The sequence below is a fragment of the Lipophrys pholis genome, assembly GCF_963383615.2.
Source record: "Lipophrys pholis genome assembly, chromosome: 1".
Taxonomy (NCBI): Eukaryota; Metazoa; Chordata; class Actinopteri; order Blenniiformes; family Blenniidae; genus Lipophrys; species Lipophrys pholis.
The window spans coordinates 40,021,307-40,140,188 of NC_137635.1; the positions used below are offsets into that span (position 1 = coordinate 40,021,307).

The following is a 118,882-nucleotide window of genomic DNA, read 5'->3' on the forward strand; positions in this document are numbered from 1 at the left end:
TGGAGCAATACTGAAGCCTCCATGTGCAGGCTGAATTTCAAAAGATATCATCGAAATACAGTCACTTTTACTTAAAAGGAGAGGGTTTTTTTTTTTTTTTTTTTTCATGTGCTGTACGAGCTGCTGCAAGATTGTTAGTGTTCTTTCTGCAGTAAATGAGGGTCAGTGTGTCTTTAGAAAAACAGTCAGCAACGCATTGAATAGCCAGTATTATATTCAGTATTCAAATATCTTGACGCTTTTTCTTTGTCGTCATACAACTCTCCAGTCGAGGCAGTCACAACACTCTTGTGTCTGCTCAGAACAGCCAGACCACATTGACTAAGAATTAAAACAGTCCTTTCACCTGGCAGATTTATGAAGGCCTGTCGATTATTTTGTGCTCCTGAATGACTTTGCAGAATTAATACTGGAGGCGCATAAACAACTCCTGCAACCGGTACACTGACAATCAACGCCCCCCTTATTCAGACCACCTTCAACTAATCCAACTTATTTCATAAATGGGGAGTGAATGATGAACTCGGTGTGTTTTACTGCACGCCAACAATGAACCTCTGCAGAACATTAAAGTTTAGTGATGCCTGCAGAGACTCATTTAAGCCATTAAGACCTGGAGCAACACGTACACAGTCCTCCCTGCAGAGCTGGATGTGAAATGAAAAAGCAGCATCATTATAAAGAGCTGTGATCAATGCAATGCATTGTGATATTCGGAAATACACGAGGGAAAAAGGGCCATGTTGCATCCGTCTCTGATGAGAGAACCGCACATATGTTGCACAGGATCATAAAAAGAAATGCAAATGTTGCCTCAGATATTGATGGTTTGAACATGACATTCATATTGAATGGTGGCTAAGGAGGATTTCTCTGTTTCGGGGACTGACATTTCAGCATTCTGGCCACACTTGTGCTCATATTATTCTGTTAGCTTTGGCTTTGTTTAGCAGGAGGGAGCAGCAGCCAGCCAAGAAAGAGTCAGGTACATACAGACCAGCCATAAAACTACACAATTTCATTATTGCACAATTCACTTTTTAGAGCTGCTGGGAGGCTGTTCGTTGTTTTTTGTGCAAAGGTAACTGGCTGCAGCTTCATTTTTACAGTGCAGTCAGGAGCGTGGTATAAATCATCCTGTGTCACTCTTGCTCACTCTAATCTTGTAATTCCCCAAATGTCACACGATTCTGTTTAAATACTGCAGTGATTGGAAAAAGCCATCAGATCCACTGTGAAAAGCCAAAAGTCCATCTTTTCCCAGAACCAAAAACCTGCACATAATCTACCTTTATTTAATTGGAATTTTTTTTTTGGGCTGCTCATGTGAGGAAACCAAAAAATGATCTGTCAACAAACATTGGGAGACGAACTTAATGGGTGTCGGCGCTGACAGATAATGAGGGGAGGGAAACAATCTGGAAAAGCCATCACCCAAAGATTTCTCCCATAATTCTGCTTACATTTGAATATCTGTCTCTTTCTGTCTGAGCTGCTTGTTTGCTAACAAGGCCAAAATAAAGAGCTCAGAGCTCTCGTGAGCGCCACTGAAACATGACATAAAGCAGTGCGGGTGGGGGGGGGGTTCACTCCATTGATTGGGGGGAGTAATGATACATGATTGTGTTCAGACAGGGAGCTGGCTGCTGGCTGGTGCTCAGGGGCAGGGCCACTGCTGAGCTGCTGTCAGCGTGTTGTGTCGTGCACCTCTGATTGATTATGAGTCGGGGTTGGTTTGGAGGAGCACCTTGTGTTTATTTCGCTGCTCCTGAATGGAGTTGGCTCATGAAGCTGTCACCACCAGCAGGTTAGGGTGTGTGTGCAGCTCCCCAACACAACCGGCTGCACTTTTCCCAGACTCCCAGACTTTCCGGGCTAATGAGTGGAAAGCTGTCAGTTATTTTCTAGAACTTTCAAAAATGGGAGGATTTCAGGAATCGCGCGGTAATCTGAGGCACAAATGTCTGTGAAATAATGAGCGCTCATCTGGGGGAGTGAGGCAACACACAGCAAAAACTAATTAAGAACAATTTCATTTTAGTGGGCACAGACAGTTTTTTCAGTCTTTTTCCTTCAGAATTATTCACAGGAGGCGTTATTGATGATTCGCCACATTCGGCAATTTTCCCACCATTCTCCTCCTCCATTATTCATCCACCTCTACTTTTTAATCTCCTGTGAGCTGACTCAGAACTCGACTTCCATTTGCAGACTGTTCCTCCTCTATGCTCATGTCTGTACCATTGATTAAATGGACCCCAGTGGGCTGGGGATTACATCGGGGTCTATTTGAAATGGCATTTCCACAGTGTTTTTTTTTTCTTCTTTTTTTTCCATTGCTGAGCATACTATTGGAATTTAGATAAACTGGGTCTGTGTCGGCTTTGTTGATTTCTGAGTTTATTTGCCTGGTTCACATGGGGTCAATTTGCTGCAATTTAACAATTACTGGCTTTGGTGTGTTTACTAATTTTCTGTGTTCACATCCCTCACCAGCCTAGAGCGCAGCCAACCGGCTCCCACAGGAAGGCCAAGGAGAGGACGAGGGAATGGTGGAGGCAGAAAATGAATACAGACAATTGTTTTTCATCAGCTGAGATGGAGCAGGGACACGATCAAACAGGACTGAGACAAATTAGATAACAGAGGACGGAGGCTGAAAGACGGCACGCCTGCTGTTTCCGCCGCTGCTCCGTCTTGTAAACATATTTGTGACTTTAACTACGTGCAGGTTGTTAATGAATGCTTGGCCCCCACGTAGCTTCAGATAAAGATGCCGGTTTCACTCTTTGCAGCCACAGCGGGTCAGAGTGAAGGTCGCTGCGTGAGCTTGTTGTCATTAAATTTGTGTCACTTTACCGTGTTTACTCACTAAATGCAAATGTCTTAATGCAGACTCCTCCATCGTGTAATTAACTTTCCGGTGGCGCCTCAGTCCCGAGTCTCATGCATACCGAGCTCCTCCTGCATCAATTATTAACACCTGCCAATGCTCTGTATCCAGAAAACCTGGGGGCTTTTGGCCTCTTCATCATATAGGATTTTCCTTGACAAGTGTCCAGGTAAGCGTTGTCTCCAGCAGCTCCACCACCTCCACCCCTCCACAGGTGAAATAATTGGTGTCAGACAGTTTTGCTTCTTACACTTCTCATTTGGAGTAAAACCTGTCTGGCCCTCCAGCCGGGGTCTGGCAGTCGATCCAGCTAAAAGTCCACACTTTGGCAGAACATTTCCTCACCCTGCACAGGCTGCAAAATGATTTTAGTCGGGCAGCATCGCGGCTTCCTCTTCAGGTTCCACTCAACCACAAAAATGATCAGACAGGCCGAGCAGATTGCTGCTCCCCGGAGTTCCCCCGAGGCCGCATTCAACCAGTGCAAGAAGTCCTCTGACCTTATTTTGGGTGCAGTGTCACAAACAGGCAGCCCCCCCCCCCGACACACACACACACACACACACACACACACACACACACACACACACACACACACACACACACACACACACACACACACACACACACACACACACACACACACACACAAATATCACATGTTTTGAGTTTCCATAATCACTGTTGATATTTTTGTATCAGGCACTGAGGTCACAGGATGCTTATTCTCAGCGGGGTTTAGATAATTCACTTAAGAAGCAGCAATAATGACATAAATAGAAGAAGAAGAAAACAAAAAAAAAAAACATGCGAAGACTTTGCTTCCAGCAACAAACCACCAGAGAGGATTATCACTGGAATGTGGAGCTTCACTCTCACTGTTATCACAGCTCAATGTTTTCAGCCAAGGTTGGCAGCTGTTTTTAACAATACCGCTCAAAGAATCCACCTGTTCAACACCTAGCAGCAGACAGGGGAATTACAGACTTGTGTGTGAACGAGGTGCAAACATTTCGGCTGATATTTTCTTCTCGATCTGGAAGAGGCCAAAGAAAAGGAGAGTGAATATTCATCCAGCAGCTACATTTGAACTGGATGACGAGGATGCTGTGTGGGTGATAAGTCAGTGATGTCTTCACGGCTCATCTACACAGACCTCAACTGGCAAAAATCGTACAGATTTTTCTTTCAGATTAAAACTACTACGTTGAAATATGAAATGTAAACGTGCATAACAGAACAACTCTTGACAGTGCCATTCTCAGATTATTGTTATAACCAAAGAGGGTTTAATTCATATTTCTTCAAGTGGAGTGGTTTTGAAAGCTGCGACGCACCACCCAGTCCATCTGAGGGTCACGGAGCACAATCCCAGCTGCCTGCGGGGAACTTCTGAGTCGCCAATTAACGTCAAAGGTACGTTATTGGACTGTGGGAGGAAACACATCCACACGTACACAGGGAGAAAATGTAAACTTCACACAAAAAGAGCCCAAGCCTGACGTGGACTCAAACAGGGAACATCTACACCATCACACAGCGCTAACCACCACAACATTGTGCAACCTGTGCAAATCCATATTTTCATACGCACCACAGCATTATCAAATAATTGTATATAAAAGGCGTGTCTGTTAGTTTCCAGCCTGTAGGAGCCTTGCAGAATTTGGAACCATGCTAAAAGTACTGAAAAGGCACAAGCACATTTTCTATGTTAAGTTTTCCTGTCAACAGCTTTCGACCTATAAAAAGCCCTGCGGCCTCCAACTCCAGATAGAAGACACACCTCATTAGCATTTAGCAGCTACTGTCACTTCAGGAGATGGTGGAGACCAAAACAGAGTAATAAGCAGAGTGAATCTCTCTACCTACTTTTAACTGATAATTGAAAACCATGTGGCACAAATGGGATCAGAATTTTATTCTGTGACTGCTGGTTGAGTGAATGGATGCAGCGTTCTATTTGTTTGCTAATGCAGATGTTTTTTGTAGATTTAAAAAGGACTTTTAGTCTGTTTGCTTATTTAATGTTTCAAAATGTAACTCGGGAGAAAATGTACTTTTTAAAAAGAAATGTGCGATAGTACTCTCTGAAATGTTTAGAAAGGGGATATTAAGGTGGCCCCTGCAACCCTGAACGGGATAAAGATGCAGATAAAGAAGACAGAAGATGGATGGATGGATGGATGGATGGATGGATGGGTGAATGGATAGATGGATGGATGGATGGATGGGTGGATGGATGGGTGGATGGATGGGTGGATGGGTGGATGGGTGGATTGATATTAAAGTGTTGGATATTGTAAATTCTCTGGTAAAGTACAACACTCACATGATGATGAACAAAGACAGTAATAAATAAGCTTGAATAAAAACCCACTTACCTCAGGAGTATCACACAAAAGATTCATGCCTAAAGGAGCTAATAACAGAAGTACGTCTGCCAGGAAGAAGGAAGAAGTGGATCTTATGGACATGGAGGCAGTGACCGGCTGCTTCCACTTGATGTTGTTCTTGGCACTATTTCAATAAATAAAATTGACTTTGTGTGTTTTCATTTTGTTACCCTGCAAATTTTGCTTTAATATTCCTCCCATAATCTCAAGACATAGTTAATGGTTGGTAGGTGTGTGTCTGTGTGCGTGTGTGTGTGTGTTTGTAATGTTCTGGACTGGCAGCCTGTGCAGGCTTGACACTCACAGCTACCTGTGACCTGAACTTTGGCAAAACAGGTATTGTGGTTTTTTACTGTTCTCTGTCCTTGGCCATATATTTCTATCTATTTCATTTTATTTTTATCACATTGAGCGAGGGTGTGTGTGTGTGTGTGTGTGTGTGTGTGTGTGTGTGTGTGTGTGTGTGTGTGTGTGTGTGTGTGTGTGTGTGTGTGTGTGTGTGTGTGTGTGTGTGTGTGTGTGTGTGTGTGCGTGTACGTGTGTGTACGTGTGTGTGTGTGAAGCATGTAAAGCACTTTGTGTCACATTTTATTGCATGAAAAGTGCAATCAGTAAAGATTGATTTGATATTTTCACAAATGCAGGAGAGGAAGTGAAACGTTGCTTATTTGATAGGTCTCCACGTTTGGTCGCTAAGCAAACCCCAAAACCCCTCAGGCTGTGTGAAGAAGGATATCTGGTGTAATAATTGTGCAAAGTCAAACGTTTACGTGGCAGGATCTGGTGTGGCAACCTCACAAGTGCCAACTTTTGTTTGGATTGGATTGTTTATCTTCCTTTCTGGTGTCAGCCCCACTAATGAACACAGATTCACAGGTCTTCCACGAACTTGTATTATCTCTAGGTTTATATCCACATAATAGAACTGCTCAATTCCTCCACCAGCAACAGGAGCTGTGCATCATAGGCATTACTTTTCCCCCAGGGACCCACACAAGCGTGACCCCATGGGCCTCATCTTGAAGGAAAAAGCAAGAGGAGTCAATATGTGGGTTGAAGAATCTGTGAAACCTTTTCATAATGAGGTCAGGGTGATGCCATGTGCCCAGCCTATGTGTATGAGTCAAACGAAACGCCTTCAGAAAGGTTCATTTCATGTTTGAGGGATAGAGCAACGACCCTCGAGGGGACTGCAGCTTGCACGTAGCAGCAATTACTCCACAGCCAAATTTAAAGGTGGAAATGAAGATGATGATGGTGAGCACTTGTGACTGTCTCCTGCCTCCAAGCCATCGACTTCTCCTCATCCTGGTGACAGGTGGTGACGCTGAGCGAGGACGTGGTGAAGCCTCATTGTTACCCAGGCTGAGATTAAGGTTAGGACTGTGTAATTCTATCCGGCATGACAACGCAGGAAATACATCACCATGATGAAATCTGGTGTAGGCTTCAGGAGGTTTGCTCCTCATGCTTTTGCTGGAGGATCAATAAGTTGTGGAACGAGAGTGCCCCCCAGTGTCAGGAAGGTGAAATGCAGAGACCAACCCATCATCTATTCTGAGCAGGTCTTCTGAAATAAATGAATGCTATTCACTGAGGGAAAATTACCATTAAACAACAAGAGGTTGTGTTTTAAATCCACTTCATTTTGAGTATTCTGTTAATGTTTGCTGTTGCTGCACAATGAAGCTCCCAAGGCTGCTGCTTGGTTTTGTTTAGTGGTTTGTTTGTTTTTTTTTACCCCCAATAAACACTGAGATGTAATTAATCAGCAACATACAAGGTGCTTTTGTCCACAAACATCATTCATTATTCTAAACAGGCCTGTAGCTACCATTAAGGACTCAGGTCATTTTGTTTTTCATTTTTTTACTGAGCCTGTAAGAGTTTTTGCATTTCTGAGGCGGAATTTACTTTGTGGAATCACACATTCTTAGAGGCTCAGATTATATTTCCAGGATGTTAAACTGAAAAATGGTGAAGTTGCAGTATTTTATTATTTTTTTTGCCTGAACTGTGCAGAGGGACCTAATTCAAAGTAGATAAAACAATTAAAATAACTTACCTTGCCAAAGATTATAAATAAATTAAACTCAAGGAACAGTAACTGCACTGGTGTCCGTGGATCCTGTCTTGGCTGAGGGTTTCTGCTGCATGTCGTTACTTATCTCTCATGCGCCATAATTACTGCCGCCTCTCTACTTGTGCAGTTCAATGAAGTCAGAAAGTGCTGCCAAAATAATTACTCAATGGACAACTTCTTCATAATGATTAACATGATAGCACTATCCCACAGAGGGAAGCTACACTAAAAAAAAAAACCTCAGATCCCACTGAGAGTATTTCTCCACTTTCTCATCAAAACTTTGTCACACTTAATAGGAGACACAGCCAATAAGGTACATGGAGGATGTATTTGACACTATAGAATTATCTCTTCTTTCATTGGCTAATTTTAACAGACTTAACATAATATCCTCCAATATGTGAAGGTCCTTCCAACCTTTAGTTGACAAGTGTGCAACAGTGAAAAAACCTCTGATTATATAGCTTGGAATATAAAGTCAATATTTTCATTTCATGTGGTAAGATTTTCCTAAAGAGTCTTTTGTGATATCAGGACAGCATTGGCTTGCCTGCAGTTGAGGGTTAAGCAGTGAGGTGACTTCTGAGTCTTGCTCAGTCTTTGGATCTGGCCTTATTTTATGTAGTGTGTATGTTCTCCGTGTGCACGCATCCGTTTCTCAATATTCTTTTTTTTTCATCCTCAGAAAAAGACATGCAAGGTGTGAAATTACATAATAACTGTAGTTTAAAGGTCCACACACTCAGACAAGGTGCATATAATTAAGCAAAGCAGTAGAAATGTGGTTATGACCGCAACCGGTAGTATTACCAGCTGCGATGTTGCATGAGAGGGTGTGACTGAAGTGGAAAAGCCTCATTGCATGTGGCTTCTGATGGATTCATGCATGGTATGTAATGGTATCTCTAAATTGAAGAAAAGAAAACTGTAGGACAGAATATGTGTGATCGTTTTCCTGTGTTGACCCTCTACTCTATGTTCAGAGAGATGCATTCATCTGTACTATCTTGTGCGTGATGCTGGATTATATCCCACCAAAAGTTCAGTTTTTTGTTTTTTTTCCTCCTAATAAGTGAAATGCTGCTGAAAACCACATCTGAACAGCCTCCTTCGGCAAAACTTTTCCTGAGCCGAGTCTCGCCTTCTCGATCAATTTCTGAATCTGTGATAAAGTTGCTCGACTATCCCTCCTTGACCCAAGCTTGATGTATTGATCTTTACATGGTTGGCTCACTTTTCGCCTGCCTGTTCGTGCCCTGGATACAACTCAGCCGGTACCTGCAGTGTGGCTAAAGGCTGCCCGCGCTGCACCTTCAGAAAACCTTGAATCCGGTTGTGATTTGGCTTGTTTGCTCAGAATAACAATTCCTCTTGTGACACATTCACTTAGTCCTGATGACATGTTTCCCACTTTCAGAATGCTGTTTATTAGAGTCATGTTGATGACAGGGAACAACAGCCGCAGGTTCATTCTCTTGAACAAGACTCTGATGAGGAGGTCAGCTGCGTGTCACATAATTGAAGGATACAACTGAAGGTACTCCTTTGTTTCCAGAAGTACGCATTCAGAGATAATAATGTTCTTCAACCTTGGTATTTTTTTTTTTTCAACATCTTAACAATTTCTGCCTCTAAACTCACAAGATTCATGGTTATTATTTCTGGAGTTATCAAAAACCAAGAAAGACATTCGGTATGGAGTTTCTTTCCTGCAGTCGAACATCATGTGAATTTCTGACTTTAAATTGTCAGTTGGTGTGAATATAAGTGTGTGACTGTCCGGTGATGGACCGGCAACCTGCTTCTAGTCTGCATAGTCTGGATTAAGCAGTAAAGTATGGATGTTAAATAAAGTTTTTGTGCACATTTTCTGTGAGAAACAAAAACAAAACACCACATCGTTATCTTTTCATGTGCATTTGTCACACAGTTCGATATATATATATACACGTTGTTTAACAATGAAATGACCAGATGGATGTTAAAACAGAGGCTTTCTCTTAGCATGAACTCAACAACACATTCCCAATAGATCCTCCAGGGCCTTGTCCCTTGAGAAGTGGGCTTGTAAACAAACCTGTCATGTTATTATGATGGCTGCTGAACCCTGGCCCGCGCTGCTGGAAGACATATAAAAAGCTTATTGTGAGGCCAGGAACTGTTTTATATGCTGAGGCAGGGGAGGTATATAAACCATAAAGTAGCCTGAACCACGGTATTTTATTGAATTAACTCCATTTGTTGTTGTTTTTCTTATATACTATTACCTCATCTGGATTTCTATGGCTCTCCTGTGTTGACACACCGTCACTGTAATTAATAGAGTTTCCACCCCTCGAATACTTCCCACCATGTCGTTATTTGTAGCCCGCTCTGCAAGTCGCTTGTCATTCTGTTGTTTATTCCACCCTTTATATGATGGTGTTTTACCACAGATGGGAACAGTGGCACAACACCAGCAAGACAAACTGCATTGCCATCTCCGTTTTATAAGCATTCCCTCACAGACCTTTCCAAAGTATCGCCTTAAGTGCATATTTTCACAGTGTTTGACGATGGTGAATTCTGCTGGTACCCTTACTATGTACCATTCAGTAAACTGTGTGTGAACCTGAAAGAAATCGTACACAACAAGTTTGGAGAGGCACAGTGTGACAGCGTGTCACTGTGGCCTTTTCCATGAAGTCAGTAGCGATGACAGAGAGTCTGAGAACCCCTGCAGAAGAGGGGATAAACATAATTATGGATTACAAGGTTTCAAGCATTTGCAACACGCAGACATCTGAACTGCCGCCTGCTGAGTAATTTATCTGCAGCATATATCCTGCATGACTGCGAGGTTACGTTAGATCGTTCAGAAATCGGCCTGTTCTCTGTCATGCTGCGTTTCTCTGTTTTGAATGCAGATGCAGTCCTTGTTGGAAAATGTCTGTGTAATGAGCCAGCTGTGAATTTATTTGACTCCAGCATTGTTGTGCATTGCCAGACCAGCAGCCCTACCAGCATGACGCAGATGTATAATTTATACTCAAATATGCATGTTGTTGCTATTAAGATTAACTATTTATGTATTTGAATTAGCAGAGCTTAAGGTTTAAGGATGATTTTCTTTGTATTTAAAACCTCTTGCATACTGTATGTAGCCTACAATTTGTATAATCCTCATGAGCTGTAGTTATGAGTTTGTGTTTCACTTTGTGTTTGCTCTGTGATGGACTGATGACCTATTGAGACAATGCCCTGCTATCCACACCAGCTTCTCACGATAGTCTGGTTAAAGTGAGTATAAAGGAGGGATGGTTGAAGATTGTTATCGCTGACTAAACTCGGGATCAAGGACCATCAGTGCATTACAGCCACCTAAAATAACACACAACATAAGCATGGTATATTTTTAAAGCAGTGCCTGTTTTGGGGACACAAACAGTCACTTTAGTGCCAAAAAAAAGGCTGCAGAGCAAACTAAAAGACGGGACACCAAAATCTCACAATAACACAAACTAACTGATCAAGGCAGCAGTAAATCATTCCCTCTTGTGATTTGAGGAATAAAATGTCACAGGAACATTTTGTTGCAGTTCCTTCAAAGAGAAGCATTAATATTGGACAAATGTATTTTTTATCTTTTTTTCTCCTTTGCTGAATGTTAGCTGGATGGGACATCTCCCCGGCCCTGACAACATCAAGTTGGGTAAAGCGGGGAAAGAAAATAGATGGATAGGTAAATTCAGGCTTAACCTGTCAAATAATAATGACTGTGAACTGAAACGGAAATACAAATGTCTTCAAAGGCTTTTTGACAAACTCGAACAGAGAAACCTCATCATAACAATCGAAGCAATCGTGGCAGTTGTAAACCGTTTCCTCCTCTTTTGAGAAATAAAATGTCACTGGCGTAAGGTGGCTCTGTGAAGCATTTCCTTGTCTTCTGCGTTTTATACAAACTCAAAGTTGTTACCTCAGTCAAACCCAATTCGAAGAACCGGAGCTTTCCACTGAAAGAAAAATATCCTATATTAGGATCCTCATTATCAGTAAAAAATAAATTACCAGTGACTGAAAGCTTGAACTAATTTCAGAATATTCTGGCTCACACAGGCTCCTCGGGGACTGTAATCAAAGTCCTCTTCGTTGCTCCTTTGCTGGGTGGCACATTTGCAACCATATCTGTAAATTATGAAGTATGACTGCACTGAGTGCGAGGAAAGAATGCATTTGTTGTCACTTTATTCATTTACAGAATTTTTAACGACAGCAAGCAGGCTCAGTGGTAGCAGTGATGATGTCCAAAGTGACAGGAACTGAGAATTTCTGCAGGAGAACAGGAGTTTGAATAAAGGTGCAGTGCAATACCTGTGAATATTGTCACGTGAAAGTATAACTAAAAGTGTAAAATCTTTGATAAGTTCAAAAAAAAAAAAAAACACTGGGATGTCATCATGAGATCATTCGGCATCAACATTTAAGCAGGATTCTTGCACTTAATATCAGATGTGCTTGAAACAAGCAAATATATGAAACAAGTAGATATTTAAGTGAGACTTGATACTCTCATGTGAAATAAGAAGGCAAATTTAGGCTCTTGCGCATTTAAGCCCTGACAAGTTACGACTATTTATGTCCCAAGCTATACGACTAACATAAAACCAGAACAACTAATTGGAGTTGGTTGCATACAAGTAATTGTGTCATTTGCATGACGTTTGTTGTCGTCTGGTATTCAAATATCCTTCGCCACTGCCTTAGGGTCATGCATTGCACATCCTGCCTCGAAATGGATTCAACAAGAGGGGCATAATTAAGTAAATTGTACAGAATGTACCATACTGTACTTACTTTCATTATCTGCACAGACTTTTCTTGTCTTCAAGCCAATTACGTGTTCTCTTCAGCTACTTCTGAGGTTGTATTCATGAACTGATGTAACACTTGAAAGTGGACATCGTCGGTCATGTCCATGTCATTCTGCTGCGCAGCTCGCAGATATCCACACCATCTTTCATCTGCTTTGCTCTTTGCTTTACATTGCTTTTTACAAAGAAAAAGACACATATATCAATTCTTAAGGTAATCTTTATGAAATATTTGTTTAGTCTATAAAACCACTGAAGACATGATGGCCACGATTTCCCAGAGCGCCTTATTACCAACATTTGACAATGACAACCTAATTTGTTTACAAATTCATAAAACAAAGGAAAAGAAGACATATTGACACTAAAGCAACGTTTTGTGTGTTCAATAGTAAAGACAAGTGGAAAACAGAAAAAACAAATGTGAACAGTGGAAAGCTGTTACACCGTGTGGGCGATTCTTCATGGTCGACTGAAGCTGCACATCAGAGGAGTCGCAACTCTGTGTGACACAGGATGCACTCCAGCAGCCTCTCCTACTGTGGCTCCATCCATAGAGACGTTGCTGCTGAGAAAAGACTGTGTGTGTCAAGGGTCAAAGAGGACAGAGAGCTTCAGACGCATTAAACAGAACATACGCACACTTTGTGCGTTTTCTAACCAACCAACCAAAACCAGTGCATCTTAATAAAGTGTGTAACATTAACTTTAACCTCAAATTCAGTGTGACAATGAGCCCCAAATCACATTTTAGATAAATATGACACGATCTTACGTCTAGATTTTTAAGGGAGGCGGTAGTTGGAGGCAAACTGCTGGGATTGGACACAGAAGTTGAAATCGTGATGATCACATCTCAACCCTTGATTATTTACAACATGAATTTTACTGCATATATTTTAAGGTGGTGGGTCGAACCCCATAAGTCTGCCGTGCATCTAATAAAGTACCCACAATGGTATGCTAGGAGCATAAAGAGGTCTCCTGAATATAAGACTGTTTAATCAGATGATAAAACGATCCCGTCTCGCTTTGAGTACTTCAACAGAAAGCCATCATCAATATTTACCAGCCTCACAGATACTAACAGGTCAATTTAGCTCATCTTCTGGTCAGCCCTGCGGACAGCAGAACAACATGCAATAAATCTAACACGCTATTGTCATGATGATGAAGATTACAGTGTTTTTATCCTGCTGATTAGCATTAAATGTATGGAAAAAACATTCCTTTCTTCTTAATAAGTAACTCACTCATGCTCACTGGACATGTAACTTTCCTACCAGTTCTCTGCTGCAGCAAACCAGGAGACATTATTATTTTGGTGGTTTTTTTAACCAGTTGTGAAGGCATTATAATAGTGTAACGGAGTCCCCCCCAAAAAATCTGTCCTTTACACAGTGATAATGATCTGCTGTGAGCATGCCACGCTTCTGAAGCCCATCACGGCCTGCGTTTGGTTCGTTTGGGGCTCTTTCATCCATGCTGCATTCAGACTTCAATCTCACGTCAATTAAACGGCACCAGGAAGCGTTTGGAAGCAGACCGAGGCCTGCATTTAAAACAGCCTCGGTCTGCTTGTTGGATACTCACCAGGGTTCGGCGAACAGAATCCACACATACACAAATGGGCCATGCCAAGCAGAACTCACACCAGGGCTCCTTTTAATCAGACCCAAGATCGTTATCACATCCACACTGTGGCTGTTTGAGCTGATTAAGGTGCCCAAAAAATACTTGTTTTGGGTTGAAAAAGCAGTTGTAAATTTAGCTCTAATAATTTCATTAATTACTTAAAAAAAAAATGTTTTAAAACACTTTACTTGTGAATAGCTGGCACTGATTCTAATCTCTATCTCAAATATGCTCCTTGATGCTGACTCACTCCCCATTCCTCCTTCATTTTCCCTCTTACTACCTTCTTCCCATCATATCCACGGAAGCCAGAAGTGTCTCTTTGACTCCATTAGGTGCCGTTTTGCCATTTTTATGACCTTTCAATTAGCCTGGCAACATGCAATCAGTTGCTTTCAGACATTGCTGTCAGTGTTTGAATGAAGCCTTTAATACAAGCTGCTGGTTAAAAAAGGACAAAAAAAACCCAGAAAGATAGTGAATGCTGTTATTTACTGTTTAAGTTATGAGAAGGAAAGAAAAAGAGAGGTGATATGTCAATGGTTAGATGAAGTCTTGTCACTGTGATATAACACAAGTCTACATAGTTAACTGTGAATGTAAATTATATGAGCTCACTGCCTTGTTGCCGTTTCATAACTCAATGCAACTCATTCACAAAGGAGTGAGTTTCCACAACAGAGAACAATTGCAAGCGTGTATTTTGCTTTAGAGAGATGAATTCTTCATGCATCTTCAAGTCGTTGCTGGGGCAAATGGTTTAAATTAATCTGTCTCGACAAAAAACTCCAGATTTCATATTTTAGGCGACATTGTAAACAAAACTGTGGTGGCATTTGGAGAAACTCCCACTGTTGGTTGCTATCGGCCACTCTGGACTCCTCCATGACCCTGCCATCTCGCATGTGACGGTTTTCTTTCGTGCCTCCTGGGACGACGCAGCGCACCACGAGCAGAGACAGAGTGCTTGTACAACGGGGCTCCGCATTCCACTTCATGGTCTTGTTCTACAGCACAGCAACCCAAAACTATCACAGAATCACAAATGTGTTTTGTTCCATCCGGCTTGTTATTCCTCAGCCACGAGGAGAAGCCCTTTTCTCAGGATAGTATAGGAAGGGACGTGACAGAATTTATTATGAGCAAGAAAACATTGCTCAGGGCTCTGAATGTTTGTTTTTTTTCTTCTTCCCGGGGACAGGTAAAACAACAGTGCTGTGGCTGGACCTGAGGTGCAGCAGGCAGAAGAGGAAGAAATAACAAAAATGTACAATCTTCCATCACTGACCTCCCGTGAACCTGCCTCCTTTAGTTAATCCTCTTTACACAGCAATCCAAATGAACAGTGGAGAGAGAGAGAGAGGTTGACCTCTGAGAATCACATCATAGTTTGACTCTTTCTTTACAGTTGAAAGAAGTCAGGAAAATTTGATGCAGTTATGATATTGTCATTATGTTTTCTTTTTTATGCATACAATAAATTATTCACCACCACACATGTAAACACTGCACTGAAACGATGTTGTAGTAAAGAAACAACTATTTTGTCTGTTGCCTTCCTGCTTGTTGCTGTCATGAAGTCGCCACACCAATAACCCAAATTGACAGTCATGTTGCACTAATGTACACACCGTGTAGAGATCAGCGGTCTCGACCGAGCGCCTGGTATGACAAGTGAAGCTGACCTTTCAGCCGCTCATATTTCACACTCAACAAAGCACGATCAGCTAGAAATGTGTCATATGGGAACAAATGGCTTCAGGCAGCCAACTTACAACACACGTTCACGAAAGCATCAAAAATATCGTGCATTCGACCTTTTTTGGGAATATTGATTGGACAAAGGGCCAAATTCTTATACGAAAATGATACTTATCGAATACTTGGCAACGATGACTCGCACTGATTTTCTTTCGTCGGAACGTCCAGAATCACTTTGACCCGACTCCATTGGACGAGTTGAAAGCATCCAATGGAAATACATCAGATTTTTTAAATGTCTTCACTGCAATGTGTTCTGGCAGAATGACCTCCAAATCAGCCTGACCGATTAATATTGGATAGGAAATACTCTTGTGCGAGGAAACTTCCAACATCCTTGGTCACTTATTTTTGTAAGTCGTTGCTTTTTCAACCATACAACAACTCCTAACATTTATATTGTTCATCTCTCACTTTCACAACCACCATTTTCCTATCCAGTATATGTCAATACCAATAAGTTTTTTCGCCAGCATTTGACATTTTGTCATGAGTTAAGCAGCAGAAAGTCAAGCTGAAAAACACATCTAACCAAATAAATGGACAACTCGAGATAAAGTCTTGTTTCAATCAGATCAGATCATATTGAGATGTGTTTGGATACCCATAGTTTTGGAGGACGCTGGGAGAGTCTGGTCACCATCGGAGCTTTTTGTCAGTCAGTCCAACACAGAAGCCTAATTAACGCCGAATTAAATGGAGGCAGCAATGAGAAATGTCAGTTTCCTGCTGGGAACTGTTGGGGCCCCTGCACAGGGATTAGAAGCGGTGATTGAATTAGACATCATCGCTGAGGGAGGGAGCATTATGAGGAGGAGTGGAGGTACAAGACGCTGTCAAACGAACGGGAGCAGCAGGCCTGCGCTGTGAAATCTTTGCTCCCTGGCAGAAGAGTTATCGATGATTTATTCCTCTGAATTGCCCATTTCGGTCCTGCTTTTTCCGTTGACGTTTTGTTTATAACATTTTCCACAGAGTGCAAAACTGAAGCCATCCTCGGAATATCAACTACTTCCTCTGCTCTTCCTGCACACAACACTTATACAAAATGTGGTCGAAAGTTTTGAGACTTTTTACGCTCAATGGGGAACATATTGATATAGTTGTTGCACACCCGTTTACATACACATGACGTCCAGGCGTGCATGGGTTCAATAATCAGCTTTTTATTCTGAGACATATAACACAGGACCACACCTCAGCCAATACACATGCTCTCGCCTGAGGTCCACAGAATGATGTGCATCCTGAGGACCCTGCAAGACCCCTGCAGGTGCCTTAGCTGCCCAAAGTGCCTGTGTACTTTATCTGCCCAACCAACCCACTGTGCCTGTACCTAAAGTGTTAACCAAAGTGCATATAGTGGACATTATAAGTGAGTAAACAATTAAAGTATAATATTAAAAATAATAAGAAATAGAACAGTCTAAAGTATTTGGGTACTCGACGTTCCACACAGAAACTGCTGTGGCTCCCACATAGTGTTGAGTGCTGTAGCACTTTTCTTCTTTGAACAACGTGGCGATATACCTGATGACTCATTTCCTGTACATTTCATACTGGAAAACGCAGTCCTGACTCACACGTGTATCGTGAAACTAAAGCATCTGTTCACACACTGAGATATTTTTATCCTGATTTTCATTCTCAGACTTTATGTTGATGATGAAATGAGATGTAAGGTTGCTCGAGCAGCACAGTGTAGTGTAGGGTGTGAATAAGGGTGTGAGTAAGTGTGAATATTGGTAATAGACATATCAAGACATACACAAGACTAAGAATAGGAAATAATAGCTTCAGTTTGAGTAGTTCTAACATGAATGTAGCAGTGAGACGCAGAGCCAGAGGGATGTAGGCCAAAGCTTGGATTTATTTCTGTATAGCCGTTCTTGGCAAAAAGCAGAGCCATAGTAACATCCAGCACAATTTCGCTACAATACGCAACATCAACACACTAAACTGAGGTTTATCGTGTAGTCTTGTGAGGAAAACCTGCTGAAATATCATCTCGAAGCAAACAAATCCAGTGAACTTATCTTTAAAAGGCCTGTCTCCTGATGTCTGTATTGTAAAAACCAACCAAGTATTAACATTTTCCATTTTTCTTCAACCCACAACCCTTGCTGAAGTTACATGACTTCACAAGAACTTTATGGATTTTCACAAGATTTGAGAACAAGTCCCATGATTGATAATCGTAATCATCACACAGCCATGAACTCAACCTTTTGCTTTTGCATTGATGGAATCATATAAAGTGCTTCATTGTTGAAAATATAATCAAAAATAATATAGTGTGACCTTAAAATCTGTCAAGGTCAGGAAAATTACATGTTTGTCTATAGGACCCTAAATGTATATAATAATAATTAAAAAACAACAACTATATGGGTGAAAAGAAGCTGAATCACAGCGATGGAAAAAAGGGACAAGGAGGTAATGATGAAAGATGCACTTGAGTTGGTCTACTGAGATCAAGAGAGAGAGAGAGAGAGAGAGAGAGAGAGAGAGAGAGAGAGAGAGAGAGGAGGGGTGAGACTAACCATCAAATACGGGAAGTGAAGGAAGCTGTGACGCACTGAAGCACCACAGCACACCAGCACACCAGCACACACAGGACCAAGTGTGAGAAAAAAAAGTGTGGGATGCTGAGGAACACAATGTTCACACACCTTTCTGATTTCTTCAAGTTTCCTCCTTGTAAATCATAAGAAGACGGGACTCTCAAACTGCAGGTGTGTTTTCCCTTTTTCTTTTTCTTTTGGCGTGATTTAAGTGACTCTATTGCACGTTGACTGTGTATACAAATCTGAACAGAAGTCTCTCTGGAGTTTGTATTCTACATCAATTCTTAACAGGACGACAATGTGACAGCCCGGGTAATTGTAAAGTGCTTTTCTTTTTCTTAGTGAGAGGACAGGAGAGTATACTGACAATGTTATAAAAAATAAAACAGAGGTCACATTTGCTCACCATACATGTCTACTGCTAAGATAACACGAGAAGTTGTGTTAAATATTAGAGAAATTTCATTTAAATGTGATGTTTTTGTCAGTATGTTGCTTTTACTTATTTCCACGGTTAGTTTCTGTAAAGGAAAACAAAATCACATCATTCGGCTGTATGTGCGCTGGTTTCTTGTAACTATGGTATCAAACAACCACATTGGATAAGTGAACAGTTTTCACACAAAGAAAGTCAGGCATCTTGGGCACTCAATCCAAATTAAAATCCCATTTATCCCCTCTCGTGGTAGACATTCAGAGTCCTTAACCAATTATTCATTCATAACCTCCACAATAATGATGTTGGAAGTATATAAGCCTCAAAGGCGTTTAATGTTTGAAATCAGAATGTAACAACTCCCACCGGGGCTCACTTTGATCAAATCGTCTAAATTCAGAACCATTCATTTTGTTAAGAGGGCAAACATGTTAATATATTGTATTTGAAGTCTTTATAGTAATCCTCACAGGTTTCTACTTTTGATTTTTGTCAAGTTTTGATACTTTTGTGGCTCCAAAGAATAACAAACTGCTGATTGTCCCAGTGTGAGGGTCTCACTGAGAACGTCTGTCTGTTATCGATGACATTTTGTTCTGACTGGCTCACTGTTTCCACTTCTGGCAAAACTTAAAAGTGTGTACATATGGAGCTGCTGTGGTCTTCCAATTTCTTTTTTGTTTTTTTACTTTCTTTTTATTTTCATTTTTAAACAATCACAAACAATAATGAACAAAAATACAGTGGGGCATCTCCAGTCTGTATGTTTCTCTCTCAGTCCGTTTGATTAGTCCATTTAGTTGTTGGTGTCACGTTCTTTGTAGGCGTTCCATTTCTTCCCGTTCCTCTCAAATATGTGTCTCTTGAGTCTCAAGTGATGGGCCATTGAATAGATATCCCTGATGATCTCGAACCATTGTTCCACGCTCGGCGCCTCCACTCTGTGCCAGTTCCAAGTGATAGCCTTTTTACTGGCAAGAAGCAAAACCCTCACCAGATATCGGTCTTCCTTCTGCACGGCTTCATCAAGTTTAGCGAGATACATGACAACACAGCTGTTTGGTATGTCGTAGGCCAACATGTTGTTAACAGTTGTATTTACAATATTCCAAAACGGTCTTATTTTAGAACAGCACCAAAAAACATGTGAATGATGTCCCTCTTGATCACCACAGAGTCTCCAGCATGGTTGTTGGGTTTTTAATTGTCTACTCTTAATTTGGGGTGTTATGAAGAATCTAGTGAGATTCTTCCAAGCAAACTCCCTCCATATTGGTGAGCTGGTGGTAGAACATTGAGACATCAACATTTTGTCCCAATCGTCATCTGAAATGTCAATCTTTAGCTCTGATTCCCATTTATTTTTTAAGGTAAAGTGTTGAGCTTTCTCTATTCTCTTCAAATGCTTTATAAAAAGCTGAGATACCCCCAGATTTACCCTGATTATATGCATCTACTGTAATTTGAATAATCCCATTAAATTCTATTTTAGAATCGATTGTAGTCTCTTTCCTAATATAATCCCGATTTTGTAAATATCTGAAAAAATCTTGTTGTTGTAATCCAAATTTCTGTTTTATTTCTTGAAAGCTCACACACTTCCCCTGTTTACAGATTGTGCAGAGAGCGGTAATGCCCTTTTCGATCCATTGTTTAAACCTTGAGTCATCCCGTCTTCCAATTTCAAATATCTCAATTTATCCAGGTGTGGAAGTGTCTTTGGGCAACGCACGGCCAAACAATTAGCTCCCAATGGAGGTCGATCACCTTGCACGGAGCGGTCACCGATTGCCACCATTGGTGTGTGAATGTGTGCATGAATGGATGAATGTGACCATCACTGCCAAAGGCTTTGAGACTGCCGAGGCAGCAAATCTCTGCTACAAAGGAGGAATACGAGGATACATTTCTTTTGTGCATTTTTAAGACAAAAGCAATCACGTCCAAATGATTTAAAATGTGCATTCCTCCCAGAAGTGTTTTCATACTTTAAACAATATTTATAAGCCCGAGCAAACAAAGAAACAAATCCCACGACAAATTTAGCAACAGAAAGGCTCCAGAGACTTCTTAAAGAAATCCATCTATCTGAGATGTGGGAGGAAACTAAAATGTCTCTCCAATGTTTGTCTTTGTGTTTAAAATAAATACAAAGTCTCAAACCAAACAAGAAAACCCCTGACGATATTCAAGAGGACTACATCTGTGTTTTTTGTGAGCTCTCGTCCTTTAAAGTCCATCTTCTATCCCCCTTGCTCTCTTTTGTTTCCCTCAGGTTTAAAAGAACGATGGACATCCTTCCACTCAGCCAGCTCGCTCTGCTGAACTGCTCTCCTGCAGCTCTTTCCACCAGCAGCTCCTCCGTCTTCAGCGCCGCCGGCTGTCCAGAAGTGGCCGTGGTGTGTGGGATGAATATTTCTTGGGTGTTGGCTAATGCCACAGAACAAGATCTTGATGAAGTGTGCTTGAGCGAGGACGACTACCTGGCCAGAGAGATGGGACCGCTGAGGTCCCCCGTGTTTCTCCCCATTTGTGTCACTTACCTCGCCATCTTCCTGGTGGGCGTCCTGGGAAACTCCCTCACCTGTGCCGTCATTTTGCGCTACAAGGTCATGCAGACGCCCACCAACTACTACCTGCTGAGCCTGGCCGTGTCGGACCTGCTGGTGCTGCTGCTGGGCATGCCTTTAGAGCTCTACGAGATGTGGCAGAATTACCCCTTCCTGCTCGGCGCGGGGGGCTGCTACTTCAAAACCTTCCTCTTTGAGACCGTCTGCTTCGCCTCCATCCTGAATGTCACCGCCCTCAGCATGGAACGCTACGTAGCAGTGGTGCACCCCCTCAGGGTCAAACGCATGACCACCCGAGCCCATGTCAAGAGGGTCATCCTCCTTCTGTGGGGGCTGTCCATGCTGTGTGCAGTGCCGAACACCAGTGTGCATGGGATCATGGTCCTGCCGCCGAAGTTTGGAAGACACTTCCCCCGATCTGCTATCTGTTGTATGCACAACATTCAGATTTTATGCTTACTTTTTTGTAGTTTCCCCCGTCTAGAATGTCAGTGAGAGACACTAGCATGCTGTAGCTAAACAGAAATAGAAGTTTTATATGAATGTGAAAGTTTTTATATGGCTCCATCACTAAGTTAGCAGAATTAAAAATCCTTAGGAAACATAGTTCTGGATGATAAACATTGTCTGGAGGCAACCACACTTTTCTTATTTTGTTCTGTAACAAACCGTGTACCTAACCTTACTTATTGATAGCACATAATAAAATGTCAGCGGATCACCAATGGCAATACAATTCATTATCTTGGAGCCTGAGAATGGGGATGGAGGAAAAGTCAATAAGTTGTCGTAAGTAATGATGTGGCAGTCTAATAGCTATTGAGATATTTTAGTTTAGAACAAATATGTAGATTGTCTGACAGCTAGCATTGTCATTTCTCAGTCAAGTTTCTTTTCTTCTTCTTCTTTTTTTTAATCTCATATTCCCAGTTTTTATCTCATTGTAACATGTCCACAGATATCCAGCAGACCTGGATGTACAACTGGATCATCCTCATCTCCACATTGGTCTTCTTCTTGCTCCCCATGCTCATCATCAGCATCCTCTACCTGCTCATTGGCTTGCAGCTCCGCAGAGAAAGACTGACGACCTGGGTGGAGGGAAACGGCTTTGGACCTGAATGCGTCTCCAGTTCTCACAATCAAAGGCTGAGCAAACGCAACGTGCAGATCACAAAAATGCTGTGTGGGTAGTCACTCAATCATTCATTCTCACACAATCTAAGAAATCATAAAACAGTGGAATGACTCACAAAAGGGACAATATTGTATTGCCCCTCAAGAACGTGCAGTACAGTTCAATTACTGCGAAGAAAAAATAATTGCTTACCTTAGAACGCATCTCTCACATTACTTTTAACTGCCTCCGTCAAGCATTACTGTGACATTAGCAAAGCTATCAGCAGTGGGTCAGATGTCAAATTCAGGTATTAAGTTCAGCTGTTCGATCAGCTATTTGCAGGAAAATCCTCCTTAATTTGAACGTTTGGGGTTCTTGGAAGAACATTTCCGAACTATATAATATGCTAATGAGAAAGCTAATGCTCGTATTCGGATGAACGATACAGAGAGGGACAGCGGCTCTGCAGCTCTCCAACTGTTTTCACATACATCAAAAACAATGAGACCAAATAAACATGCATGATAATAATTGGATCACTATTTTCCGACCAAGTAGTTATGGTTCCCTCTCCTCCAGGCGTGTTGGTGGTCGTCTTTGGGCTCTGCTGGGCCCCCTTCCACATGGACCGCCTCATGTGGAGCTACATCGACATGTCGTCCGCATGGCACCGGACCATCTTCGAGCAAGTCCACATCATCTCAGGAGTGTGTTTCTACCTGAGCTCCGCCGTCAACCCCATCCTCTACAACCTCATGTCCACCAGGTTCAGGGAGATGTTCAGTCACATCACGTGTTCTCCTAAGCGGTGGTCCGCAACCTCCAGCTCACGGAGGACCCAAAGAAGCATGCTGAGCCAGAGAATGTCCAACAGTAAGAAATTGACCTAGGCCCTTTGAAAACTATGTGAAATTACAGGGGGGGGAGGGGGGAGAACTATGGAACTTACAGCAAATAAAGGACAAGAAGGCTCATTTCAATCTCAACTGACTGACCTGGAATGTGGACTAAATATTACCATCAGCAAGAGACTGAATGAGAGAGTATCTCATGAAAGCATGGTGGAGCCAAATAACCTGAAGACGGAAAGAACCACCATAAAAGACAATATATGCCACTGATCCATGTAACCCAGGGACACTGAAATGAAACGATTACACATGAAGTAGTAGAGTGTGATCAGTTCTATACAAATAATTTACACAAATAATTGACGGACCAGTGTGACTAAAAGCTACGTGACAAGCCTGAACAAGCATATCTACACAATTTGCATAAGGTATCTGGAAGACTCCACACTGCAGAAAAACCACCGAAACTCAATTTAAACGAAGAAACCACTAATGCAAAAAAGAAAAACCAGAGTTAATTGAAAACATGGTCAATGCTCAGATGAATAAGGAAATTACCATATAAATGATACAACAGGATAGTTATGCATAGGAAATATCACCCATCAGCTATCTCGAAAGAAAGTTGGGTCTATGTGTAATGTAGGTTAATTTATTTATTGTATATACTGTATAATGTGAAACAGACTTTCTATTTACTGCTGAATAGGCCTGAATTCCAGGAATTATGTGGCCTCACAGCAAAGACTGAACAACCCTAATCAAGCAACAGCTTTATCTGTGGAGGTGAAAATATAGGTTAAGGGGAAACGCGTACAAGACGGCTTGTTGATGGTACTGATAACCAGTGAGGAAGCTAATCATAGCACATTGTATTTGTATGCCTCGCGGGTATTTCAATATTCTGAAAATAATCAAGCCATAATGTTATGATCATATTCAAACCGTCTTGTTTCTGCAAAGACCACTATGTGTATAGATCAGAATAGAGATTAGACGAGAAATGGTGACTGGTCATTTTTCAGGACATTTGTTGATTTCCTGGTGTAAACTGTGTTGTTGTTCGGTTATTGAAGTCAGTCATTTACCATTTTCCAGTGAGTATATATAGAGTGTTTCTTTTAAAATAATGCATAAGATGTGATGGTCTTTTATCTGTTTTTTTCAATCTTTTATGTGATCAAAGCATTCTTTTTTTCCGTACTCTCACAAAGACTTCACAACCTGCTTTTGAACATTGAGTGCTGCCGGTAAAATGTGCCCGTGGTTCCATTGTTCTTATTAGTGCTTCAGCTCAGAGAGGAAGAGGCATAATGAGTCTCTGCACTCATTTTCATATTTATATTTCCAACCAGCTTCCGGACAAAGAAGTCTTCTGTGTAAACATCCCTGTAAAAGTGAGTTATGAGTCACGAGGCGTGCCAACAGCCACAAGAACCTTTTTTTTTTTTTTTTTTTTTTTTTTTTTGGCTGGGATGTCTCCTCTCAAGTTCAGGCGACACATAAAGCTGAGGGAAAACTGATTTGTGTCCGTGGAAATAGTGATTATGGGAAGACGAGGCTGTGGACGTACACAGTGTCAGCAGGCAAATAATATGGAAACAATGAAGCAATGAATGAGGAGATGAGGCAGGACATGACAAAAGACAAAGATTCTCCAGCTGTTAAATCCTGACAAATCACTTTACAATGACAGCATTATCGGTGTGCCACACCAGCACTAATGAAGGGCAACCTACTCACGACCTCCATCATCATAGCACAATGCACTATTTACGCGCTGGCTCTGTGAATAGTCCCATTTAAAAAGCTCCCTCACAGTTCCATCTAAGTAATGGTATTCACTCAAGGGCAAGGTTGTGTTGAATGCCTGTAGCACTTTGATATGGCAATGGGAAGCAAATGGCATTTTTCTTTTAAAGAGTTATGAGCACAGAATGTGGACACTGAAATTAAATTTTAAATCCACCCAGATGAGATGCATGATTCATTTCCACTTCCACACATAGAAATGAAAAAGAAATTTGGATACTTGTGTCTGTAAAGACTCATAAAAACCTTGAAGAATAAAATAGCAGCTGCGATGCCCGGTTGGAAAGTTTTCGGCTTCACATAACTGGATTTTCTCTCATCAAGCAACATGGAGATTTTAAAAAGTAGTTTACATACATCACCATGACACATTTTTGACTTGTGTCATGATTAAAATGAAAAAAAAAAACCCATCAGTATTGATTTTAGAATCAGTCAGTAATAAAAGATAAGATTTACTGATGAAAGATAAATGTCAAGTGTTTCATTATGAGATGAGCTGAAGTGTATTGTGAGGACAGGACACTTATGATGGTCCAAATGGAAACCAACGTTTCAGCAACACAAATAGCATCTGCATTAAAAGTGAGTGAGAGAGAAAGACAGAGGACATGATGCCATGTCATTGACCTGATGTGTAAAGTGCAGAGCAGGGCAACAAGGGTTGAATTTAGCTCCAAAATAAATTAATAAATTAATAAATAAATAAAGGAATAAATAAATAAATGAATGAACTCATGAATGAGTGATCAAAAAATGATAAGACAAATCCATTCCTCCATCTTCTAGCCTGCTTTATCAAGCTGAGGGCTGGGAACTGATTACAGCTGTCTTTGAGTAAAGTCAGTACACCCTGTACAGGTCACCACTGTACATGGTGATGGACTGGTGACTCACTGGTGACTCACCAGTTCATCCACAGATCACAGGCCACACTCAGAGAGACTAACAACCACACACAATTTCGCCTTCAGGCAATTTGGAGTCACCAATTATCCTTAAAAACATATTTTTTAGATGGTGGGAGATAAACCAGAGTACCCAGAGAAAACCCATGGATTAAAACATGCAAACTCCACACAGAACCCCCCCCCCTCCAAGCTATCTCTGTTCTCAATCAACAGCCTTCTTGTCAGCAACTGTGCAGCCCATTTATAAGGAATGAATAACATAAAAGCTAACACACTTCTCTTGTTCACCGAGGTTCACACAGTACTTCCCATGCTTCATATTCATCAATTCATCATTCACACAACCTTCAGCAACAAAGCAGTTCCACCAGAATTGGTTCCAGTCCATTAAAACCTTCCTTCGATTGTGAGTGCACCTTTAGTAACGCACTGAGGGAAAGTCAGTCAATTGCACCAGCCTTCTGTCCAGAGCGTGCGATCTCCTCTCCCGTGACCTTCAGCAAGACGTTATGATATAAACACATCCAAGGTGCCACTCTTTTGAAAAAGAGTGTAAAGCTTTTGATGAAACAGTCGAACCCTATTGAAGAAAGAATGAATGAAACAATGAATGCCAGTTGAAAGACGCTCTGATGTGAATGTATGAGCATAGACTCCAGGTTCAGACGTCAAATGGTGAAAAATTCCTTAGTGGAAAAAAAAAAAAAAAAAGCAGCTAATGAAGAAACACAGCACTTCTACTCACTCTACAGAAGAAGAAAAAAAAGCTCATATCGACCATGGCAGTGTTAAGATTGTGTCTTCTTATCAAAAAAGTCTACTTAAAACAACCTAAGCAAAAAAAAAAAAAAAAGTAATTTGTAGACAGTAAATATTGGAAGATTAAAAGAGAAAAAGCCTATCAGCAGCACATTGATTGAACTCTGGCACCTCTTCACAGTTTTCATTTGTTCCTTGTTATAACAGTCTTAGTGGCTAAGATTAACTCTCCACTCAATTTATATGCGAGAGATTTCACGAAAGGCAGGTAAATCCCAGGACGCAGGAATTCTGCTACCACTGCATTCTGCTCAAATGTCTAAAAAAAAAAAAAAAAAAAAAAAAGGTATGTTTGCACACAGGAAAGACTTGTACACCTGCAAAGTGAAGATGGGAAAAGTCCTCAGGAAAGCTGTGGAAAGCAAAGTCTTGCATTTTATCTTTGGATGTTTTAACAATGTTTACGCAGGGCTCCTGGGAAGACAGTCCCAAGTCTGTCGTTTGCTTTTCATTTGATTTAAAATTCCTATTTAACAGCTGTAACTTCAATTACACTTTTTATGGAGACATTCGTTGTCTCAAGTGGCTGTATCTTAAACCGTGACTTCAACTGACTCGCACAAGCTTGACGTGTGTTGTTTCCATTGAAATGTGAACAATAATCCTGGAGTTGGCTGCTGTTCCGTCGGCTTTTCATTGAGCAACAATTAGCTGCATGGAGCGACTCTGATTCATGATCAAGCGCTTAATGTAAAACGACTGACACCCATCAGTCTCGAATAGACAATTCTTACAATGATCTAGGTGGGGTAAATCAAAAAAGCCAATGTTTGAAAAACGTTTGCATGTTCGTCCCTGAGCCTGCTGCTGGGTTTGCTCTTGTTATTCCAGCTTCCTCCCACAGTCCAGTGTTAAGTATGATCCGGTTTTGGGTGACTGTATACCAGGGGTCGGGAACCTTTTTGACTCAGAGAGCCATGAAAGCAAAATATTTGGAAATTTATTTTAGTGAGAGCCATATAATATATTTTAAGACTGAATTCAACTAAATGTGAGTATAATAAGCCTTTGAATTTATTCTTTTAAATATTATTGTCATCATACTCACCATTAATGTGACTTCTGGTGCTGCATGGATTTGCTGATGGCTTTGTAGTCTGGTTGGTACTTGGTGAGGTTAAGCTTCATGCAGGCGTTGAGGCTTTCATCCGTTAAACGTGATCGTAGGTTGGACTTGATGTTTTTAAGATGTGAAAATGACTGCTCACATGAATACGTAGATCCAAACATGGTCAATACAGCAATACTCACACGCTTCAGTGTGTCGTATGTGACAGGAAGCGCGTTCCAAGTTTTGATAATCAGCTGGTCTTCGGGTTGAAGTTTTTTCATTTCTGTCCACATGTGCTTGCTGGCCAACTCTGCTTTCTGTCGTGCGATTCTTTCCAAATCTTCATTCAGTGACTTGAACTTATTCACCCACATGTCTGAGGCCTTCAGATCAGCCGCTTCTGCTTCAAAATCTCTGAGGGAGACATCAGGAATGTAACTCAGGTCGGCTGTGTTCAGTGAACACTCGGTTGGATGGGTGATGAACTTAAAAAGACCAGTGTGCTCACGAAATTCTCCAAAGCGTGCTTTGAACGACTGTAGGAGACCGGATGTGAAGCCAGCTAGCTGGCGGAGATCAAAGTTTTGAGTGGGCTCACTTGCTGTGCATGCATCTTTAAATTGTCTCAGTTTTTCAAAATGTAGTAAACGACCTGTTTCCAGATCCTTGATGAAGATCTCCAGCTTGTTTTCAAAAGCAAACACAGCGTGTTGAAGGGATAACACTGTATTTCCAATGCCTTGCATTTTCACGTTGAGCTGGTTTAGATGTTCAGTCATATCCACGAGATAGTAAAACTTGAGGAGCCACTCAGTTTCGGCTAGCTCAGGATGCTCGATGCCTTTCATTTCAAGGAAAGTCCGGATTTCGTTCAGGCAAGCCGCAAAACGGCTGAGCACCTTCCCTCTTGACAACCAACGCACATTGCTGTGCAAAAGCAGACCATGATAGTTATTTCCAACTTCATCCAGCAGCGTTTTAAACTGGCGATCATTTAAGGCTCGAGCAACAATAAAGTTGATCACACGAATGACAAGCGACATCACTTCGCCAAGCTGCCCGTCACACATCTGAGCACAAAGTGCCTCCTGGTGTAGAACGCAATGGAAACTTAGGATGGGTCTATTTTCATGTTCACGGAGAAGCGCCACAAATCCTTTGTTTTTCCCCACCATACACGGAGCACCATCAGTACACACGGAGATAAGTTTATCCATAGGCAGATTTTTTTCATGAACGAACTCCATGAAAGACTTGAATAAATCTTCACCTCTTGTGGACCCTTTTATTGGCAAAACAGCAAGACTTTCTTCACGCAGTGTGTCACCAGCAGCATATCTTGCAATCACACTGAACTGCGACAGATGACTTACGTCTGTTGACTCATCCAACGCCAGGGAAAAGAGCGGCGCTGAATTTATGTCCTTCACTTGCGTTTCCTCCACTTGGTTTGCCATCATGATGGTACGATCATGAACAGTTCTTGCCGACAGAGGCATGTCTTGTATCCGTTTGATTATCTTGTCTTTGTTCGGAAGATCATCAAAAAGTTCATTGGCTACATCCAGCATGAACGTTTTAGCATACTCGCCATCTGTGAATGGTTTTCCATTCTTCACTATTGCTAAAGATCCAGCGAAACTAGCGGAATTATAGTCACCTTGCCGGGTCCATACGCGGAGTTGCTGCTGGCTCGTTTGCACCCTGCTCAGTAGCTCTTGGCACGCTTTCTTCCTGCTGTCTCCCGCAGGGTATTTTGATGCAAAGGTAGCATGACGCGTGTCGAAGTGCCGCTTTACATTCGACCGCTTCATCGATGCAATTTTGTCATTGCAAATTAGGCACACCGCAGCACCTGCTCTCTCCACAAAGGCGAATTCTTCAGTCCATTCGTCCTGAAATGTACGATACTCCTCATCTTTTTTTCTTTTCGCCATCTCCGTTGTCGAAGGGTTAGCTTTGAGCTAATAACCTAGCGGACTCGTTCAAAATGGTGCGTTTACCTGTTTACCCAGCAACGGCCAACGTAAGCAATTATCATCCAATTAAAATAAAGGACAATTGCTCCTGCAGCCAACTGCATCCCTGAACAGGACATGAGCAGTGGAACATCGATAGATGGATTAAAACGAGTGATATTTTATGTTTTCTCTGAAAAGCCGAAATCTGCAAGCAAGCCAGATGCAATCATCAAAAGAGCCACACCTGGCTCGCGAGCCATAGGTTCCCGACCCCTGCTGTATACCGATGTTGTGAACTCATGACCATTCCCCGAGTGTATCCTGTCTGTGGTAGGTGGCTAGGATTGGCTCCACTCCCCTCCAAAGTGAATTTGGATAAAGCAGATGTGAAACCTGGATGAACATTGTGCTGACGTGACAATTTTACTGTTTTGTTCCTCCTCTGTGCCGATGTGAACTGGAAACCTCCCGATGGATGTACCAGTTTAATAACTTAAAATAACATTGTAGTGACTAATTGAAAATGTGCTTGTGATATCATTGAATTAGTATCTACAAAATCACTCCAACGTGCTGCTCTTTGCATCTTTTTAGTACATCAACTGAATGGTGGGAATATCTGAACTGGACCGATGAACAAAAGGCACGGTGATGAAACAGTGATGATTAGACAGAACAGTGTCATGATCGCATCGACAATCCTCCGATTAAAGGTTTTCTTGGGCTTTTTTAAAAATTTTTGTAGCTTTGGTCTCGTTCATAATTTTGAATGTTCACTGCAATTATGTGACAAGCTGATGCCCACGGAGCAGCAGCAGGGCGTGTGGAGAGACTGACTGTTTTCCTGGAGCCACCTTGTTCAACCACTTGACCCGGTCCTTCAGCCGGTTCTTCACGAGGACCGCCAGTGCGAGCGTCATCACAAACTGCCGAGTGGACAGGAACCACATGGTGCGGTGAAGAATGCACCATGTGGTTCGAGCCTGCAGACATCTCGCCTGGACACCCCCCCCCCCCTTTCCCCCCGCGAGCCGTGTCCTCCATCACCTCCATCCAACCCCACCATAGAAAGCCTACCACCATCACAATACCTGAATGACACAACTCTCAGGAACATCATGGCACCTTCTGCAACTAATCTATTCACTGACTGTTGTTTTTTATGTTTGTATGAAAATAAAGTGTATTCGATTCCGGTCGAATAGCAAAATGTTTTCCATAGAAAGAATTTTTTTGAAGCTCACCAAACAATGAACTAACTTTTGTTCAATTACAACGTGTTTATCACGATTACTCGTGTCTCCCCTGCTTTTGCACATTCTTAGAACACACTAGGTTACCTACGAAGATTTGGTTGCAACAGTCACTTGCCGACCTGAGGACCAGAAAGGGAAGACCCCAATGTGTGTTCGACTGACTCCCCGGATACTAATGTGCAGCAACATATTCACCCTGTGTTTACCACAGTTTGAAAAATATAACCATGTTAGGACTTGTGTTACAGTCTAATATATCACATTGTGCTTTTCTTGTTCCCTCCAACAAGACCTGCCTACTGCTGAGTGTTAATTAGCTCTGGAAAGCATAATTCTGGGGGGGGGGGGGGTATCTCTTTCTCTCCAGAAATGAACAAACACAAAAAAGCCTGATGAGGTTTTTATATCTGAAACTGCGAATTGACGTTAGGCACAATGTGACCTACAGGGATTGTTTTTATTCTCCTGAGTATCTGGTTAATTAGCTTGGATAGAAGTGGGTTTTATTTCAGTTTAATTGCATCTCAAAAGAGCATTTGGTGACAACTGAACATCCCTGAAACTCAAGCTATGCTTTATGTACACTATTTTCTTTGTTTTCTCTGATGTGAATTCGATTTTTTTGTCAATTATTCATGACAGCATCTCTTGAGTGCACAAATGTAATTAAATAAAGTCTGTTGTCACTTAAAGCTGTACATCACATTTAAGCAAGTTGTATGTAGAAAGCTTCCGTAAAAAAAAAATAGAGCATTTCAGTTTGTTCCAGTAATGATGTTGTGTTTCAAGTTCTACAAATGTGATTAAACAAAATATTTGTTTACATTTGAATGTAAATTTAATAATGGACAGCAACACTGTCGACCTGTGAAAACTGACATAATCCATGATAGAAAATAAAATGAATAATAAAAACAGTAAAATAAGACATGTAACATAAGACAATCAAACTACTCACTAAAAAAAGCACCAAGAAATATTATCAAAAATATCAAGCAACAACAACTCTCTGCAAACTCCCACAAACTGTTTACAGTTTTGCAACATATGTTTGAGTAATTATCAAACAGACAAGCACAGAGAAGAACATTCAAAGCGAGACCGAATATAAAAATGCTCCCTGAGGCTGAGTGTGTAGCAGATGCATGCTTTTAAAACAGGTTTTCTCTCAAGCTTTTTTGGGACAGTACTTCTTCTCAAACTGGGCGACGTTAAACTTCCTGAGGCAGCCTTTATAGTTCATGTAGCGAATTTTTCCAAAGATGGGTCTCTCCGCCCAGCCCTGGTCGTGGATGCCACATATCGACCACATGCAACCTGCAGGAGGGAAAAAACAGAGTTCAGTTTCGTTGCTCACAAGACGGCAGCAGCTCAAATCAGCTAATCCGTGTCCTTACCCACGAAGCCGTTGGGGTCCTGACCGTCCAGCTCGTAGCGATCGTTCAGGTACAGAGCGACGGACAGCGCCTCCTCCGGGGACGAGGTCCACTCCAGGATCTTTTTGGCCCAGTACATCCTCAGGAAACCGTGCATCTTCCCCTCACTGGTCATCTGGTACTAAAAAAATGATGAAACGATAAACATCCCAGATGCTGACGGCGCTTCTGTGATGTGAGCCAACCCAAAGTTGGTTTTTTTTAGACTTTGTACCTGAGCTCCGTTCCACAGTTTGTCGTGAGTCTTTGCGTTCTCAAGCTGCTCCCGTGTGTAGACGTACGGCCTCTTGTCTTTGGCGTGATCCTTTAAGGTCTTCTGAGCCCACTCATACGCACCTGAGAACCCCACACACACACACACACACACACACACACACACACACACACACACACACACACACACACACACACACACACACACACACACACACACACACACACACACACACACACACACACACACACACACACACACACACACACACACACACACACACACACAGTGTGTGTGGAATCAGCTTGCGCCTCGTCTGAATGGCGTCACTAATGGAACAGGAATGACATCGGAGAGAACAGGATGTCATTTTAATGAGCTCTCCACTGACCCTCCACGCTGTCGTATTTCTCATTGTAGAAGCAGAAGTTGTCGGTCAGCTCCCGACGCACCACCAGCTCCTCGATGAAGGGGCCGACGGACTGACTGGCACTCTTCCCACCGCGCTGAACCTGCAGAGCCACACGCTGGGCTGAAAGGTGGCCTGGTGGGAGGAAGTAGACATGGTTTGACAGGATGAGGAAGTGAAAGATGAAGACGGACAGAACACGGAGGCGAGGAAACTAAAATGACTTTCCCTAGTTTGAGATGGCGAGTGTTTTTTTTTCGAGGCAGCAATGCTATTCTGGGCTCTTATGCCGTGGCCGTTTACTTTGAACTCCTAAAAAGACAATACTTGACTTTGAAAGCTCGGCATTAAAAATGAAACAAAGCACGCTGACGCTTTTCAGGTGTCAGGATGTGAGTTCAGTGAAAACTGAATAACGAAACAGCAGAATGCATCTGGTGATTTAACCCTCATCCTCCTAGATGGAGGTAGGTCAGATATTGATCAAAATTCAATGTGACAGGACTTCAAATGTGAAAGAAAAGTGCAACTATTTGCAATTAATTCACACATTTTGTGATTAAAACAATAAAAAAACTTCTCATTTGTTTGCATTTATATCAAATCGTATTTTTATATACTCAACAACATTACCATATATCACATGTGTAGCCTTTTGGAAGACATCTAGCCTGAAACTTCGACGTATCATCACTAACTGAAACGTTGACGTAGACGTAGACGTTGTGTATCCCGAGGCTGAACCACATTTTGATAAACGTTTGTGTATTTTGTGTTGCTGTAGGAGACACAAACAAATTTGCGATCGACATACATAAGAGTGTCACAAATAACAAAGTTCTGTATCCAAAATGTGCCTGGATGCTTTTCTTGTAATAATTTAACAAAAGCTGTGCAGTCAGTTAAAAAAAACAAACAAACAAAAAAGATTCACGACTCAAGAGAAACACAAAATCTGCTGTGATGACGACATGCCAGAGGTGGTAGTAGTGTGTTCAACAGAATCCCTGAAACTAACGTTGCATACTTCATCAAAACCAGGATGTCACGTATTGCCGATGGCATCTCGGATGTTCTCTCAGGCTGGAAGATATATCTTTACTATTTTCAAACATGAGATGTGACTCATAAAAAAACCCTTGATTTCATTCTCCATTGTTGAATGAGTCTACAATCACACTGTTTGACTTCCATGTTCGCGCAGCTTTTTACGGCATTACTGACCAAAGCGAATCCACGGGGAGAGCTGGCTGAGAGCGGCCATGTTGGGGTCGTTTCGCTGAGTGCCGAACAGCTTAAGGCGCACGTCGATGAAGGACTCCAGCATGGCGCACCCTGCTTTGGTGCCGGGCTTCGCCCACTCCGTCTCTCCCACAGTCCGGTCCACCTGCAGAGAGGCCAGCGTTTCCTCCCAGTCTACTGCCTGCGAGGTGAAGAACGCACAAAAGACAGAGGAACTCAGCAGAGAGGTCAGAGCTGACAGTGATGAACCAAAACCTCCGCCGCGGTGTTGTGGAGCGCCGCTCACTTCAAAAGCAGTGTTGAAAGGTTCTTAAATATCAGGAGGTTCAGGAAAGTGCACGGCATATCAATCAACAAGAGGAAATGTTCAACTTCTGGACCAGTCTATAAAGTCTAGAAGTATTGTCATGGTAAAATTCCATTTTGTTACCTATTGAGTGGCTTATACTCTGTTATTATGGATTTGACGTTCTCTGAGAATCACTGAAACAAACAGCTTTATGAAAGCTGTATTATATTCTGAAATATGCACGGACGTTTCTCTTTTCCCCGGCTCCAAACTAGCGAACACTCCTTTTCCCAGCAAAGCCTTATCTGGTGGGAACGGAACGCCGTTTGTGTGAATGTCAAGGTGAACTGTCTGATGTTGTTTCCGAGACTCAGAGGCTCAATTGTGAGTGCTTTCGGTCCCTCCTTTCTCTGCTCGCTTACTTTGCAAAAGCAGATAAGAGTCGCGGGGCGCAACTTTGGACACACACTCTAAGGCAGACTCTTCTGCGACTCTGTTTTTGGGTGAGTCTTGAGGCCTCAATAAATTACTCCTGACAGACGGACTTTGTTTAACGACTTTATTCCAAAAGCAGAAGCACCGGCGAGACAAATCGGTGTTTATTCTCTTCTCAATAAGTAATGTGAAGAAGAAAACGTTAAAATTAAGCATTTTCCTGGAGATTGCCGACTTTCAAAGATCCACAAAATGTGACAACGATAGATCACTTGGCAGAGCAATATGTTTTTCAAACGCAAGGTTGTGAGATCTCCATCATCTCGCTCTGTCCATTGCAAAGGTGTTCTTAAGCAAGAAGCTGAACGCCACCATCAATGGCAGCCTTCATCACTAATGTGACTATCAACAGAAATCTAAATCTAAAAATCACAAGTTATATGATCTAACTCTGTAGCAAGTTATTTCCTCTCTGCATATGAATATGTGTTGGGTTTCTTACTTTGGCCGTCCTTGTTGCAGTGTGTGGGTGTTTCTCAATTGGAGGAAAGTCAGTGAGGAACTCGGGCAAAAGTTTGGTAATTTTTCCTCTGATGGTCCGCGCCGCATACTCCAGCTTCACCGACGCCACCCAGCATGGAACGATGTTATGGGCATCGACCTGTAAGCGGAAAGTGCTGGGATTATCTCAAGAAGGAGTAATAATGACAACAATTCTCCAAACATAATAAGCAAACGCCGGTTTCCACCACTGCTAATAAAATCAAACAATCATCTGTAGCCGAGCTGAAACATCCAACAGAAAAATAGTCCGAATACGAAACGAGCTATGAATATGAATATATTCACCTGTATGAAGGGAATGTCCTTCGGAAGCGCCTTGTTGACATCTTCCAGCCACTGCACTGGCTCCCTGAGCGGGGAGAAGTCGGTGACCAGCGCCCCGAAGCTGCGGTCAGACACAAAGCCGGGCAGAACTTCGCCCGGAGCGCCGTGGAGCAAGTGGAACTGGATGTCCAAGTGTTTGCACTCCTGTTTGGACGGAAGAGCAAAGCTGAGCGTTACAGACGTGCAGGTTGGCACCATGACAGGACCTGCTGGGGCATTTTATCTGACTTATATGGAAACAGGTTTGATTAACAAATCTTAAACACAAAGTTCTCTGTTTAATATTAATAGTTCTGAATGAATCCACAGATTTGTAGAATTCTGAGCATTATCTTGTATTAATTTCTTTCTTTACGTTTATCATTTTAATGACTTTTTAACAATCAACAACTCTCTGCCCGCGATCACTTAGTTGGCTACCACTGCTTTAAAATAACACAAATCTACAGCTGATTGCTGATTTAATAACATTTCTACTTATTAATAACTTTATTAATAACTCATTATTCATTAAACATTCACCACTGTCACCAAGTCAATCTTTTAATATCAGTCTCCTAAAAACACTGATTTAAATCTTAACACGTCACCTACATGGGGTGACTCTGTGACCACTCTGGGGTGTTTGGTCAGGTGCTGGACTCACTAATGCATTTGCAGTATCTTGAGTGGAATAACGTCTCTGTCCAAAAGTGTCAGTGTGTCGGCCCTTTAATGGCCTGGTGCCATGTCCAGAGTGGACCCTGCCTTTCATGTGGTGACACTTTCACTAAGCTCCAGCAGTCCATGTCCCGAGTCTGTATAGTAAGTCTCTGATGATTTTACTTTATAGTTCATATATTGAATCTGTGCTGACCTTTTCTCTTTTCTACTGGCTTGGTCAAGAAATACACTAAGCAGTGCCATAGAGACTCGTAGTCAGATTGTGGGATTTCAACAGCGCTCACTGACACATCTGTACAGCGGGAAAAGAATGAGGAAGGCCAATGCCACCGTTTCCAACGTCTCCCATCACGTATGTGCTGAGTTCCAGGTTTTCAGCTCAGACTTTCAGGACATTAGAGGAGAAGTTGTAACTAATTTGGTAGTATGTGCGTGCCGCACAGGCAGGAACTTATAACATGCATGATATGCACTTTTACCGATTTTGTATTTTACAGCAGACCTACTTTCGTTTCTTTTACGATTCAATGTTGTCGCTGCTACAGGTGTTCTTTGAGCACACTATATCATTCTGCCCTCTTAGATTTTTTTATGTTTAACTGAGTATAGATGAGAACTAAATGTGCAAACTGAATGTAACACCCTTTGGTTGAGCTCGCAAGTGCTGGTATCAGTTAATTGGATCTAATGAGAGAGGGTTTATTCACATTTAATTAAATGACTACACACGGTTGTCAACGAGACCGAGACGAAACTGTTTATTTATTTATTTTTACCTTTGCAACTTCTTCCAGGCCCTTCAGCATGAAACTGTAGTGTCTCAGCGTGGACAACTGTGATTTGGGCACCATCAGACAGAAGCAGACATGCAGAGGGAGGTTCTCCTTCACAGCCAGCCTTTGGGCATGGATCAGCGCCCAGTTGTCTAACACACAAAAACAAACACAAACCACAGACCTTGTCACTGCAAGCCAAAAGACGAATTCCTGTTCCTGTGCTGCTGCTGTGTGTGTGTGTTTGGTGTTTACCTTGTACTCTTTGGTCTCTCCACATCCAGTACAGGACACCTTCTGATCCCTGCTTTATCTTCTCGGTTTCAGATATGAAACGCAGGCGTTTTTTGTTGAACTTCATATCCTTGTTCTCTGTTCTCTGCTGCTTTACAGTGCTTAGTATCCACCCCCGAGTTTTCTCCTCCTTCTCCTCCTTCTTGGGAGCCAGCTTCTGTTGCTTGGCACTGGTCCCCTGCCCAGCAGCTGATGTTGACTTGCGTTTCTTGTCAGACATGATGGCTTCACTGGAGTTTGAGTGGATGGAGGAGGAAAGTACAGGGCTGGACCGGATGTTTTGGTGAATGACTGTCTTGAAGAGTAGAGCAAAGGAAGAGCTACAGGGAACAACAGTGAACAATTCTAAGGAAACTTTGATTCAGCAAAACACTTACAAGAAACCTGCGTTTGAACAGAAATGACACAAGGTACATCTGTCCGGCGCTTTTGGGCGATGGGCGCGATCTACCGATTGCGCTGCGCAAATAATAAATCCTTGATTAGCGCACATAATTGCGCTGAAGGTTAAGGTTAGGATTGGGCAGCGTGATCGAAGGATCGATGCGCGCATCACAGAACAATCAATCGGGAGATCTCGCAAATCGCTCAAAAGCGTTTTACACATCTAAATGGTTCAAAGCAAAGTCAGTCACACGAGGTGAACGGGGGAAAGCGTCGTTCAGCGGTTTCATGCTTACCTCCTCGTGACACAGAGCAGCATGCACCTTCAAACACAACTCCGCTCACTAAACGTGCAACTGAAGAAAAGAAACGCGGACGGTGTTTCCTTTTACACAACCAGTTATGTATGCAGGGTTTTGTAACGCTGTTTTCTTATCGAGTATGACTACATTTCCCAGGATGCACCGGGCTTACCGTCACGGTGCCGTTACGTATTTACGTTGGGGGGAGGGGGAGGGGTGACGTCAGTTGTAGTGTAGCGCACGAAACACTCCGACCAGCTAGCAGAGCTGCTAACTACTGCTGCGTTTCTTCCTGCACTCCGGGTTATTGGTTTGTTTTGTTTTTTTTGTTGTTGTTTTTTTTTTTTTTAAGTATGAACGGAGCTGAGCTGACAGAAGGCCGGGGGAAAAGACCAGCCGTGCCCGATAAAGTGGACATGTCCTTGGGTAAGGGGGCTCAGTCGCTCTGAGCGGCGCACGAAAATAGACTCGGGGCTCATGCTAGCCTGATTTCAGCAGCTGGCTGAGCCCAGGCATGCTTCTCACTCGAGCGTGTTTGTTGATCGTGTGGTAACTTTCACAGATGACATCATTCGCTTGAACAAAAAAGAGCAACAGTTAAAGAGGAAACAGGCCAACGTGAGCCGCAGACCAGTGAAGAAGAAAGGGAAGATGTTTTCACAGAGGACTGCAGGAGCTGCTCTCAGAGGTTTGCTCACGGTTCCTCCCGTGACACAAATACCTTGCATGCTATTTCTACCCGAGCCACTGATAAGAATGAATGAATGAGTGGAGTCTTTCTGGCCATAGCTCCACACATAGAAATCAGAAACACCAAGAAATACTGTTCATTTTAAATGACAAAGAAAATGAACAAGCCCGATTCCAGTGGCTTATTTATGCCTGACCTATACATCCTATGTAATAACAGAATATGTCCGACTTACAAAAAAACGCAAAACAACACAAAAGAACTGTAGAAGCTAACAAAACTATACCATAATGACTGATCCTCTCTTTATCTTTCCCCCATCATCAAACTGAACTGTATTTTACAGCTGTTATGAAAGTTTAGAGCAAGCTACTACATTTAAGTTCAACACTGAAAGTTTAACTCTCAGACACATCTCTCTCTCAATAATAAACAGTCCTCCTAAATTATTTCTGCCTTGTTTTATACAAACTAGGAGTTGGCGTCCCACGAGGAGGAGCGGCGAAAGTAAAAACTAGAAGAGTCCCTCCCCTGCTGGGTCGACGGAGAGGCCAAGGCGTTATCACAGGCCTGGCAGCCCGAAGGCCAGCTGCACTGCTGAAACGAGCCGGACCCCTCAACAGAGTAGCCCTCAACCAGGTAACACACACACACACACACACACACACACACACACACACACACACACGGTTTTAGAGATGCTGACAAGGACCCCAAACAGGCTGCAGTTGATCACAGAAAGACAGACAATCACAAATGTACATACATTCACACCAACCTCAAACACATGTTTTGTAACTGTGAGTGGAAGCAGGACAAAACTACACACAGAAAAGCCTCTTGTCTCAACCCAGACTCAAACCGTGGACAGACTCGCTGTGAGGCGAGAGTAAACCACTACATGTTACTCCCAATCCCAGTTGAATTCATGCTCTAAGAAATGAAGACACATACGGGAGCCCTTGCTGCCTGTCCTCCCTTTGACCTCACCTGTACCAATATGTGTCCTCGTGCTGCATGAACGTAATGTCTCAACTTCTTTATAGGGACAGGAGATGTTTAGGACATGTTTAATATGTGTATACAGTTACATATTTAGCATTAAGCAGAATTATCTAGGATTATACAGGTCTCTCCCGTGCGCTGGATGATCAGTCTAAAATCTTTCTTCTCCAATATCTTTCCTCCTCTGTCTCTTTTATAGAGTTATACTAAACTGTATCTTCCCTTAACTGGTACTGATGGTTTGAGATCTTGAATTGAGATCAGCATGATGTAGCTGTAATTTGGGTAATGATAGCCTGATATTTACACATTAAAAAAAAAAAACAGTTGTAACTCCTTCCTTCAGCTCCCAGGTTGTGAGGCTGACTTTGTATAAGATAGTTACTCACAGCGAACCCGTCTGCACCGTGGTAATGAAGATTATTAATGTCAGCCTTGTATCTCCTCCGCAGGCTTGTTCTTGTTTGAGACTGTAGGAGACTTGAGGTGATATCATTTAACTGCAGGGAGCATGTGAAGGAAAAAGTCCTCCAGCTCTGAGCGGTCAGTCAGGGTTTTCCTAGCCGGGGAATGCTTTGGAACAAATAATTCCTCCGCCTCGTTTGTTGTTCCACTTTCATCCCTCCACTCCCGTTGTCGGCTTCTTGTGTGCAGTGCAGGTCAGACCTCAAGATACTGTTGCACTTCATACGTTGTTGGTTCTTCATGGTGTCTATTCTACCAGCAGATTTTTGTCCCGCCGACGTAGTTTGATTTGCATTGGGAACATGCTGACCTCTGAGGCACCATCTGGTAAATGCAAAGTGTACTTTGAAAATCATTTTTATCGTGTGGCTGTCAACGTTTGACTGAACTAGTAAGGCTGACAAATGGCTGCAGCCTTCTGCTGTGGTGTGCGCTACAACACATACCCTCTTTGTTTAATTAAAAAGAATGAAGCATAAAAGCAATGTGGTTAAAGATTTGTAGCCGCACATTAATATTTGAACTGGGGTGACTGTAAAAATTCATCCATGTGTTGTTGGCTTTGTCGTCAAGCTGGATCAACTTCCAGCCTCTTGCCTGCACTCCAACCAAGGACACAGTAAAATAAAGCTCTGGTACTTCCATGTTTGTATTTATGGCTGCAGTAAAACAATGCTTCTCGCCGGGCCTTCGTCACACCCGAATGCACAGCTTTCTCGTGTATCCTGTTGCCTGGCAACAGCCACCGCTGTCTGGTACCCCAGTTTGATTCATTAGCTCCGTCTGCAGCTTTGTGCTGGACGTGACGTTGGCAACTTTTCAGTCTTATTTCCTTTCGTCCGAGAAACATCCGCGTTTGCAGACGGGATTTGGACGTGGGTGTGGATCCAGTGTTGATCTCTCGCGGCTCGACGCAGCAACGTCGTCCTTTTCTATTTTGGTTTGTCAAGTTTCAGTTCCACACTGTTAAACTTTTCTCACGGATTAGTATGAGGCTCTTCTTAGTCGTTAGAAAGGTTCGACTGCTTCCGAATGTCATACACACGTTTGCGTCGGAGAGATTAAACCAATGAGTTAAGGATACTCTCTGTACTCACGTTCACACAAACAAGACTTTGTGACTTTGTGTCGGATCTCTTTCCGGGGTCGCCACATGCTCGATTTGAGACGAGTGTTACCGATATGTGAAACATGCCCGCCTTCATTCTCCTCTGCAGAAAACGAGACCGAAAATGAGACCGTTCATTCAGCGCTCTGAAGTCCCGTACAGGAAGCCGGAGGTGCAGAGGCGGCCGTACAGGCAGCCCGATCCAATCAGAGTCCAGAATGCCACACCGGTCCGGAGACCTTTCCAGCTGCGCCGGCGGTAAGAACAAACTCATGTTGACGGCGTGATGCCGACAGCCGGACCATATTTCTTTTAAGAAGATCTCCATGGGCCGCTGTGCTTTAGTGTTGTTTCTCTGTGGTGTTTTCCTGCAGACCGCTACCACCTGTCCAGCAGACTCAGAGGGAAGCACGGCAAGCCACTTTTCTGTTCCGCAGAGGACTCAAGGTATCCGTCTTCTCTTAGCAGGCTTTCTAACACTGGGCTGCGGGGGGGCGGAGCGGATACCAACACTGCAGGCTTCATGTAGAAACAGAACCATCAGTAGTGAATCAAACTGCTTCATGCTGATGGATTTTATTCAGCAGAATAACAAAAAAAACTATGGATTTAACATCATCTAACTACTGATATTAAAGTATTTTTGTTCTATTCTAGTAATATTAAATACAACTTTCTGTCTTGCGGCACAAAGGAGATTTCATTTTCTGGTGGAAAAGGAATACAGTCCTCTTTGACCCTCCATGGATAACATGGTCACATATCAACAAATTCAGTTTGTTTTAAACGGAAAGATTTCTTCTCCACCATAGTCCTCTGTTTATTTGTTTCTTGGCTTTATATCATATTGGCGGTTATGAATTCACTGAGCTATTAAAAGAAAACGTGAACTGTCCTGTACCGCTCCCTGAACTGGAGCAATCGGTCCCGTCCATTGTTTCCGTGCTGGAGTGAAGAGCCCGCCTGATGTGTAAAATATATACACGGTTTCTGTGCTTGCTTCTGTTTTGAACACATCAGCAGGGACGCTGCAGCACCGACATAAACTGCCCGTGGTTAAAAGTTGTGTTTCTCCGATTTGGCCTGCTATGTAGCAGAACCTGTCTCTCTGGTCGCTGTGAGACTTCGGCTCAATGGTGCAACACTGTTTATGCAGGTACAAGCTCAGGTGCAGAGGCCGACTCCCCACACTCCCCCGGTCAAAACACGGCAGTGAGTATTCTTCTCCCGGTCTATTTTGGGTCTTGTTGTCACGCTGCCTAATTGTTTGTCTGATAATGTCGCGTGTGCATGTGTGAGGAAGAGGAACTGGCTTTGAGGATGTGAATCATGTGGAAGGCAGCGGCAGCCATTGTTTGGCATTTTTCAGGCCACTGTCTTCACATCCGTCTGTTCCCGACGAGACACTATTTCGGTTTGTCCACCAGGTGGCGCACACCAACAGCGAGCAGTGGGATCTTAACGGTTTCAATTGACAACCCCACAGCCAGGACTCAGCCTGAGTAAGTGCTCAGCTCAAATCCAGCTGAGCCATGTGCCGCACACCAGAGTAAGTTAGAAAATCTGAAAGATTCGATTTATTTATTCATTTTTTATCGTGTGTCAGACCTCCCTCTGCTTGGACTCTGCACCCCCCCGCAGTCAGCACAGCTCCTGTCAAAGAAGAAACGGTAGAGAAGAAAATACCAAAAGGCGTGCCTCTGCAGTTTGACATCAACAGTGTTGGGAAACCGGTGAGTCGATCGCACCGGAGAGAGAGCCGACTCTTTCCACCGCCACATCAGAGTCAAACTGCAGACTTCCTCCCAGCCTGCTCCTCTGTCATCTTGTCGTCTTCTCTTGCACAGCAAACGTCGATGACCTTAAACGAGCGGTTCCGCATCCTGAAGGACCGGCGCGCCGCCACGGCACAGACGAGTAAAGCCAGCAGGTTTGTCACCGTGGGTTAGCCGGCAGGCGACGAGAGAGAGAGAGAGACGGATCAGACTGTCCTCCGTCCTTGCTGCGACCTGCACGGCGAAGTCCACCTTGGAGACGAAGGGGACAGTGCTCACCCGCTGACTGACTGTAGGAGCACGGGGCAACAGAGAACAACGCGCACAACAACTGTGAGAAGTGACTGTGTTTATGAAAGCATTAAAACGTCGTTTCTATTCATTGTCCATATCATTAAACTCAGTTGTTTGTAATGTGGATGTCCTGTACATGGGAAAGAAAGCGTCCGTCCCCCCCCCTCCTCCCCTCATTTGGACTTGAACCGTCGATGTTAATGTTTTGGTTTTTTCTTCAGCTTGGATGATCGTGTTTTTCTGAGTGTTGTTTTGTAACAATTTTATGAAATAAAGAGCTTGTGTTTACATTTGTGTCTCATGGGAGCCGCCGCTGTCACCATTGCAAGACGTGGTGTATGAACAAACATATGAAACAAATGAAACGCCGGCATGTTGTGGAATCTGAATATTGCTTTTATTTAAATACATTAAAATTTGCAATGTAACAAAACTATTGGCATATGAAATTCAAACACCATTTAAATGAACAAAACATGGCTCACTTCATTTTTCTGTGACTAGTGTCAGTAACACTAGGTTGTTTTTCTTGACTTGCCGCTCTGCGTCGTTGCCCCGCCCCCCCCCATTTACACTGTTCACAGACTATCTTACAATAAGAGTGCTGAATAAAAATGAGGTAAGAAAGTGGTTTGAAGATTACAGATCATGCAGAACATGCCGAACAGCAACAAAATATTTGTGAAGGAGGAAGTAACAAAAAAAAAAGAAGGAAAAAAAAAAAAAAATACACATGTGCATTTCAAAATAATCAATTTTACACAGCTTTGCATCTTTGGTTACAAAGTTGGATGATTTCACAGCTTCTCCCCCCAGCCTCCCCCCCTCTTGGGAAAAACAATGGAGAACAAAATAAGTATAAGAGGGGGTATGTAGCAATACTAATTCACTTTTAGATCAACTACCAACAGAATTTAATCCTCATCCACTGCCTCCTGCAGGCCAACGATAAGATTTGATGTCAACAGGCAAAGAGTCGCCTATCGAGGCTCTTAATACTTTATACTATACACAAATGTACATTCAAACTGGATCTCGACTCAAGCTATGAATTGGCAGTTGCAGCGAAAAATCTGAATTTTTTTTTTTTTTTAGTGTTAAATATTTGTCAGGATTTTATTTTTTTTTTTCATTTTTTCTTTTTGCCTACATTTAACAAATATAAAGCATTGCCTGCAAAGTGTGGTCAATCTGCTGAAACACTGTAAAAGAAAAGAAAAAATCCAAGTCGACGGGCAGCCAGGGGAAAAAAAAAAGAAGCAGCCCTGTAATAAATAAAACACTTGAAAGTCGAACTCAAAGAGACTTAATGCAAAAAGGTTGGACTTGATGTAAAAAGTAACGGCAGCGGTGTGGCGCTCCGGAAAAAGACTCGCTCTCTCTCTCTCTTATTTTACAACTTGAAACAGCAAGGCTAAAAATACCCTTTTACCCACTCGCTGATCTCTTTTAAAAAAATAATCACTCTCTTTTGACAATCACTCTTGCGTCTCTCCCTTACACGAGGTGCTCTCTCCTCCTCCTCCTCCTCTCAGGTCAGGTGGCAGGTCTGTCGGGTGCAGGCCTGCTCCCAGAAAAGATGCCCTCTTCCACCAGCTCAGACCCAGAAGTCTACATGTCCGGGAACACAGCCAAGATATGGGGGTGGGGTGGGGTGGGGTAGGGGGTGGTTAAAAACACCCTGCAACCAGCCAGACCTTCTCCGACGCTCCGCCTCCACACACACATACACACACTTTGTTTTGAAGTCTCTCCTCTTTCTTTTCCCCTCACCCTCTCGCTCGCTCTTGATGATTGCATTAACACTGGAAAGGCCCACAGTACAGATGCATACGCACGTCCATTCCAACACCAATTCAGTCTCGCTTGCTTGCAGACACACCCTGACACACACCCTGACACACACACACTCACACACACACAAGCACTGTACTTTGTGGTCAAGCTGGTGGCATAGAAGACAAAAGGTTTTTTTTTTTTTTCTTCTTCTTTTTAATTTCACATACACTAATTGTAATAAACTGTAAAGAAGATGCTCTTTATTATTAGATTTTTTTTCCTGCCCTGTGTGTTGTCGGGCAGACGCGCTTCAAGCGGAGGTGACATTAGGTTGCAGTTGTTGCTGTTGGCTGGGGTCAAGCTGTGGCTGAGTCTGGGGCTGCTGGGGTTTGGGGTGGTGCTGGAGCTGAGGATGTGACTGCGCTTGAGACGGCGGCTGCACTTGAAGCGGCGGCAGCAGCGGCAGCGGCTGCTGCTGCTGTTGTTGTTGTTGTTGCTGCTGCTGCTGAGGCTGGCTGAGTCCTTGCTGCGGGGGCGTGGCGCCGGAGCTGCCGCCTGACTGGGTGGACAGCTGAGACAGCTGCTCGTTGTTGGCCAGGGATTTCAGCACGGCGTTCTCCCTCTCCAGCACAGAGTTCCTCTCGAACAGCTCCTTGATCTGCTCCTTTAAGACCTCCACCTCTTCGCGCACTGCATACATCAGATGGCTTTTCACCAGGTCCTGGAGGAGAGGAGAGGAGAGGCCGTGAGAAGGACCACGAGGAGCTGAGTGGAAGCAGCGAGACTACCTCACTGTGACGTGCCGCAAACAAGGACAGCGGTTGATCTGAAGTCTATTCCTAGCTTTGTATTCAGCCAAAGTTCATGTTTTACTATGTTTTTTTTTTTTAACGGACGGGATGTCAAAACTGTTTGTTTGGTCACTTTATGGTAAATATATTTAGAATAGCTGATCCACAACTATTGGCTCCAGTAACATGAGCCCGGGGAAGACAGAGATCCTGTCACCACCTCTGTATTTAACTGAATTTTATAGAGAAGACTCAGATCCTGAAAATGAAGGGCAAACAGGCTGACAAACTGCTTTTTCCAAACAGAAACAACTGTCCCTGTTAAAGGTTTCAATCCTGCTTATGTGAAATCTGTCCAAATTTATTCTATCACACTGGTTTTTAGTTGTTTTTTGTACCTCCTACACTGTATTGTATACATCTCGCCTCTTACAGCATATGTTGTCATTTTTAATATAGTTTTGCTTTACATGTACAATGAAATTGATAAGAATGATAGGATTTACTCACCATTGCCTGTTCAATTTTATTATCAATGGCAACAACATTGGTTCCAGAGGCACTGCAAGACAAACACAGGACAGATACAGTCATGTTAGAGTGAATCACACACATTTCAGGATGTAATCCACCTGGGGGGGGGGGGGGGGTTCTGCTTTCCGCCCTTTTTCTGCTTTTCCTCAACAGATGGCACAAGCAGGAAACATTGAGGTGTGCAGTCAAAATATACAACACACACAAAACCACCCGTCCATCAATATTAAAAGACCAAAAGAAAAAAAGCGCTGCTCATTAAATGAAACCATCATCAGAGGAAGATGACCTGTCATCACTGGATGAGACTAGATTACAGTAGAGAAGTAGGTCAGCTCAACAGGAGGACTATGAAGGGCCTCTGCCAGCAGATCAACAGGTACAACTAAAGCTGCACTCCTGTAGGACCCGTCGCTGCCACCGCACACGGACTTCTTGTCCCGCTGCAGCTGTGACTGACCCCGCAGTCCTCCAACCCGCGGCTCTGCCTGACGGAAATCCAGCGGGTTTTTCCCGGCGGAGGGTGCGCTCGGTGCGGGGTTTACCTGCGGTACGTGCGGTAGGGGCGCAGCGGGGGGCAGCGCGGGTCTCCGGGGCAGCCCGGCGGCTTGAAGGAGAACGTGCACGGCATGTCGCCGACCGCAGCTCCAGCTCCAGCTCCAGCTCCAGCCACACGGCGAGCGGCGGACGGACAGCCGGTTAGTGGGGGAAGCGTGGCCGCATTTAGAATGATGAAACATGAAGCGCTTCGGGTGGAGGAGCTCCGCGAGCCGCCGGGAGGGGCGGGGACAATCCACACTACTCCACTAACTCCGCCCACTTCTTACTGTACCGAGCAGGAGCAGCAATGTGGGGGGTGGAGGGGGGGGGGGGGGGGGGGGGGACTCGCATTCTTTTAAACGACAGTTAAAAAGTGAAAAACACGTGTTGCAGGAGCTCGTGCATAAAGTTAAAGGCTATTAAGTGAAGTCTATAGCAAAGCACATTGTTGTGCTATAAAAAGCAGCTGCATTGCAGCAGGAACCACTTTACAACTCCACACATTCCTCTGGGACGTCTCATTTATAGCATTATTTAGCCATTGTTACGCTCATTCCAGGAACCAAGGGGAACGAGGGAATTACAAATGATCACCGAGAGGCACAAACACTAAAAGGACACACAAAAAAAGACAATAAATGTCCATTGGGGGAAAGCAATCAGGAAGCAACAAAACCACCACAATGTACCACCAAAAGACACAGAATAGGAAAGAAAATACCATAAACAGGCAAAACTTACCAGAGAAAATAAAACGTAAAATTGCTAACAGACAAGAACAATTACAAGACCAGATTTTTTTTTTTTTTAAAGCAACTGCAAAGACAAACTTAAAACCCACAAAAGTACCAAAGATTAAATAAACATAAAGCTACCACAAAAATACATAAAAAAAAAAAGATCAAGGGCTATAAAATAACAGATGGTAAACAACCACAAACAACAGACAATAAAGACAGCTTTCATGTTTGATCAATATTGTACACGCCCACTGTTGTATAATAAAAAAAACACCCATCTTATACTCATTTCATGAAAGTACTGTACAGACAGGATGGGCCCCAGGTATTAGGAAGGGTTCTGGTAGTTCAGACTTTCGCCACCAGAGGGCCATGACAAACTCTATTTGATGCAACACTTGGTGAAATAATTCAAGAAATCCCCATTAAATTAATGTTTGAAAATTGTGAACCATTAGAAATCCATCTGAATTTGCAGAAGTCGAGTAAGCATTTTAACTTAAAGAAGAAAAAAGAGAAAGGGTAAAATAATCCCACATTCAGATTATGATATGAGTTTATCTCTGCAAAACACTGGTGGAAATCAATGACCTTAGTTTTAAGATCAAGGCCAATATTAGGTATGAAGGTAAGGTCAAGTAACAAGTCTCTCTTCCCCTGAGGACACGATGTTCTGTTTCTCCACACCATCCAATGTGTGTGTGTGTGTGTGTGTGTGTGTGTGTGTGTGTGTGTGTGTGTGTGTGTGTGTGTGTGTGTGTGCGTGTGTGTGTGTGTGTGTGTGCGTGTGTGTGAGAGGCCGGCGGAAGCACTCAGCTGATTGTTATCAGCGTGCTGTACTTTGGGAAGGAATGTACCCATACCTCTGCCGCCATGAAACGCCGTCACACGCCCCCCCCCCGTTCTCCACTGCAGCCTCAGATCTGTCAGATCTGACGATGTCGAACATGAGCTACATGCCAGCACATCACACACAATGAACAATGTTCATATGTTGAACGTCTTTGGTGTCAGTCAACCCGAGCAGGCAGACACACGCCCATCCCTCCAAGAACTAAATTACAACCAGAAATGAGCAGTTCATCACTCATTAGTATATTTTCTTGCCCTGAGAGACAGCTTTACATGATCCACACCTCCCAATGACAAGTAGTCAAAGACACTCAGAAAAACAAACAACTGGGGTGAAGAAAAAAAAAAAAAAAAAAAGCCGCTTTAAACAATTTCATCCAACACACAAATGTGTCTTTAATTTAGATGAGGCGTCACACACTGGCCCTCCTACAGGCCCCGCCCTCACAGGAGTTTACAATAGGCCAAAAGAAATGTGTCGCTCTATAAAACACAGACCGTTAGCGGACTTTCAGGGTTACACCCTTGTTGCTTCACCAATGGCTTCAGACGACACACAAAAACAAAAACACGGGCCTTCATTAGCAGGATCACTTCTCAGTAGTAGGAAAGAGCAAACAGTCAAACACGTGAAAGAGCGAATTTGGAAATGTGGTGAAAGTAAAGATGGAAGAAGATCCAATTCTGATCACATATATATATATATATATATATACATACATACATATCCGCATTTCAAGTTTTTGTATATTTGTCAGGTGAGAAGCTAGAGACCTCAAGGGCACTTGGTTACAGCTACACATTTCTTATTCAAGATGTCAGAGGCCGAAGATGGAAAGCACTGACGTAATCGAGATAACATTAACCATGTATTGTATTGGCTGTCTAAGAAACTTCCGGGAAAAGTAAAAAAAAAAAAAAGGCTTTAAAAAAAAAAGAAAAAAAGAAGAAGTTTGGACCAGTTTAATTTCATTCCTATAAATAGCAGATTTCCATCAGTGGGCTGAATTGTCACTTCATCAGGTGTAAACGTACCATTTAATGTGATCCAGCACAGCAGTTCAAAAGTGTGATTGAACTTTTCAGAGGCAATAAAGTTTAGTTTTGGTCGATATTGTCATTCAGGTTGTAATCCATCAATATGCTCATTTTTCAGTTTGTAGTGCTGAATAAATCTTGAACACGGCGACAATATAAACCTAAATAATGAAGCTTTTTTTTTTATAACCCCAGTTGGATTCAAACGAAATCTGAAACGGCTCAAAAGAAAAAAGTTCCATTTAAGATGGTTTTATTAATGAGGTAACGAAAAGCGGAAGTTGCTAAACTTTTTTTAATGCGTACATGGCTACAAATACTATTAATGATAGTATAATAGACTTACATTTATCTATATCTATTTATGCTTTCTTTCGTGTGCCTTAATTTTATCATTAATACTGTAATATAGTGTGCTATTTTCTTTATTTGCGTTTTAAATTAAAAAAAAATGTATTCTCCTCTCCTATAAAAAATGTGTGCGGAACATGTACTGAAAGTATTTCACTACACATTATACTATGTATAATTGTTGTGTGATAAAGGACTTGACTTGTATAGAATAAAAACAGAGTTATTCAATGTTTCTACTGGTATCTACTAATAAAATTAAGGTTTTGTGAAAACGTACAGTATATATATCATCATTAAGACAGTATATCAATACAGTAAATGTTTAACCACAGAACACGGCATTAGATGTACTTTGTGTACAATGAATACAGATCTGTTATGGCAGCGCTTTCCAAACTTGGAAACAAGGAAGCGAAGCAAGAAAAGTAACTGAAAACCCAGAGATTTATTTAAATTAATACAACAAGTTGGAACTCCGACAGACATGCACGATACGAGAGAAGAGCCCCTCTGGCGATTTTGATGGCGCCTTGATGGACCGGTTGAGCTGCTTTAGCTGACGACCCTCCCAGTTTCTAGCAGGCAGGCCGGGGCTGCCTTCAGGACAGTAGGAGGGGCGGAACAAGAGCCAAGTCGAGCGCTGGCGGCCACGCACGCCCGCACCACCGCAACAAAGTAGGAGCCTTTGAAATAACAGAAAAGTGTACTTTTTATGTAAACTGTGCAATACTGATTTTGACAACCTTCGTGCAGGTAAAGCCTCGGGCTACCTTTGGGCTTTCTGTGTGGAGCTTCTCACCCTGACCGAGTCCCACACCACAGACTGATACACCGTCTTCGCCCAATATTTGCTGATCTGATCTAATTTGGCACATTAAGCACCGGCTAATCCCAATACACAAAGGCAGTGAAAATATAAAGAAGTTTCCATGAGCAGAAATGGTTGTAGTGCGCTCCAGAGGCACGGTAAACTGATGAAGTGATATAGACATCTTTAAGTTGCTGCCATAGGTGATGAGTGATGACACAGATGGAGAAAATGATAAAGATGTACACGAGGCCGCTGCGCTGGAGACGACATTTGTGAACTTTTGCCACTGAGGGCGGACGCTTCTTGGATCATAAGAAAAAAATGGAAGACATCACAAAGTTTGAGGATAAGTGCCCGAGGGTCCAAATCTCATTTGACAGCTCACGCGGAGGCTTCGCGGCTGAATGATATCAGGTGGGGAAATCTGTTAATGAGTTATCAAAACTGCTGCAGTTTAATCTCCTGCCGGTCAAATTCTCCTCCGGGGCTTTCAGCTCTCATCGTCCTCTCGGCTTCAAAGTGACGCTGGTCTGTAATTCCCGGTCCTAATGACTCCTAATGACCTCACTGCCATAAAAGCTGGGGGTATGAAGCGATTCCTCTGGAGGTTTTCCTGCAGCTGGTTTCAGTGAAGGCAACAGTGAGGTGGAGTCAGACGACTAATCACACCAGGGGATAAAGACGAGAGGAAAATTCAAAACACCCATGAGCGTCGTCAGCGGGACACGTGACGGGATCAGTAACGATGGAGACTGGATAACATCGAGAACACAATCGTGGCGCTTTCTTTTAATGTCTGATAGATTTTCACAGGAACTTGATCCTGGGTTTGGCCAAAAGAGCTGCACTTCTGCTTCTTAAAGTCCAACTGAGCTCACCGATTGTGTTCGGTCATGATGGTTTTGGGCGGCTACTCTTCATTTTGTGCAAGTTATAGAGAATCAAGCAGGCATAACAGTCAATATAAAACCATATTAGGACACCATCTGGTACTCTAAGGAGAATTTCCTAGAACAACTGGCGATTGGGGGGGTTATTTTGGAACTCACAATATGGGTGAGAGCTGTTTGGGAGCTTTGTGTAGAGCGCCTCTCCTGACACATATGATCTTGTTTAAGCCTCTGGATATCATGTCAAATGCAAGAACTAGTTTAAGCAGCCGACTTCAAAACAAAACATGTCCAATTCACTGTACTCGGGACTTTTCAGCATCACAGAGCAAACACTGCACAACTACGGCTGTATGTAGGGTCAAGCCCTCAAGGCAAGAGGGGCTGAACCGAGATGAAACGGAATGCTAATGAGGGTTTGAACTTGGCCTGCCACTGATTATGTAACCGGCACTTCTGTAAACTTCACCTTCTACATTAAAGGGGCTGACGTTTATTAGCTCCGGCTAACGCTTGGCGTTCCCCGTGCAGCTCGAGCTGTAAAGTAGAGAATGTCAATAAAAAGTCCATTAGAGGCAGAAAGTTTACAGTCTCATGTAGCGTGGGCAAGCGGAGCAGCGCGGGTAAATAAGTCATCAAATACTTGTCATTCCTTGCCTGTGGCTGAACTACTGGCATGTTTCGGAGCGGTAGGTTTCCTTCACTCACAACAAAGCTGGCCATTGCCTGCCTGGAACATGATAAGACAAGTTCAGAGCTTTGGAGGCGAGGCCAGATCATGCCCAAGGACAACAGGTGCATGGCTCTAGTCTTACTTCTTTCCTAGTCACTTGTGACGCAGATACCTTCAATCCGGAGGCAAAAACTACATTTTCTATTTGGATATATGCACACTAAGAAAAGAAAAAAAAAAAAGGGGGGACTTTTTCACACTCTGATGTGGATGCATCATTTGATTTTGTTAGGCCTGCACTAGAAAGCCTGGCATGTAGAAAGAAGACAGCAGAGAATAAAATGAGAAAGTCCTAAAAGCAAACATCAAAACTCATTAGCATGACTTTGGTATGAATATGGAGATCAGCATATTTAATACTTAACATATTTATATTTGTGCATTTATTGCATCTCAAGATGAAATATCAAGTGATTACACTTATATCAAATATATATGTTTTTGTATACGCCATTATCATTATATAGAGCAGCATAGGCACTTCGGGGGCAGGACAAAAGTTTGAGTTTTTGCAAGAAAAAAAAAACAAAAAGGGATTGATAAGGAGGCCAAGGAGGATGACACACTACATGAGGCCCTCTGCCAGGAACAAGAGCCAAGTGAGCCATGAGGATGTCCAAATGGGGGACTTTCATTCTGACCACACAGTCTGACACAGTTCTACTATGGGGCAGTTGGTCAAGCTTAAAATACACACATCCTGTTCACTTCATCAGTTACATCTGTACAACCTCCACTGATCCAGTGGAATGGCTGTAATAAATTCTGCTTGTCCAAAAGTTACTTGATTGAGAACCGAAGTTTCATCACGCAGAGTTGTTGCTCATAGTCTCCTCGTCTCATGTACGTTAATGCGATGGCCAAAACATCAGCAACACATGCCTTTTCTAACAAAACTGAATCAAGCAATCAAAGGTCACCAGGAGCTCACAAAGAAAATCCTTTCTCATCTGCTTCCATGGTAACGACAGCTGTTCACCGCAACACTACATAGGAAAATAGAAGTAAATCATGAGTCTTATAACATATTTGTGCCACCCTGCCGTTTCTGCCTTCCGTTGACATTACTGTTGGTGTGATGGTGTGTCAGCTGCATATTTCTCTAAAAACAGTTTCATTTCCTGTCGCCCCGTTATGGCTTCATGCACTTCTCTTTTCATTTTTTGTAACTGGCACCAGGTCTTCTGCAGGCCTTGTTGTGAATTACCTGACAGGATGACTTCATGATAGAAAACCATTTTACAAAAACAGTGACATGGCGGCGAGAGTGCGATGGAAACCCGACTGTCCCCAGGTTCTTATTTCAATACGGTGTTACAGGCCGCATGCACACACATTTGAGCCCGCAGGATTCACTTTAAAGGATAAAAACTAATGTAATGATGGATAGCCTTCACAATGCAGTTTGACTCCTTCAGCAGCTCTGAAGTACTTCACACCGTTGGGTCACATTCACACGTACACTCACACAATGACATTGGCTGCCATGCAAGGTACTTTACCTCTTTTGGGGGTCAATTGAGGGTCATAGCCTTGCCCAAGGATCACTTCCACAAAGACTGGGTGATCGAACCACCAGCAATGGAAACGGAACTTGACAACTGAGTCAATATATACGTCAAGGCTTCATGAAGGGTTTTTTCTTTTCTTTTGCCTTTTTTTACATGTTTTATTTATCAAATATAATGCAGATCAAAAAAAGTGGAAATAAAACCATAATGGAGCTCAGCTGTTAAATGATTAGAGGAACTTTGTTTTTATTCTTTATCTTTTTAATCCTGTGAAGCAATGAAATGTAGCACGACGCACAAGACAAATTTCCCCAGGGGCTAATAAAGTTGACTATCTCAATGTAAAATATTACTTTTTTAGAACTTATAACAAAAGTCTTATTCTATTACAATCCAACTTTGCCAGAGCTCAAATATCAGCATGTAACTTTCTGGAGTATTCAATTCCCACAACGATAGAACTTCAGACTTCGGTGACTGAAGCCATTGGTTTGAAAGCTGCCAAGCCGTTTTGTTGTCTGGAAATTCAAAATGTACTTAACATCAATACAGAGCAAACTGTAAGATGAACGTGAGCTTTGTGATGTTAGCAAGCTATTTCACAACTGAAAACCCAACCTGTGATTAAACATAAACAAATATATATGTATATCAGACCTCGGTTCATCTTTTCTACACCAAAACATCTCACTTACTATAGATCCAAAATACAGTATGAAGCTATATAAAGATACTTGCATCAAAGGAGCTATTGCTAATTAGATATACTTGCATGGCAGTTAGACGAGTCCATTATCCATGGTGTTTTATCGTTTCTATCTATTTTTTTGTCTGGTTAATTAGAGTACATTCACACTTGCAGTTAAAACTCAAGCTACAGTTGGTTCAATGTCAATACATTCTGGTGCAATTACATTATTAGATCAGTTCATCTGAACAAATGAAAATACTTTGGGGTGCACCAAACTAGTGTATGAGATCCCCAAAACCAACAGGCCTCTGCCAGCTTCACACTCAAAACCCAAGTTCATTAATTAAATACAGTATGTAGCAAGAATTTATTTTGCAGACATTTATACTAAAATCATCTCAGAATTTTTGGGGGGCTCCTTTGCAATATTGCATTACCGACCAAACTGTCTCCAAACATTCAAATTATATTAGTTTGTGATTAGTTGTGGCCCTAATTGTGTTAAACTTGTTTATAATCTGATTAAGTGTCTGACCACTTGGTTTGCCCTATTGGACTTTGCTAAATTGTTTGTCTATGCAGCAAAATTTTTCAGCACTAATAATATTACATCAGACGAACATGATGGTGGTCTCTATGGAAGTCAAGGCAGTAAACGGGGAGAAAAACATGTTTCAAAGCACCGGAGAAGAGTTTAGGGGAAACAACAAAGAAACACAGATGATGTAGTCTATTTGCCAATCCTGTGCTTTTGTTCCAAACTCAATCCATGCACGGGGTAGAAAGCAAAGCCTGCTGCTACTGAACACTGCACACACACTGTTGCACTCTTGCAGGCCTGTCCAGTCCAATCCAGTCCAGTACTGTACCTATCACTGTGCGCCTTTGAGTCTCTTAATCTGCTGTCAGATTGGAAGGCCTGGTAGAAGGCCTTGGAGGGGTTCCTGCATCCACAACATTGAGGGAAAAGAGAAAAGACAGAGACAGTGAAGAGCTGAAACATTGCTAATAGCTCCATTCCTAGAAATGCTTTCCTCTTGCGCAACCCTGTACACACACACGCACACACAACGGTTGAAGCGAACATGCTGGAGGAATAACTCATAGGCGCCGGTGCAACATACCACCACATGCCACTTGATTGGCCTGCGCAGCATCAGATTGCATTCTGCCCCTTTTGTGAATAGTTGTGAAGTGACCAAAATGTAAAGTATGCTTCTTCATATCATGCAGCCTTGCTCAACACCCCCGTGTACCAGTAAGTCTTTGGGTTATTCAGAAGGCATATGGAAGGGGCTGGGCAAAGGGAGACTTGATTCTGCTCACAGGAATGTGTGTGTATAGGTGGGGACAGCCTCATAAAGTCGAAGGGCCTCCCTCAGGCCATTTACCTTCAGTATGCTGCTCACCATGCATGCTTAGGTAGTTTTTTTAACAACTAATAATGCAGTCATATGGATCAAATTTAACTCTTTAATGGGAAATCCAAAAAACTAAAAGTGGCTTCCCCCTAAACATTACTTTTCTAGACATTTGACCATATTTACAATGTATCCCTCTGTGTTGCTATTCCTTATTTTGGTAGAGAATAAGTAATTTTACATTACCTTCAATATTCCTGGCGATTAGCTACAAGTACACTGTGTTCTGCGCCATGTTATGTGTGTCGGGAAAGGGAAAGGAAACCCCCACGTTGACCTCTACACACACACTTGCATAGACGCGCATACTGGCAAAAACTTCTGCATCCAGTTTGTGCTTTTCAAAACCTAACTGCTTCTCGAGTATGCGGACACAAATGTAAATGCACGAAGCTTTAAACACACTTGTGCACACAATGCACAGGGGAATGAGCAGTTGATTTACAGCATGTGTGTGAATATTAGAGCAGCAAAGGCTCTTTTCCTAGAAATCTCTGGCACAGCCTCCCTTTGTCACATTACCTCATGACTAAACACTCTCACAACCCTCCTCCTATGGCTTTGCTTAAAATTACTTGGCAGGCAGTCTCTGCACGTGCACGCGTGTGGCAAGAGCACACCTCCGCAGAAAACATTTGTTTTTTTATGACCGAAAGTCTTGAGCTCTGCGCAAGCCTACTGCCGGTTGATATCAACAAGGTCAGATGACTTTAGAGTCTGGCAACCTCTCCAAGAATGAGGTAAGAACCAGAGGAGTCATCATTCCCTGTTTTCAAGTAGCAAACACTCGGCTCTCAATGGTTCTCTTTGTAAGTCGAAAATGTTACATGTCAATATCCATTTATGAAAGCCCCTCTTTGTAAAACCGTTGAGTCAATACTTAGAGCAATGAAGAAAGTGCAGTCTACTTTACACACCCCAAGTACTGAGCATGAGGAGGACTAATATGTGGAGACAAGAAATCTGTCTTTCTTTTACTAAACCTCTCTTAAAGCCCATAAGCTAACCTGACCAAAACCATCCATGGCCCTGCATGGTCACGCATAGCCAGATACTGCCCTAAAGCAAATGCACAATATGGCAGCGGACGAAAATAACCTTATAGTGCATTTTTGCTGGTTGATGTCACACGTCTTGTGGGAGCATGACACATGGGTTTTCCCCCCACCTTTCTTTTCTGCAAACCAGTGGCCATGCCACAGGTTCAATTACACAATGCTGAACCTCTTAATAACCCTGCTAACTCACTGAGCATGTGAAAAACCCACAACATCCTGAAGAAATGTGCAAACACACCAGTGGGGGTGTTAGAAGAGAAGTTTGAGTAAAAGAGCGACATGTGAGACCTGCACACAGAAACTGTGTCAAATACATTTCTTCTGAAGTGTTGTGACTTTCACTTTCAAACAGATGCACTGAAATGTACCTACAGAAAAGGGCTACCTGAGCTGCAATGCTACTATGTTGAAACCACAAGGGCAACGAGGTGCACGACAGACCCCTCAATTCTAATTTACTCAGCTACCAATGCACAGCTTTAGTGTGCTGAGGTGCAGGGAAGAAGGCTGAGTGATTACAATCAAAGTGGGAGTGGCAGTAGATGGACAGGTATAGTAATTGGGAGGCCAGGGTTGCAGAGGGGAGAGGGGAGAGACTAAAATGAGGGTGATGAAAGCGCTGCCTGTTGGACCGCATTAGGAGTCAGGTTCTCAGCAGCATCTATATATCTGCCACAGAGCAGAAGTAGGTCAAAACTATTTAGATTTCAGCGGCCCCACTGGGGTTTCTTTCCGCAGGTTCTGGGCTGTAGTTGTGTGAGATGGAATACAGGGAGACCCCGAGCAACTGCACCATTACAGCACGGCCAACCCAGGCGATGGGACAACTGGGTGCCAATATTGGCCAGTGCCAGCAAAAGCAGGAACTTCCTCCCCATGATGACCACATGAACCCAGTTACGTTGTTTGTTTTCTTTATAAAACGAAATGAGCAAGACAAGTGAGATGAATTCTATAAATCTTTTATCTTCCAATGTAGTCACTTCAGTTATCAATTAATGAGGAATTTCATCATAACTACACAGTTGAAATGTCAGGGGGAGAAAATGTCTGTGGCTGCAGGAATCTGTCCAATTTTTTGGTTTAAGGTGACACCCCCAGTCACTGATTTAGAAGTGTTTTGATCTTCGTCTGAAGGTGAGTGTGATCGAGTGGCTCGAGGCCAGATTGGAAACCACCAGTACAACATGTCTGTCTTTCTAAGTTTATCAACTGTAGTGCTGCTGCACTTTGGGTAATTTTAACATCAAATACATTTTACCCTACAGATTTCCTGCTTAGTGACTCACTGCCAGGTGAAGCAACAAATCACTTACTACTACGATCCTTGAGTCCAAATAAGCAAAACAACCTGCCAGTTTAGAGCTGAGCACCTATAAAACCCTGCTAATCTCTAAATGAAGTATCTACATATTTTTGTGGCTTATATATATGAAGAGAGAAAATAATGACAGCAGCAGTGACAGGAATTGACCTCAGGCTATTAGCTGAAGCAAGCAGGTAACTACTTGAGTAGAAAAGAAGAAGGACTCCTCTTCAAGATTTGAATGAATAGTTAAAATAGTCGTCAAGACAAATGCAAATACCTTGAACTACTTTTTCCTGCCTTGTGGGTAAAAAGGACAGAAGTTTAAGTAGTTGTAAAGTGAGCCTCGTTAATCCTTCGAGTCACTTAGGTTCTACTTCCCAAAAGCAAGATAACAAACATTCTCTGAGCGGAGCTTATCCCCACCACAGTACAGCACCTCCCCAGTTAAACAGGCCATTAAGGCCTTGGACTGCTGGTGACGTTCTCCTGTCAGAACAATCGAGGGCCTCCATACCTGGAGGTGATGACTGAAGCAAAGTCTATAGACACACCAAGCAGTAGCGTTCGTCAACCCAGAACAATGGAGCTTTTTCTTTTAAAGAAAAAAAAAAAGCTGATCGGTGTGCAGGGTCGGAGCTACCATGCATAATCTGTGATTAAACAGCTGAGAGCAGAAAGAGAAGTTCTTACATCTAAGTAATCAGACTTATTTGGATGCAAGTCTGTTCTTATTGCTGCCAAGGTTCAAAAAAGAAAAAAGAAATAAATATGCTGACATCTAACTCAGCGAAGCATTCTGTATATAATGTGCCCAACAAATGTCATACGATATGGCCACAGAGCCCTGGTGCGGAAGCCGGGAGTGAGCTAAGGAATATAAAATGAATAGAAGGTGGAGAGCAGTATGGGGAACTCTGAAAAAACAGGATACGGCAGTAAACCAGAGGTCACCGACGGGAGGGAAAGACTGTGGTACGTGTTGTCTCCGCGTGTCACCCTCACGCACACACCGCTTGCACCCAGATGCCCGGCACAACTACAAAAACAGGAGTGTTGATGGGGAATTTGTCCGAGAGGGTATTGCCACACCACTTTCCTCAGCGAGTGTCCCTTTTGACGTGGATACTTGCGTGCACATAGTTGACCCATCCCCTTGAAGACACACCCCCTTTCATCCACCCACACAGACACAGTCTTTTGATTCACAATGGCAAAGACCACATTGCAGATCTGGACTCCCTCGTCTCTCCTGTCTCCTAAAGGAGGTCAATCTTGCATAAGCTCCCATTATGCGAGTACGATAAACCGTACCTCCCAGTGCGACTTCAATTCCATACAGACTACAGATGCAATGTTTATGCAAATGATTGCACAAAATAGAAGCAACCTCTGTGGGAGTACAACAAGAACATTATGGCAATCCACCGGCGTTTCATGGGTTCGGTCGTTGAAGCCATCTGGGAAACATTAATCCGAGCGAACCCTAACCCAGGCATGAGAACACCATCTCCGGTCTCTCGACTATAGCTTTATTGTTTTACTATAATTCTTAGAAGAAAGGAATTACAGTGGTGAAATACAAAGTAGACAGACATTCGGACTAAACAAATCATCATACATTTGAGGTGCGTAAAAGCTATGAAATCCAACATGGGTGCCATTACACATGCAGCTATGCAAAGAAGCTAACAAAACTATCACAAAGCGTATTCAAACAGTTTCTACACACCGTAAAGTCATTTCACATAATTAGAATTAGAATCCACAAGCTACATATGGTCATGTGATTACCCAGCGGGTAACATGGATATGAAAGAAGACAATGAACACAACCAAGAACAGTTTGAGTTGGTGGTGAAAAGAACGCAACATCTAAAATATGGCAATACTTTGGATTCAGGTACGGCAACTAACAGAAAAAAAAAGTGCCGTGTGGAACTTACAAAGCTAAAGTAAAGCGAAACACAAGAAAGAAGAATGAAAGTCTCATAAAACATATTGAAAAGACCTCAAAGAGACACCGGGGAATCACTGACAGTACAGCAGGTGTGCCAAACACATTCTAGTTCAGGGGCCACATACAGCACAACTTCATCTTGAGTGGGTCCAACCAGTAAAATAGTGCCATAACAACATTTAAATTTAAAATGGAAAGTTTTTCTTTGCTGTGGTGCAGAATACATGTCATGAATATGTCTAGAGTTTTAGAAAAACCTAACAATTACAACAAAAAATAACAACAGTCTTGACATAAAGCAAAAGGTTTTCATAAATGAAACCTTCTGGTGCAAAATACAGTGAAATGTAAAAAATAAAATCTAAAAAAATACCTTACAATTATGCATATTTTTACAAAATCAACCTGACAGCATGTCTTTGAGACTAATGCTAATATGCTAGCAACGAGGTAGCTGGGGGCCTATACAACGACTCTCAATGCTCTCTTATCAAGGTAACTTCAGGATCAATACTGGGACCGTAATGAGACGTTCATTCGCTTCTTATTGGGATAACTCACCCCGGTAATTTACTCTGAATGTCTACTCTACTCCTGACCAGGTTATGTTCTGGATAAGATCATGGGAAATAAAAAAGCCTCCTGACCAATCAGATCTCTGGGAAAATGACCTGCCCATTCTTAGATGATCCTGAGTGGTGTACTGTTTCAATCGAATTCAACTTTACTTATATAGCAACAAATACAACAGTTTTAGTGCTGAGCGCAGCGGAGCAGAGAGGAGAAACAGTTTTTAGAGAGATCTTTTTGACATAATAAAATAAAGCCTCGTCACTGAGGCTTCGAATGATGTTTTTGTTCTTGACTTGTTCTTAAGTCTGTTTAGCTCCACAAGGGTTGCATCTGAAATAATGAGGTTAATAACAATGGTCACGCCTCAGAGAACTGCAGAACCAAGAATTTATGGAGCGCACATCTACTCCTGTCATCACGGTCAGGAAATAATATGCCAACACAAAACGCACTCACACCGAAGAAACAACACAACGGAAAAATATAAACTAAAAGAAAAGCAGTGATGATGCTCTGATTGAAACATTTCTGCAGTAATAAAGTGAAAATGAGTGATCATAGTGCCGTGCCATCAGTTTATATTGTCCAATGAATTGATATCGTATAATCTCAACAAGTCACACAATAACAAGTCTGCCATTTTCTGGCTTTGGACGCAGCAACTGTTGCATTTAGGCTGGTGGATGTGTTTTATTTCTTCACATTTTCAGTGAATAATGGCACTTCTATGGTAAAGTAAGCTGCTCTGCATGGTTTCACCGTGTGTGTGTGTGTGTGTGTGTGTGTGTGTGTGTGTGTGTGTGTGTGTGTGTGTGTGTGTGTGTGTGTGTGTGTGTGTGTGTGTGTGTGTGTGTGTGTGTGTGTGTGTGTGTGTGTGTGTGTGTGTGTGTGTGTGTGTGTGTGTGTTTGGTCAGATGCTGCAAACTCCGCCCAGTTCATGTGAACGCGCACTGATCCTGAAGGAAAAACTCTGGGTTAAACTAACGAGTTGTTAACCCGCTGTGTGTTCAAGCTTATCAGAAGTGCCCATATCTGGATAACTCAACCCAGGTAACAGAGAGATATCCTGAGTATGTTTATCCAGAGTCGTCATATAGGCCAAAGGTCTCAGTGTTGTTTTGTGTTTGCTATTCTTAAGAAAATAAAATTTTTGGGTTGTTTTTAAATCAATGTTTTCTTTGAATTTTTTCCAATTCGCTCAGTGGTTTGACGGGCCGGATTGGAGCCTCCTGCGGGCCGGCTTTGGCCGATGGGCCTTATGTTTGACAACTCTGCTCTACTAATCTCCAATTGTTGCAGAATGGCCTTTAAGTAGTGCTGTTGCTTTTGTACATCATTCTATATTTAGCTGCTGGAAAGTGGGGCCAGAAGCATAGATTTGAACAGAAACAAAATAATGTAAGAGATGACAAAAAAACTGGAGGAGAGAGGGATGGGGGGAGGGGGGGTGCATCAAGCATAGCTAAAATGCCTTTGGAAGATAGGCACAGCAAGTTTCACTTTACAGCTTCATCTATCTCTGCTGAGTGTACCACAGTTGGTGCAGCAAAAGCAATATCATTCAGCGCTTCATTTGTACATGAGCAACTGTCATTCCTCGGCTGCTAGTCATGTGGGGGGGGGGATACAGTACATTGTTAGAAAGAAACACACACTGCAATGATGCTGCACCAGAAATTAGAGAGGTGAAAAAAAACAAAACTTTAAAGCAGCAGCAGGAGCAGGAGCAGCAGCAGCCAGTTCGGGATCTGAATGAATTAACAGTGCGAGTCTAACTGGTGGGTGGGTTTGACCACGTCTGCCGACCCTAAACAAAAGCACTGTAATTTAGCCTATCATTGCACAAGAGAAGAGCCATGACGTGACAACGAACAGTCGACACACCCCACTGTCAGGGCTCTTATCGGTGGGATAAGGGCACAGTGGAAACACTACTGCTCAATGTCTGATAGGACTCAGCTGTCGTAAGAGCCCCCGGCTTTTATCAGCATGGGAGCTCTGTCTTTTAGTAAATGTAGGTGATGCGAAAACACACAGCCTGAAGTCAGTGAGCATTGTCACATCTGAAGCATGACAAAGTGATTAACAGGAAGACAAAGACTGGATCCAAACTATTTGGTCTGTTTTTACAACAACACAAACAAACAGACCAGGTGAGGAGGACAGCATGGATTTAAACAGTTCAAAGTGGGCACTTAAAAAACAGACTGAAGGTCAGTTCGGAAGCCAGTTGTATAGTCACGCCTTCCCAAAGGAGAATTACGGGATGGACACAAGGAGAAAATCAAAGGCAGAGATACTGCACGAGATGAAAGGTGACAGGTGGAGGCTGATATTTGCTATCGTATTCGACCCACTATTTAGAAACATGTTTACCTTTCATACAAGCAGAAACATGATTTTACTTGTATTACAGGCAAACGTCTTGTCAGCATTATCACCACGTCAAAATCTCATTGATGGATACAATAAATACGTATCAGAATTGTCTGAAATAAACACTATAACAAACCTAAATGAGGCAGAGGAAAATGAATCCCTGTTGGTTTAAAACATTCTATTCCATTCACTGATGTGTCGATTTGTTTTTATAAAGACATTGCTAATAACCAGCTCTGAAATCTTTCGATGTTGGAAATTTGCCAAAAACTAAAGAAATACCAGATAAAAGTACCTGAAGTTGAAGACAACAGTATTATTTACTAAATTCCATGGAAGCATCAAATCTGAGATATGATAAAGCATGCAGTCTTATTTAAGCGGGGTGTAGTTGTCTGGATTGAACAGGTGAGACCCTTAAAAAAAAAAAAAAAAAAAAGACTACCCCATGTGTGGGTAATAATTTGAACAATAGGCGATAGTTTGGTTGATGGCATAGAAAGGACAAACAAAAAGTTGTGATCAGAGCTGTAAAAACTTGTCTGAGCTGCATGCGACACATTGACAAGCTGAAGTAAGACGCCACTCAAAGAAAACAGTCACACAAACCACCCGGGTCTTTAACCTGGATACATCTATAAACGGCAATTGAAAACCACAGAAATTCCAGGCACTGTATCATTTCCGCTCATGCGTAGCATTAACTAGTTACTTTTGGGAGGGAGGCATAGTACATGCAGTCAAAGTTAAATAATATGCTGGAAACAAATAACTACTGTCAGATTTACAGTAGTTGCAATCCAGAGAAACATCATGAAGCCTTACATGAGCTCAGTTAATGACAAAGTTTGCTCCTTTTATATAAAACCACACTCCTGTGTAAAAACTTCAATGAGCAGCATTGGAAGGGGCTGTGAATGAAAAGCCACAATGTCATAAATGCAGCAACACAAAATCAAAAGCATTAACTGTGTTTGTGATTAAAAGTATTTCCCAGAGCAGGAAATGAGTTGTTAAAAGGTCAAGCATCAGCTTGTTTACAGGGTAGTCACTAGGAGCTGTAAGCTAACAGACAACTTGCTCTGCAAAGTAGCAATGAGCAGCAGTACTTTGATGCTTGCGGCCAAGGCCATCTCCTCACACACTCTTACAGGATGATAAAGTAGGAGCAAACGGTTGCAGACTTTCAGACGAAGTACTTATATGCACAAACAAATACACACTCGTACACACAAGGAGTCAGTAATACAGGAGTCATATGTGTTTCACAAGTTGTTGCTTGTGCTGGGGAAGCCATGAGAGCCTCAACTCTGCTACACTTCACTTACTTCTGTAGGCCCTAATAAGAAACAACAAACATCGTATTTCCTTCCTGTGCACCAATACTGTCTTCCTCCTCAGTATCTGCTCCCCTTCCACCACACTTCCCTCAAATCGAGGGGAAAACCCAGTCCATCTGATTGACCAGTACCACAGGACACATGACTACACTTTGTCTTTTCACCTTCCTGTGATCATAGCAAATGGTTACATTCTCCCAAACTTACAGCAAAATAGGCAGTTAGCTCTCACATTGTTCTGTTTGTATTATGGGTAATCCTGCAAAAAAATGTCAGTGATGCTGTGAAGCTCAACAGGGATAGGAATGTTAACACAAAAAAAGAGAAAAGTATTACCTGTCCTCCTCCCCGTCGACAGGTATGTGGATACCAAATAGGCTGTTGACAGTGGGAGTAGTGAGCTGCAGGCTCTCAGGCATCAGGGACTTCACTGGTTCCTTCCCAGAGACAGCAGACGACTGCATGTTGATGAGACCCTCTGACCTCCTTCCACCAACAGCTTCCATCAGTCCAAATCCAGTCACTGGGAGCCCCTGCATCCCAAAAGCCACTGGGGTCTTGCTGTGGGGTGTCTGACCTTGAGGCAAACTGGAGGTTGTCACATTTGGCATGGCTGCACTGGAGGCACTGGGCACAGCAGTGGGCACAGTGGCAGGGACACTGGCGCTCACTGTGAAGGCAGGCACGTTTTGTACACTGGAGGATGTAGGGTGGCCATGGGGTTGAGGCTGTCCCGCGGTGGTATACGCACTCACAGTCTGCTGCTGCAAAGCAGATCCACCAACGAGCATGGAGCCTCCAGCACCTCCTATCCCCCCAGTCTGCTGCTGCAAAACGGATGGAGCTTGTTTACTACCAGATGCTCCTACTCCTACTGCAATGTCTCCCATCTGGCTTGGCATCAAAGCCCCTCCAGAAGTTGGAGGCATTATGGAGGTGGGTCCTTGTCCCACAGGCTGCGGGACTGCAGACAGGATGGACACAGGGAGGGCCTGGCCAGTTGCATGCCCTGGCGGCATGGAAGTAGACTGTTGCTGCTGATAGTACTCTGTCTGGTTCTGCTTCAAGCCAGGTGACTGACTGGTCAGGTGGTGGCTCCCAGGAACCTGTGGCTGCTGCTGTGGAGGATAAACAATGGACTGGGCTGAGGGAGGCATGATTGGAGACTTCTGTAAATGGACATTAGATTGAGGCAGGCCATTTTGACCAACAGGCAACACATTATGTGTAGCAGGAGGCTGAAGACTCCCCACGTGTGTCTGAGCTGGGACGGCTGTAGGCTTGATGATGGTGAAAGGACTGTGTGTGACAGAGCCACTTGCCCCTTGCTGCAGAGTGGTGTAGTTTTGATGATGGATTTGCACCTGCTGCGGTGGAGGCTCCACTGAATGCATTCGGGTTGAAGATATAGAAGGATCCACTGTGGAGCCCAAACCCTGACCTGAGAGGGCTGAGGGAGCAACCACAGACCCTCCCGTAAGCCCAATCCCACTGTCTCTATCTGCAGCAGCATCCAGCATCCCACCAGCATGCCTTGTGCCGTCTACAGTCCTACCGACAACAGATCCCTCAGAGTCTTTTTCATAAAACTCTGTACACGTCCATCTGCCTCTTCGAAAAGATTCCCCAGTACCATGATCGAGTTTAATTACCCTGAACCGTGAAGTGGAGCTCACTGTGGAGGTGGCAGGAGGGGGGGCCGCACTGGTCACTGCAGCTGGCCGGGATGTGTTCACTGACACACTAGCTGCAGAGGTGGGCTGTTGCTGCACAGCTCCGGGCTGAGACATCATGGGTAAACCGGGTGCAACGCCTGTGCCCGTCGGCTGCTGAGCCGAGCTCGACACTCCCACTTTTCGACTGTTTGACAGCCCAGACAACTGACCGGCCAGTGGTACATTAGACGCCGACATCCCCTCCGGCTCCCCGACGTTATTCAAGGCCTCTTCAGATGAACTTCTGTCACACGCAGGCTCGTACTCAGCCCGGGACATGTCGTAGATCTCCGACGACACGTCCTCAGTCCGGGACTCGTCCGGGTCATCCAGACTCTCCGTGTCGTCGGTTGCACCCATTACCGCCACCTGGGCCTGAGTCACACTGGTGATTTGAAAGCAGCTCTTTTTCTTGGCCGGCATTTTCGACATATTGGCGGCCTGTTTCCAAGCCCCGTATGGCTCTGTTTATCCTCCGTTGGAAAACAAAAGGGACGTGCTGGTCGCCGCTTTAAAAAAAAAAAAAAAAAAAAAAAAAAAAAAGGGAAAGAAAAAGGAGCTCAGATCATACTAAAAAAGCAGGGTTTTTTTTCAGCCTAACCACCTTCTTCCTCTCTCGGTCTCCTGTTGCGTTTCACCAGCTCATAACGCTCCGCCACTCTTCGTGTCGTCTCGTCCAGCAGTAACGGCTTCAAACTATGAAAGCAGCAGCCTGCGCGGAGAGGAATCGGTCCGGACCGGCCTGCTAATGTCCCGGCTGTCCAGTTGTCGAGCGGCCCCTGTCGCAGAGTGTGCTGCCCAGCTGCAGGAGCTACTTTAGGCTGAGGAGGGCCCGCAGCCCTCCACTCATTGAGCTAGCTAACAGTTCAAGGCAACTGGCTGCTGCACACTCCCCCTACGTCGGAACAAGTATGCGAGACATCTTCTTGAAAGCAGCACTGCGTCGCCCTCTCTCTCCGCCGGGTCACAGTCTTCTTACAGCGACGCTCTCTTTGAAGATGACTGCGGCCGAGGAAGAAAGTATCCGAATTCTCGAGCTTAAAACAAATGATTATCTAAACAGCGCCCACAGTTACCTCCCTCAGTCACTCTTGACAAGATGGCTATGTTGTGTGGAACCGCGCTGCATCGTGGGTAGGCAGTGCGTGCAACGACGTTTACGTACGACGCGTTTGAGAATCGCTCCTAATGCTGCCTTCAAGAACCGTCGGAGAAAATACCATCACACTGCGCTTACTCGCACCCAGAAGGGGGATAAGTGGATCGACTGGTTGTGGAGCATTCGGAAGGTTTTCTCCCGATTTTGCCTCATTCCGGAGATTTTAATTCCTTTAATACAATTATCTTACAGCATGTCATCCATAGTTTAAACCCATAGCTATATATTAGAGCAAAGCTCACATAAGGAGCGATACCTGACTAACCTGTTACAGTGCCCTGGGGCAAAAATTGTAAAAATAAAGACACCATTTGATATCTAATTTTTGATCAATAAATCCTGACCCCCTACTCCCACCCACCCATACTTTTTTGACAATTTGTTATATTGTCAAAAAAAAGATAAAAATATACAATAAAAAACGTTGGGAAAGACAAAGAAGTCCCAATAATTGTGATTTTAAGCCCGAATGCTATCCTGCCTCTATTTATTTACATATCAATTCAGCCGTTCCAACTTTTGCACATTATACTACAGATGAGACATTTACATAGAATATACTGCAGGGAACCCGGTCATCTTGTACCGACGGGTCCTTGAAGGCACCCTGGCTCTCTTTAGCTCACCTTCACCCTCTATAGGTATCCATATAAACTGCAGTGTTACCTAAACTGATGCTATCGGAACATTTCTCTATTTGGCTTGAACATTAGTTCAAAACAGACGACGGGATCCTGCAGTTCCTGTTTGAAATTATTTCTGTGCAATATGCCCTTGTAAATGTATTAACTCTGTATAAACCAACTCATTTTAGTTCACAGCCAGGCAAACATTATATTGAGCACACTGAATATTATGAGAACATAATGATCTATAACAAATGACACGTCTAAACTATCCCATTATTGCATTGCCAACGGGCAGAACTACACTATGAAAAGGTCTGGATCCTCTGCAAAGCCTTAACAGGTTTAAATTAAGCACAATTTGTGTACCATGCCATTTTTCACAATGCCTCCTGCTGAAATTTCTAAAAACAGTGCTTTTGTTTTGCAGCTGTTTTTCTCTTTGAATGTTATTGCATTCCAAAAGTAAAACAAATACCTTTACTCTGTGCTTCATTTGGCAATTCTGCAGAAAAATCTGAAACTCTCCCTACCACAGTGTTTCTTTTCACTGAGATGTTTTTTGAAAAGGCCTGTCATTTCTCAAGGTATGACCTCTGTAGCATTCTGCATGCATGTTTCCACAAATCCCTTCTCACATTACAGCTTGAATGCTAATGCTATACAGGAATTCAGTTGCTCGATTCCAGAGCTACATCACTGGCCTCTGCAGATGATTCTCTGTGTTGTTGTTTTTTTATTTGTCTGCTACCTTTACTAAAACATTGAATAAATTACAGAATAAAGTCCCTGTTATTGCGAAATAAAGTCCATGTTTTCTTTGTGAATTTCACACAATGCAATTTCATTGTGTGGGCCAGTCTAGTCCCTTCAATCCCCCCAATATAGAGGATCACTGTGCCGTAACCACCGGGGAAATTAGTCAGTCTGTCTAAGTCACATGAAAAAAAGCATGTAAATGTCCGTTTTTCAGTCTATTCTGTCATATTTTTTTTTAAACAATGTATTCATTGCTTTTCCAGTATTTCTCTGCTGTTCACTGTGGCCAAAATATTACCCACTGGTCAATAAATACATGTGGAAAGAATTGATGTTGTCGGTTTGACTTGCACCATAGTTAAATCAAATCTTGTTGAAATTGAATGTGTGGCTGGATTGATCTGCTGACTGGGCAAAGCAATAACTATTTACATGGCAGTCGTTGAGAGTCTTGAAAAATATAATTTTGTGGGAAAGAAAACATTTAAGATATTTATATTAGAGATACTCTTCTTGAATAAAAACTTTCTATATTTATTTTCCTCCTTTCTGTGGATGAATACTATACTACTCTGTCCGTCGTCTGCACATCTTCATGAAATTAAATTTCATGGAGAACTGAAGATGGCTCATTATGAATGACAGCAGGGTACAACCGAAACAGACTGCCACTCAGTCACACAGAGACAAAGCCACACCCATTCAGAAACAATTTGTCATCATCATCATCATCATCATCATCATCATCATCATCATCATCATCATCATCATCATCATCATCATCATCATCATCATCATCATCATCATCATCATCAAATCTCATGTGCATGTTTTTGACTGTGCAGAGACACCAGAACACCTGGGTGGAAACCCAGAAAGGCACAGGGAGAGGTGCAAACTCAACATAGAGAGGCCACAAGCCGAACTCAATCTCAAATATGGGATCTCTGAGTTTAAGATTTATCATCAAAGAGGGTGCCAAGTTTTTTTCCGTATCAATTTTCTGGTTAAATGCATCTGCCAGGTACACTGATTGGGAGGAAGTGTTGCACTGTCAAAGTAAAATGGCTTGACACAACACTCTGGTTATCACGAGGAGTGTAAATCAGACATGTTGTGCATGACTTGGTTAATCAAGCAAGGATAGGACTGACACTACTTTTAAATTACTTTACATCGGAAGAAATATAAGAAAATGTCTAATTTATCAGTTATGGTCACTGGTTTGATTAAAGGTTTGACCCAACTTTCCAATCTAGCAGAAGCTGAACTACTTGTTCCTCTCATTTGGCTGCTGATATACTCATGCAGCGCTTCTTAATCCGGCGCCTAAAGTACTGACATGCATGTTTTAAATGTCTCCCTGTTCCAGCACACCCGATTCAAATGAATGACCCGTCAGGTCTTTGCAGAGCTCAATGGCGACTCATTTATTTGAATTAGGTGTGCTGCAGCAGGAGACATGTAAAACATGCACGTCAGTGGTACTTGAGGAGAAGGACTGACCAGTTCAGGGTTCAATCAATACAGATTGTGTAAAATAGTATTTTCAGACACATTTCCCTTCCAAGCCCCTTGTTAATATAATCTAGCTAAATGATACGAAATGCCTTTTTTGCTCTGTTTACATCTGCCTGTTGTCTTTTCCATACCATACTTCTTTTTGTGGTTGTGTCTCTGGTGGTTTTTTTTATGTTCTTTATGTTTATTTTGCATCTCCTTTTGAGTATCTGAGTATCTGAAAATGCACTGTCCCCACACTTGTTAAAGACAACAAAATAAGAAGAAGATCATGAAGCAAGATTCTTTTCAGTTGGTATTATTGTGGATTTAACATACTACCTTCTTCTTCAGCACAACAGTGCTGTATCGAGACTTTATTACAACAGCCACGTGCCCAAAAATTACAGCCAACGTCACAATCCTTTAACTCATCACTTCTGAATAAGACCTCAAGATACTTCAGCTTCTCCACCTGGACTGGTTTTGCTCATTTTCTTCAGACTCAGACTCGAAGTAGGTGACTTCCACTCTCTTCACATTATGCCCTCCTGATGGCTGTGTATGACTCTCTGGACAAAAGCAACATGCTCAACCTTGAACAACTCAGATTGACTGCTGAATTAATTAGCCCCAGAAATGCAACTGGTACCCTATGCTCTAAAAGCATCCCAAACAAGACTTCACAAAGTCCCCGAAACACATATAGACTTGTCAAGCTCTCATGTTCATGACAGCTAACAATCTGTCAGAAGCTCATTTTTCCACCGCCACCACAATATCAGCATTGTTCCTCCTCAATCTGAATATTCCCACAATTAAAGGATTAACAAGATGAATACTGGGATGAGGCTCGATGACACTAAGACTTGATTGAATGTGTCAAATACTCAGTCAGGAGATTTGTAACCTCTTCTATTATATTACACATCTTATATGATGAATCTATACGGCTGAGAAAAGAGTTTTGTCCTTCCAACACACTTGTTCCAGTAATGCAGGTTTCTATATAGACTGAGTGAAGACATAGCATGGAGTGGTTTGGTGGTCTTTATTACTTGAATCCAACTTCGAAGGAGCAAAACCAAGATCAAATAATGACTACAAGAAGATTGTTGTTAAAACCAAAATGAGAGTTGGATTCACTGACAAGTAGGTAATTAGTAAGGCTACAACTCAGTAGTAGGAATATATAATTATTATTATTTTTTTTTTTTTTTGTATAAATAATATTTCCCATTATCTGATGTGTAAAGTAAATAGTTCGTTTTGAGGGCCTCCAGGCAGAACATTTGGTTTGTTTTGCCTGTGGGTAATTGTCTATGTCGACTCGTGTGTTTGCCCCGATGAACTCGCAACCTGTCCAGAGGATTCTGTTTACCTACAGCAGCTGCAAATTCACTGAACCACTATAGCCTGGATAAAGATTGTATGTAAGATGGGATAAAGGAATACAAGATAAATACATGGAAGGATTTTGCATCTAAAATACATAGATTTAGGAGCCTGCTTCCAGCCTAGAAGTTGGTCTCACTCAGAAACACTAGAAAATGACTGATTAACCCATTTACATTTGATTATGAATGTAAGGCTGGTTATTGCTTTTTGCAATCATGACTCATTGGCATTGAACCACTGACCTGTCACCCATAGACAGCTGGGAGTGGCTCAAACACCTCAGGACCCTGCTGGATAGAGATAGAATATGTTCTGTTATTTATTTGAGCAATCAAAAGCGCAATACATGCAGACAGACAATCACACAAACACATTTACTCACTTTATAGTTATCACCTGGCCTAACACCCATGTGTTGGGATTGTGAGAGGAAGACAGAGCAATTGGAAAAAACACTCAGGGATAACATGTAAACTCTAAACAAACAGCATAATCTTGTTATGAACCACCAGTGCAAACCACGACATTACACCACTGCACAGCAATTTAGTTCTTCTTTGATAATGCATTTAAAATATACTTCCTCAAGCACATTTGCAATATTCACATTCGCACTGTTGGGCAGCAGTGCTAATCACTACACCACTATTAAACTCCATCCATCCATTCATCCATTCATCCATCCATCCATCCATTCATCCATTCATCCATCCATCCATCCATCCATCCATCCATCTATCCATCCATCCATCCATCCATCCATCCATCCATCCATCCATCCATCCATCCATCCATCCATCCATCCATCCATCCATCCAATCCCAGCTAACTATTGGCGAGGGCAGAGTACACCCTGGACAGGTCATCAGTCCTTCACAGGACAAACAGAGAAAGGGACAACTCTGCACACTCACAATCACACCAACTGGCATTTTACGGTCACCAATTAACTGCACATGCATGTTTTTGGACTGTGGGAGGAAATTGGAGTACCTGGAGGAAATGCACATGCAGGGAGAACATGCAAACTCCATACAGAAAGGCTCGGCTGGTATTTGAACCCGTGACCTCTTCACTGTGAAATGAGAGCACTCAACACAATGTAAACTCCATCGTTTTATTCTAATTTAGTTTGTTTGTATTACATAATCCCCTACTTTGTATATGTATTTGCTTTTTTTCTAAAGGCCTCTATTGTAAGTCACCTATAGTCCCCTTTCAAATGTCACTGGTTTTGTTGTTCATGTATTTTGCACGCTCCAATATTGTACCTTTGTGATTCTGTTTGTCCCATCAAAATACTGTTGTTTTTTTAAAAACAGTGTAGCACTAAATCTTATCATTAATCTCAATATGATCACAGATATCACTCTTTAAAATTGAACTCCTGTGTTGAATCAATGTCTGTGCGCACTATGTGAGGCTGGACAGCAGGAAGTGCAGCAGCCTTTTGTCATCCATTCCTACGTGTCATTCCTCATTCCAGAAATAACACAAATGCCCAAATTAATTTATTGAGATAATAAATTAGTAGAAAGGTTGTCAAATCTCGGCGCAGCCCAGCATTCCTGCAGACTCTGACTCTTGGCGGAGCTGATAAGTCCCTCTTTATTCCGCCGCCCGCTGCCATAAAAGCGGCGGGGCGCTCATTGTGCGGAGGGATCTGATACGGACTACACCCAGCCGCTGCCTCTCTGCCCTGGCTTTCTTTGCTGCCCCAGCCTTCGCGTTGGTTAACGTCGAAGTGTGGGTTGGATCTGAGAGTCTACGTTCTCCTCCGGGCCATTTTCCTCCGCTCCTGCCACTCTCCTGTTTGGCGACCTTACTTCCAGGGCTGTTCGAATTCCATTTAGAGCCAGATTCGTGAAAAATGTCTTGGCAAAGCTACGTGGACAGCCTGATGGCCGATGGCAGCTGTCAGGATAGCGCCATTGTTGGGTATACGGACGCCAAATATGTTTGGGCTGCACATACCGGCGGCACATTCAACAATATCACGGTAAGAGGTCTAAACCGACTAGCGGGCGTGCGAGCTTGGCGTGTGCGGGACGGTGTTGTCACGGCGGTCGGAGGCGACGGGGAATGATTACTTTGAAAGGTGTAAATGACTGCCGAGCTAGCTCCGCGGCTAGCTTAGCTTATCGATGGCCTGTGTCGGCTAAGGAAACGCTGCGGGATTAGACCTCGTGTGGGGGAGATAATGTTCCGTTTCAAATAAAAAAATAAAATCGTTTTGTGCACATGGGTGTTATTATTTGTCACCAACGGACACTGGGTAACCACCCCAGGGCCGTGTCTATGAGACATTGGGCGTGTTAATTTAAAAAAAAAAAAAAAAAAGAAAAAGGGCGAGGAGACGGTGTCAGACCGGGGTGAGCGTGCATGCTTTTGTGTGCACGGCTGCTTTGATTAGCTAAACGTTAAGCTGCTGCTTCACCGGCGACCTGCGGTTATAAGGGCTCGCTTCACCTGACCGGTGGTCAGATTGAGGCTAAATGCGAATTCTGCATCGGTATCGGCAGGTTATATACACACAAAGACTCAAAACACATGTATTTTTAGTGACGAAGAGCCTTTTCTTTTTTCTTTTTCTTTTTTTCCATTGACTGACCGGCATCGGGGCTCGTCCTGTAGAGGCGTCACGTCAGTTCCGCTCCTCACTGCAGACACTCGTGTCAACCTTTTATTGTTGGCTTTGGGTGTGTTTGCTCACAAACTGCGCTGATTACAATGGATAGGTTATTCACGTTAACGGGGCTTTATCTTGTTTCATTTTAACACCACTTGCGTCACACACCTATATTCAGTTAAGTAACGAGATCGGATCTTGGGATTTTGATGGAGCTACAATGAATTGAGTGTAAAATTTGATATTTGCCTCTTAAGTGATTTTGCAAATGATTACTTTTTGAATATGTGATTTCGTACAAGAGACAATGCCGGCACTGATTTGTTAAATGCACTGATCTCGCGGGCTTGTAGGCCTCGAACTAAGACCTGCGTTTAATGTTGGATGTGGCGACAAAAAAAAACTCAATTCAAATGTATCTGATGGAACAAAAACAAAGGGAATAGAACATAGTCACTTGCACTGCTTAATCACAATCTTAAGTAATAAGACAACAGTAGGTTTGTAAGGTGGGACCACAAATCTCCAGGATGTAGTGTTAACATGTAGTGAACTTTCTTTTTTTTTTCTTTTTTTAAGCAAGTGGTAGGGAGAATAAAGTGAAACGATTTTTAAATTTGTCATGAACAGATTTTTTGCATGTTGGGTTCAATTTTCTGAATCAACTGTGTGGCGGTAGAGTTGCATTGATTCATTCCTACTGAATAGTTTCTTCGCTATGAAGACCTGAAAGTCTTTGAGGATTCTTGATGTAGTCTAAACATGGAGTTTTAGCTTCCATATTTGGCGTTGGACATGCCTTCGTAGTGAATGTTTACCCTTCCTTGCTGTGATACACTTGATGATGAAATCACTGTGACCATGTAACTAGAAGCATGTTTGATACAGCTGGAAGTTTTAATTTCAAATTATGTTTTTGTTTCCCCACAGTCTCAGGAGATAGATGTCCTAGTCGGGAAGGACCGTGAGACTTTTTACACCTGTGGTCTCACTCTTGGTGCAAAGAAGTGCTCGGTGCTCAGAGACAGCCTGCACAGTGATGGAGACTGGACAATGGACATCAGGACGAAAAGCCAAGAAGGCGAGCCAACATACAATGTCTCTGTGGGAAAAGCTGGAAAAGGTAAATATAATGAAACTGTGTAGAAATTCCACATGACTTTGACATAGGCGTCGCCCCTCAGAAAAGTGAAGCAGACAGATTTTATTTGAACCTTAAAAAAATAAGTTATTCATGCTTGAACAAGTACCTTCAGGGCTTCTTGCTGTCTATAAGGTTAAGACGAATCACTTTCTGTTTTGTCAAGGTTCATTTCATAAATATCAGAATCTAGTCAAACTTGAACATTATGATTCCTTGAAGATAAAATGCAAATGGTTTTAGTCCTTAGTTATATTCATAGTCTTAACACTGACAGATATTTACTGATTTTCCATGGTTTGTGTTAATCTGTGTAAACTCTGACACTTTTAAGTAGATGAGGAATGTGAAAAAGGTTGCAGATTAAACTGGCTGAGCACCTTTCCTATTTGCAAATGTTAGTTATGAATTTATTTACCCTGCTTGATTTTCTTAACATTTGACCTGCATCCAGGCAGAGCTTACTGAGCTTTAGGAAATCACTTTAGGCATCTAGTTCATACTTGATGGTTTTCATCCTGAACTTCAAATAATTCTGGATTTGCCTTCTGTCTGTTTGGCTTTTGGGATCCTCGGTGTCTTGTATTGCTTCAGTGTTTCTCAGGTTTTTAATTTGTTGGACTGTAACATGTAAGAACAGTATAATTGGTGCAGTAGGCAGAGTATTCAGCCAAACGTGAAGATGAGAAATACTAATTGAAGCTCTCTGGTTTTTCTGCAACTTTTTCAACATTTCTTTTTTGCATTTAGACATTTAATTAAGCCGACTCGACAGCAACCTTTATTGCTAGATCTACTGGTTCATCAGTGGTGCGTTCATCTAATGTGTTACAAAGGGCAGCAGAGGTCAGTAAAAGGCAAGTTGCTTGAGTGCAGGTTGATTTCTTTCTTGATGTCTCTGAACTATGCATTTCATAATGGGGGTGTTTTCCTTTAGCCTTTTTTACCATTCTATTTAACTGTTGCTTTTTTATCTTTTCTCTTTCAGTTTTGGTTCTTGTAATGGGCAAAGAAGGAGTCCATGGAGGTGGATTGAATAAGAAGGCGTTCTCGATGGCAAAATACTTGAGGGAATCAGGGTTTTAATGTTTTCAAGCTCACTTAGATAAAATTGAGGGACAAAAAGAAGAGAAAAGAGGTATTGCTGTTAAGATTTCACCTGCAGTCAAATGTTTTGGAAACTTTTAATAGCAATGAAGAGTGGTAAGATACTGTGTCACCTTTCTCCACCCCTTGTCCTGTAGGGGGGGAACTCTTCAATTTTGTTAATTTCTCTTTTTTCCTTGTGTGCTCCAGTATTGGTTTTAGTCATGGGAACGGAGGGTGGTCCATGGTGGAGTTATCAACATGAAAGTCTATTCATTGGTTGAATACCTGAGGAAATCTAAATATTGAGCAACGTCTCCACCCATTCGTCAACTTAGCAGCCCACTCCCACTGTCTTGTGTTCACACTACTATTGTTCACAATTTGGTGACATGCAATGTTAAGTCCCTCCCTGTCAACTTTTATACACAGGCCTTTTGTTTGTTTAACCCCCCCCCCCATTTTTTTTGTATTAAATCCTCCCCCAGGTCAACATTGTACTTATGTTTTGGCACTACAGTAATGGCATGTTCATTTAAATGTTAATTAACCAAAAGTGTGCAAAAAATGATCGCAAAGTGTAATAAAAAAAAAATTAAACATTCGGACTCTCTTTGTATAACATTCACTTGGCGAGTGGCTGGTAATCAGAAAGTACACATCTAATGGTGACAGTTTGCATCTTTTTTTTTTTTTTTTTTGAGCATTACTAAAAGATGCTGGTTTATCTTTTCTTTCTTTTTTTTTTCTCCCCTCCCCAAACCAGCATGTGGGCATTTAAAAGTTGCATGCATACCATCATTAGCTCCCCGGCCCTGTTCCTGCTCTGTCCTATTGTGATATTCCAGCCAAAACCATCTTCACATCTGCTTCCATCTTCCAAGTCCTCGAGCCTCCATTTAAAATTAAAAAAAACAAAAAAAAAAAACAAAGCTGATAAAGTCCTGTTTGTGTGTACCGACTCATCACCCTGAAGCACAGCTCATTTTGCCCTCCCATCACATTTGCTTTTGCTGTCGTACCTGAATGTGGTCTTAAAGTTAACGATGTGGCGTCGGGCCGTAGTGAGTGTAGTCTAAAGGTCAGCATTGCTGAGATTGTCGCTGTACTTCACCACATCCTGGACTCTCAGTGGACATTCCACCTCTGACAGCTGACAAATGTTAGTCATCGCCTGCTCTTTGTAAATTTTAGCTGTAAATCACTACACACAATGAGATTATTTCCCCTCTCCTCTCCCCGTTTGGACCAACTGTCGATAGAAGAGGATCAGAAGGACGTCAGCTTTTTTTCTGATGGATGATTGTTGGTATCACCTGTTGACTGTAAATCATTAAGACAACTTCAAATGACTGTAAAACACGTAACCGCTTCTTTAGACTTCAACACTACTTAAAAGCCTTTCATCACTAATTTGTTGCTAACCTCTTATCCATTAACCAATGAAACGGCAATGTCATTTTACTACAGTATGAATGCATCTTGACTGTCAACCGAGGCTGTTGAGCTTCAGCGCCTTGGACTTTATTTGCCTTGTGCTTTAGTCATCAAAGGTGTATTCACAAATTGTCATAGTACGGTACTTTAGAAGTATATTTAAAAGAAAAAAAGCTGTGTACACTAAACATATTGAAAATGGTGTTGGTTGGAATAAGAATATTTGTAAGTTGTCTTGTGGAGAAAAAAAAAATCTGAGAAATACTGTGTATTCTGTGCCATAAAATCAATATCTGATCTGTTGCGACTACAAGTTGGATTTTTAACTGCTGCTTGGGCAGAAAGTATCTTAATGGCACTTTCCTAAGGGATATTTTGGCCTCAGTCATTTCAAGACTCTGTGGGATATGTACAGAATGAAACAAAAGAGAAAAGTTTGCAATATTGTCTTTTTTTTGAGTTGGAAAGTCCTTCTGCCACAAAATCTATTTCAAATGCCATGAATTGATGAGACGTTTGTTTACAGACAGATGAAATAAAAGTTATTCCAACCAGAGGTGCTGCTGATGTCCTGTCTGTTGCCTTGTGGGTAAGAGAGTGTGTGTGTGTGAGCTGATAAAGGTTCTGATTGCGCTAATCGCACACGCTTTAGTGTAAAGAAACAAACCTGTAATAGAATTCATTTTCACTCTGGGGTTTCATGGTGTGATATATTTTGAATGTAGAACTATAATTGTCAAAACCTGGAAGTTTTCCAACTTGAGCCAGCCCTTTGGTCTTGCAATACAAGTTTGTCACAAATTGGTTTTGTTCAGGCAAATGGTCGTGTTTTTACATAGAGCTGTAATCTGTGATAAACGGGTTTACAGCTTTCACCCTCTGCACTGCTGCAACTACCGACTCAACACTGCCATCCATGTAAAACCGGAGCATTGGTGAAATTTCACACAAAGCCCTTTAAACAAGTCAGAATAACTGGAGAAAGTAAAAAAATTTTTTTTAACTATCATAAACACTTGAATTTATCATTGATAAATTAGTTAACCTCAAGTCCTTGTAATGAGATGATGTGTTTTTTTTTTTTAATCAATATAAATTAACTTTTTTCATCACTAGAAGAATCATAAGCTGCATAAACAGAATAGCTGTATGTTTGAACATTTCTTTTAATGATCTTTTGGATTGTTTGGATTATTCTAGAAAACCCATGCATACATACATGCCAGCTTTAAACATAAAGGTCCATAAAGATTCAAACCAGGGACATTCCTGCTCCAGCTATATTTACTGGGTTATATATTACTATTTGAATCTATATGATTTTTTTCCCCCCTGTTCTCCCGCCATGATGAACCGTGGAGCCTGAACTGTGGATTTATTCAACCAGTGAAGCCCTGCATCACCAAAATTGTAAACTACATTTTACAGTATTATCATTCTTAAACCTTCTTTCCAAACTATTGATCACATTTCAATCAGGTTAGTCTTATCTGCCAATGCGAGGTCTGTAATGAAATAGTAATCAGCTGTTTCTTTAAGCTCTTGACATAAGTGTTTTCACATCTTCAATCTGATCTTTCTGCAGCCAGATTAAGTGAAAGTTGCTACTGATAGTACTTATCATAGTTAGTGGCTCTTTCTACCTGCAAATATACCAAGAGCACCTAAACTGCAAGCAGTCCAAGGGCCAGAGGCCAATTTTTGACAAAGTAGTACCATCTGGGTGGGCAGAGGCGACCAAATATTTTGTGAAAGCTAACAGTCTCAGGTATCTGAAAATGCATGACTTGGTAGCTTTTAGAAATTACAGCTCAGGCAAAGATAAGATCGGAAATATTACACATATTACCGCATATCACACATTTCCTGAAAGCCCATAGTCTTGCCTTCAAGATTACATTATGTTTGGAGCTATAAAATATATGTGGTGGAATCTAGAGCATGTTCAATTAAGTCATATCCTTAATTATTTGACACTGACCTTGACCTTAGCGCATGACCTTGACCTTTGAATAAATAAATGAATTTCCCATAACAAATAACCTATATGTAGGCATTTATTGCAAATGCATATCACTTTTGTATGCTGAGCAATTGCAATTTTACATTTTCACAGTTTGCCAATATTTTTTTTTCTCGCAATTTCCAATCTTTGCCGAGTTGTAATTTCTAAAAGCTCCCAAATTAAAAAGGTTATCATGCATTCTCAGACACCTGAGACTGTTAGCTTTCAGAACATATATGGATGCCTTTACCATGTTGTCCTCTGGCCCATGGACTAAAGTGGCTGTTTTCAAATGATTCACCAAAGTGGTCAGAGGAACAGAGTGTGATATGACGGTGCTCAAGTGCAAGACGAATCTCCACCTTTAAGGCCACCATATACCTCAGTTGTCATTTCCTCTTTTAAACCCATGCATAACTCATGCCACACCCTCACACTCTGTAACCATATGAGGTGGGGAAGTTTGCAAGGCTTGTTGTGTTCAGGGCTCCAACCTTGACTGCAGGATTGCCAGCACCTGCCGAGAGCAGGTGTTTGATTTGCCATAATTAGGACCAAAGAGGGCTCGGTTTGAAACCTTTGTGCAGCAAAAGTGTTGAGGCAACTTCCCCGCGTGCACTGCTTTTTCTATTTAAATCAATGGCGTGTCAAGAGAGCAGGAGCGGAGTGATTTTCCTCTGTTTGGAGATTTTTGTGTTTGCAACTTTACTGTGTCATTCTGCAAGACTACCAGAACCTGGCGCACTGGGTACAACACCTGACGCACTGGATGAGATAGAAAACCAGTTGAGTATCAGTCCAAATCAAACTGAAAAAATACGTCTGCACTATGGAAGACTCCTAATTGGGAACAACTCACCACGGGGTGCTGCACCGAATGAAACCGAGGCTGCAGAAGACTTCATGGATGTTGAAACAGATTACCAAGCAGATATGGGTATGTAAGGTTGAAACTTAAAGTTATTGATGAAGTTATAGCATTGAGTGTTTTGTTCATGTGAAGCTTTATTTTAAATTTTTTTTTAAAGCGTGGGAGGAGCAAACAATCAGACTTGATGTTGGGCCTGAAACAGACATGGCAGCAGTGGAGCATCTTCTTAAAATGGAGCCGAAGGTGGAATGTACAGTCAATTCCATGCAGCTTAAGGTTCAAGACGCTGCTTCCACTCCTGAAGCCCTCTTCTTTGTGGACAGGGGTGTGCTTTCATTTCTCAATGGAGCTACAGATTTACTTCTACAGCCATGACCATTCAGATAAATTTTTTTAATACCTTTCTTTCTCTGAACTGCTCCTCAGGAAGTCATCTGTCGCCTCTACCACTATCCAAGTTACCTCCAAGCTGTGGCTACTCCATCAGGTCAATACAGAGAGATTTGGTGTTGGTTGCTCCTTACGACGGTTGCTTTGTTGCGCTTGAGGTGGGTCACTCTGAAAGTACTGCACATTAAAATTGTACTGGCTTGAAACGGTTTCCATTTTGTGACATCAGGATAACAGCTATGTTCTCCCGTTGCGCTGGTGGGGGATACCAGTAAGGATGTCCTGCCCTTTGATGAGGCAGGTGCCGTCAAACCCTCCGATGGTCTCCTGCCACGCTGCTGGCATGGTGGTGAAAACTGAGTGGGCCATCCCGCTTACTCGAATTCAAGTAAACTGTAAGTTTTTGTCACTTTCTGTGTTTTATGTACTGCTATAATGCACTAAAAGCTTGACTCTGTGGCCACACTTGCTCGCTTATTTTATTAACCTTTTCAGTTTTTGCAAAGAATGATTGTATGTTTCACTTATTTTGACCCGAACATGATAACAGTTTACCGATACAATCGGACAATTTTCAAATAATGAGTGAATGACTATGCTGGAGCTGAAGGTTCAACTTACTTTTTACGAATTGCACTTAGTGATGAATGATTTCTGTTTAATTTGCAGTGAATGGTAACTGGGAGCCAATATCGAAAGCTTCGCAGAGATGTCTCTTCACTATAGTTGAACATCCTGAAGGTGTGGTCATCTCGGTTGATTATGCACCTTGCCTGAAGGACCGGGTACAGTATATTCAACTATTGCATTGTTAAACCCTTCGTCTTTTCTCTTTGAAAAAGAAAGTGATTGTGTGACACTGAGGTTTCTGTTCAGGATGGATTGTACACCCTGAATCTGGCTGGAGATGGAGAAATGAAGATCACCTGCCCATCACTGCTACCTGAATACCCCCAAAATGACAGTACTTTACAACATCATCCTGTGTCATCCCATGCTCCCGACAAATCACCAAATGCTGAAATGTTGTCTGCCCCCCAGGGCCCAAGTTTTTCTCAGAGCTCAGAAATGGCAAATGAAAAACAAGGGATGGACACGGATCAGTCTCAGTTGGCTCACTATCTTCTTCACCCCAGTTTCTTGCGTGCTCACCCTCCAAGTCCTGAGAGTCCACATACAGCTCATTCAGTGAAACCAATATCTACACCGTCTCCAGTAATCCGCTCTGAGGACCAAAGATGGCAGACCTGGGACCATTTTCCATTTCATTCTCATCCATACATACCAGAAGCTCCTCCATCACTGTCATCAATGGTCAAACTACCAGCAGCTCAGCTGAATCAGGACTTGCATCCAAGGCCATTCCTGCACCCTCCTTTTTTGCCACAGAAACGTGTGGAGCAACCTGGAAGCCAAAAGCAGAGAATGTCTTATCAATATATTTCTTACTATCAACAACCTGGATTTGAAGCCCATCTTGTAGAATCATCCACTCCCCATCCTTCTCATGTTGAAAAATTACCAGAAAAGCCAAAGCCACCTTATAGACCAATTCATGAGAAACCTCACGGGAAAGAAGCGTCTGTAGTACAACAACCTGAAGCCCCTCAGATCCAAGAACGCCAGCACGGCCACTCCTACTTCCACCCCCAACCTGAATTCCAGTCAGCTAACAAACAACCAGTTGTTTCTCCAGAAGCTCAACTGAGCCATTTAAACCACAGGTTCTCCAACTATCCCCTCCCGGTGCACCCAAACCCTGGTGATGAAATGCCTGAAAGACCCGTTGTTGTTCCAGAGCTGCAAGCCCCTCCGCCACATAAAACATCCTACCCCCAGCCAGAGCCTGACATTGAACCATTTGGACAGATCAAGGCTATCTACCAGCCCTTGGAGATTGACATCTTCCAGGACCAAGTGCATCACCCGCTGCACACCCATCCGAAACCTAAAATTCCCTCATTTGAAAACTCAGCTACTGGTTCTGGGCCACATCAAGCTGAAGTCCTTCAGGGCCAAGTGCATCAACCAATGAACTTGTACCAGCACATGGACGTTAATAGTCAGCCACTTGGGCATCCACAGCCAGCAACTGACATTTTAGGGGAAGCTCATAACAATTGTGAAAAATTTAGAATCCCAATTATGAGAAAAAATGTTTCTGCAGGTGCCAATCTCCAAAGTGCACATCCTCCCAGTTACAAGCCTCCACAGATCAAGACGCATCATCCTTTTAACATTTTTTATGACCCACAGGAGCCCCAGTCCCCCCAGCCAAGGATGTTGCCTCATGGTATCTCTATAAACCAACAGGTTCCAACAGAGCATCAAATGTCCACAGATGCTACCAATACACAAACTAGTCATGATGACGACACGGTCCCACAAAACCCCCAGCTCAGTTCTCCACTAATGCCACTTTTGAACTGCCCCCCAATGTGCCTCCCTGAACTTCCCACATGCTGCCCACAAATTGCTTTTCATCAACATCTCCATCACATTGTTCCTATTGGACTTGGCAATAACAATGCACCTTTATTTTACCTTGGCCAGCCCTTACTCCCTTCATCAGCATATTCTGGAGATGGTTTAGGTTATGTCTCAACTCCTCATAAGCCAACAGTAGAATCCACATCAATCCAGTTGACCACAACCTCTTCCCCTGTATTTGTTTCCTCCCAGTCTCTTCCTTCTGTCAATGAAGAGCAGACATATCTTCAACCACAAGATGGCAACCCTGTTGCAGCTCACGACAGTAATCCCCGCACAGCTGCAAATCTTAATGAACCGCTTTTTCCTCGTTTTGAAGCAGACTCGCCATACCCCAAATGGCTGTATATACCACAAAATGAGGATGTACATATCTTGGCACAAGGCCAACCCCCTCTACTTTATAAAGGTCCCTTGAACACAGCGCATCAAAACAGCCAATTATCAGCTGGAAATACAGATGGCATCTTGAGGCCTAATTTCATGCCTTTTAATGGTCAATATTCAGAGGAGCAGCAACATAAGCTTACAGCCACAGACCACTCATTTAACACAAACCCCATGGAATATACTAGCTTTATGCACCACGAAAGAGGTCGAGAGCTTGATCGGATGCTGGTTCCTCCCCATATGCTTCAAGATGCTCCAATCCCTGCTTACAGCCTTGTATTGCCAAACAATTCACAACTGAAGATGTTTGTGAGAGGCTCCAATAACTTGACAAAACATGAACGGCCTCCCAATGCTTTTTATGCACTTCCCCTGCATGGCCCACAGGGTGGGTATCTCATCGGTTTTAATGGTTCATCAAAACCCTACAGTGATCTAATACGTGATGTGCATTCCATAGGTCGACGTCTGACAAATCAGTCCAATAGTCGGCCCCATAATCCTGAGAATTTGAAACACCTGCTGTCCAAACAACCTAAATGGCTCGATGAAGAAATGCCCAGTCCCATACCTGGTAGTATTTACATGCAAAGGCTTGATGGTGATTCCACTTCACCGTTGTCTACATCTGCTTTGGATGGTCCTCGTGGTTCATTTTTGGCCCTTTACCCATCTATTGATGCAAAAAATTTAAAAGGGGATTCCCTAGAATCATCATCAGACCACTGGAAATTCTTGACACCTTTAGGCTCCCGCCCAAATCTTCCTACTCATGTTCGTGGAAAGATGTTTCGACGGGGCTCAACGGCTGACCAACAGGGGCATGGTGAGTCCTAAATGTTACCTGAAATAGTATTAATCCATGGTTTTATACTAATATGGTTTTCTGTTGCAGTGCTGAATGCCCCCCCCTCAGATGAGAAGCAAAGATGAATGGACTGACTTCTGAATAAAATACTGAAGTATTCTATCCAGCCTTTTCAACTGTCTTGTAACTTTTAAGGGACAAAAGAAAATCAAGTTTCTTCAACAGTGAATGACATTCATGAAGGTGTGGAGACATTTTAAAAATGGAAATATGAGTGTTTTAAAAAGTCACCCTTCTGTCATTGCATAGGCAGACAAACACGTCTTTGTTGTTCAGAACTGGTTGTATATCTGGTGCAAAGGTGCCTTGCCTTTTTGAATTTATTTGCCTTGCTTCTTTGCCTCACCATGAACTGGTGCTTTCTGAACATTGACCCCTTCATGTGAAAACACTTACTAGAATTTTGCCATTCATCAACAATGGCCAAGAGTATGCTAAATCCAATAATAATCATTCTTGCTGAAATTTCTTTTATTCTCTTGCCTTAATTTGTTGAGTGATTTTCAAAGTTAATCTTTGATGAATGACTTCTTTCTACATTGAGTTTGAAAACCTGGAAACTTTCCCAAAGTTCCTGACTTTCCTATCGCAAAAAAGTACCAATCTGTAAAACATTTCAGGTAAGCCATATTTGCAGAACAGAAATTTCTTGAACTGGACAAAACGGCAAACTCAGAAGGGTCAGTGGGTTCATAGTAAAGTCATTGGCATGAGTCGATACATCTGGCAAACAGCACTGTGCACTTTTGCAATCAACCCTGAATAAGCTGTATGAGTCAATGTACTGTGGTTCGATATGAAGTTGTGCATGTACTCTAAACTATCCTACCTAGACACTTCTAATTGCAGAACAACATTGTGTTTGGCCTTTGACTGCCATTTTTGTACACTTCAAATATTTGAGAAAAAAAGTAACACTACGAACTGATTTTTGATGATAGATTTATTCAACAGCACAAGAAACAAGTAATTACACATTTCATAAAAATATCAAGGTTAATTATACAATTCCCATTCAATCCATCAGATATAAACAATTAGTGTACCAATGTATCATTTCTAAATATCTAAGAAGCAGATTTACTGTAATGAAAGCATTGTTAAAAGTGGCAGGATAGAGTCTTTTGTAACTAAACACTTAGAAAAATCTAACCCTTCCTGGGCACACTTTTATGAGCTGAACTGGATCTGCTTGAACTGCAGGGGTGTCTGCCACAATAGGTGCAGGCGCTGCAGGTACTTCTCTCTTAAATACAAGGAGAGGGATCTCAGCACTGCGTGAAGAATCTGAAGCTGCGTCAGATTCCGCAGCAGGTGCAGGATCGGCTGCAGGTGCAGGATCGGCTGCAGGTGCAGGATCGGCTGCAGGTGCAGGATCGGCTGCAGGTGCAGGATCGGCAGTAGGTGCAGGATCGGCTGCAGGTGCAGGATCGGCTGCAGGTGCAGGATCGGCAGCAACTGCTGGGTCTGCAGCAGCAGGTGGAGGGTCTGCAGCAGCGGGCGCAGCGGGCGCAGCAGCTGCTGGGACCACAGGTACGATTTCAGCAGACTCGTCTGATTCTGCCGATAAAAGTCCACTCAACTCAGGGTTATGGAGAGCTGTCAGTTTGTGGTGTCTCAGACCGTGCTTGTGTGACATGCTGCTTGCATGAACTGCTGGTCGTGAAAAAGGGTCTGCGGTACTGTTGGCATCTACAGCAGGAGTCTGAAAAACAAAACAAACAAAAGAAATGTATTCAAAATATGGTAATCATAACTGTCCCCCCCATCAGAATTTACTAGAAAGTTTGGAAACACCGTTTTACCAAAGTGGCAAACATTTTGCAGTCCACAGTGTGTTGGGCGCCTGACCCCCTAGCAGTACAAATGCCACGAGCCTGTTGAAGTAAAACATTTTTGTTATTTTTTTCAAATTGCAACATGACCGTTGGTGAGTGGCCACATTTATAATTATTCCATTCTAATTGAAAGATCTACGTATTCATACATTAAAAAAACATTTTTAATCTGATTTTGTGTACTTACAGCCATTACATCATTCAGGGGCGTGCAGGGATCATCAGTACAATTAGCCTCAACTACAACGTACTCTGCTGTATAGAGATGTCCACCAGGCAGAAACTGCAACGAAGCATTAAGGAGTATTGATCCATGAACAGGCAACAGGAAAATCACACATGTTGCATCAGAGTTACTATAAATTACCTGTGCTGACATTCTTCCAACCTCCAGAAGCATAAATGTTTGATTCACTGTTATGTTGTTAAAGGTTCCCATAGAGGATTGGACAAAGTCCAGTGCCTTCGTATCATTTAGAGGGAGAAGGGTGGGACAACCCAGGCAAAGGTCTTCAGTTGACGCTTCAGAGGACACAACCAAGGTTTTATATGATGGATGATATTTCTTATGCAAGTTTTGTATCTGTGTGTTTATTCTGAAATGAGGTTTTACCTTCTGTTTTACACTTGAAAGCTGTGACAGTCAGAACGCCTCCGACTCTCTTCAGCACCACATCACAATCTCCTTCGACTGCCTTCAAATAAGGACAAAGAATTGAGTAGTAATGTAAAATCCAATGATATCATTGCTTTATTTGAGCAAAGTCAGATTTGGTTGGTTGGCTATCTGCTAAAGGCATGCAGGCTCACCGTCAAATATTTGGGCCTGACTGTGCAGTTGGCCAGAGGTGTGGGGTCCAACACGTGACAGTCTGTTTCCAACAAGTCAACCTCCAAAACGATTGTTTCTCCTTCAGGCTGGAAACAAAAACGGTGCATCAGTCATCTTTTTTATTTATTTTTAATCTGCCAAATCAGATGGTTATTTAACTGAATTCGGTTGTTGTTTCTTGTCCAGAGGTAAAGAGAGCAAGAGCTTGGTGCAATGCTACAACATAAATAGAGGTATACAATCATTTTGTCTATTGGTTTTCAATAAAATGCACATGGATTGCTCCACCATAACTGTCTGCATGTGTTTGCCTGAGACTGATCTACATCCAGATCTGGGTACATACCGCGGTGTAGACTTTGATGTCTTCAATCCTGTTCAGTGCATACTTGTAGCCATGAGCATGTTGGGCATTGAGGTAATCCTGGGCCACCAGAGCCGCCTCTTCAGCCTCAGGGGACTCGCAAAGAGGCCAGCGCACATTTGCCTGAGGTACATTTACCTGAGCCCGTACTGCCACCAATATCCCGAAAACCACGGCGGTCCTCAAGAAATTCATTTCTGTACCAGATGCAAGAGATATTAGAGTAGTCAAGTAGATAGTAGTAAAGAAGGAAAGGCAGAGCTGGTGCAGCCCTGGTTGTATATATCCTGCACCCCACTCCTGAAAACAGTGCCAAGTTAAACACAGCAATGATCCCTCCTGACCTCTGCGTCACACGTGGGCCGTACTCTGTTTTTAGGACCACTGCCAAAACAAATGTAACCTGACAAAGTCTGGCATAAGTTTACCACTGCAGTTTCCCTGGATCTTCATTGTTAATGGGCTTACGCTAGAAGTATGCCACAAAAAGCTAAATCATTTTCAGCACGTTGTAGGTAAAGAGGCGATTCCATTTAGTTTAGTAGAATTCTAAAGTACTTAAGAGTTAAATTTTTTAATTTCCATTTATTTCACAATTTTATTGTTCTGTTAAAGTGTCTCAATCAAATGGCTTTTTTTTTTAAAATTCACTCCACATCGTTTAATAATATATGCAGGGCTTAAAGTGACAGTCAAAAAGTAGAGTTAAGATGCTTGTTGCACATTGGTCAAAGGACGCACAAGTTCACCAAGCTTCACAGATGAGTGCAGTCCAAAACTGCTGAACAATATTGGTTACATGTCTTTTTTTTTCATTCTTCACTCCTTTATTACTCATTTGATGAGTAATTAATTGCTTTGGAGGTTCTTGACTCCAGTGTTAGAAACAACTTAAACCAACTGAAATGTCATAAACAGCAATATCAGCTGGACTTTGATTCCAGTACAGTATATAATGCTACAGTTTGATGGTGGTTTACAGTATGTGATTACTTGAATCCTTTTTTTGTCAAATGACTATCTTTCTTTCTTTGTATGAAGATTTCTGTGTGATTTTATCTAATCTTGTGGTGTATGAATAAAGTTTATTATTATTATTATTACAGATCAGAAACAAAATTAAGTTCTGCACTTTTACAGTTTTGTCCAAATCAAGCATAATCGTTTTAGCTGGTAGACTTCAGGCACTTGCACAATGACAACTCAGAGGAGAGGATGTTTGCAGTGTGTGGGAGAGGGGGAGAGGGCACAGTTGAGTAAGGGACAGTGACATCCGTTGCCGTCGCTAATATATTTGCTTTGCGGTGGAATGTCACCTCAGGTCAAGATTGGTCTACTAACGGATGGATGACCAATAAAGTGGTGATGAAAGACAGTCATGTTATGTCCTCTTTTGCCGTTTAAACAAATAAGTTTCATTACTTTTATTGTGGTGTCCTAATAGTCCAAGAACCCTTCAAGGACTGTATTTGGATGAATATGATTGGGCTATAAGACAACAAATATCTGGATACAGACATTGCATTTTATTTTATTTGTTTATACATTTTATTTTCGTTTAGTTGTGGTTGACTCTATTTCGTGTGTGTGTGTGTGTGTGTGTGTGTGTGTGTGTGTGTGTGTGTGTGTGTGTGTGTGTGGGTGTGTGTGGGGGGGGGGGGGTGTTGTGTTTGTGTTTGTGTGTGTGTGTGTGTGTGTGTGGGTGTGTGTGTGTGTTGGGTGTGGGTGGGTGTGGGCGGGTGGGTTTGTTGAGAACTTTATGGAACAAAGAAGGAACAAACAAACAGTGCAATGAAACATAACAAAATCAAACAATTTTATGCTCACATTTAGAATAAATGTATTTAATCTTAACCTCTATGATGGGTAATTATAAAGTTGTAAAACAGAGGACAATGACATGCATAGTTTGAGAATAAACAGTATAATAGACATACAAAAGAGACAAGGGGAGCAAAGGGTGTTTTTATATTTTGGGGGGAATAGTTCTTTAAACATTTTGACACTTTGAATGCTTTTTGCGTTTATATTATTTCATGTTTTAATGCATTCTTCAAATCAATAGAGAACTTCACAAAATTTGGGTTTACCTTTGCCAATGGTCATATTTTAAATTTTTTTAGTCTGTTTGCTTCACAATCCATGCGTCAATAAACGTGAATTATGATTGGTCAACGCTGCAGTGACGTGGTCAACACGCGCCTCTCGACGAGCAATGCGTTGCTTCACGAGTGGTAGATGTTCTGCAGGTTCACAAATTGTAATTTTGATAATAATAACAATAAAAAAAAAATCACAATAATACCGTAGGAAGCGGAGGCCAGGGACGTTTATCACATCACGTTTAGGCGTCTCGGTGAAGTGAAGGAGGCAGAAGCGGTAAGTCTTGAAGTGTTTGTGGCTCGCTGCTCAGGTTGTTGTCCTACTAAACGGAGCTAATGTGGCTAATGTAGCAATGCTCCCCGTTTGGAAACACGTGTTTAAAATAAACGAAGCCAAGCGGTCAAGAAGCTGGAGGTGTTTACACTTGACTGATCAATGCAACAAGATATAAATACGTCTCCCATAGAAGTATATGTGTTACACTGTCTCTGTCCGTGAGACGTTTGTTGACCTCACTCTTGCTTGGTCTTTTTGCTCACACTTTGTTTTTTTATGAGTGTAATGCATTGTTTGAGCAGGCAATTGTGCTTCTGTAAAGTATTTGCAAGGACCACTGGTGGCAAAAGTGCTCACATCCATCACTTGAATACGTACAGCGTTAGTGTTATAGAAATATTCAAAGCCCAAGATTCTTCAACCATGTTTACCAGACTCAAAACACCATCCATCCATGCATCCATCCATCCATGCATTTATGCATCTGTCTGTCCATCTCACTTCTATCCATCGCCCCACCTCATTCAGACTAGGATCCCCAACACCGTGCAATGGGTTGGACTTGGACAGTTTCAGCTTCAGACACTCTTTAATGTCAACAAACATGGTTACCTGATATAAACTGCTGCAGAGTAAAATAACCCCGGTCATCTTGACATTTTTACAATCTTCAGTGTAAAAATAATAAGTGATGGTGCTACCCTTGCAGAGCTTGTTTCCCAACATATTCACGTTTGGATTTGTTTGAATGGACAGACAATTCCACACAAGATGTGTGCATAGTTCACAAAGATACTCAAAACAACCTCTGTGTGCAAATTCCTCAGGACATAATATAAAATGCAGTGATATAGGAAATACAACCAATTCATAATGATATAAAGATAATGTTGAATGCATTTAAAAGATTATAACTGCTTATCTCAGTTGTCATTTTTACCACTTTTTAAACGTGCCCACAGGTACTTTTGTCTGTACAATAACTCTAACTATAGCTCTATGCAATGCAAGTTTCTTTAGAATAGAATGAAATACTTTATTAATCCCGGAGGAAAATGGTTTAAACAATGTTATTTACGAGCATTCTCGGTTTTCCTTACATGTTGATATTCAATATTTGTTTTTCTCTCTTGACTTACTATTTCAAAAGATAAATTTCAAATCAAAAAACATTACAGCAGCCCAACTCCAGCGTGGTGAACGTTGTGCTTGATCCTAACTTGTGATCCTTTGGGCCGGCATGAATTCATTCAATTGCTGTCATAGGCTGCTGCAGCCTTCATGGTTTCATTAAAATCTCCTCAATCATAAACTGGACAAACGGCCTCACGTATGTATTATAACACATATTCTGTGGCCCTGCAGATTTAAGGCTATTGGAGGAATCGACAGGAATCCAGAGTCAAGACGGGAGCTGCTGAGCGCCATGGAGATCCTGTCAGCATGGAAGTGATTCCTGAGATAACAGCAGCATCCAGCAGGAGTATTCATTGACGCAGCTGGTCGCAGCTGACCCGACGCATCAATGGGAAGCTCATTCTAACACTGTGGATCATGGCCTGGAGTGTTTACCTGCCAAAAAGAAGAAAAAACTAAAAGTTACACAGTTATGCCTGAGCTGGTTTGACTCACTCCTTGCTTTCCAGCAGATAAAAGGAGTCCAATTGTGAGTTTGTATTATATGATCTCTGACAAATGCACCAGAAACAGAGCCTTCGAAGTAAAGTGAAACACTTGAAGAGGACAAAAACAATGTTGTCTTCCATTAAGGGAGTGTCTCATCTCTCAAGGCGAGCCAAGAGACGCTTTTATTGTAAAGTACAATTTTTTATGTGGAGGAAGCAGCGACAGAAATCTCGTTTTGGGATACTCCATTTAGGCAAGAGAAACAACTACAGCCCCTGCCTCAGTTTAAAAATACAAAAAGCTAAAACTGCAATGAACCAAACTGTGAATGATGGAAATATTCAAGTAGAAACATCGGCCTCTGCGTCACCCATTGGATGTAACACTGGAGGCTCACAGGACACTTTGAGCAAGCAGACTTGCCTGCCGACGCTGACTGAATCTGACTGTTTGGCTCAAGCATTCAACGGATCCTGCTGCTCGCAGGACTGGGTTGCAGATACAAATACTGCACCAGCCGCCATCTGCCAGACCACACAAATGACACCGGCTCTATTCCAGAGCACAGAAACTTTGTTGCAAGTCACAGAAGTCACAGACCCTCTGAAACTTTGCAGGGATGTCGGATGGTCACAGAGTATGGACAGTAATGCGTGTGGTGAATCAGATGCGGGATCGACTCCAGGGCCAGCACGAAAGATCGATGCGGACCATCAGTCCGAACACCGAACTTCTGCTACTCAAAGTCACGGCCAGCCAGCAGAACAAGAGACTGGGAGAACGGGTGACGTCAGCCTTAAAACACTGGTTAAAGACATACATGGTATAAACATTTTTCTCCTAGTTTTTTTTTCTTTCACTTAATGTTTTATTCATAGCAGCTCTTTGAAATGAGTGTTTCTGTGTACGTGTAGCATTTCTCGGTGACTTCTACAGAACATACGGGAGTTTCATCCCGCTGCAGAAGAGCGATGTGTTAGAACACCTGCGGAGCAGGTTTAACACCGAGTTTGATGACAGGTAGACGTTAGAAGTATTTATAGTTGGAAGAGTTTCAGTGGTCTCAGTCGTCCTTTATATTCCGAGACTAAACTGTTTATCTGTGCAGGCAAACCCAGATTTTCTCCGAAGTACTGCGATGCCGAGGTGTGATGGCACTGAAGCCAGCGCCCTCTTTCCGGGTCGTCTACAAGAAACACATCCTGACCCTGGACGATTTGTTGACACTGGCAGATCAAAACTGGCTCAACGACCAGGTCATCATCGAACGTCAAAAAGTTTGGACAGATTAGTGGCAAAGGTTTACACTGTGGATGTGACACGTCTGTTTTTCTTAAAGGTCATGAATATGTACGGAGAATTGATTATGGAGTCTTCCCATCATAAGGTAATCTTAAGTGATTTGAAGATACTAAATTGTTGATGTGGGGTTTATATGATGATGCTTTATGTAGAATAATACTTGTGTGTGTTGAGATTTGTTTTTGTTTGCAAAGGCACAGCAATACCAGCTTTTACAGTGACAGATTAACATTAATTTTAGATTTTTATATATATATTTTTTTTTAATTTTGAAAACATTTTACCTTCCACTGAAGTTCTCTGGATTAAAAACAACAAACAGCATGTGCTGCAATTTCTTGTACGAAAAGAGCTCTATAAAAAAGGTTGGTTGATTGCTGTGTTTGATCGGGCTAAGTCCTGTTTGCGCACAGCTGAGACAATCATGATGTTTTGATTGTACCTCCTCCAGGGTCTGTTTAAAAGTTCAACGTCGTTTGAGGATCGATCCTTCACTTTAATAATTCGCCTTTGCTCGTAGGTCCATTTCCTCAACAGCTTCTTCCACCGGCAGCTCATGACCAAAGGATACGATGGCGTGAAGCGATGGACTAAGAAGGTTAGGCCTAAAATATTTGTCGTGTTTTGTTTTGGTTTGCTGTATAGATGACACTAACGTCATAGTACATTGTAATGAATTGAATAACCCGAGTGACTGATGGGGACTCCTCTCCGCTCTGCCAGGTGGATTTATTCTCTAAGAGCCTCCTCCTGGTGCCGATCCACCTGGAGGTTCACTGGTGTTTGGTGACGGCCGACATCATGAAGAAGAAGATCTGCCTGTACGACTCCCAGGGGAACGCCCTTCACAAAGTAGCAAGGGTAACAAAAAGACTTCGCATGATTGATTTTAGATTTTTTTTTTTTTTTATGATATATTGTGTATATTGACTTTAGTCGGTTTACCAGACAAAACCTCGTCCGTGTTTAAGATTTTTCTTAACGAGAAAAGTTGCACCACGGCTGCTTGTTTTGATGTATCGTCCTTATCGCGTTGCTACTTTAAACAGTTATTTTTGTTTGGCTTTTCTCACCACAGAACATTTTGAAATACTTGATAACAGAAGCAAAGGAGAAGAAGCAAGCGGACTTTGAAAATGGTTGGACGGTATCATTTGATGAGGTACGTGATGACGAGCCACACCAAGGCTATTTAGGCAACATCTGTACAATGGCTGACGTCGAGTCTCGTTTCTCCATGTTGTTGTTTGCAGAAAGTTCCTCAACAGACCAACGAGAACGACTGCGGAGTTTTTGTATTGGAGGTAATTTAACTTTTTATCCTTTAATGCGACGTCTAAAAACGGCAAGCATTGAGATGAACTTCAGGAAGTAAATGATCCTCCTGCATCCATATGTACTATACATGGTGCTGTTAGACTGAAGCTTCCTGTTATTTTCAAAACATCTGGTCTTATGTTGTTGAACATAGCATAGCATCCTGTAATAGTGTTCACTGTCCTGACGTTGGAGCTAAAGGATGTTGAGGGTTTGTGCCTATACATTAAGTTTTCTGTTAAAAATGATCTGGCAAATAATTTAAGTATGTTAGTCAGACTTTTCACATTATCCTTCCAATAAGTGCTTATTATCTGATCATTTGAGTAATCCGATAACTTCGGGCATGTGCGCGGTTTCTCTGTATCCGTTTTATTCTTTTAGTATACTCACTCCGTAACCTCCCTTCCACAGTATTCTCGATGCCTTTCCCTGACGAAACCGCTCCAGTTCTCTCAAAAGGACATACCAAAGATACGGAAGAGGATCTACAGAGAGCTCTGTCAGCGTAAGCTCCTTGAACGAGACTGAAGGTCCGTTTGCTCGTTGCGGAAATTAAATCTGTGGCTTCCGCTCGCCGTCGTGAGCCATCGGGGGAGCAGACGAGTGAACAGCATGATGCACATTGTGAATCATGGTCCCTGTGTGATTGCTTTATTTATATGATCATTATTTTATTGGGCATGTTGTTGAAGAAAAGGATTCTCATGTAAGACTTTGACTCATTGTGAAAACATTTGAAGTTGACCAGCAGAGCCTTACTGATTTCCTCGTGGCCCATGAGTTTAGGTGTTTGTTGCGTTCTTAAGATATCTGTAAACCTTACTTGCACATATACTTCAAGGATGATTTTCATAGTTTTCCTTGTGGTTTACCTGTAAAAAAACAAACAAAAAAAACCCAACAGAAAACTGAAGTTACTTTGTTCACAAGAGAAATATGGTTGTTTTAAATAAAACACTGAGATTATTTTTCTAGCAGTTTCTTTATTTCTTGGCCTACAGTGTACAAGATGAAATATTGACATTTAATTCAAACAACCCCCCCCCCCCCCCCCCCCCCCGCTAAATTCATGCTCCTTGGAGCCTGTATTGTGTGTGATGTAGCCTGAAAGGATATGCCAAACTTTGACAATCCTTTCTGTGACTGTTTATGGGTTTTTAGGCGCCTGTAGGTTCTCTTTAAGTGCATGGAGGCAGTGGGTGAAGGTCCAAGTGTTCAGTTTACATACTGCACCTTTTAAATGTCATGGATCCACTGCATGCTGAACATTATTGACCGGTTTATGTTGTGGTGCATATATTTTCATATGTATGTCACATCCTAGTTATAAACAGGATGTTTACTTTCATTAGGTTAAAACTGGATATGCTTCTAAAAAGTAAAAAAAAAAAAATATATATATATATATATACATGGGAAAGAACGCAGTGCTCCTGATTTGTTGTGGACATTTAAGGCACACGAAGAGCTCCCAATTCAGTATGAGAACCAGACTAAAACACTTATTACACTTGATAACATATCTGTTCACAACGGACGCATCCTTATTGATGACTCCGTCAGTAATCTATGTAAGTTGCAGTTTCACACATTGCAGATCAACTGCAATCATGATTTGCACGCACACTAGTTGCTCGTGTTCACTGTTCTTTGTCGAGCGTAGATCAGAAGAACTATAATCTTTGATATCCATTTAAAGAACGATCTTCACACTGCAAGTGCAATAAAATGTGGATCAATCTCGATTCATTCACCCTGAAATCACAAGAGGCCAAAAACAACACTGAGGTTAAATGTTTCTGCTGGTAATGTCTCGGCAGACATGTTTCTGCCCACAAATGGATATAAAAAAAGACAAACTCGTACAGCTAATAGAGGATGCTCTGTTCTCCACACGACACCAAACTGATCCTTGTGCACTAACCTGTCTATTTGAATGAACCCAGAACAATCCTTTATGCCACCTACAGTGCAGTTTGGTTTTAGTCATTGACGTGGAATCCCCACTCTATCTCCGGCTCGTCATCGAGCCGTATCACAAGGTAGGACACCAGCTGGAAGAGGTTCTGCCACAGGCCCAGGAAGAGGTACAGGTAGAAGTCACTTACATCTATTTGGCAGTGGACCCCCGAGTAATTCATATCACACACACACTCAAAACTGTTGACATAATTGATGCAGAATCCTCCGTTCATACACGGCTCCGAGGCACATTCGTCCACATCTTTCTCACACCTGAAAAGGAAATAGAAAAGACAAACATTTCAATAAAGACCATAAATGATTCAGTTATGTACCAATTATTTTCTCCTGCCACTTGAGGGCAGCAGAAAGAAGTGAAAGATCGATGTATTAATTACTGGTCAGTATTTAACTTCAAGTTCATGCATTTGACTTTATCAGCAATGATTTCCTTTAAAAAAAAAAACTATTAAACTTTTTCCATCAAAAACTACGTAAACTGGTTAAGCAATCTAGTGTAATTAATCTTCACACGTGTATCAATTTTGAAATAATTGGTTAATTAGCAAGTAATGTTTACATTTGTGGGGCTGCACAGCGCTGTCATCCATAGCAATCTTGCCTCATACTGAGATCACCCCCGGTTCAAGTTGGGTTTTCTTATGTGGAGTTTGTATTTCCTTCATGTGTGTTTGTAGATTTTATCCAGGTATTGCTGTTCACTCCTACAGTCCAACAATAGTTGACTCTAAATTGCTGAGAGGTGTGAATGTCTGTCTGTGTTGTGATGGGCTGTGCACTTTGTGCTCTTCCTTCATCCATTGTCAGCTATGATAAACTTCAACACCCTGAAAAATGCAGAAAAGAGCACGGGCTTGCTGTAAAACGCTCTCCGGTGTCGTACCAATGTCCAGTGAAACCAGGCAGGCAGTAGCAGCTGTGGTCTCCCTCTGAGCAGTTCCCTCCATTGAAACAGCTGTAGTTCCATCTTGTACCCGTGCATGCAGTTAGAGGCAGCTGTGGAAGTCTGAACAAATGAAAATTGCAGGGTGTTCTTAGTGTGAAAATCACTGATTCAGTTTTTTTTTTTAACTTGATTGAAAAATGTACTTATTTTTGGTCATTCGTTTGAAACAACTTACGGACTGGTCTCTATGTACCACGGGATTTCACGAATTTTCTCACTGTAAGACAAACGTTTGTGAATCACTGAAAATAGTACCATTTTGTAATGACTGCACTCTTTATGGAACTTACCTGCAGTACTGGCCCGTCAAATTGTGGGGGCAAAGACATGTGTAGCTCTGGAAGCCTTTGAGACAAGTGGCACCGTGGCTGCAATTGCTGTTTTCGCACATATCGACTTCCACCTCACACTGTTCACCACTGAACCCCACCTCGCACTCGCACTTAAATCCCCCAGGTACGTTGGAGCAGTTGCCGAATACGCATGGGCCGGAGATGCAGCTGTCTGCCGGGTCTTCACACAGCGGCCCAGTCCACTCGGAGGGACATGTGCACCGATGCAGGTCGAACACGTCTTCACACACACCCTCATTTAGGCAAGGGTTAGGCAGACACACGTTGGCTCCCCAACAGCCATACCGTGGAGAAATGTTGCCATTTATCCTCACAAACTGCTCCTCCTGAGGCCTGGGCAGATTCAGATCGGTGTCCAGGTGGAAAGGGAGAAGAAGGCCTCCAACATCAACTGGACCGAGACAACCAGAGAGGTTCGCCCCGCCATCCACACTTTGTCCTCCAAGGAAGACATCGGCTCCCTCTTGAAGAAAGTCCAGGTCCCTCCCAGCTGTCTTGGATATGCTTATCTCCTCCTTGCCTCCATCCACAGCCATGATCCACCTGGATGTTGGAGTGCTGCCCTCCATGCTCAGCTCCACCATGTGCCACTCTCCATTATTGACCGGGCCTCGGCTCTGAAGCGTCACCTTGGGGGAATCGTAAGCCTGGAGCTCCATGACCAAACGGGAGTCCAGGAGGGAAACGGTGAAGTAGTCTGAGTCCCTTTGGGCATGCAGTAATGTGGCAGCCATCAGCCTTGTGCGGAAGCTGATGGAGACGCTGGTGAAGTGCCGTCTTGTTGTCCCTCTGCTTTGATAGTGCAGAACGCCACTTTCAGGCCCAAATGTCACGTTAGACAAACCTGGAATGGATAATTTAGGAATGGTTATGCAATTAATTATAAACTTTTATCATTTACTGTGCCTGTTTACTGTATTTATTTCAGGTCAACAACAACATGGTCACCGGTGCCACTTCTGACACTAAACATTGAGCTTTATTGCTTTTATAAAAGACTGATGCCAGTGGGCTGGTGTTATTGTACTTTTTTTTTTTTTTTTTGTAACCACTTTTCACCGATTCACAAAACACGTACAGAATTATACTCTTGATCGCTCCAGTAAGATAAGAAAAAACACGTCGATTGTCTCTCAGTTCCTCAAGTTAAATTTATATGTAATTGTATCATGATGGCAGCTAGAAGATTTGAAGAGGTTTCTTTCACCTGAGAAGCTTCCACAGTTGTGACTAGTTTAAGAGATTCAGATTTAAACAGGTTAAATCCAGTAAAAACACAACCTAACCAGACTTTTTACGTTATTCTTTTAAGGTTTTCTCAATAATAGTTCATTCTTCATGCAACTTTTTCTCCATTTTTTAATCAGGACTGTAGGCTCAGATCAATTTATTGACATTTGTAACCATGAACAGTAAAGGTGACTTTAAGGAAATAACACCCACACGCATTAATGAGTGTCAGTACATGACACTATAGTTTTACATTTCATTCCCAAACACTTCCACTCAGCTCAACTAAGAGTCAAAAAAACATGATTAGTGAAACAACCAAACCGTTTTGATCTTGGTAAAAACAAACACATACATCTTCAAACGGGTAATGTTTGTTTGCTGGCTACTCAACCCTACGCATGACGAGAAAAGCTTAATGCGTGTTGCGCCGCAGGTACTCCGGGTCAATGGCTGCCTTCCCTTTCACTTTCTGAACATGTGACCCCTCCGGGAAGAGGTGTTGTCACAAACTACCACTGGCATGTGGCAGCAGCCTTAATCTGAATGGGGATTACCACGTCTTAGAGGAATCCTATGTAGGATCCCTGCCTCAACTCTGTTCCTTCTCCTAATCAGCCACACTGTAATTATTCAGCGCCTGCACGACTGACGGTCCCAAAGGGACTCGGCAAAGCAGACTGGCCCTCCAGGGAAACAGGTGGATTAACACGTGTTTCATCATCACGTCTTCTTCTTTTTTGTTGTGTGCTATGAACTAGAGGCGTGTTCTGTGCTATTTGTTACATGGCTGTTCTGTTGTTGACAAGAATGGAGCGTCTCACATTTCAGGATACTCACATTCAAAGCCCTGAGAGAGCGGCTGGCAAACAGTAGTCGCAGGGCATGGAGATAACTCGCACCATTTCACCTCCTCACAACGCTGCCCAGCGGTGCTGGGAGGGCAGTTACACGTGAAATCATCCCACATCGAGTAACACACTCCTCCATTGAGACAGGGGTTAATCTGACGGAGATAAAACAGTATCATTGATCATCCGTGTGCAATGTCCACTGTAATTATCATATGCAGGTTAAAAAAAAAAGAAAGAAAAGAAGACATTGCTTGGTGAACCTGCTTTAACTCACAGCACAGGCATTGTTGCTGTTGCATCCTTCTGCGACATTGATGAGTTGCTCGAGGCTGTAAGACTCGACTGAAGTTGCTATTGGGAAGAACTGCAGACGTCCGCTGTTGATCCTCAGGTCCTGTATGCATCCCTTAAAGTAGCCGCCGAATGATCCTGCGGCTCTTGAGTCAGGGAGTCCCCCAACAAAAATCTGATCCCCCGGATGGGCTTGAACATGCCTGATGGGCATAGAGCCCTGGTTTTGAGTTGACTGGAACAAACTGGCTGCCATTCCCTCCAGCTTCACAGTCACCAAGTGGAAGTGACCGTCACTTACTACAGCTTGGCCAGTGAGGGTCTCAAAGTTGTTAACCTGAACTCTGATGTTTCCTTCTTCTAGCCAGAGGCGCAGGTACTGACTGGTGCTGTTGGCCAGGATGAGCAGCAGGCCGTTGGTTTGTCTGGTCCGAAGAAACATGGATATAATCAAAGTGTCACCTGGGTCGTCATCCATTGAGAAAACAGCGTAGCTCCCCAGGTCTCCATTTCCAAATCTTGCAGTAACATACTCTGTGCCAGAAGAAAGAAGCGGGAGAAAGTCATGAAAGTCAAACAAAAATCTGATGGAACAGTACTTTTTGAAGGTGTGGTAGGATATTTTGGGGAAATGCACATAATATCTTTGACACTCTGCTGATCTGTTATCTATTGAAAGCATATTACTAGTTCCTTCAGCTCTCAACGAAACTAGGTTATATCAGATAATAAAATACAGTTAATTCATTTTCTAAAAATCATGAACATTTATGCAGACAATCCCACTGCAAAATAGCTCAATATTTTTACATGTCAGTTATATGAATAAAACGTGATAAAATGCTCATTAATTCTAAGTGCTTCCCGTTCGTTTTGGAGGAAGAAGCCTCTGATCCTGCCAACCAGAGAAAAGGCCTTGGCATGCTATGAAGCCATTGGAGTCTCCGATTTGGCAAAGCGATGGCATCTCTGATCAGTCACTGAACGCACGTTTGTTTAATCCTTGGCGCAGGTGTTGCTGAATACCTTGTAATTGCATGACTGTTTGCCAGGTGCTATTTCTACTGACACCATAAGCTTCTTTAACGTCTACTGGCTAACTCTATCCTGCAGCGTGGCTCTCTTCAAAACTAGCCTGTGCTGAACCTGAACTTCATGCAACCTGCACCTGCTTCAAGAGCAAGCCCTGAGGTAATTCTGCCTGCAGATGTGCCATTTGTTAAGGTGAACCTGCAATATGGTATTTGTAGTGTCTGGCTGTATACCGTCTACGACTCTTACTTAAATGTGATCATTACAAACATAAGACATACATAAATCATTTTCATGAAGATGAACCCCGGGAAGAGGCCATTTATACAAACCACACTCTTTTTATGCTTTTACTTGCACCTCATTAAAATAATTATTGCAATAATGAGAGGAGGTTAAAGGTAAGTCATAAAGCTTCAACTTTCTTGGTCATTCTTGAGGTATACTCATTCCAATTCATATTATGGCTCTATAACATAAACAAAAGTCCTATTTTCACTCTAAACTTTGATTTAAAAGTATTTGTGATTTGCTATTTGTTGCTGGTTGGTGGCCCATATTCAAAGGGCACAGAGAAAAATGTTAGCCATTGAGTTTTAAGAAGAAAACCTTTATTTATTTAGACGTGGTGTTTGTGTGTCTCTCTCACCCTCTGCACAGTTGTCCCCCTCATACGGCCTGTGGCATTCACACGTGTAGCTCCTCCAGCCTTGGCTCACGCAGCGCCCTCGGTTCTGACATGGACTGTCTTCACACTTCTCCCTGTCACTGCACCCCACCGTGATGTTTGTCTGGGCCACTGAATCAACCGGAACTAGAACAGGCAACACCAGATGTGAGTCCACAAAAACGTCCCTGAAGCAGCCCAGGAAAGCAGCTGGCGTCTCTGCTACCCCTTCCTCTCTGCCCAATGCCCGGTTTCCTCCAACTGCTCCAATGAAAAGGCTTTGACGCAGTCTTCCTGGCTCAGGCAGGCCGTCACCTTGCTGGAGTAACTGGACTTCGACGCTGGGGTCTCTTGTGCAATTTCCTTCGGTACAAAGCAGCCTGATGAGACTGACCACGCCACCCAGCGATGCTTCTACCGTGTGCCACTTTTTGTCAGACAAATACTCAGGGAGCTCTTGGACCAGCGTGCTGGAGCCTTGACCTCTGAGGCTGAGGAGGCGAAGATGGCCGTCCATCAGCTCGATGCTGAGGAGGAGGTCGTCCACTCTGCGCTGTAACAGCGTGCCAATCGGTCTTGTCGTCCTGAAGCTGAATGTGACATTGAGTGGAGCTTCTGGGTCTAGGAGCTGTGTCTCTATGTACATGTGTCCCTGCGACTCCATTGAGAATACAGTAGGAATCTGGCATTGAGGGCCTGTGAAACCTGGAAGGCAGATGCACGTGAACGTGTGATGGTCGTTCACAAGTAAGGGCGAGCAGATCCCTCCATTCTCACACTGGATGTCATCACAGCCTGAAAGTGCAATTGTGCAGTTCTCCCCGCCATAAAGGCGCCCGTTTTTGCTTTGAAGAGAGCAAAGGCATCGGAATCCTCCACTGTGGCTCTCACAGACGCCACCATTTTGGCATGGCTGCTGTTCACAGCCACTGAGGTCCTCGCAGACCAAAGAGCCTAGAAAGATGATTACAGTTATATATACTCGACAGAAAACCTCTCACAAGTAGTTTCAGACATTCAAACTTAATAAAAGCAACTATGTCATTTACATGTTGACCATGTCAACCTGGTTTCAGAGTTTGTCAGATGTGTGTCTAAAAGGCTGCTCCATCTTTCACTCAAAGCCAATCAGTGCTCATTGCATCATTTAGATGAATATGGCACGACTAGGATTTGAACCTGAGTATCCTGGGACATATTTTTAGTAGGACAAATAATGAGCTAAAAGCAAACATCAACAATCTATGACTGCATCTTCCATACTGTGTCCAAACATTACCTGCATAAAGAAAACACAGCATCCACACGCGCACGCCAAATCTCAACATTGTCCTTTCAAGTCCTCCAGGTTATTAGATGTGTGGCAATATCTTCATTTTAGGTCAAAGACGGACGGAGAATACTTGTGTGTGCAGCTCCATCTTCACCTCTTGCTCCTCAGTGCATACATGTGTTCAGTGAATTGCTTGGATCACTGCATGGCAGATAGGAGGGATTAGACTAATGCACTTACAATGTCTTACACATTGAACGTGTTAGAAAAGGGAGGGGCTCATCCAGCCGGCTAATTTGAGCAACTTCAAACATGTGGTATACTCTTATATAAGTGACACTGTCTGTAAGTGTCCTTAACTGAGTGCTGTTTGGCAGAAGGTGCTGGACTACAGCCCAATCTTTGAATAAAGTAACCTGAGGACAGTACCTCTAATCTTGGAAGCATTTCTGTCATTAAATCATCAGTGACGTAATCAGAAGTCATTTATCTCTAAGAGCCTTCAGTATTTTCACTTTGACTAACAGTCTTTTTGTATATTCTAACATTCATAATAAGAATTCTTTCAACATCATGCTATGATTGGTCTGGTTTTACAGTGACATACCATTCTTGTGTTATTGCTGGGATTTCTTTCTCCCTTTGGGTCAATGAGTAAATTATATTGATTCTTATTGAGGTCTTATATTGTAAGCATTACGTTACCAAATCATAATTAAAGATAAAACTTGATTTTTGTGGATTACATTGTCATAAATAACTTTTCCTTATTTATTAAATTATATAGGAAAATATCATTTCAAAAATGGTTAGTAGATTTAAAAATATTTGTGACTTTTTCATTAATTTAACATGACTTGTTTAAATTATTTTGATCAAATTACGTTTGCTTGATTAAAAAAATCAATTGACACAAATTGATGTTAACTTCACAATATTGTGATTTTCCTCTGTTAAAACAACAACAACAAAAAGTTTTTCCAGCAACTAAAACTATTATTTGAGTGTCATTCTTAAACTGCAGTCAAGAAACAGATAAGGAGATAAATAGCATTGTCTAAAAAAAAAGAAGTTCCAGAACAGTTACTTTTGATGACTTGCACTGTGAAAATGTCTGTGTGAATTAGTATTTGTGTCAGTATTGTCATCATCATTCCTTTAATATACAAACGTCAATCAAGAGAGAGAGAGAAAAAACTGTTAAAATAGAGAACTTTAATGAAAAACAGCTAATGGAGGAAAGCTACCAACTTTCAAACTACATTACCCAGAATTCTCTGGTGTCGCGTCACCTCTCAGGATAAACGTCAGCGAGATGTTTTTACAATTTATTTTTTGTTTTGTATTTTCACGGCATGCGTACACAATAAAGTGTGATAAAGTGTGATAAAGTGTGATATATATCTTGTTGCGTATCTAGTTTGTACTCGTGTTCTCACCATTACAGTATCACGATGGCGAACAGACGCTGAAGCAGCCAATCGGCGCGCCGCTTGTTTCGATGTCGGACATTTCTTTTTGGGGCGTTACAGATATTCAGGAAATTATTATCCTTCCATTTATTTCCGACGTTTGTTATGTTGGCAGGGGTATGCGGTGCCTTTTTCAATACTTCCCGTGATTATTAGGTAGGGTTTGTTTGGAAAAGTGTCAGCTTTGTGGAGTTACAACAAACGTCGTTTGTCACGGTCTCCTCGGAGGGGGCCCGCCCGTCAGGCTCAGGACGCTGATAGGGGTCCTTCAGGTGGGGACTGGATCCACTAAGGTGTCGTATATTCATGCAGGAATACAACAGGCAGCTCTGGTGCTTTTACAGGAATGTATAAAAGGTTTTCCTTTGTCTCGTCTGTGCAGAAAAAAATAGCTGGAGTGCCGTTATTTTGCACCTTACTTGCAGTTTTCTCAATGCATTTACTGAAATGTTCACCATTGCCAGTTTTGTATTGTTGATAACAACAATGAATGAAGTCATTCTCTTTTTCTGAAAGCCTCTTAATTCACAGTTCTGTCTAGACCAAGTCTTAATCCATTATTAACCATCTATTAATGTTTAGTTTCAGCACTGGTCCGATCCCTCTGGTTCACTGGAGTCATTCAAGGTGGCTCAACGTCCAAACCAATGAGGAAAAAGTCCATTGTGCTGCGTCCCAAACGTGGCAGGCAGGCTGGCACCAGGCAGGACTGTGCTGCAGATCCACCCACCGCCCTGTGCTCCACTGCGCTGCCAAACTCTGCCACAGCACAAGCCTCAGAGATCAGATGTCTCACCATGTCACAGCACAACCAGAACCTCCTCAGGTTCCTGAATGAGGACCGCAGCCGGCAGAAGTTCTGCGATGTGTCAGTGTCCGTGGGTGGGAAGATCTACAGGGCCCACAAGGTGGTGTTGGCCCATGGGAGCAGCTACTTCCATGCTGAACTGTCCAAGAACCCTGATGCAACAGCACACCTGACTCTGGACCATGTGGAGGATTCTGTTTTCCAGCATCTGCTTGGCTTTTTGTATACAGCCGAGTGTGCTGTTGCAGAGACGGACCTCCCGGCTCTAACTGAAGCAGCTCGATTCTTGGACATGATGGATGTATTAAAACTGTTATGTGAAGAAGGGGATGCCCAGCCTGTTAGTGTGAAGCAGGTGCAGGCTGAGAAAAGAGAGTCTCTGAAAGGGGAGACCACCTGCAGTGACTTGCCGGGGGCTGACGTAGACATCCAAAGCCCTGTGGATTTCACGTGCACCATGTGCAGTCTCCAGTTCAGCAGTGACGTCTCCCTGCAGGAGCACGTCACTGAGAGCCATGTCGACGTACAGCAACAAGCCTCTACTCAAGAAGCGATGAAAACGGGTCAGAGGAGTGCATCGACACGGAGATCAGCCCGCAGGAGGAGAACGCCCACAAAGTATAAGCGGGACGACGTAGAGTACGCCACTGACACTCCTGAGGATGAAAAACAAAAGTCTGCATCACCGAGGCGGCAAGGTGAAGTAACAGAAGCAGGAGAGGAGCCCGTGGAAACGGAGACGTCCACACCGGATGCAAACGAGACCATTAAAGAAGCTCGACAGGATGACGCGATGGACGAGGAGGATGAGGAGGAAGAGCGAGGAGACATGACTGCAACTGCTGCTGCTCACAAGGAAAGTGCTGGGGTTGGTGGTGTGAGCAGGAGCAGGCCGGCTGATGCTCCGGCAGCCGGGACATCCAATCAGGGTCCGGCTTACCCTGAAGGTCTCGCTCCCATCATCATCAAGAGCGGCACCAGGAGGATGCGACAGTGCCCCAAGTGTGACAAGATCTTCGACCGCGCAGGTGGGAGAAAGAGTGAGATGTAGGTGTTAATATCAACAGTTGGGGTACGGTGTTGAGGTGGTCCTTTTCAATTCTGATGATTCACAAATTGAATCTGTCTCTCTCCTTTAATGCTCAATTTGTTTTCATGACAAGTTGCAAACAGATGAACCATTACGGCTACCAGCTGTTTACTTTCTTTTATTTCTAACTGTCAACATCAGGAGATAATGTTGAAACATATTCATGAGAAAAGAAAAGGGAATTTTCTGTCACGTCGGACAGGGGAAGACAGAAAACACATCAACAATCAGACGAAAAAAAGACCAGCAATATGGCTGTGCACGTTATAAGATACGTTTCGCAATAATTGTTAGATTTTTGTTTTGCATGACATAACACTCATAACATTTTATGACATGAGTGAATCTGCTCTTTGCTGAAAAGTGTTTTTTTTTGGGAGAATAAACTATTTTTATTGTACTCTTATTCACTTTGGTATTTGTAAAGCAAAATCTGAGAGAATAATATCAACTCTACCTATGTTTCCATCTCTACAGTGACATAAGATGACAAGAAGCAAAAAAAGTAGATATAAGTAAAAGGATGTTACAAAGACAGCCTTTAAATCCAGCCAGAACTGAACTTTGTTCCAGGAAAGATCACATAAAACTCTAGGTGGAAATGATGATTTGCTAGTACTAATATTTCTGTAATTAACTAGTATTAAATGCATTTGTGGTCACTTTTACTTTCATGAGTCTTTCAAGTATGTCATTTTGCTCCTGCTTAAGTAGAATTTTCACCTTGTCACCTGCTTTTCTACCTGTGAAAACAGATGAGACAAGACTTGGTTCACCCACCGTTTGAATTAATCTAATCTCATCTACAGTTTTGTCCCCGATCATTTATTAAACACAGAAAATCACTGATTTATATCTAAATTCGTATTTGTCTAATCTGTATATACTGTATTGTTTGTTTGAATGTCAATATTTCTCTTTATTTGGCTCCCTTTCCTTTCGTGGAGTATTCCACTATGGAATTAAGCACAGATTTGTTCCTCATTGCTGGTCATGCAACTTTCTCAGTTGTGATCCCTGATCCAGTTTTTTTTTTGCCTCGCCCACTTTGTCGACCTTGCTCAGGGAAATATGAGAGTCACACCCGGGTGCACACGGGAGAGAAGCCGTTCCAGTGCGACGTCTGTCTGCAGCGTTACTCCACCAAGTCCAACCTGACCGTGCACAAGAAGAAGCACGCCAGCGACGCCCCCTTCCAGCTGAAGGAGCACCAATGTCCGGTTTGCAACAAACGCCACGCCAGCAAGAAGACCCTGGCCAAGCACGTCAGGAGGTACGAGATCCTGTAATGACCTCCGAGTTTGTCGCTGAAGTTCAGTAAATGAGCCGAACGAGCTGTTTCCCGGTGTGCAGTAGTTGCTGAGGCCCTCATTTAAACTTCTCTGTTCGGCAGGTTTCATCCAGATCACATCCAAGAGTTTCTTACCAAGAAGAAACGGAAGAGTGAAGGCTGGAAGTGTGCTGTAAGCGTTTTGGTGCTGGATTGACATGATGTGACTGCAAATAATATAGTTATTTGCAATACAGCTTCATACTGTAGATGTACCCGGATCACTCACACACGTGTTCATGGGAGGTTTCATAACAACTAAGTTCCAAGTACTCGCAAGTAGTAAGAGCATTTGTCGATCGTTCCTTAGTTCTAACTGGTGCTTCTTGACCAGAGAAAGTACTGTCTGTGTTTTTCCCTTTTTGAACTTTCCTCCACCAGATTTGCTTGAAGACCTTCACTCGCAGGCCTCACCTGCAGGAACACATGATCCTGCACACCCAGGCCCGGCCTTTCAAATGCTCCTTCTGTGACGAGTACTTCAGATCCCGCTTTGCACGGCTCAAGCACCAGGAGAAGTACCACCTAGGTGAGCAAAGGAAAAAAACAAAACATTTTCTCTTCCAGTTAACAGGTTCACGAACCTTAACGAAAGCGTTGTTTTCTTAAATTCATAAATCATATTGAAAACTCAGCGTCTGCCTGCTCCACAGGTCCTTTTCCCTGTGAGATCTGCGGTCGTCAGTTCAATGACACCGGCAACAGAAAGAGACACATTGAGTGCACACATGGAGGCAAGAGAAAATGGACCTGCTTCGTTTGTGGGAAGTCAGTGAGGGAGAGGTGTGTGTTTATTGTTGTTTGTTTTTCTGTCTCCATCCTCACGTGTTCTGTTTGTCCTGCGTTAATGCTAAAGCATACCCATCAAATCTTTGGGATTCTGAGTCACGCCGAGCACGTTTACGCTTTCTCCTCGTAGAACAACACTGAGAGAGCACCTGAGGATCCACAGTGGAGAGAAGCCCTATCTCTGCAATATCTGCGGTCAGAGTTTCCGTCATGGAAGCTCCTACAGGTGAGTCCAGTGAAACCATTGGTTCGAACGCTCAAGTCGGCCCGTCTCACTGGTGCTTTTCCCGGACAGGCTTCACCTCCGAGTCCACCACGATGACAAGCGCTACGAGTGCGGCGAGTGTGGAAAAACCTTCATCCGCCACGATCACCTGACCAAACATCAGAAAATACACTCCGGTGAGCGCGAGCGAAAGCGTTGTGGGATTCTCGCTTTTTGAACACGGTTCAATCGGCGATTACCTGAAATGAATCCGTGTTTGTAACAGGTGAGAAGGCGCACCAGTGTGAAGAATGTGGCAAATGCTTCAGGCGCCACGACCACCTGACAGTCCACTACAAATGTGTTCATCTTGGAGAGAAAGTCTGGCAGAAGTACGTAAAAACGACCCACAGGCTTATGGCGTTTTTTTTTTTCCTCTTTTCTTTCAGCGTCATATTCTTCTTGTCTCTGTTAACCAGGACTGTTTTATTTCATTCAGGTATAAAACTGCTATACACCAGTGTGAGGTTTGCAAGAAAGAATTTAAAGGAAAGTCCAGCCTAGAAATGCATTTCAGGACTCACTCAGGTAAGAAGAGAAACACAGTCACATTGTGAACTTTTCCCCCTTGTGTACTAAAACATCGGTGTGCTTCAACATGACAAAATCATGACCTTGTCGGGACGGGTTGAGTCTAGTTTTACCGAGTTAATACTTTGAATTCAAAATGTAGGTCATCTGCTCGTCAAAGCTTGTTTGCTGATCTGTTCAGATCGATAATGGCTGCAGTGTGTTACAGTGTCCTGCGCAGTGGTACATCCAAACTGTCAGCTCATCTTCTTTAAGCATTCTGTAAAACGAGGGGAAAAGACAATGTGCATTCTCTGAATACACTTTTCCAACAGGTGAGAAGCCCCACAGATGTCCCGAGTGTCATCAAACGTTTCGCATTAAGAAGACCTTGACCAAGCACATGGTGATTCACTCGGACGCTCGTCCCTTCAACTGTCCCCACTGCAGCGCCACGTTCAAAAGAAAAGACAAGCTCAAGTATCACGTCGACCACGTGCACAGCGCCCGGTTTGCTGAGCAGCCTCTCGCCACGCTCAGCGATGGCAAAATGGACGCCATTCCCTTTGAGGAGGCCTCCAAGACATACCAAAGTGAACCCAAGTCAGCATTACAGAGCAGCACGTGTTCTCCTGCGAACGACAGCGGGCCTGTGGCTTTAGTACCTGTCCAGATGGCAGGAGGACCAGAGGCTGACCTGAACACTCACGGGACCTCGTCTCTGACCTCCCAGACGCACAGCGTGGTCAGCTTGCAGGCCCAAGGGCCGCAGCAGAACCCTGGTTACCAGGCTGCTACAGACCTGACTTTCCTAGACAAGTACACGCTCACCCCTCAGCCCGCCAACATCGCCCACCCTGTGAGGACCGATCCGATGCTGGACCCTCCAGAGCAGTCCTACCTGGGCACTCTGCTGGGTCTGGATTCAGCTTCCTCTGTGCAGAACATCCCCTACTCGGATCACCCTCACTCATGTTAATCAGCCCCAAAAGACTTTTAAGGCACTGAAAATCAACTGGAAGATTTGCAGCTCCAGCTTTAACCACAATCAAAGGCCCACAGTAAAAAAGATCTAAAGTAGTTACACCACGTGGCCATGTGGTGGTGTTAGTGGGTAGCACTGTCTCCCTGTGTGACGGACTCCTAACCTGTTGATGGTGTACCAACTCTTCCCCATCGTCTTCTAGATTTAACTCCAGCTGCACCCAATCCTGAGTTGTACTGTGCATCCAGAAAGGCTTCGCGTCACTTCACTTTTTAAACATGTTATGTTACAGCCTTCTTCTAAAATGGAATAAATACATTTTTTCCTCATATAACCTGACTGAATATCCCATAATGACAATGTGAAAAAGTTTTTTGGGGGAAATGTTTGTACATTTGTTGCCCGGTTCACTCCAAACATGACGCCTGGAATTCACACCGGACAGTTGAATATTTCTCTCCATCTGTCTCTGTGTGTTTACCCTGTGATGAACTGGTGACTTGTCCAGCTTGTGTCCCACCCTCAACCACAGTTTACTGCTTTGGCTCCAGCGCCGTGCGACCCTGCACAGGATCAAGTGATGGGGAAGATGGGTGGATGGAGATTCACTGTAGCTGTTCACATGCAGCAGCAAATGCGACAAATAGCATCGCTTCCTATGCTCGGTAGAGGCTTTTTAATTTGATCTTAATCTACACTCATTTCTTGTAGAATTTTCGTTTTCAAAAGTCTCTCTTTTTTTTTTTTCTTCTTTAAATTTGAAGGCCCAAATCTTTCTAGCAAAGGCTCCAGTCTTCGCTTGTCGCTGCATGTTCATGTTGATGCCTTTCAAGGTCTGCATCTGTATTTACCTGTAATCTGCTGGGATTAGCTCCAGTTCTCCAAGACCCTGGGTTGGACAGACTTACATTGAAAATGAAGGGACGGAGGACAGAGAATCTTCACAGATGTTATGTAGACAAAATTTTTGAGATGCAATTTTAAGACTTTATTCAGGTCTCTTATTGGCTTCTCTTTGAAAGGCTTTGAGTACAGAAACATTTCCCCCATAAGTTGTATACATACTGTATCTACAGATCAGAATAAAATGTTAGTACAGAATGTATCCATGGAGTCATGACTTGGAAGTTTGGTCTCCTTTTTATAATCAGTCAGGCAGTCCAAACGCAGCAGTCTCTTCACTCAGCAGGAATTCTGAATACAAGAGGGGCAAAAACAAAAAGGAGATAAATGCTGGGGCAATCAAGACTCTTCCAAGTGAAGCATGAGCGTGTATGAAAGTTGTTTTGAAAGGAGTTCTTACACGATCATGGCTGTACTGAGTACAACCTGTAAAAATCATAGAGAAGCACAGCAATGAATATTAATTCTCATGATTCAAAGGGAAATATATCAACATCAATGCATTACTTTAAATGTACAGTATGTCATTTTTTTTTTAACAGTTAAAAACGTCCATCCCACCCTAAAAATAATCATTTTAGCAAAGAAAGCTGCCAAACTAATTTCCTGACGAGCTTGTTACAGCCTGACCAGCTCCGTAAAACCACTTTGTACCACTAGGTGGTGCAGTGAGTCAGTAGAGTAGCGGCACTTTTTCATAGGAGTAAAAGGAGCTGCAACAATCAACTACTTCATTTGGTGAAAATGTGCTTTTAGATTATAACATACAAAGCAAATTATGCCAGTGCCCTCGGCTACATCGTGTTTTAGCTGCAACACAAATGAATACTTAAAATCTAAATCATACTCACATCTTGTTGCTTGCACGTTTCCATCAGTGCACTGGAAATGTGCATATGTAGTCCACCCCCAGGATCTTGTCACACACTCCAGTATCAGCGTCTTACCATCTTCTATATAGCGTTGCCCAACATTCACTAACTCACGACTTCGCACAGTGTTCACGGAGCAGTAGAAAGCTGCACATAAAGAACAAGACAAAAAAAAGTCCCATCTTCCTCTTAAAGTCTGTCACTGTGAACGTTATTCGTGGTGACTTCGTCATACCTTCGCAGGCTGGTTGTTGTGACCACGAGCCATCAGTGTAGCACTTCACTGTATCTGGACCCACTCGCTTGTAATAAACCGCACACTCATATTTAAAATATGAGGTCTCGATTTGCGAAACAACACCATGTTCAATAATAGGAATTTTTCCACATTTGGCAACTGAATGGGAGAAAAACAACAACAACAAAAAAAACCAAAACAAAACATTGAATTAATCAACTTCACATTTCAGCCCAAATGATAATTTCACTAGCGTCACAGCCCATTCTGCCCCACAATTCAATTTGATTGATAAATAAAGTGAGTGAGCCACTCAAATTGGTTGAGATAATGTCTGATAGAAAAGTAGAAGAAAATCCACTTATTTACTTGTTGTGAAGTCACGTTCAGTCCCTCCATCGTTGGTACCAGAGTCAGTGCTAGATCCTGTGAGATACAAAGAGGAAATAAACTAAACTAAAATAAACTAAAGCCCACTACCTTACAGGGAGAACATACAAACTCCACACAGAAAGACACAGACTTGAACTAGCAACCTTCTGTCTATGAGGTGAGAATGCAGAGTGGACCACTGCGTGGCTCTATATGTAAATTGTAAGCTATTTATATATACATTTAATATATTCTGAATATTTCTATCTATTTAAAAGTAAGCCTTGACCAAAATTTGAAACCATGTGGAATAAAAAGTACGTGCAGTACGTTACATCTTCGTTTTCATGACAAAGTTCATTCACCAGTGCACATCATGAGTATTTATCCACTCACTGGTGCATGTTGGGCCTCTCGTCCAGTTTCCGGCTTCACAGCGGATGGTTTTCTTAGTGTCCCCGTCCTCGGTTTGGTATCCGTCTTTACACTGGTATTGCAGTTGTGAATTTGCAGCAAACACAACCTGGTACTCTTCATTGATGATGACTGCATGATGGACTTCTGGGGGCGCGCCGCAGGCGTCCGCACGTTCTGAGAGTGAGAAGAGAAAACTCCCAATTGTGGACAGAACCATGTGAGAAGTTTACCGGACAAACAGATGTGACAGTCTTACCCTCACAGACCGGCACCGAGGTCCAGCTTCCAGCCACACATCTGACTGAGGTGTCTGGGCCTTTGTGTTCGTATCCTTTGTCGCAAGTTATGGTGAGATCAGTTCCCTGCACAAACCAGCCATCAGAGTTTTGAACATATCCTGCGTTGGGGATGGTCGGTGGGAGGCAGGCTTTCTCATCTGACCAGGAAGACAAACAGTCTCGGTGTTATCACATCACATATCATATCAAGGCGATTTTATAATCATATAGCATTTTTTTTATGATCATGTTTGCTTTTTTATCACCTTCAATGTGGGAATGTGTATTGATGAGAGAGTGTGTGTGTGTGTATGTGTTCCTAACACATTTTTTAAAATCAGTTTACTGTAGCGTGTGTCGTTTTAGGGTCTATTTGATGTTCCTGGTGAGCTGCTGTGATGACTGATATGCATGTGCAATGAATAAATCTTTTCATCTGATGCTATTTTATCCCCCAAAACATTTTATATTCCTCTTTTAATTAAAAGCAGTCTCATACTTCTGTGTTTTCATAGTGACGTCCTGATCGACACAAAATATACCACGGATGTCTGTTCATGGATACATTCTCATCCATCCATCCATCCATCCATCCATTTATCGTCCTCTAACTTGAACCCGATACTTTCTCTTTTTCAATTTTAAATATCTAAATAAAATTTCCTATGAACAACAAAGAACTTTTTTTCAAAATACTTTCACTTTTCAGATAAAAGGTTTTAACTGTTATTGATATGAATTCATACAATTTAATTTGGTTTCCTGTATAAAATTTTCTTTTTTTTATACCGTCATCTGCTCGGATCCTACAAACTACAGGTTCGGTGTTCAAATGTAGGGAGTTAAAAAAAATTAAATAAAAATCAAGTAAAATACTGCTTAAGTGCAAAAATGTAGTATTTATGCTGGTTGCCTGCAAAATAACATTCTGATGTTAATTTACCTTTATTTATTACTAATATTCATCCAATTTCAGGCGTTGTCTGAGATTTTAGATGATCGGTTTTGCAGAATTCCTCTGCAACATTTCAAAATCAGAACGAGGAAACCCTGCTGGAGGCACTTACCTATGCATTTAGGTTCATGGGACCATTTTCCATTTCGACATGTGGCTCTTGCCCACCAGCCCTCCACTGCTGGTTTGTGTCCATGATCACAGGCATACGTTAGGTCCGTGTCGTGAGGAAAAGTAGACTGATAACGGAAGACATAACCATGATTCAAGCTGGGAGTGAGACAAAACCGCTCTGACCTCTGAGCTGAAACAACAAAAGAAACCACAGTTCCCCCACTTGATTCATATGTAAAGGTCTAAACACTTCTCTGTCCGTGGTTCTCACCGTGCAGGACTCCAACAAGCCAGACCAGCAGAACAAAGCTCAGGCTCCTCATGCACATTGTGTCAGAAATGAAATCACCACAAAAGCAGAGAGTGAATAATCCTCTTCAGAACCCAAAGAACTCACAAGTTAAGAAATAGTAAACATGACCTAACTGGATGTGTTCACTGGCCACCAACCAACACACGACGTGCAAACAAACATCACCTGCTTCAGTCACCAAACGCACAAGTCGGCGGTTTTTTTTTTTGTGTGAAATCTGTGTTTTATTCATTTTAAAACCGATGAACATTATTCACCATTTGTTATCAAACATAAAAGTGTCATTTTGATCTCACAAATGTTTGTGTGTTTTTAAAGATTGTTCCCTAATTTCCCGGAAAGTGCTTTAGACAAAGTCTGTTTTCTGTCCGGATTTCATTGATCTGTCAGAGAGCTGAGATCAGAGGTCAACATTACGAAACACCAAACATCAGTCATAGTAGCGGGAAATAAAACCCGACCTAGTCTCAAGAAGTACAAAACCATCGTGTTTGTTATTGAGTCATTTGGGTTTTTTTTATGCTGCAGTCATGTGGCTTTTGCTTTGAGCAACAGCTGGAGTTATTCAACGTCCTTTTTCATTTATTGAACAAGCCAGGCGAAAGCATGAAATAACTTTGACTGACTCAGTACGTATGAACGATAGCTGTTTAAAAAAAGTCATTCAAATTGCCGACTTGATTGAAAACAAAGAAGAAACGCGTCACTGTAATTGTAAAACGGTATTCTGTTTAACACACAAAGAAAAACTCATAGATTTTCCAAAGCACAGAAAAGATAAGCAATCAATAATAACTACATGGACTAAAATCGTGCCAAAAGTAGAAGAAACAAAGAAGGAGCTGTGCCTTTAGGTACGCCTACATATCAGCATCGATCTCATATGTTTGTGGTGATGTGCAGATTGAATAAGTTACTGTTTGTTGTCACTTCATTCATTGTTATTGGTTGGTGTATTTGAGGGGAGGTAGTGCCAGGTCAAGCCTGCCAATGCTGTCTCAAACGTACAGGGTACGGACAGTTCCTTTGACTTCATGCTTGGTTTGTGCTGTGACTGTGAAATAATTTCCAATCAACTGAATTAAACCGAAGGTGGACTCCGGTTCCACTGTGGAAACGTCTCGACGATGATGTGAACGTTGGAGGAACAGGAACATCAAGCTTGCTTCAGGTCGCTTGTAGAATTTGCACCATAAACTGCAGTTTACGATCATTCATGGTTATTCTGTGAATAGCTATCCATGCAGGCGCAATTTAACAATAAAAATATTCAATGCTGTAGCGCATTAGCACAAGCTTCCATTATAAATGGTGGAAATCCCGGGATTGGCTCCAGGGCCCTGCGACACGACACAGGATTAAGAGGTATAGAAGATGGATGGATGGAGATGAACTGTAACCGTCAGAAAGCCTCACTTCCTATGCTGGACAGATAGATTTAATGTAATATTACTCTCCACTAATTCCTATTCAGTCAGGCAGTCCAAAAGCAGCAGTGTGTTCGCTCAGCAGTGACCCTGAATACAAGAGGGGCAAAAACAAAAATGAGCTAAATGCTGGTCCAATCAAGACTCTTCCAAGTGAAGCATGAGTGTCTACTGAGCGTTGGGCCTTTTGTCCAACGTCCAGAAGAGCAAAGGAACAGATTTTTTTGCCGTCACCTTCATGTGTAAAATAAACACCCATTCATACACGTTCAACATTAATGACGACGGCACGCTGGATCTGGGGAGGTTCACCACATGCCTCCATACGTTCTGTCGGGAGGGAAAGAAAAGGTGAAGCACAAGAGGTGAAGGGTTTAGATGAGCCTGATGGTGCTGAGGGAATTCCAGGCTCTAACTCTCGCAGACGAGCAAAGGACACGTCCTGGAGTTCAGGCCCTATAAATCCTTTTTTTCGAATACTAGATGTAAAATGACAATGTTGTGTTATTCACAATATTGTCTTTTTTTTTTTTTACAAACAAACCTCTTACGCTGGACGTGTTTACAGACTTAAAGATCTGATTCGGGTGTTTTCTCATCAGAAACAGTGAGGGGATCAGGGCATAGTGTCGGCAGAAGGTTTGTATAGTTTTTCTTTTATAAAGCATTTGAAGTCTCTCTCACTGAAGGGATTTATTTGTTTTGAGTTTTGAAAGCAATTTCCCGGACAGGATTGGGAAACACTAAACACAGATAGGCCAAAGGTCAGACGGTGATAACAGCAGTGAAATTCAGTGATCAAATATATTTGTTGGTGAAAATAAAAAGCGCATTAAGAAAAAAGACTTTATTTGGTCCATATGATTTCAATGTGATTATTAAGAGCGTTAATGAGATTCTTTTCTGTCTTAGATCGCCACCTGCTGGATACTTTTGTGCTCTGCACCGATTCGTTGAATAAATCTTTTTGTCTCTAAATCTAAGGAAAATCACAAGTTGCACATTAAAGTTCTTGCACAAAAATGGGATTATTTGGCTTTCCAGCACAACGATCACGAATTTCTCGGAGTGGAAAGTCAGTTCCCCCCCAAAATATAAACAGTATTCATCGTGAAAATATATCACAACCACTGGATTGCAGGAGGAAAGCAGAGTACACAGAAGAACCTGCAGACTCCACACAGAAGGCATCAAGCCCGGACTCAAACCAGAGAATCATGTGTTTATCAAAATAGAAAATGTTCAGTATACCCCAATAATACACAATGACCTCAAGACACACCTTATACAGTCTCCAGTCTCTTACGGAATAAACATGCTCCTAATGTCTGATAGCCTTGATTAAATCAGGTGTAAGGTTTTATATTCAATTAGATTTCCTACACAGAAGCATCACTCGGGGGACCTTGAGCACTGACTGCGACTAAGAGATGCGTTTTTAATTCAAAATCGGAGTTTAACTTCAAAGCAGTGTTAAGAGATTCTATTCTTAAAAGCTGTGTGAAAGATACTAACGTGCACTGAGGAATTTGCTGACCGCTTGACTAACAATTTGCTGAGGTCTGCACTAATGAAAAACACCTCTATTTTATGGTTGCAGGACGTGGCCTGTAACATGTGGTTATCTCAAGTGTTTGTAGGAGACAAAGCCTGAGACACAACATCTTAAGTTGGGGGAACGAAAACCTAGACTACAATCGGCGGAAACCCGTCACAGCTGGTCCCTTTTGATGACCTCGCTCAAGTACCCCTTGACCCCAGGCTGGCTTCGTGACATCCTGCAAACCTCAGCTAAACCTGCGGAGACCCCGTGACTCACCATTTGGAATGCTCTGCCTGCGAGCAGATGAAAACGCATAAATACAAATGTCGCCTAGGCAGACACGTCTTTCTTCCCGTGAACTGCTTGCAGTTCACGTCGCTCGGTTTAGAGTAGGAACCAAGACCCAGAATTCTGTAAATTGAGAATATTGCTTGCTTATCGCACTTCAATATAATTTGATGGTCAATCTTTAAGAAACCTGACTCATGTGTCTTTCTTTAG

The 118,882-nt window shown here is 42.5% G+C and overlaps 10 protein-coding genes across 18 annotated transcripts; 5 read left to right on the forward strand and 5 right to left on the reverse strand.

The window, feature by feature from the left end:
* Nucleotides 1–18,199: 18,199 nt before the first annotated feature.
* LOC308107546 (neuromedin-U receptor 1-like) lies at nt 18,200–23,664 on the forward strand. Its single transcript, XM_080459934.1, has 4 exons — nt 18,200–18,359; nt 20,903–21,627; nt 22,156–22,383; nt 22,897–23,664. Exons 2-4 carry the CDS (start codon nt 20,916–20,918, stop codon nt 23,205–23,207), a joined length of 1,251 nt encoding a protein of 416 aa, XP_080316060.1. The 5' UTR covers nt 18,200–18,359; nt 20,903–20,915; the 3' UTR covers nt 23,208–23,664.
* A 7,699-nt stretch (nt 23,665–31,363) lies between these two features.
* Nucleotides 31,364–38,466, reverse strand: cpdp (CPD photolyase). 3 transcript variants are annotated; one of them, XM_080487775.1, is made up of 10 exons: nt 38,302–38,466; nt 37,583–37,916; nt 37,331–37,479; nt 35,853–36,035; nt 35,506–35,664; nt 34,262–34,460; nt 33,020–33,172; nt 32,629–32,750; nt 32,376–32,535; nt 31,364–32,295 (listed from the first exon to the last, which is right to left on the reverse strand). In XM_080487775.1, the coding sequence occupies exons 2-10, from the start codon at nt 37,839–37,841 to the stop codon at nt 32,147–32,149; spliced, it is 1,533 nt and encodes a 510-aa protein (XP_080343901.1). In that variant the 5' UTR covers nt 37,842–37,916; nt 38,302–38,466; the 3' UTR covers nt 31,364–32,146. The 3 variants fall into 3 exon arrangements, with proteins under 3 accessions (XP_080343901.1, XP_080343900.1, XP_080343899.1); XM_080487774.1 differs by having other exon boundaries at nt 37,583–37,851; nt 38,302–38,461; XM_080487773.1 differs by having other exon boundaries at nt 37,583–37,941; nt 38,302–38,461.
* Nucleotides 37,917–44,334, forward strand: LOC308124660 (UAP56-interacting factor-like). 3 transcript variants are annotated; one of them, XM_080487822.1, is made up of 10 exons: nt 37,917–38,031; nt 38,660–38,733; nt 38,870–38,995; nt 39,474–39,637; nt 41,686–41,834; nt 41,951–42,023; nt 42,733–42,788; nt 43,004–43,078; nt 43,183–43,309; nt 43,424–44,071. In XM_080487822.1, exons 2-10 carry the CDS (start codon nt 38,661–38,663, stop codon nt 43,523–43,525), a joined length of 945 nt encoding a protein of 314 aa, XP_080343948.1. In that variant the 5' UTR covers nt 37,917–38,031; nt 38,660; the 3' UTR covers nt 43,526–44,071. The 3 variants fall into 3 exon arrangements, with proteins under 3 accessions (XP_080343948.1, XP_080343947.1, XP_080343949.1); XM_080487821.1 differs by having other exon boundaries at nt 37,927–38,031; nt 43,183–44,334; XM_080487823.1 differs by lacking the exon at nt 37,917–38,031 and having other exon boundaries at nt 38,515–38,733; nt 43,386–43,932.
* A 455-nt stretch (nt 44,335–44,789) lies between these two features.
* LOC308124631 (TSC22 domain family protein 2-like) lies at nt 44,790–67,778 on the reverse strand. Of its 3 annotated transcripts, XM_080487745.1 has the most exons (4): nt 66,599–67,122; nt 65,283–66,061; nt 46,726–46,777; nt 44,790–46,145 (listed from the first exon to the last, which is right to left on the reverse strand). In XM_080487745.1, the coding sequence occupies exons 1-4, from the start codon at nt 67,091–67,093 to the stop codon at nt 45,735–45,737; spliced, it is 1,737 nt and encodes a 578-aa protein (XP_080343871.1). In that variant the 5' UTR covers nt 67,094–67,122; the 3' UTR covers nt 44,790–45,734. The 3 variants fall into 3 exon arrangements, with proteins under 3 accessions (XP_080343871.1, XP_080343869.1, XP_080343870.1); XM_080487743.1 differs by having other exon boundaries at nt 65,283–67,778; XM_080487744.1 differs by lacking the exons at nt 44,790–46,145; nt 46,726–46,777 and adding an exon at nt 49,257–50,956 and having other exon boundaries at nt 65,283–67,168.
* A 5,735-nt stretch (nt 67,779–73,513) lies between these two features.
* On the forward strand, nt 73,514–78,952 carry LOC308121778 (profilin-2-like). The gene is made up of 3 exons (XM_080483247.1): nt 73,514–74,102; nt 75,663–75,855; nt 76,862–78,952. The coding sequence occupies exons 1-3, from the start codon at nt 73,974–73,976 to the stop codon at nt 76,957–76,959; spliced, it is 420 nt and encodes a 139-aa protein (XP_080339373.1). The 5' UTR covers nt 73,514–73,973; the 3' UTR covers nt 76,960–78,952.
* A 7,384-nt stretch (nt 78,953–86,336) lies between these two features.
* On the reverse strand, nt 86,337–88,740 carry LOC308121718 (alpha-2-HS-glycoprotein-like). Its single transcript, XM_080483140.1, has 7 exons — nt 88,427–88,740; nt 88,059–88,166; nt 87,862–87,943; nt 87,616–87,770; nt 87,436–87,531; nt 87,216–87,287; nt 86,337–87,115 (listed from the first exon to the last, which is right to left on the reverse strand). The coding sequence occupies exons 1-7, from the start codon at nt 88,637–88,639 to the stop codon at nt 86,549–86,551; spliced, it is 1,293 nt and encodes a 430-aa protein (XP_080339266.1). The 5' UTR covers nt 88,640–88,740; the 3' UTR covers nt 86,337–86,548.
* A 1,900-nt stretch (nt 88,741–90,640) lies between these two features.
* Nucleotides 90,641–96,043, forward strand: LOC308121703 (sentrin-specific protease 5-like). Of its 3 annotated transcripts, XM_080483110.1 has the most exons (10): nt 90,641–90,823; nt 92,189–93,272; nt 93,364–93,469; nt 93,558–93,705; nt 93,789–93,836; nt 94,272–94,349; nt 94,475–94,612; nt 94,830–94,913; nt 95,005–95,055; nt 95,483–96,043. In XM_080483110.1, the coding sequence occupies exons 2-10, from the start codon at nt 92,519–92,521 to the stop codon at nt 95,597–95,599; spliced, it is 1,524 nt and encodes a 507-aa protein (XP_080339236.1). In that variant the 5' UTR covers nt 90,641–90,823; nt 92,189–92,518; the 3' UTR covers nt 95,600–96,043. The 3 variants fall into 3 exon arrangements, with proteins under 3 accessions (XP_080339236.1, XP_080339238.1, XP_080339237.1); XM_080483112.1 differs by lacking the exon at nt 93,364–93,469; XM_080483111.1 differs by lacking the exon at nt 93,364–93,469 and having other exon boundaries at nt 90,643–90,823; nt 93,558–93,836.
* Nucleotides 96,044–97,053: 1,010 nt separating this feature from the next.
* On the reverse strand, nt 97,054–105,480 carry LOC308111776 (protein crumbs homolog 1-like; the record flags this gene model as incomplete). The annotated part of the gene is made up of 8 exons (XM_080466799.1): nt 97,054–97,306; nt 97,938–98,060; nt 98,176–98,217; nt 98,291–99,197; nt 100,424–100,589; nt 100,712–101,262; nt 102,410–103,381; nt 105,369–105,480. The coding sequence occupies 8 exons, from the start codon at nt 105,478–105,480 to the stop codon at nt 97,054–97,056; spliced, it is 3,126 nt and encodes a 1,041-aa protein (XP_080322925.1).
* Nucleotides 105,164–112,052, forward strand: zbtb41 (zinc finger and BTB domain containing 41). The gene is made up of 11 exons (XM_080483058.1): nt 105,164–105,444; nt 105,755–107,008; nt 108,136–108,343; nt 108,464–108,533; nt 108,782–108,929; nt 109,054–109,183; nt 109,320–109,415; nt 109,485–109,591; nt 109,681–109,786; nt 109,894–109,982; nt 110,300–112,052. Exons 2-11 carry the CDS (start codon nt 105,820–105,822, stop codon nt 110,941–110,943), a joined length of 2,787 nt encoding a protein of 928 aa, XP_080339184.1. The 5' UTR covers nt 105,164–105,444; nt 105,755–105,819; the 3' UTR covers nt 110,944–112,052.
* On the reverse strand, nt 111,903–115,518 carry LOC308121731 (complement factor H-related protein 2-like). The gene is made up of 9 exons (XM_080483168.1): nt 115,370–115,518; nt 115,097–115,288; nt 114,008–114,187; nt 113,731–113,925; nt 113,332–113,388; nt 112,960–113,121; nt 112,704–112,871; nt 112,253–112,278; nt 111,903–112,143 (listed from the first exon to the last, which is right to left on the reverse strand). Exons 1-9 carry the CDS (start codon nt 115,425–115,427, stop codon nt 112,132–112,134), a joined length of 1,050 nt encoding a protein of 349 aa, XP_080339294.1. The 5' UTR covers nt 115,428–115,518; the 3' UTR covers nt 111,903–112,131.
* Nucleotides 115,519–118,882: the final 3,364 nt, after the last annotated feature.

Excerpts from the sequence above, each read along its gene's own strand:
- LOC308124631 (XM_080487743.1), bottom strand. The coding sequence starts at position 67,093 with ATGTCGAAAATGCCGGCCAAGAAAAAGAGCTGCTTTCAAATCACCAGT. Across the intron at positions 46,778-65,282 it reads GTCGACGGGGAGGAGGACAG|TGCCTCTGGAACCAATGTTG; the intron begins GTAATACTTTTC and ends TTTGTCTTGCAG. Across the intron at positions 46,146-46,725 it reads ATAAAATTGAACAGGCAATG|GACCTGGTGAAAAGCCATCT; the intron begins GTGAGTAAATCC and ends CCTCTCCTCCAG.
- LOC308124660 (XM_080487821.1), top strand. The coding sequence starts at position 38,661 with ATGAACGGAGCTGAGCTGACAGAAGGCCGGGGGAAAAGACCAGCCGTG. Across the intron at positions 39,638-41,685 it reads ACAGAGTAGCCCTCAACCAG|AAAACGAGACCGAAAATGAG; the intron begins GTAACACACACA and ends TCTCCTCTGCAG. Across the intron at positions 42,789-43,003 it reads CCCCCGGTCAAAACACGGCA|GTGGCGCACACCAACAGCGA; the intron begins GTGAGTATTCTT and ends TTTGTCCACCAG.
- LOC308121731 (XM_080483168.1), bottom strand. The coding sequence starts at position 115,427 with ATGTGCATGAGGAGCCTGAGCTTTGTTCTGCTGGTCTGGCTTGTTGGA. Across the intron at positions 114,188-115,096 it reads CCATGAACCTAAATGCATAG|ATGAGAAAGCCTGCCTCCCA; the intron begins GTAAGTGCCTCC and ends CTTCCTGGTCAG. Across the intron at positions 113,122-113,331 it reads TGAACGTGACTTCACAACAA|TTGCCAAATGTGGAAAAATT; the intron begins GTAAATAAGTGG and ends TCTCCCATTCAG.
- cpdp (XM_080487773.1), bottom strand. The coding sequence starts at position 38,324 with ATGCTGCTCTGTGTCACGAGGAG. Across the intron at positions 37,942-38,301 it reads CTGCTCTGTGTCACGAGGAG|CTCTTCCTTTGCTCTACTCT; the intron begins GTAAGCATGAAA and ends TGTTCCCTGTAG. Across the intron at positions 36,036-37,330 it reads GCCTGGAAGAAGTTGCAAAG|GAGTGCAAACACTTGGACAT; the intron begins GTAAAAATAAAT and ends CCGTCCAAACAG.
- zbtb41 (XM_080483058.1), top strand. The coding sequence starts at position 105,820 with ATGAGGAAAAAGTCCATTGTGCTGCGTCCCAAACGTGGCAGGCAGGCT. Across the intron at positions 108,344-108,463 it reads CTGGCCAAGCACGTCAGGAG|GTTTCATCCAGATCACATCC; the intron begins GTACGAGATCCT and ends TCTGTTCGGCAG. Across the intron at positions 108,930-109,053 it reads CCAGGAGAAGTACCACCTAG|GTCCTTTTCCCTGTGAGATC; the intron begins GTGAGCAAAGGA and ends CCTGCTCCACAG.
- LOC308121703 (XM_080483110.1), top strand. The coding sequence starts at position 92,519 with ATGCACCAGAAACAGAGCCTTCGAAGTAAAGTGAAACACTTGAAGAGG. Across the intron at positions 93,470-93,557 it reads AACACCGAGTTTGATGACAG|GCAAACCCAGATTTTCTCCG; the intron begins GTAGACGTTAGA and ends TTATCTGTGCAG. Across the intron at positions 93,706-93,788 it reads AAAACTGGCTCAACGACCAG|GTCATGAATATGTACGGAGA; the intron begins GTCATCATCGAA and ends TTTTTCTTAAAG.
- LOC308107546 (XM_080459934.1), top strand. The coding sequence starts at position 20,916 with ATGGACATCCTTCCACTCAGCCAGCTCGCTCTGCTGAACTGCTCTCCT. Across the intron at positions 21,628-22,155 it reads CCCCCGATCTGCTATCTGTT|ATATCCAGCAGACCTGGATG; the intron begins GTATGCACAACA and ends ACATGTCCACAG. Across the intron at positions 22,384-22,896 it reads GCAGATCACAAAAATGCTGT|GCGTGTTGGTGGTCGTCTTT; the intron begins GTGGGTAGTCAC and ends CCTCTCCTCCAG.
- LOC308121778 (XM_080483247.1), top strand. The coding sequence starts at position 73,974 with ATGTCTTGGCAAAGCTACGTGGACAGCCTGATGGCCGATGGCAGCTGT. Across the intron at positions 74,103-75,662 it reads GCACATTCAACAATATCACG|TCTCAGGAGATAGATGTCCT; the intron begins GTAAGAGGTCTA and ends GTTTCCCCACAG. Across the intron at positions 75,856-76,861 it reads TGTGGGAAAAGCTGGAAAAG|TTTTGGTTCTTGTAATGGGC; the intron begins GTAAATATAATG and ends TTTCTCTTTCAG.
- LOC308121718 (XM_080483140.1), bottom strand. The coding sequence starts at position 88,639 with ATGAATTTCTTGAGGACCGCCGTGGTTTTCGGGATATTGGTGGCAGTA. Across the intron at positions 87,944-88,058 it reads TCAGGCCCAAATATTTGACG|GCAGTCGAAGGAGATTGTGA; the intron begins GTGAGCCTGCAT and ends CCTTATTTGAAG. Across the intron at positions 87,771-87,861 it reads TTTCAAGTGTAAAACAGAAG|CGTCAACTGAAGACCTTTGC; the intron begins GTAAAACCTCAT and ends TGTCCTCTGAAG.